At 45.1% G+C, this 133577-nt stretch overlaps 2 protein-coding genes across 3 annotated transcripts; both read left to right on the top strand.

Moving 5' to 3' along the window:
- The first annotated feature begins 32834 nt into the window (after nucleotides 1-32834).
- Nucleotides 32835-77707, top strand: mta1 (metastasis associated 1). 2 transcript variants are annotated; one of them, XM_046309205.1, is made up of 18 exons: nucleotides 32835-32982; nucleotides 33076-33176; nucleotides 40198-40265; nucleotides 47836-47929; nucleotides 64952-65084; nucleotides 65272-65335; nucleotides 66876-66993; nucleotides 67748-67850; nucleotides 68187-68286; nucleotides 69472-69660; nucleotides 70534-70667; nucleotides 71103-71293; nucleotides 71706-71857; nucleotides 72054-72243; nucleotides 72513-72602; nucleotides 72779-72934; nucleotides 76633-76776; nucleotides 77008-77707. In XM_046309205.1, exons 2-17 carry the CDS (start codon nucleotides 33149-33151, stop codon nucleotides 76734-76736), a joined length of 1914 nt encoding a protein of 637 aa, XP_046165161.1. In that variant the 5' UTR covers nucleotides 32835-32982; nucleotides 33076-33148; the 3' UTR covers nucleotides 76737-76776; nucleotides 77008-77707. The 2 variants fall into 2 exon arrangements, with proteins under 2 accessions (XP_046165161.1, XP_046165160.1); XM_046309204.1 differs by having other exon boundaries at nucleotides 32853-33176.
- Nucleotides 77708-79093: 1386 nt separating this feature from the next.
- On the top strand, nucleotides 79094-101112 carry tmem229b (transmembrane protein 229B). Its single transcript, XM_046309571.1, has 2 exons — nucleotides 79094-79339; nucleotides 98652-101112. Exon 2 carries the CDS (start codon nucleotides 98860-98862, stop codon nucleotides 99409-99411), a length of 552 nt encoding a protein of 183 aa, XP_046165527.1. The 5' UTR covers nucleotides 79094-79339; nucleotides 98652-98859; the 3' UTR covers nucleotides 99412-101112.
- The last annotated feature ends 32465 nt before the right edge of the window (nucleotides 101113-133577 follow it).

The following is a 133577-nucleotide window of genomic DNA, read 5'->3' as shown; positions in this document are numbered from 1 at the left end:
CACATTGTACACATGGGTCACATTCTGCAAGTTCCAGCCCAAGAACTGACACTCACACACATAAACACACATTCTCCAGAAGCTATTTCTCAGAGCTCTGAGTTTCCCAGAATATTAGTACCACTAGTTCATCTGATCTCTGAGCTCACTATTTTTAAAAGCCTCCTTGTTCCAACCATCAGGCTGTCTGTCCCTCACTTTGCTGTGGTTGCATCCAGGTGTATGTTCGGCTCATTCAGCTGCAGTACAAAATCTGGCTCGGCGCAAGACAATCAGCAGAAAGGAGAGAAGGGGGTTGGAGAAAGAGAGGAAATTGAGGGGAAGGGGATTTACAGTTTTTCTCAATCACTTTGGTTCATTTTTTGAAACAGTCTTAACATTCTCTAAACTGTAAGTGCAATTGTCACAACTGTTTCATGGGACATCACAACTCTATTGCATGTCTGCAAAATGTAGTAACTCACTCGAAACATTTAATTCATGCTTCAAAACCTAGTTATTGTGTCAGTAAATTGGCCAATGCCTCCAAAATTCAAATGAAGTGTGCCCGATAGTCATATACTTTCCACCTCTATACTAAACAAAACTCTTTTATTGGATTCAGGAATGGGGAGTATAGTGGAAGGAACTCCGCTGTTATCCTTTCATACGCAGCAAACCATTCCCTAACAATGTTGGTTTGGTGGAAGCTGACATTACCCCACACAATTACATAATTTGTCAAATCTGGTCTAACTAAACCTCTTTCGTGTTCTGTTATTAGGTCTCTGTAAAGTGTATTTAGGAAGACCAGGAGAAGTTGGGTGTTATAGGGCCCAATGTGTGGAATATGTGTGCTCACACCATTCTCAGAAACGGCAGCACACATTGTAATATTGTCCCCACGTTGGCCTGGTGTGGCAATTGTGGCTTGGTGTCCGATGACATTGTGGCCACATCTCCTGCCTTTGGCCAGATTGAACCCAGCCTCTCCACAAAAACGCGAGTCATTTCATGTCCTTCCAGCTCCATTATTCTCTATATAGTAACACAGAAATAAAATATAAAGTTAGTTTTGCATAGTCTATTCTAGAATCAGACAATTTAGTAAAGAATAAATGTTTTCTTCTCTTATGGGTATCTACAACTTCAAGAAGTATATACAGGCATCATTGAAGTACAATAGAACTCCCATTACAATATACCATGTTCACACCAATGTTTTACCTGGACATACTGGTACCACAGCTCCTTCATTCTGTCACTATTCCTCTCAAATGGCACCTTGTAGAATTGTTTCATAGTCATTAAAAAAAAATTCAAGGTCCCCAAAACACACACATCCCTGGGTGGCTCCTCTTTTCAGTTTGCTGCAGCTGGCGACTGGAACGAGCTGCAACAAACACTCAAACTGGACAGTTCTATCTCAATCTCTTCATTCAAAGACTCAATCATGGACACTTACTGATAGTTGTGGCTGCTTTGTGTGATGTATTGTTGTCTCTACCGTCTTGCCCTTTGTGCTGTTGTCTGTGCCCAATCATGTTTGTACCATGTTTTGTGCTGCTACCATGTTGTGTTGCTGCCATGTTGTTGTTATGTTGTGTTGCTACCATGCTGTGTTGTCATGTGTTGCTACCATGTTATGTTGTTATCTTTAGGTCTCTCTTTATGTAGTGTTCTGTTGTGTCTCTTGTTGTGATGTGTTTTTGTCCTATATTTATATTGTATTTATTTATTTTAATCCCAGGTCCCCGTCCCCGCAGGAGGCCTTTTGCCTTTTGGTAGGTCGTCATTGTAAATAAGATGTTTTTCTTAACTGACTTGCAAAGGTAAATAAAGGTTAAATAAAAAAATATATTTAAAAAAATCTCTCTTAGCCTGATGGAATTGTTGGCTATGACCATGTTGCAAATGTCTTGTTCTTGCTGATGGCTGAATACTGCTGTTCTGCCACCAGCATGAGGTCGTTGTGCAGTCCTATATATGACATGTAGAATTCACAAATAGATCATGTTACAGATAATATATTGCATTCAAAATGTGCTGTATTACTGTATATTCCTCATACATATCTTACAGTACATTGTGATTTTCAGACTTGCCTTTACCTTTACAATAGTTGCTGTACTGTTGTGAATGAAATGCTGTACCAAAAGTAAAGAACGAGTACACGTTAACCTGTTTTCCCTACGGAATGTTAGCACAATTGATGACACTGTGGACCTGTTTTACATTAGGCTGTACTCTCCGACCAGCCTCTTCTATTGTCAGACCATGGTTTATGATATGGTCCACATTTGTGGCTCTGATTTCATCCTTCATGCCTTCTACCTCTTCCTCTATTATGTCTTGGTGATTGGTAAGATTGTGATTCCTAGTGGTTAGAGCGTTGGCCTAGTAACCGAAAGGTTGCAAGTTCATATCCCCTAGCTAACAAGTTACAAATCTGTCGTTCTGCCCCTGAACAGGCAGTTAACCCACTGTTCCTAGGCCGTCATTGAAAATAAGAATTTGTTCTTAACTGACTTGCCTAGTTAAATAAAGGTCAAATTAAAACATTTAAAAAACTATGTCACCTGGCAGGTAATTTGCCAATTTAGCAGACATCACAAACATTCCATGTCATAGATATTGATGGAATATACATGTATGTATGTATATCTGACTGATTCTGATCATTGAATGGATCATTTTGCATGTGATGGCCCACACGATGAAATAATGTTTAGAAGTTGTGAAGAGTATGATAATTACACTGAGAATCAACTCATCAGTTTGTTCAGCCATGTGCATGTAGTTATTGTGCAAATTGTAGACAATTGTACTTACTATTTTGCGCACGTGCCAAAACACGTGAAAATTGTTTAAATTAATAAGAAATTAAAATCTGGTGTGAACAACAAACTAATTGTTCAGAGATTTGAACCTATAGTTTCGCATTTTTTAAATTCTCATTAGAGAATTGAGCTAAAGCAATTGAGAAAAAGTGTAATAACTTAAGATCTGAAAGAGATGCCTCCCAGCCTGTGGTAGGGATAGAGAACTGACTGAGCATGAGAGTTAGGCAGGAAAATGGTGAAAGATAGCAAGAGAGATCAAGAGAAAAAGGGGGGAAAGTATGGTGTAAAGATAATGGATGAGGGGATGGAGGGAATGGATGAAGGGAATGGATGAGGGGATGAAGGAAATGGATGAGGGGATGAAGGGAATGGATGAGGGGATGAAGGGAATTGATGAGAGGATGGAATGGATGAGGGGATGAAGGAAATGGATGAGGTGGATGAAGGGAATGGATGAAGGGATGGAGGGAATGGATGAGGGGATGGATGGAGGCTGGAATAAAGGGGGAAAATGACAGTGTAAAGGGGATCGAGGAAGGGAATGCTACGGTGAGGCCTATTTATATACAGTCTATGGGCCTAGAACATGCCTGGCCTGGGTTTGGTCTGGAGGGGACTTAAGTGGCTGGACAGATCCAGGTCAACAGGCATCAGAAAATCACTCTGATCTGCTACTTGCTTCAGAGTTTAGACCTCGACACTAGCCTTGTCGCAGATCTGTTTGAACTGTAAGTTCAATGACCTAGTAGTTGGCTATACGGCACAAGCAGATCTGGGACCAGGCTACTAAACCACTGCCACCATCTCAGACAACATATGGTCCCACTCTAGAGTGCTCTGATTATAGTGTTCCATTTTGAGTGTTTTTGTAACACTTCGTGGTGTAGGAAATCAACTCAAATTTAACACTATTGGGTAAGTAATACTCACAGTGTAATTTATTTATATTCAAAGCTAGTGTTAATCTAGAGTCAACTCCTACTAGTGGTATGCAAAAACACTGTTATAGTAAGTGATTTTGGGTGTTATTTTAGCACCAATTTGCATATGGTGCCTTTTCTTTTCGAGCGAATTGTAGAGTTACCACCCATGACTGTATTTGTTAGTGTTCTTGCCTTTTAAAAGCCTGTGGCTTTCACCAAATTAGTACCTAGGTGAATATTATCATTACTATTTTTACTTGATGACAATACATCGCATATATCATAAGGCCTTGCTTTGATGGCCTAGTTTTCCCCCTAACAGAATGGTGTTAGGAAAATCCTGATTTACAAATTACAGGCATCATCAGGCCTGCAAGTCACATTATGCTGGCTGGCAATGTGATGTCTAATTCCTTTTAGAATTCAGACAGAGTTTTTATTCAACCACAACTTGAACTTGAATGACTACCAGGGTTAGGAACTCAGATAAAGGAGACTACCTCAAACATTTAAACCGGAACAACCATTTCAGTGACGCGTGCAATAAATGTAACTAACTGATTGTATTTGTTTAGAAAAATGTATGTTATTGATCTTGAAAAATGGTCTTTATTATCTTTGTGTAGCATAAGATAATCAATCAATGTACATGCATAGCATGCTGGGAAATATGGCAATGATGGGTGTAGTTTTGATGGGACTGTTTTACTCTCCATAGTGTAAGGTTATTAACACCAACACTGGGGTTGTTTTTACACTACTGGGTGTTAATTTAACTCTAACAGAGTGAATTCTCTGTTGGAACATTTTCTGTTGGAGAGGAGTCCGTCAGTAGGCCTAAGCAGACAGGGAGAGTGACAACAGACAGACAGACAAACAGATAGATAGTCTATGATCACTATTGTCGAACACTAAAGTCTTATCAAGGATGGAACGTTCTGAGTGAGAGTGAGTGGGCATGTACCTGTTTTAATGGATAAGAACAAGGGGAGGGGGGAGTGAGCTTTATCTAACCTCTTCTCTCTGTATCTCGTCATCTGAAGGATGTAAAAAAAACAGTTAGACAAAGCCCAGGCTCCAACCCCAGTCTCAGCCTCTGCCTCAAACTCATACCCTTGCCTCAGCCCCAGACTACCCTCCCCGCTACCCAGGCTCAGACTACATGCCCTCTGGCTGGGGCTGCCTATGTGCCCTGTCTCAGATTCCACTGAATGTCATTTTCACTGTTAAAGGGGATATTGTTTCACTCAGCGATGCACATCCTTATGGCTCTCTCTAGGGAGTTCCCCCCTAGCTCCCACTCCCCAGTGTTCCAACCCTCTAACCGCAACCCCTCTCTGATCTAAAACATGCATTTATAGACAAAGTATTTATTCAAATCTGTGTTATTTAATTTCCAGCTCTGCGTTCGTTTAGAAGGGGAGAAGCATATTGCTCTGGGTTGTTTGGATGGATGTTTGTTTCCAGGGTTGCATCTCCAGGGGAGTGGCATACATGAAAATTCACATAGTGGAGGGAAGGAAGGAATAGCGGGTTGAAACAGCAGTAGGAGTAGCTTTTGAGGTTTGACACTTCTATTTCCATCATATAGTTCTGTGTGATCCCTACCCTCCTTCATCTCCCACAGTATATACAATTACATAATATTATTATGCTATTACATAATAACCTACTATTACCCTTACTGGAATGGCCAGCTCAGAGGTTCAGCATTTGAGGATCACACAGTATGAAGGCGTTTACACTGTAAATGCACACAGGAGAAAGCATGTCGTAGACATACTGTGTCTTTGTGCGTTTGAAATCAGCAATTAAAAAAACGGCTGATGTTTTTATTCATGAAAGGAATGAAAGACTACGCTGTGTTCAGCGTTGTTGCTGCCTTTTGTGTAACTGATTGGTAATTGATCAGTGATCCATCGTCGCAATGTTTGTTTGGCTGAGCCAGGGAAATTGTCAGCCGTTATTCTGCTGTATGTGCCCTTCTTTTATGTCATGTGCTCTTTTACACGGCACCCTTCAGCAGAGGGCTCCCTCACCACTGCCAACCTATCAGACAGCTCATTCATCATCATGTCCTTCTGTCCACCCCCCCCCCCCCCCCAGTTTGCATGTGGGAAGCCATTATCATGCTTATGTAACGGTGGACCTAAAGACTTGTGTTAGAGCCCCAAACTAGTGCCTAGACTTAAGCTCAGCTGACTGACACATTTCATCCACCCCTAGTTTGTATGTGGGAAGCCTTTAATTAAAGATGCACTATCGAACGTTTGTACAATTTTAGCCACTAGTTTTGAAAATGGGCTCATGAGCCAGTGTACTACTTCATCCAATTGTGTACTATGTGATCTATTTCATATGCTATGTTACAAATCCAATTTGTGCAATATGATGCCAGTAGTGTAGTCATAAATTATTTGGTGGGTGGGCCTGCAGAAATTTGTATGGGCCAAAGAAAACAGCTAACTTCCTGCAATTATACACATTTAGCCATGGGACAAAGCTTAAAATGTGCAGTTTTACAGCTAATCTCATGCTATTCTACATATTTTGCCAGGAGGCTGAGGGAAAATGATACATTTTTTAAATCTAATTCAAGCTAAAACATAGGTGTGTTGACTGTGATAAAGGCACTGGATTATAATGTATGACATGTCTTGTTTACTAAATGAAGCAGAGGCATGGTGCATATAGCCATAGAATCACAGTGACATATGCCTCAATTCGGTCATATCTGTGGCTTATTGGGGGTGTGGCTTTCAGTTAGTTATTTTTGGCCCCCATCCCATGAGAGTGAATGTCATTCCAGTGCACTGATTGCTATGAATTCTATCTGATGGTGCTTGCATGTTTAGGTAAAAAGACAAATAATGTCCCATTTGGAATACTGACAAGTAGAGAGCATAAAGAATATATACAATACCAGTCAAAAGTTTGGACACACCTATTCATTCAAAGGTTTTTCTTTATTTTGTACTATTTTCTACATTGTAGAATAATAGTGAAGACATCAAAACTATGAAATAACATACATGGAATCATGTAGTGACTAACGGTTTTCTTCTGGTGAAAGAGAGGCGGACCAAAATGCAGCATGTTGGTTATTCATGTTTAATTTATAAAGACACTATACATGAATAAACTAACAAAAACAATAAACGTGCAAAAACCTACACAGTCCTACCTGATGCAAACACAGAGAGAGGAACAATCACGCACAAAACCCAACACAAAACAGGCTACTTAAATATGGTTCCCAATCAGAGACAATGACTAACACCTGCCTCTGATTGAGAACCATATCAGGCCAAACATAGAAATAGACAAACCAGACACACAACATAGAATGCCCACCCAGCTCACGTCCTGACCAACACTAAAACAAGGAAAACACATACGAACGATGGTCAGAACATGACAGAACCCCCCCCTCCCAAGGTGCGGACTCCGAACGCACAACCTAAACCTATAGGGGAGGGTCTGTGTGGGCATCTGTCCGCGGTGGCGGCTCTGGCGCTGGACGTGGACCCCACTCCATAATTGTCTTAGTCCACCTCCTTAGTGTCCCTTGAGTGGCGACCCTCGCCGCTAACCTTGGCCTAGGAAACCTAACAACGGGCCCCACTGGACTGAGGGGCAGCTCCGGACTGAGGTAGCTCGGGACTGAGGGGTAGCTCGGGACTGAGGGGTAGCTCGGGACTGAGGGGTAGCTCGGGACTGAGGGGTAGCTCGGGACTGAGAGGTAGCTCGGGACTGAGGGGTAGCTCAGGCAGGTTGATGGATCTAGCAGATCCTGGCCGGCTGGTGGTTCCGGCAGATCCTGTCTGACTGGCAGATCCTGGCTGACTGGCGGATCTGGCATATCCTGGCTGACTGGTGGATCCCGGCTGACTGGCGGATCCCGGCTGACTGGCGGATCCTGGCTGACTGGCGGATCTAACTGATCCTGGCAGACTGGCGGCTCCTGGCTGACTGGCGGCACTGGCAGCTCCTGGCGGCACTGGCGGCTCCTGGCGGCACTGGCGGCTCCTGGCGGCACTGGCGGCTCCTGGCTGACTGGCGGCACTGGGCAGACTGGCGGCACTGGGCAGACTGGTGGCGCTGGGCAGACTGGCGGCGCTGGCGGCGCTGGGCAGACGGGAAGCTCCGGCAACGCTGGGCAGACGGGAAGCTCCGGCAACGCTGGGCAGACGGGAAGCTCCGGCAACGCTGGAGAGGAAGGCTCTGACAGCGCTGGACTGAGTAGCTCTGGCACCTCTGGACTGAGGGTCTCTGGTGCCTCTGGACTGAGGGGCGGGAGCTCTGACAGAGCCGGACAGGCGGGAGACTCTGGCTGCACTGGAGAGGAGGAAGGCTCCGGCAACGCTGGACAGGCGGGACGCATTGTAGGCCTGATGCGTGGTGCTGGCACTGGTGGTACTGGGCCGAGGACACGCACAGGAAGCCTGGTGCGGGGAGCTGCCACCGGAGGGCTGGTGTGTGGAGGTGGCACTGGATGGACCAGACCGTGAAGGCATACTGGAGATCTTGAGAGCAGGGCTGGCACTAACCGCCCTGGCTGGATCTTCACCCTAGCCCGGCAGATGTGGGAAGCTGGGATGTAGCGCACCGGGCTAAGCACGCGTACTGGGGACACCGTGCGAACCACCGCATAACACGGTGCCTGACCAGCACCACGCTCGCCACGGTTAGCACTGCTATGAGCACTGTATTGCTGAGATGGCACAGGACGTGCAAGGCTAGGGAGATGCACAGGAGGCCTGGTGCGTGAGGCTGGCACAGTCTTCACCAGACAACTAGCACGCACCTCACCTCAGGACGAGTATGGAGAGCTGACCCAGATGTCATCAAATCCTCGACACGCTCCGTCAGGCGAATTCCGTGTCTCATACACCAACACAGCAACTCCCTCATATCTCTCTCCTCCAATCTCCCCATTAACTCCTTCACCGTCTCTGCTTCGCTCACCTCCAACACTGGCTCTGGTTCTGGTTTCCTCCTTGGCTCCTCACGATAAACAGAGGGAGTTGGCTCAGGTCTGACTCCTGACTCTGCCACACTCTCCCTGTGCTGCCCCCCAATACATTTTTGGGGCTGACTCTCGGGCTTCCGTCCGCGCTGCCGTGCTTGCTTCGCCAACCTCATTCTCCTGTAGCCTTCCACAAACTGCTCCATCGAATCCCAGGCGGGCTCCGGCACGCTCCCTGGGTCGACCGCCCACCTGTCTATCTCCTCCCAAGTTGTGTAGTCCAGATTCAGCTCTCATGTCCCGAAATCCTGACATCGCTGTTGCTGTTCCTGCTGCTGATGCCTCTGTTCCTTCTCCTGCTGTTGCTTTTGCTGTTGCCCATCACCATACCGCTTGGTCCTGTTGTGGTGGGTGATTCTGTAACGGTTTTCTTCTGGTGAAAGAGAGGCGGACCAAAATGCAGCGTGGTGGTTATTCATGTTTAATTTATAAAGACACTATACATGAATAAACGAACAGAAACAATAAACGTGCGATAACCTAAACAGTCCTATCTGGTGCAAACACAGAGACAGGAACAATCACCCACAAAACCCAACACAAAACAGGCTACCTAAATATGGTTCCCAATCAGAGACAATGACTAACACCTGCCTCTGATTGAGAACCATATCAGGCCAAACATAGAAATAGACAAACTAGACACACAACATAGAATGCCCACCCAGCTCACGTCCTGACCAACACTAAAACAAGGAAAACACATACGAACGATGGTCAGAACGTGACAGTAACCAAAAAAGTGTTATACAAATCAAAATATATTTTATATTTGAGATTCTTCAAAGTAGCCACCCTGAGCCTTGACAACAGCTTTGCACACTCTTGGCATTCTCTCAACCAGCTTCATGAGGTAGTCACCTGAAATGCATTTCAATTAACAGGTGTGCCTTGTTAAAAGTTAATTTGTGGAATTTCTTTCCGTCTTAATGCGTTTGACCCAATCGGTTGTGTTGTGACAAGGTAGGGGTGGTATACAGAAGATAGCCCTATTTGGTAAAAGACCAAGTCCATATTATGGCAAGAACAGCTCAAAAAGTAAAGAGAAATGACAGTCCATCATTACTTTAAAACATGAAGGTCAGTCAATCTGGAACATTTCAAGAACTTTGAACGTTTCTTCAAGTGCAGTTGCAAAAGCATCAAGCGCTATGATGAAACGGGTTCTCATGAGGACTGCCACAGGAAAGGAAGACCCAGAGTTACTTCTGCTGCAGAGGATAAGGTCATTAGAGTTACCACTCTCAGAAATTGGCAATTAACTACATCTCAGATTGCAGACCAAATAAATGCTTCACACAGTTCAATTAACAGACACATAAACATCAACTGTTCAGAGGAGACTGCGTAAATCAGGCCTTCAAATTTCTCCAAAGGAACCACTACTAAAGGACACCAATAAGAAGAGTCAAAATGTGAGATTTTTGGTTCTAACGGCTGTGTCTTTGTGAGACACAGAGTAGGTGAACGGATGATCTCCGAATGTGTGGTTTCCACCGTCAAGCATGGAGGAGGAGGTGTTATGGTGTGATGGTGCTTTGCTGGTGACACTGTCAGTGATTTATTTAGAATTCAAGGCACACTTAACCAGCATGGCTAGCACAGCATTCTGCAGGAACACGCTATACAATCTGGTTTGCTCTTAGTGGGACTGTCACAGGACAATGACCCAAAACATACCTCCAGGCTGTGCAAGGGCTATTTGACCAAAAGCAGAGTGATGAGTGCTGCATCAGATGACCTATCCTCCACAATCACCCAACCTCAACCCAATTGACATGGTTTGTGATGAGTTGGACTGCAGAGTGTTGGAAAAGCAGCAAACAAGTGCTCGCATATGTGGGAACTCCTTCAAGACTGTTGGAAAAGCATTCCAGGAGACTACCTCATGAAGCTGGTGAGAGAATGCCAAGAGTGTGCAAAGCTGTCATCAAGGCAAAAGGTGGCTACTTTGAATCTAAAATATATATTTTGATTTGTTTAACACTTTTTTGGTTACTACATGATTCCATGTATGTTATTTCATAGTTTTGATGTCTTCACTATTAATCTAGAATGTAGAAAATAGTCAAAGAAAGAAAAACCCTTGAATGAGTATGTAAAGCTCATCTGAGGAAGTGGACCAAGATGCAGTATTCTTTAATGCTAACCAGGAAAACCAAGAAAGAGAACCAATGACACGTACAGCCTTGTAGGGCTCAACCGCAACAAACAACAACAAGATCCCACAACATAGGTGGGAAAAAAGGCTACCTAAGTATGATTCCCAATCAGAGACAACGATAGACAGCTGCCTCTGATTGGGAACCACACTTGGCCAAACACAAAGAAATACAACACATAGAATGCCCACCCAAATCACCCTGACCAAACCAAATAGAGACAATAAAAGGCTCTCTAAGGTCATGGAGTGATAGAATAGGTGTGTCCAAACTTTTGACTGGTAGTGTACATATTTTTTGTTGTTGTTGCTCAGTCTGATTGGGTGGGCCTGGCTCCCCCAGTGGGTGGGACCCGGCCCACCAAGGCCCACGTGGCTGTATAATACAAATGTGTTGTGCTTAAGATCCCAGAGTGCATATTTAACAAGCTAATGTACACAGGTGGTTCGGCTGAACTACGCCGGTGTGATGATGAGTAAGTAACTTTGTCTGAGACTTCAAGACTTGTGTTAGCGAGCTAACACATGATTGTAGGAGGAAGGATCCCAATATTTTAACTCCAGTTCGTCTCACTTATTCAAATCATTATTGAACGATGTAGCCTAAGGGCTTATCACATAAACAGCATCCTCAATACGAGGTGCTGCAGATTCAGAGAACTACAGAGTCGCATCCCTACTGTATGTCTCTGCAGTTCACTGAATCTGCACCAACTTGTATTGAGGACAATCTTTAGGCAATAAGCTCTTACATCGTTCAAGAATGATTGCGTAAATCAAACCAACTGTGTTCAAGAATGATTGCGTAAATCAAACCAACTGTGGATTCAAAATGAAAGAAGGTTTTGCTCTGTTTGACATGGCTGCGTGTGTGAGTGTGTGTGTGTCAGAGAGAATGAGAGAGAGAGAGAAAGAGTAGAGAGGGAGAGAAGGAGAGAGAGAGAAAATAGTTCATTTTCTCCTGTTTGACATATTCTGTCTGCTATCTTTTTCTGCTGGGAACTCCCTGGCTAAATCGGGAACGATTATCTGCTCTGCTTCATCTTGGAGGTCTTGCCCACATGGCCCTTCCATGGCAATCCATTTTTTTCTAATAAAAAGGATAAAATCCCACTGGAAAGTTTCCTGAAAGCCAGCATTTAACAAAGACTAGTCTGTGTTTCTACATCACAGCAAGGCAAGGGGCCCTTTTCAATTTCTAACAGAGCCTAGTCAGTACACTTGGTCTCAGCCAGCAGCATTTTATTTTCACAGTTTTGTTCCACTTGACGCAAGCAAGGAAACTTAGTTAGCGCACACAGTGTACTGCTACATGTCGCATAAATAAACCCTTTCAACATTGGGCACTAGACAGAACGGGAAAACAAAGCCTCCTTGTCTCTCTGAGGTACACACAGGTTCCATCCTGTTGTTAGTTAGATCCTGGAAGGGCCCTTTACAAGAGGACATCCCTTGAGTTTTCCTGCTGTTTCCTATTGGAGAACAGGGCTTGAGGTGTGGATGTCTGTGGCAGACAACTCTAGTTCAGCCTCGCCATCTGGTACACCTGATCCTCTTGACTCCCCACCATTTATATTTTAGTTATCAGACGCTCTTATCCGAACGACATACAATCAGTGCACTTAACTAAAGTAGGTAAAACAACCACATGTACGTTTCCACCATCCCTTTTCTCTCTCCATTTACAGAACTCACTATTTCCACATGGCATCTGTAGGCAGTCTGTAGGCAGTCTGGGCACACAGTAAAGTACACTCTGTGACACAGACTATACCATTTAGCAATGCATCAGAACTAGGAGGAGGCCAGCTAAAGAAAATAGTTGGCAAATATTGAAACGTGTGTGGGTGTGTACTGTATAACCAGATGACTGAAGTAGCAGCTAACTGCCAGACTTTGAAGTATCACAGCTTTGGAAGGTGGTGGTGTGGTGATAGCCAATAAAAAGACATACATGGAATTCGGAAAAAGATCCATTCTGAATTGGGAGTCTCTAAAGCCAATTGCCATTCCATATTCCATTGATATCTTTGCAATTGCATTGATACCATTTTCATGGTCTCCGTTTTGTGGTTTTCAGCATACACCACACATACCATCATCCCTCCACCAACTGTCAGGGTTTCTCTGTGAAGATTGAACAGCACTTGGAGGACATTTGTAACAGCTATCTCTCCAACTGAACGTATCCGGGTCTTGGTTGGATCCTGCCTGGTATTCTTGGCATATGGTGTTCCTCCTGTGCTATGGAGGGTGAGTGGATTCCCCTGCAGGTTGGGGCAGATGGAGACAGTGGTCCTTGGCTTCAGGAGAAGAAAATGGAGGTGCATTAGACACACACTCATAAAAGAGGTATTATAAACTTGGGTGGGACGAGCCCTGAATGCTGATTGGCTGAAAGCCATGGTATACCATACCGTATACCACGGGTATGACAACATTTATTTTTACTGCTCTAATTACGTTGGTAACCAGTTTATTATAGCAATAAGGCACATTGGGGGTTTGTGGTATATTGCAAATATACCACGGCTAAGGGCTGTATCCAGAAACTCCTCGTTGTGTTGTGCGTAAGAGCAGCCCTTAGCTGTGGTATATTGGCCATATACCACACCCCCTCAGGCCTTATTGCTTAATTAGACTACAACCCACACAATTTTTGACTTTATAACAATCCCAGAAGGCATGGATTATTGAGTCATTATTAGTTTTACACGTTAGATATGTGTCACGTTCTGACCTTAGTTCTTTTGTTATGTCTTTGTTTAGTATGGTCAGGGCGTGAGTTGGGTGGGTATTCTATGTTCCTTTTTCTATGATTTGGGATTTCTGTGTATGGTTCTCAATCAGAGGCAGCTGTCAATCGTTGTCCCTGATTGAGAACCATACTTAGGTAGCCTGGTTTCACTTTTGAGTTGTGGGTGATTATTTTCTGTGTTAGTTCCACACGGGACTGTTTCATTTGTTTCATTTATTCACGTTGTTATTTTGTACTTTTCAGTGTTCTATTAAAAGTAAGCAATATGAACACATACCACGCTGCACATTGGTTCTCCGATCCTTCCTGCTACTCCTCCTCGACTGAGGAGGAGGAAGACATCCGTAACAATATGACTCTGCCATTGTGCTGTAGAATTTATGTTTTTTGTATCTTGTATAATAAATTCTAAAACATTAATTTATACTGGATTAACTTCTTAGTGATCCCTTCGCGCAACAATCCCGTTAATGGCATTGATTTGACAACACCCAGTGAAATAGCAGCGCGTCAAATTCAAAGACAGAAATACTCATAATAACAATTCATAAATCATACAAGTGTTATACATCGGTTTAAAGATTAACTTCTTGTTAATCCAGCCACAGTGTCAGATTTCAAATAGGCTTTACGGCGAAGGCAAACCATGCTATTATCTGAGGACAGCACCCCATCACACAAACACGTGGATACCATAATTCTTCCCGCCAGGCGCGACACAAAAGTCAGAAATAACTATATAATTCATGCCTTACCTTTGAAGATCCTCTTCTGTTGGCACTCCAATATGTCCATTAAAGATCAAAATGGTCCATTTGTTCGATAAATACTGTAATTATGTCCCCAAAATGGCAATTTATTTGGCGCGTTTGATTCAGAAAATACACCGGTTCCAACTCGCGCAACATAACTACAAAGTATCTAATAAGTTACCTGTAAACTTGATCCAAACATTTCAAACAACTTTCATAATCCAACTTTAGGTATTTTTAAACGTAAATAATCGATCAAATTTAAGACGGAATAAACTGTGTTCAATACCGGAAGAAAACAAAATGGAGCGAGCTTTCAGGTCGCGCCAACCAACGACAACAGTACACTTGGCTATCCACTCAGATAGGAAATGGCTACTTCTTAATTTCTCAAAGGAAAAACATCAACCAATTTCTAAAGACTGTTGACATCTAGTGGAAGCGATAGGAACTGCAAGCAAGTGGCTTAGAACTCTAGATCCACATAGAAAACCCATTGAAAAGAGAGTGACCTCAATTTCTTTTTTCCTAGATGGTTTGTCCTCGGGGTTTCGCCTGTTAAATAAGTTATGTTATACTCACAGACATAATTTTAACAGTTTCAGAAACTTTAGAGTGTTTGCTATCCAAATCTACCTATATGCATATCCTAGCTTTTGGGCCTGAGTAGCAGGCAGTTTACTTTGGGCACATTTTTCATCCGGATGTGAAAATAGCGCCCCCTAGCCTTAAGAAGTTTTATCCCTACATTTCCATGAACTGTAATCTCATTAGTTATGTTTCAACATTCCTTCCATCTTGTGCCAACATCAGTTATTTTTAAGTCGGTTCCAAAAGTTTAGAGATTGTCAGTTGGATAGGCTCTCTGCAAGAATCTGTATAGCTTACCAATCATATGAATATCCTTTTCTGACTCAAATAGGATTCCCTCAAGATTGCTCTGATGTCCAAAAGATTTCAAAACTAAATGTTGTGACATAAAATGTAAGTTGCATGTATTTGAAAATATCTACATTGGTCAATCCAAAATGTATTTTAAAAGCTGTAATGGGAAAAAGCTGTTTTACCAAGTAATTTACGGTTTCCATACCTTTAATTTTCCATGTGGACCAATTTATCTGTGAATTCTGAAATGCTATCCAAGGATTGTTCCATAAGGGTGTGTTATTAGGGATGTGATATTGGTTCGTGTAGAACACGTTTCATTTTCTTCCATATTGTTATTGTGTTTCTAACTATGAAGTTAATGTTCTTAGCTTTATCCTTTTAAATTAGACACGTAAAAAGATTCTGGGGATGAACATGCGCATCTTCAATATGTGCCCATTGCTCCTCTTTAATGTATTTAACTATATGTCGTGAGTAAAAGCCTTGGGTAGCGAGTTGATACAATTCCAAGTCTGGAAGGTTAAAACCCTCATACTTAGGAAGATGTAAAACATTCCTTTTAATTCTATGAATGTTATTTGCCCATATAAAGTCTGTTATGACCAAGTATACTTTTTTAAAGAATATATTCAATGGGGTAATTGGTATTACTGAAAATAAAGATAAAAGTTTTGGGAGCCATGCCATTCTGTATGGTTAATTCTACAGTACTGTACGATTTATGGGAAGATTGTTCAATTGAACTAGATCTGCTTTTATATTGTTGACTAATGGAATAAAGGTGTCTTTATATATTTGTTGTTTGTTGTCACTTATTAAGCAAAATGTGTATTTAATATTGTTTGTGGTCCAGTTGAAAAGGATTTCTGTAGATTGTGAGTTTCTGTTTTTCTTTTTCCTATTGCCATTATCCATATACATTTTACATTCTGAGATTTTAGAGTAGTCTGAAAATATTTTTAGCAAAGGGGACATTGAGTTTTCGATATTGGTCAAGTATATCAAGAGATCATCTGCAAAGAAGTTTCATTTATATTCATGTTTACCAATACTGATACCTGTTCCGTTTGGGTCCTGTCTAATTCTTTCTGCAAGATGGAACTGGAACATGCTTAACACCCCAGCCATCCTACAATCTAAACTTGATGCCCTCAATCTCACTCAAATTATCAATGAACCTACCAGGTACCCCCCCAAAGCCTTAAACACGGGCACCCTCATAGATATCATCCTAACCAACTTCCCCTCTAAATACACCTCTGCTGTCTTCAACCAAGATCTCAGCGATCACTGCATCATTGCCTGCATCCGTAATGGGTCAGCGGTCAAACGACCTCCACTCATCACTGTAAAACGCTCCCTGAAACACTTCAGCGAGCAGGCCTTTCTAATCGACCTGGCCGGGGTATCCTGGAAGGATATTGATCTCATCCCGTCAGTAGAGGATGCCTGGATATTTTTTTTAATGCCTTCCTAGGGGCAGTATTTCATTTTTGGATAAAAAGACGTGCCCGTTTTAAGCGCAATATTTTGTCACGAAAAGATGCTCGACTATGCTTGGAATTGATAGTTTTGGAAAGAAGTGTGAGTGCCATAGAACAAAATCTACAGGCAAAACCAAGATGTTTGAGTGACCAGGAAATCAACAGGATTTCTGGAGGCACGTTTTCCATGATCTCCTTATATGGCTGTGAATGCGACAGGAATGAACGGACACTTCCTATCGTTTCCCCCAGGTGTCTGCAGCATTGTGACGTATTTGTAGGCATATCATTGGAAGATTGACCATAAGAGCCTACAATTACCAAGTGTCCCGCACGGTGTCTGCGTGGAAATTGGTGCTCAAAGGTCAGGTACCAGTATTTTTCCATCCGAATCAGAGAAGAATGCACGCTTCCAGGGAAGGCATTTCAATGAAGAGATATATGACAAAACAAATTGAGGATTGATTCAAACAACGTTTTCCATGTTTCAGTCGATATTATGGAGTTAATTCGGAAAAAAGTTTGACGTTTAGGTGACTGAATTTTCGGTTAGTTTCGGTAGCCAAATGCATAGTAACAAAATGGAACGTTGTGTCCTACACAAGCATCTTTCAGGAAAAACTGGACATCTGCTATGTAACTGAGAGTCTCCTCATTGAAACATCTGAAGTTCTTCAAAGGTAAATTATTTTATTTGATCCCTTTGCTGGTTTTTGTGAATGTTGCGTGCTAAATGCTAACGCTAAATGCTAAGCTAGCTATCACCACTCTTACACAAATTATTGATTTTCTCTGGTTCTAAAGCATATTTTGAAAATCTGAGACGACAGGATTGTTAAGAAAAGGATAAGCTTGAGGACAGGCATATTTATTTCATTTCATTTGCAATTTTCAGAAATCGCTAATTTTGCGTTATGGTAATGAGCTTGAGGCTGTAGTCACGATCCCGGATCCGGGATGGGGCGGCCTAAGAGGTTAAATAAACATGCCCCATTCAAGAAATTTAGAACCAGGAACAGATATAGCCCTTGGTTCTCCCCAGACCTGACTGCCCTTAACCAACACAAAAACATCCTATGGCGTTCTGCATTAGCATCGAACAGCCCCCGTGATATGCAGCTATTCAGGGAAGCTAGAAACCGTTATACACAGGCAGTTAGAAAAGCCAAGGCTAGCTTTTTCAAGCAGAAATTTGCTTCCTGCAACACTAACTCAAAAAAGTTCTGGGACACTGTAAAGTCCATGGAGAATAAGAACACCTCCTCCCAGCTGCCCACTGCACTGAAGATAGGAAACACTGTCACCACTGATAAATCCACCATAATTGAGAATTTCAATAAGCATTTTTCTATGGCTGGCCATGCTTTCCACCTGGCTACTCCTACCCCGGTCAACAGCACTGCACCCCCAACAGCAACTCGCCCAAGCCTTCCCCATTTCTCCTTCTCCCAAATCCATTCAGCTGATGTTCTGAAAGAGCTGAAAAATCTGGACCCCTACAAATCAGCCGGGCTAGACAATCTGGACCCTTTCTTTCTAAAAATTATCTGCTGAAATTGTTGCCACCCCTATTACTAGCCTGTTCAACCTCTCTTTCGTGTCGTCTGAGATTCCCAAAGATTGGAAAGCAGCTGCGGTCATCCCCCTCTTCAAAGGGGGGGACACTCTTGACCCAAACTGCTACAGACCTATATCTATCCTACCATGCCTTTCTAAGGTCTTCGAAAGCCAAGTCAACAAACAGATTACCGACTATTTCGAATCTCACCATACCTTCTCTGCTATGTAATCTGGTTTCAGAGCTGGTCATGGGTGCACCTCAGCCACGCTCAAGGTCCTAAACGATAACCGCCATCGATAAGAAACATTACTGTGCAGCCGTATTCATTGATCTGGCCAAGGCTTTCGATTCTGTCAACCACCACATCCTCATCGGCAGACTCGACAGCCTTGGTTTCTCAAATGATTGCCTCGCCTGGTTCACCAACTACTTCTCTGATAGAGTTCAGTGTGTCAAATCGGAGGGTCTGCTGTCCGGACCTCTGGCAGTCTCTATGGGGGTGCCACAGGGTTCAATTCTTGGATCGACTCTCTTCTCTGTATACATCAATGAGATCGCTCTTGCTGCTGGTGAGTCCCTGATCCACCTCTACGCAGACGACACCATTCTGTATACTTCCGGCCCTTCTTTGGACACTGTGGTAACAACCCTCCAGGCAAGCTTCAATGCCATACAACTCTCCTTCCGTGGCCTCCAATTGCTCTTAAATACAAGTAAAACTAAATCCATGCTCTTCAACCGATCGCTACCTGCACCTACCCGCCTGTCCAACATCACTACTCTGGACGGCTCTGACTTAGAATACGTGGACAACTACAAATACTTAGGTGTCTGGTTAGACTGTAAACTCTCCTTCCAGACCCATATCAAACATCTCCAATCCAAAGTTAAATCTAGAATTGGCTTCCTATTTCGCAACAAAGCATCCTTCACTCATGCTGCCAAACATACCCTTGTAAAACTGACCATCCTACCAATCCTCGACTTTGGCGATGTCATTTACAAAATAGCCTCCAATTCCCTACTCAACAAATTGGATGCAGTCTATCACAGTGCAATCCGTTTTGTCACCAAAGCCCCATATACTACCCACCATTGCGACCTGTACGCTCTCGTTGGCTGGCCCTCGCTTCATACTCGTCGCCAAACCCACTGGCTCCATGTCATCTACAAGATCCTGCTAGGTAAAGTCCCCCCTTATCTCAGCTCGCTGGTCACCATAGCATCTCCCACCTGTAGCACACGCTCCAGCAGGTATATCTCTCTGGTACCCCCAAAACCAATTCTTTCTTTGGCCGCCTCTCCTTCCAGTTCTCTGCTGCCAGTGACTGGAACGAACTGCAAAAATCTCTGAAACTGGAAACACTTATCTACCTCACTAGCTTTAAGCACCAACTGTCAGAGCATCTTACAGATTACTGCACCTGTACATAGCCCACCTATAATTTAGCCCAAACAACTACCTCTTTCCCAACTGTATTTAATTAATTAATTAATTTTGCTCCTTTGCACCCCATTATTTTTATTTCTACTTTGCACATTCTTCCATTGCAAAACTACAATTCCAGTGTTTTACTTGCTATATTGTATTTACTTTGCCACCATGGCCTTTTTTGCCTTTACCTCCCTTCTCACCTCATTTGCTCACATTGTATATAGACGTGTTTATACTGTATTATTGACTGTATGTTTGTTTTACTCCATGTGTAAATCTGTGTCGTTGTATCTGTCGAACTGCTTTGCTTTATCTTGGCCAGGTCGCAATTGTAAATGAGAGCTTGTTCTCAACTTGCCTACCTGGTTAAATAAAGGTGAAATAAAATAAATAAAATAAAAAATGTTCAATTGCCAGTGCAAACAGGAGAGGGGAGGGGGGACATCCCAGTCTTGTGCCCTTTTCTAAAGCAATTTAATCAGATAATGTCTTATTTGTGTCATGTTTTGTCATATATTGTCTTGTCCTTGTGCTTTCCCTTCTGTTCGTTTCCCCCTGCTGGTCTTATTAGGTTCGTTCCCTTTTTCTATCCCTCTCTCTCCCCCTCCCTCTCTCTCTTCTCTCTATCGTTCCGTTCCTGCTCCCAGCTGTTCCTCATTCTCCTAACTCACTCATTTACTCTTTTCACACCTGTCCCCTATTTTGCCCTCTGATTAGAGTCCCTATTTATCCCCTTGTTTTCCGCTTCTGTCCTTGTCGGATCCTTGTATGATGTTCGCTGTGCTGTGTCCTTGTCTCGCCCTGTCGTGTTTTGTCTCCTTCAGATGCTGCGTGTGAGCAGGTGTCTTAGTCTGCTACGGTCGGTGCCTTCCCGAAGCAACCTGCAGTCAATGGTCGAGTCTCCAGTCTGTCCTCGTTACTACGAGTGGATTTAAGTTTTTTCCTGTTTTGTTTTCTTCTTGATTTTTCCAGGATTATTACTTTTGTCATATACTGGAATAAAGACTCTGTTTTCGTTAAGTCGCTTTTGGGTCCTCATTCACCAGCATAACAATTTGTGTATAATTTTACTTTAGGACATTTATATAATATTTGTATTAAATGTATTATTTCAGTTGGAAAGTTGAAAGCTTCCAAAGCTTTGAATAGAAAAGTCCCCCCCCCCCTTGAGTTTGGAGAGAAAAAATGTAAATTTGAAAGTTAATTTCCAGCAGTTCTACACATTTTGCCATGGGGCGGAGATAATTTTTGTTCAGTTTTAAAGCTAATTTCCTGCAATTCTACACATTTTACCATGACTTATGCCATAATATCTGAGTGATATCAAAGGGGGCCGACATGGGCTAATTGAGTGACTGTGAGTGACTGAAATAACAAAACCAATATGCTGATGCACAAGCAAATTTCGAACTTGCACATTGTGTATTCTACTAATCTATCTCTCAACAGTATGTTGAGACCCTGACTGAGGCCCTAAGTGACAGCTTATGTTGCTTATGCCTGGAGCTGGCCCTGGAAAAGGCCATTCAAGACAGTTATAAGTGTTTTCAGCATCAACAGCCATTATTGCTAAATGTATATCTTGTTATTTTGAGTGTTATATTAAACTGAAACATGTTCATGTATATCCTAGTAAGGGTGTATTTTTTTAATAAACCCTGTTTGTTTTATGTGTATAAAGTCTGGTAAGACGTTTGTCATTCTATTGCTTATAAGCTTTGTTATTATTTTATTGTCACAACTTATTAAACTTATGCATCTATAATCAGTCGGAGACCCTCCAGATTTTCTGAATTAATTACAACATTTTCATTGATCGGAAACAACAGTCCTATATTCATTTCGTTCACCTGTAAGAAAGCCTGTCCCTTTAAGAGTGACTCACGACATCACAGCTAGCAGCATGAGCTCACAGTGTTAATTGGCCTAACTCCCAAGTTCAGCTCACTACCTGTGGCTGTGCAGAGAATCTCCGGTTTTATAACATGTTTTATCCTTCATTGTGAGTGAATGCAAGAACTATACAGTATTTGTTTCCTTATGTTTCTTGACGAAGTTGTCAATGTTTTAGTCATATTTTCGTCATTGTACACAGTGGCGATTTTAGCATGCAAATCTAGGTGGGGCAATTTTTTTTGTATGCATGTCAGCAAAGTCACTACACAAGACAACACTGAACAATACATGAATTGCTCTATAACGGTGACAAACGGAGCCCAAAAACTGTGCCCACAGCAGAGTCCCAACACCTTACTACTGCTACACCTGGCTATCAGCGGAGCCTTGTGTCATGACGTTGCCCTCTTTGGGTACAGCAAGCCCCATCCTCCTCTCCCTGTCTCCCCCTTGCCTCCTTCAACTAGGCTGCTGTGGTCAGAGAGAGGTCGTAAATTCCTGAGGAGAAGACCCTGCCTCATGGCCACACAGTATAAGAGACAGAGTGAATTTTCATAGAGAGCAAAGGAATTTCTTCCACCTCACAGAACTTGAGGCCCGAAGAAATTTCATGATCCGGAGAAAGTATAAAAGATCGGTGAAGAATCCAATTACGAACTGGTCCGTTTGTTACAACTTGGGGAAGCTCATGGGAGACGGTGTGGCCACATTACCATAACGCTATTTATATAATAGCCTCAGATATGAGGTTTACATCTACTTGTTGTATAAGATGAATGAGTGAGTATGATACTGTTTGTAAAATTGTGTAATGTGATTTTGGACTGTTCCCTTTTGAGTTGAACTAAATCAGAGGACAGCCCACGAGCCATTAAACTTTTAGACTATCGATAGCGACAGAATAAGAACAAGACCTTGATATTAATTACTAGTCTGCAGCTAGGAATTCGTTATCATTGAACGCGAAGAACGACAACCGCCGAAACATACATTCTACAACAACATGAATGAATGTCACTCTGAACTATCCACTATAACCACGACAGAGAGAGAGTGACGGACAATTCTGCAACTCTGCAGATGACTTCGTCAACCATTTTGAAAAGAAGGTCGACGACATCCGTTCCTCGTTTGCTAAGTCAAACGACACCGCTGGTTCTGCTCACACTGCCCTACCCTGTGCTCTGACCTCTTTCTCCCCTCTCTCTCCAGATGAAATCTCGCGTCTTGTGACGGCCGGCCGCCCAACAACCTGCCCGCTTGACCCTATCCCCTCCTCTCTTCTCCAGACCATTTCCGGAAACCTTCTCCCTTACCTCACCTCGCTCATCAACTCATCCCTGACCGCTGGCTACGTCCCTTCCGTCTTCAAGAGAGCGAGAGTTGCACCCCTTCTGAAAAAACCTACACTCGATCCCTCCGATGTCAACAACTACAGACCAGTATCCCTTCTTTCTTTTCTCTCCAAAACTCTTGAACGTGCCGTCCTTGGCCAGCTCTCCCGCTATCTCTCTCTGAATGACCTTCTTGATCCAAATCAGTCAGGTTTCAAGACTAGTCATTCAACTGAGACTGTTCTCCTCTGTATCACGGAGGCGCTCCGCACTGCTAAAGCTAACTCTCTCTCCTCTGCTCTCATCCTTCTAGATCTATCGGCTGCCTTCGATACTGTGAACCATCAGATCCTCCTCTCCACCCTCTCCGAGTTGGGCATCTCCGGCGCGGCCCACGCTTGGATTGCGTCCTACTTGACAGGTCGCTCCTACCAGGTGGCGTGGCGAGAATCTGTCTCCTCACCACGCGCTCTCACCACTGGTGTCCCCCAGGGCTCTGTTCTAGGCCCTCTCCTATTCTCGCTATACACCAAGTCACTTGGCTCTGTCATAACCTCACATGGTCTCTCCTATCATTGCTATGCAGACGACACACAATTAATCTTCTCCTTTCCCCCTTCTGATGACCAGGTGGCGAATCGCATCTCTGCATGTCTGGCAGATATATCAGTGTGGATGACGGATCACCACCTCAAGCTGAACCTCGGCAAGACGGAGCTGCTCTTCCTCCCGGGGAAGGACTGCCCGTTCCATGATCTCGCCATCACGGTTGACAACTCCATTGTGTCCTCCTCCCAGAGCGCTAAGAACCTTGGCGTGATCCTGGACAACACCCTGTCGTTCTCAACTAACATCAAGGCGGTGGCCCGTTCCTGTAGGTTCATGCTCTACAACATCCGCAGAGTACGACCCTGCCTCACACAGGAAGCGGCGCAGGTCCTAATCCAGGCACTTGTCATCTCCCGTCTGGATTACTGCAACTCGCTGTTGGCTGGGCTCCTGCCTGTGCCATTAAACCCCTACAACTCATCCAGAACGCCACAGCCCGTCTGGTGTTCAACCTTCCCAAGTTCTCTCACGTCACCCCGCTCCTCCACTCTCTCCACTGGCTTCCAGTTGAAGCTCACATCCGCTACAAGACCATGGTGCTTGCCTACGGAGCTGTGAGGGGAACGGCACCTCAGTACCTCCAGGCTCTGATCAGGCCCTACACCCAAACAAGGGCACTGCGTTCATCCACCTCTGGCCTGCTCGCCTCCCTACCACTGAGGAAGCACAGCTCCCGCTCAGCCCAGTCAAAACTGTTCGCTGCTCTGGCCCCCCAATGGTGGAACAAACTCCCTCACGACGCCAGGACAGCGGAGTCAATCACCACCTTCCGGAGACACCTGAAACCCCACCTCTTTAAGGAATACCTAGGATAGGATAAGTAATCCCTCTCACCCCCTTTAAGATTTAGATGCACTATTGTAAAGTGACTGTTCCACTGGATGTCATAAAGTGAATGTGATTTGTTCCACTGGATGTCTAAATGACTTAAATGTAAATGTAAATCTACAAAAGAAACAAACTTTTCAACAGCGATCAAGACGACACACTGAGCGTAAATATATATATATTGATTGCAATTGTTCCCGAGTGAGTGAGCGTTCATGTGCAAAGGATTAGCATTTCAATTGTTATAATTATCACTCTGTAGTGACTTCTCAGCTGACTCCCCCTTTTGTCCACCAAGCCGCGATGCCAGTTTAGCCCACTAGGGCACATTCCCCCTATCATTTCTTGTTACCATATTGACTTTGTTTGTTTGTTTATGCATTTCTGTGAATTACTTAGTTAGTAATAAATAAATGATTTAAGACAATTGATGTATGGATGACTCATAGTGAAGACTGGGTTCGTGCAGATAACCACCAATTTATGACGTTTGGAATGAGACTAATGTGAGGAAAAATAAGTAATTAATTCATCAGAAGACTATTTGATCAGATATAAAATATCTGAAAAGTTATTTTAGGAAATGATAACTTTGTAATCTGAATATTTTCCTTGGTGCCCCGACTTCCTCGTTCATTACAGTTACATGATGAATCAGTTTAATCACGTAATACTAATTACAGAGAATCTTTGATAAAAAACTAAGTCTTCAATTTAATGTGTTATGCAGGTGAGTGAGGACCCAAAAGCGATATAACGGAAACAGAGTCTTTTAATGTCCAAACAGGGAAAACATAACTCCTCAATCATTACAGGGGAAGTCCAAACAGGGAAAACACAAATCCTCTAGTTTAACAGGAGAGTCCCCCTTATAGTTGTTGAGGAGAGTTGCAGGGCTAGCGGCAACAGACTGCAGGTCCCTTCGGGTAGGCGCGGGCCGTAGAGGATAGAGACACCTGCTCACACGTAGTAACTGATGACGAGGCAGAATACAACTGGACGGAACAAAAAGCAAAGCAAACAGCAAACAAGAATCCGACAAGGACAGAAGCAGAAACAGAGAGAGAAATAGAGACTTAATCAGAGGGCAAAATATGGGACAGGTGTGAAAGAGTAAACGAGGTCGTTAGGAGAATGAGGAACAGCTGGGAGCAGGAACGATAGAGAGAGAGAGGATTAGAGAGAGAGAAAGAAACCTAATAAGACCAGCAGGGGGAAACGAAGAGAAGAGAAAGCACAGGGACAAGACATGACAATACAATACATGACATAATGATAGCAAAGATATGACACTTGTCTGGCAGCAAAACAGTTCATTCAGCCTAATTTACTACCTTTAAAAAAAACTGCTGATATGGCTGACTCGCTTAAACCAATGTGGTTTCTACTAACACTTGAGATGTACACACCCACTCCACTGAATAGCATGCTAGCAATTGCTTTGCAATGCTTGCAGTTAGCCACTGATTCCTTCCAAACCACTCATTTTTTATTTGTAATTTCCAACTTGTTGTGTAATGATTATGGCCGATGAGCACCGATACATTTTAGCCATCATTTCTCTTCATATGACAAAGATTGAAAAGGATTTGCCAGTAGATTTTCGACTTGATTCATGATGATGACTGCTAGCTAAGATTGTGAAAATATGACGTTGACATGATCAGTCCAATCAAAGCCACGGTAGATATAACGTCATTTGATGTCATTTTATCTGTGGCCAACGACCTTGAGCCTTCTTGGATGGGCACTTCGAGTACCTCAGCAAAAAATTGTAGAATAAGAGTGAAGACATCAAAACGATGAAATAACACAAATGGAGTCAAATGGAGTCAGATTTGAGATTCTTCAAAGTAGCCACTATTTGCCTTCATGACAGCTTTGCACACTCTTGGCATTATCTCAACCATTCATGAGGTAGTCACCTGGAATGGATTTCAATTAACAGGTGTGCCTTCTTAAAAGCTAATTTGTGGAATTTCTTTCCTTCTTAATGCATTTGAGCCAATCAGTTGTGTTGTGACAAGGTAGGAGTGGTATACAGAAGATATCCCTATTTAGTAAAAGACCAAGTCTATATTATGGCAAGAACAGCTCAAATAAGCAAAGAGAATTTACAGTTCATTATTACTTAAAGACATGAAGTCAATATGGAACATTTCAAGAACTTTGAAAGTTTCTTCAAGTGCAGTCGTAAAAACCATCAGGCACTATGACGAAACGAGCTCTCATAAGGACTGCCACAGGAAAGGAAGACCCAGAGTTACCTCTGCTGCAGATGAGAAGTTCATTAGAGTTACCAGCCTCAGAAATTGCAGCACAAATAAATGCTTCACAGAGTTCAAGTAACAGACACATCTCAACATCAACTGTTCAGAGGAGACTGTGTGAATCGGGCCTTCATGGTCGAATTGCTGCAAAGAAACCACTACTAAAGGACATCAATAAGAACAAGAGACTTGCTGGGCCAAGAAACACGAGCAATGGACATTAGACCGGTGGAAATCCGTCCTTTGGTTTGATGAGTCCAAATGTGAGATTTTTAGTTCCAACGGCCGTGTTTTTGTGAGACGCAAAGTAGGTGAACGGACGATCTCGCATGTGTGGTTCCCACCGTGAAGCGTGGAGGAGGTGTGATGATATGGGGGTGCATTGCTGGTGACACTGTCAGTGATTTATATTTTGAATTCAAGGCAAACTTAACCAGCATGGCTACCACAGCATTCAGCAGCGATACGCCATCCTATCTGGTTTGCGCTTAGTAGGACTATCATTTGTTTTCAACAGAGCAATGATCCAACACACCTCCAGGCTGTGTAAGGGCTAAGGTATATCTCACTGGTCACCCCCAAAGCCAATCCCTCCTTTGGTCATCTTTCCTTCCAGTTCTCTGCTGCCCATGACTGGAACGAATTGCAAAATCTCTGAAGCTGGAGACTCACATCTCCCTCACCAGCTGTCAGAGCAGCTTACAGATCACTGCACCTGTACATAGCCCATCTGTAAACAGCCCATCTATCTACCTACCTCATCCCCATACTGGTATCTATTTATTAATTATTATTTTGCTCCTTTGCACCCCAGTATCTCTATATGCACAATCATCTTCTGCCGATCTACCATTCCAGTGTTTAATTGCTATATTATAATTACTTCGCCACCATGGCCTATTTATTTACTTAACTTACTTACCTTATTTGCACTCACTTTATATAGACTTTTTGTTTTCTTTTGTTCTACTGTATTATTGACTGTATGTTTTGTTTAATCCATGTGTAACTCTGTGTTGTTGTATGTGTCGAATTGCTACGCTTTATCTTGGCCAGGTCGCAGTTGCAAATGAGAACTTGTTCTCAACTAGCCTACCTGGTTAAATAAAGGTGAAATAAAATTAAATACAAATTTGACCAAGAAGGATAGTGATGGAGTGCTGCATCAGGTGACCTGACCTCCCCAATCACCTGACCTCAACCCAATTGAGAAGGTTTGGGATGAGTTGGACAGCAGAGTGAAGGAAAAGCAGCCAACAAGTGCTCAGCATATGTGGGAACTCCTTCAAGACTGTTGGAAAAGAATGCCAGATGAAGCTGGTTGAGAGAATGCCAAGAGTGTGCAAAGCTGTCATCAAGGCAAATTGTATCTTTATTTATTCTTTATTAAATAAAGTGTGGCTACTTTGAAGAATCTAAAATATATTTAGATTTGTTTAACACTTTTTTTGGTCACTACATGATTCCATGTATGTTATTTCATAGTTTTGATGTCTTTACTATTATTCTACAATGTAGAAAATGGTAAAAATAAAGAAAAACCCTTGAATGAGTAGGTGTGTCCAAACTTTTGACTGGTACTGTATAAAAACTCGTTGATGTACAATTAAAGGTCAAATACACTGTATTTAAAACAGTCAGCAATAATCTAATGAAATCAGAGCTTTTGAAATTATACCTAGGCTGAATATATGCCTTACACAACCGTAAGACCCACTAATAATTGAATTATTTTTTTTGCAATAATCACTGATCTGGCTTCCAGGTCTGTCTATAAAGATGCCCTTTTTGTTACAATTTTAACCAGAACCAAGCATAATGCCCATTCACTAATATTTTAGAAAATTAACACCTGTCTCATAAACAATATCTCAAGCATAAGTTCACGTGCTAGTGAGTAGCCGGCTAATATGTATATTTCAAGGTTAGCCAACTGGGATCTAGGTATAATTTCACAAGCTCTGAATTCAGCGAACAAGGCAAAACAGTTGTTATGAACACACTCTTCTGTCCGTCTCCAACAGTTTGAACAGCATGCTAGCCTGTCCACTTTGTTCCGATGTTTCCATCAAGTGGCCTACCTTATTTCTCAGAATGAGAAGGAGTTGCCAGTTCCTTATATAATTGTTTTATGCATATTGCACATTTATAAAACACAGACTAAACAGCTAGTATAGCAATCTTTATTTGACTAAAATGCTGCTAGAGATACGTGGTACCGTAATGTGCGCACGACCAACTGAGCATTCATTTGTCAGAATGAATGTTCACTGGTACATCCATTTTAGTAGTCTGCTCTTCTCAAATTTTTAGGGATTGAAACATAAACAGGGTATGGTTCGAAAGGTTAACTTCTCCTATAATACCGTAAAATAATATCAGGAAGAAGTGATCTCTCATCTTTGTTGTTGTGAGTGGTAGGGAGAGGGGCTTGGGAGAAAGAGGCGAAACGCGAGGTTTCACTTTCGACAAAATCTGTCTAAAATCAGCCCAATACGTTTCTATGCGCTTATTTTGAACCTAAACTCGTCACCTGCCTTCTCGCCTTTGGGACAACGACTCCCATTGTTAGGGTTTAGACATGAGCATCTCGCCATTATACAAATCTCTGGTGTAAATGGGAAGGTGCACACAGCACCAAAAAATACAAGAGAGCAAGCATACGTAAATGCTCATAAAAAATAATAAAATAAAATACTTGATTCTGCTATACAGACGTTTGGAATATCGAGCAATAACATAAATTCTATTTAATCAAATTAATTCGATATATGGCCCAGCCCTATCGTAAACCACCTCCAACCTCATTTTAGAGAATTTGGCAGTACATCCAACCGGCCTCACAACTGCAGGCCACATGTAACCACGCCAGCCCAGGACCACCACATCCGACTTCTTCACCTGCGGGATGATCTGAGACCAGCCACCCGGACAGCTGATGAAACTGAAGAGTATTTATGTCTGTACTAAAGCCTTTTTGTGGGGAAAACAGTCTGATTGGCAAGGCCTGGCTCCCCAGTGGGTGGGCCAATGCCCTCCCAGGCCCAGCCAGGGTCTAATTAATTGATTTAAATCGACTGATTTCCTTATATGAACTGTAAACTCAGTAAAACCTTTGAAATTTTTGCGTGTTGCGTTAATATTTTTGTTCAGTATATTTAATAAATATGATGAAAGGGTTTCTGAAGGAAATACTGCCATTTGGGATGAAAACAACATAGGCTGAGATGCTGGTTCTGGTAAGGAGTGAAATCTCCACTAACCTTGTATAACCGCCCTCCTTCATGGCACTGCCCTTATCTTGCCATGGACTGTCTCTCCCCACCCAAACTGCCAACCTTTATCATTCGCACTTTCTCACACACGCACAACCCACAAACCTCTTTCTTCTTCCTAATCTAACAGACCAACAGGGAAAGGAACGGGAAAGCGAGGGCAATAATGGTGGAAGTAAAAACAGTGCCTCAATTAATAAAATGATGTTAATGGAGGTCAGCAGAGGCTAAAGCTCTGTTTGGCTCAATCAGCCCCAAAATACATAATAAATCAATTAATGAAGTGTCATGTCTGGATCCCCAGGGATCGCTGCACAGCCTGAACAGTCTGCCCTGCCTGCTGTCCATTCAGCACTGCTGTCAAGGGAGCATGTGAGGACAATGTGTTTGTAGCGATCGCTGCTGGTGAAGATAGGAAACGGCATCTTAGTGCATCATGGAAGTAATGGAAAATGGGACAACAGTGCCACCTGCTGTCTCATTCATAGCAGTACAGGAACGGAGTAATGCATGGTACAATATTTTTTAATTATTTACATTTTACCTTTATTTAACTAGGCAAGTCAGTTAAGAACAAATTCTTATTTTCAATGACGACCTAGGAACAGTGGGTTAACTGCCTGTACAGCACTCTGACATCACCAACATCTGGAAGAGGAGCCAATCAAAACGTCTGCAGAGGCGGCAGAGTAGCCTAGTGGTTAGAGCGTTGGACTAGTAACCGGAAGGTTGTGAGTTCAAACCCCTGAGCTGACAAGGTACAAATCTGTCGTTCTGCCCCTGAACAGGCAGTTAACCCACTGTTCCCAGGCCGTCATTGAAAATAAGAATGTGTTCTTAACTGACTTGCCTGGTTAAATAAAGGTAAAATAAAATAAAAAAAAAAAAAAGCCAGAGAGCAGCCAAGAAAACAATCAGCATCACGCAGGAACTCCTATTCACAGTTCCCAGTTCCCTACAAACATACACCTGCACGTGCACACTAACAGTTCATAATATAAAACAGGTAAACAAGTTGGAAACAACTTTCTTCTAGTTCAATTTGAGAGCATATTGGCTTGGGTTAGATCTCTGATGAGTCACAGGAAGATGCTGTCTAGTTATAATTACATCACACTGGCAACAACGTTGGTAAAAGTATAGAAGTGCCAGCCTACAGTGGCATATATGTAAACACACACACTGTTATTTCATCTTGAATGTGCAAGTAGACAATAGTAACCCTCTCTACTGTTGCAAAGAGTTACTTCATTTTGAGTGCACTGGTGATAAAATATATAGAGAGACTTGTGATTGGCTTACCATGGTCATATGACTGCAGACTCTTGGCCTAGTAGTTGAGCTTTCCATATGGAAGGGTGCTCAGTTACATTCGGCAGTTGGTCTATTTTTTCTTTTTTTAGGGGGTCGGAACAGAGTTATAAATAATTTGTACACTGCAGAATCTCAAACAGATATAGCATTTGAGAAAAATATATTAATTTCAAACCTTGATTGCAGTGGGATACACAATCACATATGCCTCTCTTCTTAGGTGTGGGGATACTTGGGAACAGATTTCCTAAATTAAAATCACTTTGAGCTCATTTTGTTTTGTTCTCAGGTGACTTTAGGGGCCAAATAAAATCACACACGGGCTGAATTTGGCCCGCATACCACCTATTTGGGAACTCTGCCATATGGTATAGATCCGATGTACACCAGGGAAATTCCTCCATGCCTACATTTACATTGAAAACCACCTCATAAAACACGGTAGAGATTCAGTACACCATCAGAGGAAGCACCATCTTCCTGGAATAGACTCTCTGCTCTGTATAAAAAAACTCTCCCCTCTCTTTTTCTCCTCTCCCTGGGTTTCTCTCTCCCAGTCTTTCTCTGTTCTCTCTCTCTCTCCCCTTCTCTCTCTCTGTGTCACTGTGTCTGTCTGTCTGTCTGTCTGTCTCTCTCTGTCTCTCTGGCTCTCTCTGTCTCTATGTCTCTCTCTCTCTAAGGAGACCACCCAGGATCATGTTTTCACAGCAAGCTCCATCTCCTTGGACTCAGACATGGGCTATAACACACACCACAGTTCTTGAAGGCATGAATCTGTCCAAAGCAGAAAGACTACGGTGTGGATAGTGGATACCTAAGGCCACTATCAAACTATTTTAAACAGCAACTCCCATGTTTTACCTCATTTAGTTCAGAATTAGCTGTTATGTGACATCAGTGTTGGCCTACCAGTCCAGGACATGTGTTGCCTAATCACGGTCTTCTATTCTACTCTGTTTTGCTCTTATCCTTTACAAAACAAAGGAGTGATCATACGAGAATTAAACTATACTTTGTCTGATAGTAATTGAAAACACATAGCCTACAACATAGCCTAGTTAAAGACTACAGCATTATCCATCTCTCTTCCCTTTGAAGATGACGGGACAATGAAAAGGCTAGATCAGGGTTATTCAACTCTTACCCTAAGAGATCTGGAGCCTGCTTCTCTCTTCTACCTGATAATTCATTGCACACACCTGGTTTCCCAGGTCTAAATTAAGTATCCGATTAGAGGGGAACAATGGAAAAAAGCAGTGGAACTGGCTTCAGTAAGGTTGAGGGGGCTAGACAGAGGGAGATATGAACATACATTTTTAAAGGAACTGGCCACAATCAAAACATATATATTTTTTTGTAGGCTACTCAAACAGCAACAGTTTAATACTTTATAAAATGTTCCCGTTAGTTTTGAAATAACACAGTACTGTTGTGTTGCGTGCAGGTAGGGAGGCGGGGTAGTGAGAGGGCAACGATGCTGAATAGTGCCCCCCCCTCCCCCTCCTCCCCTCCCACTGCAGCCCACTCCTCGTTCGTGCACTGACTTCCAGGGGAAACCGCTTTGTTACGAACTGTATCCACATTTTACGCGGGTTACTCAAGTCCGCCTCAATTAAAAAAATACAGCAGGACTAACCGGACGAGTAGGTGTTTGGAGAAATAACGCGTACTGTCTCTTTAAGATCTCTTGGCTGGTCTGCTTCGTATTGATCAATCCACCATTTTCCAACACACAGCGGCGGCAGTGGTAACAGCGACGGCTCCTGCGAGAGATAGACCTACCTGGAGACGCCAGGACCCGGGGCAGTCATGGCAGCGAACATGTACCGGGTTGGAGGTAAGGGGAACACAGCTATGGACAATTTTGTGTCTCGTTCTCCCTGGTTCGTCGCGGGTTTTGCAGCATGGTTTTGTCTTTTAATTGTATAAGCTAAAGTGCCCTGTGCTTTCAGTCGGTGATGAAGATGATGGTGACTGTGAGGAGGAGGAGGATGGTGATGAAGAGTCTCGTAGGGACCCCCCCTCGTTGTTTCTAAATGTCTCGCTGTTGTTGTCACACAAACAAATATGGTCGTCTTCAGAGTTTTTTGTTTCTATTAAAGTCATTATTCAACGGTTTCGCGTTTAAAAGTAAGTTCGGCTTGCCAGTAGGCTGGCTAACGCATTAGTTGGCTAACAGGGTATTTGGCTCTGGTGAGAGAGTTGATAATTTTGAGGCAGAGCACGGTAACGTTAACTGCTGCTGGCCTCTGAAGTTGTACTTTCAGAGTAATGAAAATACATTACCATGGTGCCTATTGTCTAATCAGAGCATCTGTATTTCATATTAGACCGACTTTTTTTTTTTTTTTTTGTCTATATCAAATGGATCAGCGTTTGCATTTCATAATATGTACCACTTTACAGTAACAATAGCTACCTAGCAAGGTTAGTCTACTCGGGTTCAAGTCGACTTAAATTTAGTTTTCAACTCACCTGGCTCGTTCGGTGCATACTGAGGTCCGGTGTCACACTCCCTCCCCCTTGCAATACATTTTAATCATCAAATTGGCGACTGTATCCTGCAGTAGGCTAGTCATGCCACAGGTTTTAAACCAAGCTTCATTCATTGTTAGCTGGTGTGTGAACAGGTTTCTGTTCGACCACGACAGTCTGTGTTCAGCATCACCAGTTGTGGATTGTGATAGATGGGGTCAATGTGACCAGTCCTAGAGGAAACGACGTTTTACTTATTTTTTTATTGGAACTATTTAACACGGAGGAAACACTACTATATAACAATAGCCTAGTCTCTTACTATTAACTCATGTCAACTGGCTTCCAGTTGTGTTGGGACTCATTTTGTTTGTCAGAGGAGTGAGACAATCAAGCTAGTGTTCATAAAATATATAGTTTTAGTTGGCACTGTACAGAAACGGTGACAGTTTGTCCGTCTGCTTGTGATCGTGCTGATTCTGCTGAATAGAGGACCCATCTAATTGTTTTGGAAAGTGGGGAATTTAAGCCACTCATTGCTATGCACACAGTTGGTGCACACAGAGTAGTTTACAGCATATCATTTGAATTGATAGCTGGGGAATGGAACCTTTTGACAGCAGATTCAGTACTCTGCTCCACACTCAGTTTTAGAAACCATGGACTTTTGATGGAACTGTTTTGACAGTTCCCAGCCTACAACCCCAACGAACAGGCAATGCAGAGGCCGTTCAGCACAGCACAGTGGCTAGGAGAAACTCCCTAGAAGGCAGTAACCTAGGAAGAAACCTGGAGAGGAATCAGGCTCCCAAGGGGTGGCCAGTCCTCTTCTGACCTGCTACATTCCCTTTAGGTCCCGTTTGGCCCGACAACCACAGTCGTTGCCTCAGCTCTTTGGTTCAATGTCGAACCGCTCATTGCAGTACACTGAAATCTAATAAGGTCCAGGATCAAATGGATGCCTCTCTGGGTAGGTGCCTTGTCCCCTTCTCCAGTCTACGGCATTGCCTGGCATCTGAGCAAAGCCGGGTTCCCCTTAAAGATAGCTGACACTTAAAAATACAATGCTGGATCATCAGAGGCAATGAGGAGGACTTCCCTTGTGGCTGAAGCATAGACAGTCACACATACACAGTAGGCTAACTATGACCTAATGGTTTTTGTTTCCACACAGCAGATCACTTCTGGGCCTTCAACATTTTACACCCCCAAAGTCCATTTAGCCTTATTTCTTCCGATAGATCTCATATTTGTCTTTGTCTTCTGTAGATCACTCTTCTGGAGAGCGAGCCTCTCCTGGCATTTAAAATTATTTTTTTTAACCTTTATTTAACCAGGCAAGTCAGTTAAGAACATATTCTTATTTTCAATGACGGCCTGGGAACAGTGGGTTAACTGCCTGTTCAGGGGCAGAACGACAGATTTGTACCGTGTCAGCTCGGGGGTTTGAACTCACAACCTTCCGGTTACTAGTCCAACGCTCTAACCACTAGGCTACGCTGCGCCCCTGACCATTTTTACCCTCCAAAACCCAAGGAAAATGATAAAAACAGGGTCTGTATGGTTGCTTTTGATTTTGGAATCACACAGCATTATTGTGAACTAACATCATAATATCCTAAACCGGTGTGCTGTTTCTGGCATAGGAGGAAAGTTGCTTGATCAGTAGCATCAATCTGGCATTTTCAGCTTATTGTCTTGGCTAACACACACTGAATGAGCACCAAATTGAAAGCACCACGGCCACTTTCCCTGGAGGTGTGTAAACTCAGGCCCCCTGGGGTCAAAGTTCAGGAGAGGATCCAGGTAGTTGGTTGCTTGGACAAGCTTTACTATTCAGTTGAATTGGCTCTTTGGTGAAAGCATCCCCCCCCCTCCTCCATGGCACTACCACATGGCATCTTCCTTACAGGTGTGATTGGCTACATGTCATGCAGAGAGTGCATGATGGGATCGATGTTTGGGTAAAGGAAGACCGACCAAAAAGCAGTATCTTCAGCAAGTGGTCATCAGTGGAAATGTCAATCACTGACCCCTTGAGTGTGATGTACTTCTGCGTTGCTTGCTCTCTGGGTATCTGTATAAGTACTTTGTGACAAGGGCTTTATTAATGCATTTGATGTGATTTCGATCCGCAGCAATAACCAAAACATTTTCCCAGAGAGAACATATGGTAAAATGACAAGTGACCAGTGGCAACAGACGTTTGTACACTGCATCTCCTTGGAGCCGAACTGTGGTAGACGGCATAGATACACAGCATCTCCTTGGAGCTGAGCTTTGGTAGAGCCATAGATACACAGCATCTCCTTGGAGCTGAGCTCTGGTAGAGCCATAGATACACAGCATCTCTTTGGAGCTGAGCTCTGGTAGAGCCATAGATACACAGCATCTCTTTGGAGCCGAGCTTTGGTAGACGACATAGATACACAGCATCTCCTTAGAGCCAAACTGTGGTAGACGACATAGATACACAGCATCTCCTTAGAGCCAAACTGTGGTAGATGGCATAGATACACAGCATCTCCTTAGAGCCAAACTGTGGTAGATGGCATAGATACACAGCATTTCCTTAGAGCCAAACTGTGGTAGACGACATAGATACACAGCATCTCCTTAGAGCCAAACTGTGGACATAGATGCCATAGATACACAGCATCTCCTTAGAGCCAAACTGTGGTAGATGGCATAGATACACAGCATTTCCTTGGCAGCAGAATTGATACAGGCTCTCTGACAGAGGGCAAACACACCGCTCAGATAGAAGGCATAGCCTCCACCTTTTTCCTAACGGTCACAGACAGTATGGATGATCATGCCAAGTTTGGCTGGTGTTAGAATAGGCCCTGCATTTTCTTTACCTATCTGAGTGAGATGGATGGACACACTGTCTTTGGGGCTCAGCTACATGCTACGATTGGCTCTGAGGGAATTTGACTGCACTGTGACGTGGCGGGTAGTGATGGCGCATGATTGGTTGAGGCAGGCAGTGGGGGAGGGGTGGGGGTAGCAGACGCGGGCTGTGGGCACATGCAGGCTGATCTGGCAGGAGGGTAGGCGAGGGCTGGCAGAGACGGGCAGGCAGGAAGAGAGACCGACAGAGTGAGCTGGAGAGACGGGCAGGCAGGTTTGCCTGTTCTGTATGTTTTTATTACATTTTTGAGCTCTTTTGAAGGCTGTGGTTGAGCATGTTCAGCGTAAGATTCGTTGCATGTTTCCCATTAGTAAACCGCTCAAATTGAGTTGGTTAGTGTGCTTGCTACAGGAGTACACATGTGAGTGCATGGCTGAACATTACAGTGCCTCCGGAAAGTATTCAGACCCCTAGACTTTTTTCCACATTTTTTTTGTTAGTCTCATTCTAAAAATTTTAAATGAATACAAATCCTCAAATCTACACACAATACCCCATAATGACAAAGGGAAAACGGGTTGTTATACATTTTTGTTAATTTATAAAAATATATAAAACAGATCTTATTTACATAAGTATTCAGACCATTTGCTATGAGATTCAAAATTGAGCTCAGGTGCATCCTGTTTCCATTGATCATCCTTGAGATGTTCCTACAACTTGATTTGAGTCCACCTGTGGCAAATGAAATTGATTGGACGTGCTTTGGAATGGTCCCAGAGTTGACAGTACATGTCAGAGAAAAAACCAAGCCATGAAGGAATTGTCCGTAGAGCTCCGAGACAGGATGGTGTCGGCACAGATCTGGGGAAGGGTACTAAAAATGTCTGTAGCATTGAAGGTTCCCAAGAACACTGGCCTCCATCATTCTTAAATGAAAGAAGTTTGGAACCACCAAAACTCTTCCTAGTGCTGGCAGAAGGGCCTTGGTCAGCAGGGTGACCAAGAACCCGATGGTCACTCTGACAGAGCTCTAGTGTTAGGCTGTGGGGATGGGAGAATCTTCCAGAAGGACAACCGTTTCTGCAGCACTCCACCAATCAGGCCTTTATGGTAGTGGCCAGACGGAAGCCACTTCTCAGTAAAAGGCACATGACAGCCCGCTTGGAGTTTGCCTAAAGGACTCTTCAGACAATGAGAAACAAGATTCTCTGGTCTGATGAAACCAAGATTGAACTCTTTGTCCTGAATGCCAAGCGTCATGTCTGGTGGAAACCTGGCACCATCCCTACGGTGAAGAATGGTGGTGGCAGCTTCATGCTGTGGGATGTTTGTCAGCGGCAGGGACTGGGAGACTAGTCAGGATCGAGGGAAAAGATGATCGGCGCAAAGGACAGAGAAATCCATGATGAAAACCTGCTCAGGACCTCAGACTGGGGCGATGGTTCACCTTCCAACAGGACAACAACCCTAAGCACACCGTCAAGACTATACAGGAGTGGCTTGGGGACAAGTTTCTGAATGTCTGTGTGGCCCAGCCAGAGCCTGGACTTGAACCTGGCCAAACATTTCAGTTGTGCAGCAACGCTCCCAATCCAACCTGACAGCTTGAGAGGATTTGGAGAGAGGAATGGGAGAAACTCTCCAAATACATGTGCCAAGCTTGTAGTCATACCTAAGGAGACTCAATGCCGTAATCGCTGGCAAAGGTGCTTCAACAAAGTACTGAGTAAAGGGAATGAATACTTGTGTAAATGTGATACTTACATTTTTTATTTTTATTAAATGACCTGTTCCCCCCCCCCCTCCAAAAAAACCCCCAAACAAATCTGTTTTCTATGTACTTATGGGGTATTGTGTGTAGCTTGAGGGAGAAAAAATATTTAATACATTTTACAAAATGTGGAAAGTCCAGGGGTCTGAACTTTTTTAAGATGATTGAAATGTAATTTATTTATTACATTGCTCTTTGTTTATATGAACTGGGTGGGGGGGGTGGGGGTGATATTTACAGTACCAGTCAAAAGTTTGGACACCTACTCATTCAAGGGCTTTTCTTTATTTTTACCTGCAAACACCAGTCTCAACATCAACAGCGAAGAGGCGACTCTGGGATTCTGGCCTTCGAGGCAGAGTTTCAAAGAAAAAGCCATATCTCAGACTGTCCAATCAAAAGACAAGATTAAGATAGGCAAAATAACACGGACACTGGACAGAGGAGAGGAACTCTGCCTAGAAGGCCAGCATCCCGGAGTCGCCTCTTCACTGTTGACGTTGAGACTGGTGTTTTGCGGGTACTATTTAATGAAGCTCCAAGTTGAGGACTTGTGAGGTGTCTGTTTCTCAAACTAGACACTCTAATGTACTTGTCCTCTTGCTCACTTGTGCACCAAGGCCTCCCACTCCTCTTTCTATTCTGGTTAGGGCCAGTTTGCGCTGTTCCGTGAAGGGAGTAGTACACTGCGTTGTACGAGATCTTCAGTTTCTTGCCAATTTCTCGCATGGAATGGCCTTCATTTCTCAGAACAAGAATAGACTGACAAGTTTTAGAAGAAAGTTCTTTGTTTCTGGCCATTTTGAGCCTGTAATCGAACCCACCGACGCTGATGCTCCAGATACTCAACTAGTCTAAAGAAGGCCAGTTTTATTGCTTCTTCAATCAGAACAACAGTTTTCAGCTGTGCTGACATAATTGCTAAAGGGTTTTCGAATGAGCAATTAGCCTTTTTAAAATGATAAACATGGATTAGCTAACACAACGTGCCATTGGAACACAGGAGTGATGGTTGCTGATTATGGGCCTATGTAGATATTCCATTAAAAATCAGCCATTTCCAGCTACAATAGCCATTTACAACATTCACTATGTCTACACTATTTCTGATCAATTTGATATTTTAATGGCCAATTTTCTTTTCTTTCAAAAACATGAATTTCTAAGTGACCCCAAACGTTTGTGTGTGTATAAAAAAAAAATGTATATATATATAATATTCCTATGAGAACAGAGACCTGCTTAGTCAGACAAGAGGACAAGAGATGAAGAGTTGGACCGGAGAGGATGGGGGTAGACAGTGGAGGGAGACTACGGGGGGGGTAGCTCCAGGCAGCCTATCAAGGGTGGGGTATGATAATCTGACATTAGTCAAGTTGCATGCAGGTTTAAGAGGAAAGGCACGCACTCCACTAAGCCCAGGGCCTGAGGGAGAGCGGAGAGGAGCGAGGGAGGACTGCAGGGGTGGCTAGTTTTAGAGCAAGGGGAATGGGGTTGAAAGGAGAGGGAGGGAAAGAGGAGAGGGAGCTAGAAATCCAGTGTACAAATAATGGGAAGAAAATTGTGTTTTGATATACTGTACAAGCTATTGAAGTCCTCCATTGGTCCAGGTGGCCAAATCACACCGCAAGAATACAGTTGACGCTGTCTCTCTGTTGGCTATACAGACTAGGCTAACCTTGTTAAGACGCTCTACTGACGTGTTTTCTCTCTCTCCCTCCTCCTTCTCTTCCCTCCACCCCTTTTCCTCAACAGATTATGTTTATTTTGAAAACTCATCCAGTAACCCACTGCTGATCCGGCGGATAGAAGAGCTCAACAAGGTGAGACGGTGGTGCGTGTGTGTGTGTGTGTACAGTCTCTCTGGCCCTAACTAGGGTTGTGGTGGTCATGAAATTGTCAGCCGGTAGTTGTCACTCAAATAACTGCTGGTCTCACGGTAATTTACCTTTTAAAAAAAAAATTAACATAAACACGTTTTAGCATCTCAGGGCTTCCACGCGTAGCCTTCAAGCAAGCCACCGATTCGGATCTTTGGAACATGAATCCATTTATTATAGCCGACACCATCACAATAAATCCATGATTTAATTTAGGCTAAAGAAACATTAGGCTACATTATCTCATATCATATTTCAGAAGAACAGAAATAGCATATTCCGAGTCTTACGTTAGGCTCTGATCTAGCTATGCTATATGGCCGTGGGCTGCAGCAGTTCATTTGGCAGGTAAGATTTGCTTCTAATTCCTGTAGCGTTACATTATTTTAAAGTAAGGAGAATAGTTGTTCATGGCTGAGTAAAATTGCAAAGATATTTTCCTGGAACTATTTCCAAATATTCTGTGTTGAGGTTAATGAAGAAACAGATCCTCTTATTGCCTAATTTAGTTATTTGTGATACACACTAGTGTTGCATGGTATACCGGTACCACAGTAATATCATGTTACCAAAATGTCATACTTATGATACCAACATTTTAGAATACTGTAGTTCCGTTTCGTATGGTACTACCTCTTTATTTATATAGAATGACATTCTGCCCTGCCCGTTCAAACCCTCCTCTAACCCGGACACCGCTGGGCCAATTTGTGCGTGCCCTATGGGATTCCCGATCACGGCCGTTGTGATACAGCCCGGGAACAAAACTCGGGTCTGTAGTGACGCCTCGAGCATGGCAACGCGGTGCCTTGGACCGCTGCGCCACTCGGGGAGACCAGTTGCACCATGCTGTGTTAGAATGTATTCGTGAAAAAAATAATATAGGCTAAGGTTTGTATTAGTGTTGTCACGATACCAAAATGTTACTAACGATTCCAGGCCAAGTATTACAATACCTAGTGGTATCAGGATACCGCGGGGGGGGGGGATTTGTTACATTGGAGCCGTGCCCAGAGGGAGCAATGTTGCTACATTGTATCATTTCATCACCTGTTATAACCAGGAGTACAGGCCCAGTCTCAGCAGACTTTGTAAGTTTACTGACAATGCAGCCTCTGAAAATGGAGCACTGCTTTGTGACAGGCATGTTTACAGCCAAGACAATGGCTTGTCTCTAGCCTATACGGTTAACAAAATATGACCCATATTACCAGATGCATATTTTACTTTCTATCGAGTTTCACGTGCATTTTATATAGTTTCACAAACTGTGTTTTTTAACCAATTCATGTCTCGCAAACTATTGCTTTGATAACAAACAACGTTGTTCAGTCATGTCACCTAGCTAGCTAACAACCTGGTAATGTAACTTGACAGTAGGTTTAGGCTCATTTGATTGGCACAGGAAGAAAGGAAAAGATGTGCTTCAAAGGTAGGATTCATATAGGCCTAATGTAAGCCTAAACTGTATCACAAATCAATTTCTTTCTGGTGCTCCTTAAATTTTGTTTGTGGCCTAACGTATTAAAAGTTGGGAGCAGTGTTTGTGGGAGAGCGAGAATGGTGTGTGTTTAGTATGAGGGAGACGGTGTGGGAGGGAGAGTGTGTGTGTGTTTTAATTGAAGAGTAGAAGTTTCATGCAGTGTTTTCCCTTACTGACACAATGACATGCAGATCATTATGCATGTACAGTTGAAGTTGGAAGTTTACATACACTTAGGTTGGAGTCGTTAACTCATTTTCAAAAGAAATCAGCCAAGACCACAGAAACAAATTTGTAGACTTCTACAAGTCTGGTTCATCCTTGGGTGCAATTTCCAAACGCCTGAAGGTACCATGTTCATCTGTACAAACAATAGTGTGACCACACAGCCATCATACCGCTCAGGAAGGAGACGCGTTCTGTCTCCTAGAGATGAACGTACATTGGTGCATAAAGTGCAAATCAATCCCAGAACAACAGGAAAGGACCTTGTGAAGATGCTGGAGGAAACAGGTACAAAAGTATCAAATATCCACAGTAAAACGAGTCTTATATCGACATAACCTGAAAGGCCGCTCGGCAAGGAAGAAGCCACTGCTCCAGAACCGCCATAAAAAAGCCAGACTACGGTTTGCAACTGCACATGGGGACAAAGATTGTACTTTTTGGAGAAATATCCTCTGGCCTGATGAAATAGAACTGTTTGGCCTTAATGACCATTGTTATGTTTCGAGGATAAAGGGCGAGGCTTGCAAGCCGAAGAACACCATCCCAACCGTGAAGCACAGGGGTGGCAGCATCATGTTGTTGGGGTGCTTTGCTGCAGGAGGGACTGGTGCACTTAACAAAATAGATGGTGTCATGAGGAAGGGAAATTGAAGCAACATCCCAAGAAATCAGTCAGGAAGTTAAATCTTGGTCGCAAATGGGTCTTCCAAATGGACAATGACCCCAAACATACTTCCAATGTTGTGGTACAATGGCTTAAGGACAACAAAGTCAAGGTATTGGAGTGGCCATCACCAAACACTGACCTCAATCCTATAGAAAATTTGTGGGCAGATCTGAAAAAGAATGTGCAAGCAAGGAGGCCAACAAACCTGACTCTGTTATACCAGCTCTGTCAGAAGGAATGGGCCAAAATTCACCCAACTTGTGGAAGGCTACCCAAAACATTTGACCCAAGTTAAACAATTGAAAGGCAATGCTACCAAATACTAATTGAGTATATATACTTCTGACCCACTGGGAATGTGATGAAAGAAATAAAAGCTGGAATAAATCATATTCTGACATTTCACAAGTTGTGATCCGAACTGACCTAAGACAGGGAATTTTAACTCTGATTTAAATGTCAGGATTTGTGAAAAACTGTTTTTTAAATGTATTTGGCTAAGGTGTATGTAAACTTCTGACTTCAACTGTATATTCCTCCAGCCAAATCACAGGTAGGCCTTTGGCTGATTTTGCTCATATTTGCGTTCTATACAGTATTCTATTATTCACTAAACAGTGAAAGTAAATTCAATCTGCTGTATTGAGTAGAAGTGTGAATTTCATTGACAGGTTTTTCCATGGCACATGCGCAGAACGGGAACAAGTGTCAACAAGTATTCCCCCCCCCCCTATTGTGACAACACTAATACAAACGATGTATACATGTTTGCCTTTTTTCCCCCTAATACATTATAAGGCTGCATGATGCAACTAATGATTTGCAAAAAAAAGTTGCATGAAAGGAAAGCGCTCTGCTATTTCACGTCATCAGTCTTTCATCCACAATTTGACAAGCCCTTGATAATATTCTCACCTGTCAGACTAGCGTCAATTTAAATCTGGTCTTTACATATCTACTAGTATGTGTGGATTTATGTTATTTAGAATGGCCCACAAAAAAAACAAACATGTAATCCGTGGGCTGCACTTGAATAGGGAACGGAGGAAGAGCTTCCCATGTTAATGTTCCAGATAGGCTACACCGGTTGTAAAGCAGATTGATTGTGCTTCATTTTAAGAATTGAGCAAATAAATATAGCGGCACGAGGAAGCTGGCATCCGCTTTTAAATAGCGGGGAGTCAACGCTCTGTTTTCACACGCTATTGCGCAGTTACTGGGCTGATATCCGTTCCGTTAGGCTCTGTGTGTAGGTTATGAGCTCTGCAACCATGTTCTAGGCTTATTGGCTATGTTTTGTAGTTATTTGGACTCTTTAGTTGTGATGGGCCTATATGTTTTTGATGTGGTTTCTATGGGGTCGACTATATGATGCATGAAAGAAAAAAAAGTTGTAATGTATGTGCAGTTTCTTGTCTTAGACTGAACATGCTGGGTATCATTCACAAGTGGTGATATTCTCACCCATCAGACTATTCTCAATTTAATCTTTTACATATATTAAATAATATGTGTGAAATTAGTTTTGGACTGTAATACCATCATGTTTCAAGCAGACCACCGTAGTCCCTGTGCCCAAGAACACTAAGGTAACCTGCCTAAATGACTACCGACCTGTAGCGTGCAAGTCTGTAGCCATGACATGCTTTGAAAGGCTGGTCATGGCTCACATCAACACCATTATCCCAGAAACCCTAGAACCACTCCAATTTGCATACCGCACCAACAGATCCACTGATGATCCAATCTCTATTTAGGCTCTGAGGACCCATGCCAAGTCTTTTCAGTCCCCTGACGGGGAATAGGCTTTGTCATGCCCTCTTCACGACAGTGTGCTTGGACCATGATAGCTTGTTGATGTGGACACCAAGGAACTTGAAGCTCTCAACCTGCTCCACTACAGCCCAGTCGATGAGCATGGGGGCTTGCAGGATCCAGTTGCAGAGGGAGGTGTTTAGTCCCAGGGTCCTTAGCTTAGTGATGACCTTTGAGGGAACTATGGTGGTGAACGCTGAGCTCTAGTCAATGAACAGCAGTTTCACATATGTGTTCCTTTTGTCCAGGTGGGAAAGGGCAGTGTGAAGTGCAGTAGAGATTGCATAATCTGTGGAGCTGTTGGGGCGGTATGCAAATTGGATTGGGTCTAAGGTTTCTGGGATAATGTTTTTTATGTGAGCCGTGACCAGCTTTTCAAAGCACTTCATGTCTACAGACATGAGAGCTACGGGTCGGTAGTCATTTAGGCAGGTTGCCTTAGTGTTCTTGGGCTCAGGGACTATGGTGGTCTGCTTGAAACATGTTGGTAATACAGACTCTGACAGGGAGAGGTTGAAAATGTCAGTGAAGACACTTGCCAGTTGGTCAGCGCATGCTTGGAGTACACGTCCTGGTAATTTGTCTGGCCCTGCGGCCTTGTGAATGTTGACCTGTTTAAAGGCCTTACTCACATCGGCTGCGGAGAGTGTGGTTAGTCGCCCGGAACAGCTGATGATCTCATGCATGTTGCAGTGTTACTTGCCTCGAAGCGAGCATAGAAGTAATTTCACTCAGCTGGTAGGCTTGTGTCACTGGGCAGCTCTCGGCTGTGCTTCCCTTTTGTAGTCTCTAATAGTTTGCAAGCCCTGCCACATCGGACGACCGTCGGCGCCAGTGTAGTACGATTTGATCTTAGTCCTGTATTGATGCTTTGCCTGTTTGATGGTTAGTCGGAGGGCATAGCGGGATTTCTTATAAGCTTCCAGGTTAGAGTCCCACTCCTTTAAAGCGGCAGCTCTACCCTTTAGCTCAGTGCGGATGTTGCCTGTAATCCATGGCTTCTGGTTGGAGTATGTACGTACAGTCACTATGGGGACGACGTCATCGATACACTTAATGATGAAGCCGTGACTGATGTGGTGTACTCCTCAATGCCATCGGAAGAATCCCGGAACATATTCCAGTCTGTGCTAGCAAAACAGTCCTGTAGCTTAGCATCTGCTTCATCTGACCACTTAAAAAAATATATATATATTGACTGAGTCACTGGTGCTTCCTGCTTTAATTTTGCTTGTAAGCAGGAATCAGGAGGATGTAGGGAGAGCTTTGTACGCTTCACTGTGTGGAGTATAGGTGGTCTAGTTCCTTTTCTTTCTCTGGTTGCACAATTAACATGCTGATAGAAATGAGAGAACTGATTTAAGTTTCCCTGCGTTAAAGTCCCCGGCCACTAGGAGTGTCGCCTCTGGATGAGCTCTTTCCTTTTTGCTTATAGCTGTATACAGCTCATTGAGTGTGGTCTTAGTGCCAGCATCGGTCTGTGGTGGTATGTAGACAGCTCCGAAAAATGTAGAAACTCTCTCGGTAGATAATGTGGTCTCCAGCGTATTATGAGACTACCTCAGGTGAGCAAAACCTTAAGACTTCCTTAGATATCATGCATCAGCTGTTGTTTACAAATCTACACAGACCGCCATTCCTCGTCTTACCAGAGGCCGGTGTTCTATCCTGCCGATAGTGTATATCCCGCCAGCTGTATGTCATTCATGTCGTCGTTCAGCCACGACTCATTGAAACACAAGATATTAGTTTTTAATCTCCTGTTGGTAGGATATAGTTGCTTTTTAGTTTGTCCCAATTTATTATCCAGCGGCTGTACGTTTGCCAATAGTAAGGATGGCAAAGGCAGGTTAGCCACTCGGCGGCGTATCCTCACAAGACACCCCTATCTCTTTCCGCTATACCTCTTCTGTCTTTTTCTCCTGTGAATGACGGGGATGAGGGCCTGTTCGGGTGCCTGGAGTAAATCCCTCTTGCCCGACTCCATTAAAGAGAAATTCTTTGTCCAGTTCAAGGTGAGTAATCGCTGTTCTGATTTCCAGAAGCTCTTTTCGGTCGTAAGAGATTGTAGCGGCAACATTATGTACAAAAAATGTGAAGAAAAAAAACTAACAAAATAGCAAGGTTGGTGAAGAGCCCATGATACGGCAGCCATCTTACAACCACCATCTACACGCTTTTACGGCAGTTATTTTTCATGCCAGCCAGGTAGGCTTCTCCGGTTGTAAAGTGTAGCGATGTGCTTAATATTAGGAAAGTTGAGAAATTAAATATAGTAGGCCAAGCCTAGAGAGAGCTTATTTTTTTGTTGTTGCAAAGCCTATAGAAGAAATGTTGTGCAACACTGGCTTATAGGAACACTTATTTCATTCCATGCATCAACCAGCTATGAGGAGCTGGCTTTCGCTGGGCAACTGGGGATCCTATTCTGCTCAAACTCTGAATGCCAGGGCTCTCATGAAGTGTTTAATTCGATTGTATTTGCATTGACGTCCGAGTGATTAGCGGGACAGTGGAGCGCTGAGTACCAGACCATTAGCGACTAGCTGTTAGCAAGTCTGGTAGGCTACTAATGACCATCTGCGACATCAGAGTGCAGTTTTGGAGAAGCCTAGTTACTGTGATTCAACGGTCATGTGGAATTTGGTGAGGGTGACTCATGACTGCCGGTGTGGTGGTGATACTGTCACTGCAACAGCCCTTGTCCTAACAGGTGCCAACTGTCCTGTCTGGTTGTTTAATTGTACTGGAGACTAGTGTCTGTGATTGACAGTAGACACAGAGCTGAGTGTAGGCCTAGCTAAGCTGCCTCTCTCATGTCACTCAGTCAGTCTGTTCAGACAGGCATAACACGGTCTCTTTCCCGATAAGTCTCTCCTGGATCCCTCATTCTCCGAATCCTCAACGCATTGGAGGAAAAGGTAAGAGGGGAGGCACTTTGGGTCATCTACTCCGAAGCCGTTTGAGAAGGAAGGAGGTGATGAATCAAGCGAAGACTAATTCAGAAAAATGTGCCTCATCAATGAGTAGTCGACCCACTTTGATCAACCAATCAACACTGAAATGTAAAATAGTTTAGTTATTATTTAGGCCTAGCTTAGTTGTGCTACTGTTTCTACAACATGTAAAACTTCACCAGGCTAGTTTCTCATTAGTACGTATAAGCCTAGCTGGTATTGATCTTTCTGTTCTCAGATCATCAGCAAACTCCAACTCTACTCTCTCGGTGTGTGACCAATGACGTGTGGCAGGCTGGGCTGGTGGATTACGGTCGTTACCATGGTAACCCTCCATCTCATCTCTCTCGTGTTGTGTTGCAGACTGCCAATGGAAACGTGGAGGCTAAAGTGGTGTGTTTCTATCGACGCAGGGACATCTCCTCGACACTCATCGCCCTGGCCGACAAACACGCACGTGAGTGACACGCACGGTTCACTGTTCAGTCAGAAGTCTTCACCATCTAACCACTGTTCAACATCGAATGCCAAAATTCAAATCCCCTAGTAGAGTGACTGTTCAGTCAGAAACCACTTTTAAATGGATGGAACCTTTTAAACAGGCTATTCTCATTCCGATTAAACGTCTTGCAAGAGAGACCTGTTCACTAACCACCATTCAGCATCCAATGACACTTCATCGCCTTGTATAGATCAAATGGACAGTAACTCAAGTGCTCGGTGTATAAGGTTTTCAGATGTGCAATCTAAACCTAATTTAACCTAATGACTTCTGCCTGAAGAGTGAATGTGTAGTGAACGACCTATGTATCCGTCTTGGACTAATCTAGGCAAATGTCAGTGTTTTGTGTATGTTTGCTCTGCCGGTGGCTGTGAGGGTGGTGGCTGTTGCTGCCGGTAGCTGTGAGGGTGGTGGCTGTTGCTGCCGGTAGCTGTGAGGGTGGTGGTGGTTGTTGCTGCCGGTAGCTGTGAGGGTGGTAGGTTGTTGTTGCCGGTGGCTGTGAGGGTGGTGGCTGTGAGGGTGGTGGCTGTGAGGGTGGTGGCTGTGAGGGTGGTGGCTGTTGAGGGTGGTGGCTGTGAGGGTGGTGGCTGTTGAGGGTGGTGGCTGGTAGCTGTGAGGGTGGTGGCTGTGAGGGTGGTGGCTGTTGAGGGTGGTGGCTGTTGAGGGTGGTGGCTGTTGAGGGCGGGTGGCTGTTGAGGGCGGGTGGCTGTTGAGGGCGGGTGGCTGTTGAGGGCGGTTGGCTGTTGAGGCCGGGTGGCTGTTGAGGCCGGGTGGCTGTTGAGGCCGGTTGGCTGTTGAGGCCGGTTGGCTGTTGAGGCGGTTGGCTGTTGAGGGTGGGAGCTGTTGCTGCCGGTAGCTGTGAGGGTGGGAGCTGTTGCTGCCGGTAGGCTGTTGTTGCCGGTAGGCTGTGAGGGTGGGAGCTGTTGCTGACGGTAGTTGTTGCTGCCGATAGCTGTGAGGGTGGCAGGCTGTTGTTGCCGGCAGGCTGTTGTTGCCGGCAGGCTGTTGTTGCCGGCAGGCTGTTGTTGCCGGCGGTAGCTGTGAGGTTGGTGAATGTGGTTTCACTGGGCTGCTCATTACTGGACATTTTTATGTTGAGACTGAGAAGAGGGAGCTCTGCATCAGACCCATGATCTGACTGACTAGAGAATGTAAGCCTTCTGGACTGCAACACTCCCAAGGCCTAACTCACTGACTGCACTACTGTGTCCACTCATACGACTGCATCTGTGGGGCTGAACGTTAGGTTGGGTGTCGTAGCGTGTGTGCAGAGAAGTGGGGGAGGGGGGGTTCTGTGTCAGTGGGTTGTTTTTTGTGGAGGAGCTCTACATTTAATTTAAGGGGCTTTATTGGCTTGGGAAACAGGTTTACATTGCCAAAGCAAGTGAAATAGATCAAATAAAATAAAAACAAGTGAAATGAACTGTAAACAGTACTCACAAAAGTTACAAAAGAATAAAGACATTTCAAATGTCTTGTCAGTGTTGCAATGATGTGCAAATAGTTAAAAGGGAAACAAAAGGGAAAATAAATAAACAGGTTGTATTTACAATGATATTTTTTCATCACTGGTTGCCATTGTGGTAACCGGTCACAAATCTTGGTGCTGTGAAGGCACACTGGTATTTCACCCAATAGATATGGCCGTTTATCAGAATTGGATTATTTTTCGAGTTCTATGTGTATCTGTGTAATCTGAGAGAAGTATGTGTCTCTAATATGGTCATACATTTGGCAGGAGGTTAGGAAGTGCAGCTCAGTTCCACTTCATTTTGTGGGCAGTGTGCACATAGCCTGTTTCTCTTGAGCGCCAGGACTGCCTGTGGTAGCCTTTCTTAATAGCAAGGCTATGCTTACAAAGTCTGTACATCAGTCAAGATTTCCTTAATGTTGGGACGGGAACAGTGGTCACGTATTAGCCACTGTGTACTCTCTATTTAGGGCCAGTAAATTCTTTGCGGTTTCAAGTAATTATCTTTTTGTTTTCTTATGATTTGGTTGAATCTAATTGTGATGCTGTCCTGGGGCTCTGTGGGGTGTGTTTGTGTACAGAGCTCCAGCACCAGCTTGCTTGGGGGATCTTCTCCAGGTTAATTTCTCTGTAGTTGATGGCTTTGTTAGGAAGGTTTGGGAATTGCTTCCTTTCAGGTGGTTGTAGAATTTAACAGCGCTTTTCTGGATTTTGTTTATTAGCGGGTATCGGCCTAATTCTGCTCTGCAGCCATTTGCTGTTTTACGTTGTACGCAGAGGATTTGGTGTTTTCCCCATTTTTTTGTGAATTCTTGGTTGGTGAGTTGACCCCACACCTCACAACCAAAAAGGGAAATGGGTTCTATAATTGATTCATGTACTTTTAGCCAGATCCTAATTTGGTATGTTGAATTTAGTTGTTTTGATGGCATAGAAGGCCCTTCTTGCTTTGTCTCTCAGATCATTCACAGCCTTGTGGAAGTTACCTGTGGCGCTGATGTTTACGCCGAGGTATGTATAGTTGTTTGTGTGCTCTAGGGCAACTGTGTCTCGATTAAATTTGTATTCGTGGTCCTGGCAACTGGGCCTTTTTTTGGAACACCATTATTTTTTGTCTTGCTGAGATTTACGGTCAGGGCCCAGGTCTGACAGAATCTGTGCAGAACATCTAGGTGCTTCTGTAGGCCGTCCTTGGTTGGGGACAGAATCGCCAGATCATCAGCAAACAGACAATTGACTTCACATTCTAGTAGGGTGAGGCTGGGTGCTGCAGACTGTTCTAGTGCCCTTGCCAATTCGTTGATATATATGTTGAAGAGGGTGGGGCTTAAGCTGCATCCCTGTCTCCCCATCCCCCCTGTCCCTGTGGAAATAAAACATTTTTTTTGCCAATTTTATAATGTATGGTTTTTTTTCCCCACACCACTTTCCATCAATTTGTATAGCAGATCCTCGTGCCAAACTGAGTCATGTTTTTTTGAAATCAACAAAGTATGAGGATTTTGCCTTTTCGTTTGTCTATTAGTTAATATAGGACTATTTCTCTCTCTACCATTTGTATTTCATATACCTTTGACTATTGGATGTTCTTATAGGTACTATAGTATTACCAGCCTAATCTCGGGAGTTGATAGTCTTGAAGTCATAAACAGCGCAATGCTTGAAGCATTGCGAAGAGTTTGCTGGCAAATGCAGTAAAGTGCTGTTTGAATGAATGCTTACGAGCCTGCTGCTGCCTACCATCGCTCAGTCAGACTGCTTTATCAAATCATAGACTTAAATATAATAACACACATAAATGCAAGCCGTGGGTCATTAATATGGTAAAATCTGGAAACTATCATTTCGAAAACAGAACTTTTATTCTTTCAGTGAGATACGGAATGGTTCCGTATTTTATCTAACGGGTGGCAACCCTAAGTCTAAATATTCCTGTTACATTGCACAACCTTCAATGTTATGTCATAATTGCGTAAAATTCTGGCAAATTAGTTTTGCAACGAGCCAGGCGGCCCAAACGGTTGCATATACCCTGACTCTGCGTGCAATGAACGCAAGAGTGACACAATTACCCAGAGTTTAATATTACCTGTTAACATGCATTTCTTTTAACTAAATACACAGGTTTTAAAAAATATTATTTTGTGTATTGATTTAAAAAAAAAGAAAAGGCATTGATGTTTATGGTTAGGTACATTCGTGCAACGATTGTGCTTTTTTTTCTCGCAAATGCGCTTTTGTTAAATCATCCCCCGTTTGGCGAAGTTGGCTGTCTTTGTTAGGAAGAAATGGTCTTCACACAGTTTGCAATGAGCCAGGCGGCCCAAACTGCTGCATATACCCTGACTCTGTTGCAGAGAACGCAAGAGAAGTGACAGATTCCCTAGTTAAAATAAATTCATGTTAGCAGGTAATAGTAACTAAATATTCAGGTTTAAAAATATATAATTGTGTATTGATTTTAAGAAAGGCGTTGATGTTTATGGTTAGGTACACGTCGGTGCAACGACAGTGCTTTTTTTCGTGACTGTGCTTGTTAAATCACCCGTTTGGCGAAGTAGGCTGTGATTCAATGATAAATTAACAGGCACCGCATCGATTGTATGCAGCGCACGACAAGCTAGATAACTACACATGATTGATGATATTACTAGTTTAACTAGTGATTATGCTAAGATACATTTTTTTTATAAGATAAGTTGCGAGCTAGCATAAAACAACTTGGTTCCTTGCTGCACTCTCATAACAGGTAGTCAGCCTGCCACGCAGTCTCCTCGTAGAGTGCAATGTAATCGGCCATGATCGGTGTCCAAAAATGCTTAAAAAAAAAAAACTTGAAATCGGCCCTAATTAATCGGCCATTACGATTAAGCGGGGATCGACCTCTAGAGGAAACATACGAGTCTGCTGTTAATGATAATGCAGAGGATTTTCCACAAGGTTGCTGTTGACGCATATCCCCTGGTAGTTATTGGGGTCAAATTTGTCTCCAATTTTATGGATTTGGGTGATCAGTCTTTGGTTCCAAATATTGGGGAAGATGCCAGAGCTGAGGATGATAAACAGTTTAAGTATAGCCAATTTCATTGAGGATACCATCAACCCCACAGGCCTTTTTGAGTTGGAGGGTTTGTATTTTGTCCTGTAGGTCATTCAATGTATTGGAGAATCCAGTGTGTTTTGGGAGTCTTTCATAGTGGATTCTAAGATTTGTATTTGATCATGTATATGTTTTTTTCTGATCTTTGTTATAAAGCAAAAAAGATTGGAGAAGTGGTATATCCATACATCTGTTTTTGAGTTTTCCAATTTTCCCAGAAGTGGTTAGATTTGATGGATTCTTCAATTACATTGAGCAGATTTCTGATGTGCTGTTCCTTCTTCCGTAGTGTATTTCTGTCTTTAGTGATTCACCATAGTGAAGGCGTAGACTCAGGTTTTCTGGGTCTCTGTTTTTGGTTGGATAGGTTCTCAATTTCTTAGGCTTTTGCATTCTTCATCAAACCTTTTGTCATTGTTAATTTCTTAGGTGTCTGCTTTACATTTAAATGTTTTTGATGGGGAAGCTGAGGTCAAATATGCTGTTTAGGTTTTCTACTGCTAAGTTTACACCTTCACAGTGAAACCTTTTTTTCCAGGAAATTGTCGAGAAAGGATTGAATTTGTTGTTGCCTAATTGTTTTTTGGTTCTCCACACTATTTTCCTTCTATCTATAGCATTTATTTATTATTCAATTCCTTTGGCTTTGATGCCACATGATTTTGCTGTGATGTCAGTGGACTGACTGAATGCTCTAAGAGACTCTGGGTTGAGGTCAGTGATAAAGTAGTCGACAGTACTACTGCCAAGAGATGAGCTATAGGTGTACCTACTGTAGGAGTCCCCTCAGCCTACCATTGACTATGTACTTACCCAGCGTGTGACAGAGCTGTAGGAGGTGTGACCCGTTTTTGTTGGTTATAGTATATTATGTCTAGTGAGACATGTGGCGGAGGGAATGCTGTCACCTTCAGGTAGGTGTTTGTCCCCCTGTGTGCTGAGGGTGTCTGGTTCTTGTCCAGTTCTGGCATTTTGTTCGCCACAGACTAGTACATGTCCCTGAGCCTGGAAATGGTTGAGATCCCCCTCTAGGATGGAGACGCTGTCATCGTTTAAAGTATGGGGATTCTGTTGGGGGATACAGCTAGCACACGAGGACATTTTTCTCTGAGATCATTTCCTTAATCATTTCTAGTCAGATGTAAAATGTTCCTGTTTTGACTAATTTAATAGTGGATTAGGTCTGCTCTATACCAAATTAGCATACACCCTGAGTCTCTTCCCTGTATCACACCTGGTAGTTTGGTGGATGGGACTACCAGCTCTCTGTAACCTAGAGGGCAACAAGTGCATCCAGCTCTTTTACAGTGTTTCTTGTAGGATGACTGTCTGTATTTCCAATTTCTTTGAAGTCTAGTTTGCTGCTCTTTAGGCCAAATGCAAATGACATCAGACCTTGTATATTTCAGGATGAGATTAGTAGAAGCTTTGTGTTCCATAGCGTCTAGTGTTGTTTTTGTGTGGTTTAGGCCCAGACCATCACAGTAGGTGTGAGCAGAGCATGTTGAGCATCTGATACATACCGCTTAGGTCGCAGGATGGGCTTGGGTGGGGGTAATGGTGAGGGTTGGGCCTGTTGCTCTGCTCATGGCCTGTTATGTTGAGGTCCTTGCCGCAGGGGCGGGGGGGCATAGGTCGGGCAGAAGGGTCATAGGTCTAATATGGGGTGGCCTACATGGGGTGTGGTGAGGGTTTGCTTGGGGTGGTCTTAGCTGGTTGGGGTGTGGCTAGTGATGCTGTGGTCTGGGTGTAGGTCCTCTTGGCGTGGGTTATCTCTGCATGTCCTTCGGGAAGGGGGTTTTGCCGGTCTGGGAGGGTGTCTCGCTGGTCTGGGCGTTGGTGTCCGTTGCTCTGTTGCTCCTGTCTGAGGTGCTGGGGCTGCAGCTGAGGGTGATGTCCTTCAGGGTCCTGGCAAAAGTTTGGATTGCTGCCTTGTAGAGGTGGACCTGGTTGTAAAGGCTGTTCAAGTCCAGGGTGGAGTGGTGGGCCAGGTAGACATTAGGTTTTGAGGCACAGTCTCGTGAAATTCTTGCATTCACCCTTTGTATGGTGGCAGTGTGAAAGTATTTTCGAGGTAGCAGGGTGGAGATTACCACATGTGCGTTGGGGAAAGTGGAAGAAGCTTTTTCAATTACTCCCTTGAGTGCTGTTGTCACCCTTTCCTGCTGGCCCCTCAGGTCATTTGTGCCTGTGAATTAGGTGGCTGGGGAACCCTAGTCTGTCCTCTGACAATAGCTCCAGGACATGCCTTGTGTTTGGGGACCAGGGTTTAGCCACTTTGTGTTTGGGAAAAAGTTTATCCTATTGAATGTATTTGCCATTTTAAGTCAATCTCTGGCATGTGTGTCCTCAGTGGATGTGGCGGGGGGGGTTGTCAGGAGGGCTGACGGGGGGGTTGGTGTCTGTTGGGTTGGCGGGTCCTTTGTTGTCTGTCCCACTGGTGGTCCAGGTCTGAGGTGAGCTGTTCTGCTGTCTTGTCTGGGGGATTGTCCTGCTCTCTGTCACACCTCAGCTTTCCGACCTCGTCCTTCAGTGCCATCTGTACCTCTTTAGGTTGTCTTACCTCAGTCCGTAGAGCAGCCAGCTCTCTGACAGCCGTCCATCTCCACCTTCTGCCTTTCAGGTCTTGTTGGGGGGGTGGTTTGTTGTGCTAGTCTGTTTTGTGGGCTTGGATTGTGTGGACTAGCGCTCTGAGCTCCACCGTGTCTCTCTCTGAGCTCCACCGTGTCTCTCTCTGAGCTCCACCGTGTGTCTCTCTCTGAGCTCCACCGTGTGTCTCTCTCTGAGCTCCACCGTGTGTCTCTCTCTGAGCTCCACCGTGTGTCTCTCTCTGAGCTCCACCGTGTGTCTCTCTCTGAGCTCCACCGTGTGTCTCTCTCTGAGCTCCACCGTGTGTCTCTCTCTGAGCTCCACCGTGTGTGTCTCTCTGAGCTCCACCGTGTGTCTCTCTCTGAGCTCCACCGTGTTTCGTTCTGAGTGATGGAGGAGTAGTGCAGTTGTGGGACCTGGGTGTGTTCAGTGCTGGAGGGGGGTGGGTGGTGTGTGACTATCCTTTAGTTTGAAGAGTTGTGATCAGACTTAGGGTAGCTTTGCATAACACAATTAACTAGAGATTATTGTCCTTTCATTTTTGGCTAGTAGCTTCGGACTGAATATTACTCACTCAGTTTTGTGTTGGAGGGTATTTCCAGGTTCCACTGTTTCTTCTGCAGGTTTTGGTTTGATAGAAGTTTTTTTCCTTGATAGTCCTTAGTAATAGTCCATTCAGGTCATTTTGTCCAAAATCAAGTAAAAAAAAATTGGATTGGAGGTTTAGCTTAGTATCCTGTTTAAGTCCTTGTGAAAAAAATGTAAGTTTATCTACATTTATCCAACTCTAAAACCCAGGAGCCCATGAGCTCTCTCTTCTCTTTCTCTGTGTGTTCCTGCGGGAGAACCACTGTTCATTTTTGAGAGCCGTGTGTGTCCCGGACAGTCCCAACTTGTGCTGGTTTGTGTGTGGAGTATGGGCCTCTTGGTTCTATGTGCAGCCAGCACCATCAGTCATTCCCTCCAGAATTCCTAATTGTCCCAAATGGCACCCTATTCCCTATATAGTGCACTATTTGCAACCTGGACTCGGTGCATTATTTAGTGAACAGGGTGCCGTTTGGGACGCTACCCCAGACAGCCATTTGCAATATGTGAAGTATGCATGTAAGGAATGGCTCTTCACCCCATGGGTGTGGTGGTGGGCTGCTGCTGTATCCTGTCTGAGTTCTGGAGCCGTCAGCCCAAGGACAAAGAGGGAAAAGGGGGAAATCTGAGGGCCTGTTGGCTTTCCCAAACTGTGTGTGTGTTTGGAAATGGGAGAGGGAACTTTACACTCTGAGAGTGGCCCTGTGGAACATTGTCCTTGTGTTGTACCGGATGGCTTTCTTTCTCCATTCTGGATTACTGCCTGTGCGGTGTGTGTGTGTGTGTGCTGTGAGTCACAGATCAAATATTTCCCTTGCCGGGATTCGCTTGGAGCCTTCCCTTAGAGGGCCTGTGACTGCACCCTTACTCCAGGTCTTAGCCCCGCCCCTGTCGGCAGAGCTGCCTCCTGAGTGGTCTGTTCCACTGACATGGCCTTTTGCTCCTCTGGCCCCTCCCTCAGGCCCATATGACTTAGCCTCTCTTTAATTTCCGTTTCTATTCTGAGAGCTCTAGAACTTTAGACTGTTGGTTTCAGTAAACAATAGACATCAATGGTGACAATGAATCCATTCACAAAAAAACGAGTGGGGAAGTACAGAAGAACCGTTTCTCAATGTAGGCTAGACTTCATAACTTTTAGAAGAATGCATCGTTGAAATAAAGCAAAGTCCTTCAGAGCTCAGGATCTGAGGTGTCACTCCTCTCTTCTTTCCCTCCTCTACTCGTAAGGCCTCTCATTCATCATTAATTGAGAATTGGTAAGGGCAGGTGAGATGGAGAGGCAATTTGTGGAGAGTATGGATTTGGTGCTGTGCCAGAAAATTGGCTGTGTCTTTTTATGGATAGAGCGGGTCATGGCTCAGGGAGTCAGTCAGGGGCTGGTGATAATGGTGCCACTGCACCTGTCTACCACCTGGCTACATACCCCCAGGCCAAAGCAGGCCTGATGGTTGACCCTCTTCAACTCGGGGTGGGAATTGCCTGGGACGATATTAACACAGTACTGCCTATACAATATGTATTGTGATTCTATATGTACTGCGATTTGTATTATTGACCAGGTACAGCCGACTAGTCAAATATAATGTAATCCAAAACTAATATTGGGAGTCCCATAGGACGGAGCACAATTGGCCCCGCTTTGTCCGGGTTTGGCCGGGGTAGGCCAGGCCGTCATTGTAAAAAATTATTCTTAACTGGCTTGCCTAGTTAAATAAAGGTTACACACACTTCACACCACCATTTACGTATGTCCCCATTACCAGTAAAACATAATCAACCTATTTCTTTCACATAGTTGCTGTGCTGTTTCGTTGTTCATTTGTACAGTCGTTTCGTTCTCAACCAGGATTTCTATGGAACGCCGTTTGAGTCGTTGCGTGTCAAATAAGCTTGTTGACCAATCAGGACCTGAATATGACTGCACGTCACAGAATAATTGAACACGTTCATTTTTTAACGTGGCTATTACACATTGATTACACTCACTTGTATTTCATGTCACAATGCTTCATTGATACGTATGCTGTGATGCTGGTAAAGTTGTCTCGCTCACCTACAGGGCTGGTCATTTACATTTAAAAAAGCTAGCTAGATCATGGATGCAAACAATGTTCTTCCACAAGAACATTTTTATTTATTTTATTTTATTTCACCATTATTTAACCAGGTAGGCAAGTTGAGAACAAGTTCTCATTCACAATTGCGACCTGGCCAAGATAAAGCAAAGCAGTTCGACACATACAACGACACAGAGTTACACATGGAGTAAAACAAACATACAGTATAAACAAGTCTATATACGATGCGAGCAAATGAGGTGAGATAAGGGAGGTAAAGGCAAAAAAAAGACCATGGTGGCAAAGTAAATACAATATAGCAAGTAAAACACTGGAATGGTAGATTTGCAATGGAAGAATGTGCAAAGTAGAAATAAAAATAATGGGGTGCAAAGGAGCAAAATAAATAAATTAAATACAGTAGGGAAAGAGGTAGTTGTTTGGGCTAAATTATAGGTGGGCTATGTACAGGTGCAGTAATCTGTGAGCTGCTTTGACAGTTGGTGCTTAAAGCTAGTGAGGGAGATAAGTGTTTCCAGTTTCAGAGATTTTTGTAGTTCTTTCCAGTCATTGGCAGCAGAGAACTGGAAGGAGAGGCGGCCAAAGAAAGAATTGGTTTTGGGGGTGACTAGAGAGATATACCTGCTGGAGCGTGTGCTACAGGTGGGAGATGCTATGGTGACCAGCGAGCTGAGATGAGGGGGGGCTTTACCTAGCAGGGTCTTGTAGATGACATGGAGCCAGTGGGTTTGGCGACGAGTATGAAGCGAGGGCCAGCTAACGAGAGCGTACAGGTCGCAATGGTGGGTAGTATATGGGGCTTTGGTGACAAAACGGATTGCACTGTGATAGACTGCATCCAATTTGTTGAGTAGGGAATTGGAGGCTATTTTGTAAATGACATCGCCAAAGTCGAGGATTGGTAGGATGGTCAGTTTTACAAGGGTATGTTTGGCAGCATGAGTGAAGGATGATTTGTTGCGAAATAGGAAGCCAATTCTAGATTTAATTTTGGATTGGAGATGTTTGATATGGGTCTGGAGGGAGAGTTTACAGTCTAACCAGACACCTAAGTATTTGTAGTTGTCCATGTATTCTAAGCCGTCCAGAGTAGTGATGTGATGGACAGGCGGGTAGGTGCAGGTAGCGATCGGTTGAAGAGCATGCATTTAGTTTTACTTGTATTTAAGAGCAATTGGAGGCCACGGAAGGAGAGTTGTATGGCATTGAAGCTTGCCTGGAAGGTTGAATATCAATGAATACGGCTGCACAGTAATGTCTCTTATCGATGGCGGTTAAGATATCGTTTAGGACCTTGAGCGTGGCTGAGGTGCTCCCATGACCAGATCTGAAACCAGATTGCATAGCAGAGAAGGTATGGTGAGATTCGAAATGGTCGGTAATCTGTTTGTTGACTTGGCTTTCGAAGACCTTAGAAAGGCATAGTAGGATAGATATAGGTCTGTAGCAGTTTGGGTCAAGAGTGTCCCCCCCTTTGAAGAGGGGGATGACCGCAGCTGCTTTCCAATCTTTGGGAATCTCAGATGACACGAGAGGTTGAACAACATAGCAAAACGACATCTGTTTCAGTAGCTATAGTTGCTAGCTAACTATATAGCTAGGTGTCATCTAAAAATAACCCTAATTTTATAAGACTGCTCTTGTTTGATTAATGGTGGGTCGGACCCATTTGTGAAGTTAGCCACAATAAGGATAAGCCCAATATTGGACTTTGCGGTTAGCCTTCAAAATAAAAGTATGTCATAGGCAGTGATGTAAATTAATACAAAGTAGATTTATGCCAAAATTGAATAGATCATGGTAAATGAGGATGGAATGTTATATAAAATCAACAAAATACACTAATTTGTTAATTTCACATCTGTTAATCACACGGAATGTATTATTCTTTAGAACTGCATTGGGGCATACTTATTTCACTGTAGTCTTAACTATGGATTGTGGATCAATGACATGGGTTATCAGTCTACTCAGTGACACCCAGAGAACATTAGCGTCGTAGCTCTTATTGCGGGACTCAACTGTGAATTGAGCCACATTTTTTGTCAACCTATGTATATTGAACACTATTCCCATGGAAAAACAATACAGCGTGGATGTTTTTGGAGTCTAATAACTCTTGAGGAGGATGTTGGGAAAACAACATGTATTGAGTAGAGGTCGACCGATTAATCGGAATGGCCGATTTGAATTAGGGCCGATTTCAAGTTTTCATAACAATCAGAAATCTGTATTTTTGGGCGCCGATTTTCATTATTATTGTTTTAATGTATTTATTTTTTATACTTTTTATTTAACTAAGCAAGTCAGTTAAGAACACATTCTTATTTTCAATGACTGCCTAGGAACAGTCAGTTAACTGCCTCGTTCAGGGGCAGTACAGATTTTCACCTTGTCAGCTCGGGGGATCCAATCTTGCAAATTTACAGTTAACTAGTCCAACGCAATAACGACCTGCCTCTCTCTCTTTGCTCTCCACAAGGAGACTGCCTGTTACGCGAATACAGTAAGCCACGGTAAGTTGCTAGCTAGCATTAAACTTATCTTATAACAATCAGTCAATCATAATCACTAGTTAACTACACATGGTTGATATTACTAAGTAATCCTTCTCACCCCCCCCTCTAAGATTTAGATGCACTATTGTAAAGTGACTGTTCCACTGGATGTCATAAGGTGAATGCACCAATTTGTAAGTCGCTCTGGATAAGAGCGTCTGCTAAATGACTTAATATCTAGTAATTACATTTACATTTATCTAGCGTTTCCTGCATTGCATATAATCTGACTGAGCATACAAGTATCTGACTGAGCGATGGTAGGCAGAAGCAGGCGCGTAAACATTCATTCAAACATAACTTTTGTGCGTTTTGCCAGCAGCTCTTTGTTGTGTCAAGCATTGCGCTGTTTATGACCAAGCCTATCAACTCCCAAGATGAGGCTGGTGTAACCGAAATTAAATGGCTAGCTAGTTAGCGTGCGCTAATAGCGTTTCAAACGTCACTCGCTCTGAGCCTTCTAGTAGTTGTTCCCCTTGCTCTGCATGGGCAACGCTGCTTCGATGGTGGCTGTTGTCGTTGTGTTGCTGGTTCGAGCCCAGGGAGGAACGAGGAGAGGGACGGAAGCTATACTGTTACACTGGCAATACTAAAGTGCCTATAAGAACAAAGGTTAATGAAATACAAATGGTATAGAGGGAAATAGTCCCATAATTCCTATAACTACAACCTAAAACTTCTTACCTGGGAATATTGAAGACTCATGTTAAAAGGAACCACCAGCTTTCATATGTTCTGAGCAAGGGACTGAAACGTTAGCTTTCTTACATAGCACATATTGCAATTTTACTTTCTTCCCCAACACTTTGTTTTTGTATTATTTAAACCAAATTGAACATGTTTCATTATTTACTTGAGGCTAATTTGATTTTATTTATGTATTATATTAGATTAAAATAAGTGTTCATTCAGTTTTGTTGAAATTGTCATTATTACAAATACATTTTTAAAAATTGGTATCTGCGTTAAGAAATCCTAATCGGTCGACCTCCTAGTATGTCAATACACGCAATGGGCTGACTGGGGAGGTGATTTCACACACACAGTCCCGAGATAAGAGCTACAACGCTAATATTTGTGTAAACTCTTAACAGTTGTGTTCTGTGGGTGGCACAGAGTAGACTGATACCCCATTTCATTGCTTCAGATTCCAACCTTGTTTAACATTTATCTAGTCTAAATATGGCATGATTCCATCAATTGTAACCTTCTGCATTGCTTTCAAATAGGGACTTTTATGTTGAAGGCAAACTGCAAATTCAACTATTGTGCCTAATCCTTATTGTGGCTAGCTTCACAACACGACCCGGTCCGGTCGAGCCTACTAGCCAGATGGCGCTGGCTGGCTGCTTCTAACGTTAGCTTTGGGCAACAGGGCTAAGTAGCTGGCTAGCTATTTATTTTCATGAACTGAAGTTCAATTTCAAAAGGTGAACAAGTGGCCACCTAGCTAATACTTACTCACAAGGATTCCTAAATCATTGCTAAGAATAATGAAAATGACTGCAGTTTCTACTGGTCATTGTTTTCAGGCTGGTTGTTTTGGTGCTAGCCAGGTACCAAGCTAAAGCTAGCTAGCTACCCCAGAAGTTGCGGTCGAACAAATAATACTTTATTACCAACACGGTATTGTGTAAACGCCATTCGTGTCCTGTGTTTGCTTGTTTATTTGACATATCTTTTTTGACACGCAAAGACCCAAACGGCGTTCCATAGTATGTCGTGAAGCTAATAGCAGTTATTACTGTGCAACTCCGGTAGGGCAACATCTGAAAAATGGCAAAAGCCAACATCACCCATGACAGAGAACGTTTGATTGTCAAGGGCAATGAATTCCATTATCTTGGCGTTAATGGATTTCACCTTAGTTGTCTCGCTGAAATATTCTTACTCTTTCAAATGACTGCTCCGATCCACACAGCAGACATTGTGGGCTCGGTTAGGAATGCTTGTAGCGCAATGTTTAAGTCAAGTACCTACGTTATATAGGTATGCACGTCAGCTTTGACATCGGTGTTACGTGCTGACCACACTGCTCACGTCGCGTGCGTTGAAAAATAAATGTGCGCATGCATGTTATTCAATGAATGCACTGCTCGTGCTAGCCAAGGGATAAAATAGAAGTCCGTTCTATTTGTGACGCTGAACGCGGTGCAAGTCCTGCCTCTCCCATCTCCTCATTGGTTTATAGAAGAATGTCTCCACGTGCCAGCTCTTCATTGGTTATACCCACGTGGGTGATTTGAAAGATGAACTGAGGTCGGTCGGTTCTGGTAATACACCATATTATGAAAGTTAGATGCCAATCGCCGTATAAAGTCCAACGATGGAAGGAGGAGAGATGACTAGAAACGATTCGGTTGACCGTTTTTATGTGTGGATTAATTGTCGGAGTAGCGGTAAAATAACAAATCAACGTTTATATCCCAAATTAGCTAGCTAAATTGCCATACATGTTTTAATGATTTTCAACCTGTCCCCAAATGTAATATAATTGGTTGAGTTTGTTTTGATATTTCAACCTGTGCCGTGGTTGCATTTGGTGGTGGGGGGGGGGGCAAAATCAATTTGCGCATCAGGTTTAGGCATGGTGTTAAACTAGACATCGGGCTGTTACCGATGTTGGCATTTTTAGCTAATATTGTCTGATTCCGATATGTTAACCGATATATATCGTACATGCAACTACACAGAGGCAAGCTTAAATGCGGTAAAAGATGCCTCATTTATGCCCATTGGCCAACTATCTATTGCCTGACCGTACATGATTTGTCAGATTGGTTTGACTGTGGGACTATGGACTGTAGTGTCTGTCCATTCTGTGATGGTGTCTATAAGAAGAGAGTCTCTAAGAGTCTGTCTTGTGGGTGCTGAGTGAGTGTTGGCAAGAGTGAGCACTTATTGATTCTGGTCCCACTTCCCTTCCCCTGGAAATCCTTTGATTGCTTCTCTCTCCGGTCTCGGTTTCCCTCTCTCCGGGTTCAGTCTCCCTCTCTCCGGTCTCGGTTTCCCTCTCTCTGGGTTCAGTCTCCCTCTCTCCTGGGTCTCCCTGTCTCCGGTCTAGCGCCTTCTCTAATGAAACTTCAAATGAGCTGGAGCACGTGCCTGCTGGTCTCTCGTCTTCGCTCTCCCTTCTTTCTCTCGGTCACCCTTGCTCCTTATATATATATATATGTGTGTGTGTGTGTGTGGATCTTAATCACACAGAGTCCATTTGGAAAGTATTCAGACCCCTTCACTTATTCCACATTTTGTTACGTTACAGCCTTACTCTGAAATTGATTAAATTATTTGTTTTCCTTATCAATCTACACAGTACCCCATAATAACAAAGAAAAATCAGGTTTTTAATTTATTTTGCAAATTTATAAATCAAAAACCAGATCCTTTTGTTGTCAGACCCTTTGCTATGAGACAGGTACCACAGTTTACAGTGCATGTCAGAGCAAAAACCAAGCCATGAGGTAGAAGGAATTGTCCATAGAGCTCCGAGAGGCACAGATTGTGTTGATTTACAGATCTGGGGAAGGGTACCAAAACATTTCTGTAACATTGAAGGTCCCCAAGAACACAGTGGCCTCCATCATTCTTAAATGGAAGAAGTTTAGAACCACCGAGACTCTTCCTAGAGCTAGCCGCCCGGCCAAACTGGGCATTCGGGGGAGAAGGGTCTGACAAAGCTCTAGAGTTCCTCTTTGGAGATGGGAGAACCTTCCAGAAGGACAACCGTCTCTGCAGCACTCCAACAATCAGGTCTTTACGGTAGAGTGGCCAGACGGAAGCCACTCTTCAGTAAAAGGCACATGACAGCCCGCTTGGAGTTTGCCAAAAGGCACCTAAAGGACTCTCAGATAATGAGAAACATGATTCTCTGCTCTGATGATTGAACTCTGGCCGAAGTGCTTAGTGTCACATCTGGAGGAAAGCTGGCATTAATCCCTACGGTGAAGTATGGTGGTGGCAGCATCATGCTGTGGGGATGTTGAATCCATTTTAGAATATGGCTGTAACGTAACAAAGAGTAAAGGGGTCTGAATACTTTCCGAATGCACTGTCGCTCTCTCGCCTCCCCCCTCGTCTCCCTCCCGCCCTGAGCTCCTTCCTCATAGATCACACGCATCCAACGCCTGCTGCAATACAGTCTCTTCTGTGTCTTCTCCCACATGGAGAGGGGGTATAAAGAAAGAAGTAGAGGGAGAGGTTAGAGAGAAACATGCTGGGCGAGAATAGAGGGGCTTATAGACAAACTCACCAGTCCAGGCAGGGATCAATATTCTCATTTACTAAATGAGCCTGGCACCTGCAGTGCCACAAAGCATTGACGTGAACTCCTATGGATCATTACCCTAGCTCATCTGCCTCATTACCCTAGCTACCTTCATGGTGTGAATACTGTTTTTGTTTTGTCGTCACTGTTTTCCTGGAAAACAAATCTCTGTAGAATCTAATCCTTTAGTTTGGCTCTAGGTCTCTGGTTCTTCAGTATGTGGTGCCCGCACTTGGCTCAGTCCTTGCCAGTTCTGCCCCAAACCCCCGTTTGTGTGTGTGTGAGTGAGCGAGTTAACTAACATGACCTTTGACCCCTATCAGGAGAGCTGGAGGAGGAGATGGAGAACCCGGAGTTGAACCCAGTTGACCTGCCAGAGAAACAGAAACACCAGCTGAGACACAGAGAGTTGTTCCTGTCCCGGCAGCTAGAGTCATTACCTGCTACACACATCCGGTATGACATGTACTTACCATCTCACCTTATGTTCGCTCCTTGCTACAGACCATGAGAGTTGGTATATGTTAAAACACAGCCTGGAAAACAGATGGCACTTTCACCTGTATTATAGGAACGCATTGGTGTTATACGGCTGTACTGTATTTAAGAGCTACATCTCAATCAGATTGTGTGTCTGTCTCAGGGGGAAGTGTTGTGTCACTCTGCTTAATGAGACTGAGGCTCTGAAGTCATATCTGGACCGGGAGGTAGGTGGCTGTCTTTACTGTCCTCACACACGGTCTTCTCAGAGAGTGAATGGTGTGTGCCATAGCCTCTTATGTATGGCTTTGATGTACAGTACCAGTCAAATGTTTGGACACCTACTCATTCAAGGGTTTTTATTTTTTTTAAACTATTTTCTACATTGTAGAATAACAGTGAAGACATCAAAGCTATGAAGTAACGCATGTGGATCAGCTCAAATAAGCAAAGAGAAACAACAGGCCATCATTACTTTAAGACCTGAAGGTCAGTCAATACGGAAAATGTCAAGAACTTTGAACATTTCTTCAAGTGCAGTCGCAAAAACCATCAATTGCTATGATGAAACTGGCTCTCATGAGGACCGCCACAGGAATGTAAGACACATAGTTACTTCTGCTGCAGAGGATAAGTTCTTTAGAGTTACCAGCCTCAGAAATTGCAGCTCAAATAAATGCTTCAGAGTTCAAGTAACCGACAATAAGAATAAGAGACTTGCTTCGACCAAGAAACACAAGCAATGGTCATTAGACCGGTGGAAGTCTGTCATTTAATCTGATGAGTCTAAATTTGATATTTTTGGTTCCAACTGCTGTGTCTTTGTGAGACTTAGAGTAGGTGAATGGATGATATCCGCATGTGTGGTTCCCACCGTGAAGTATGGAGGAGGAAGTGTGATGGTGCTTTGCTGGTGACACTCATTGATTTTATTTAGAATTCAAGGCACACTTAACCAGCATGGCTAGCATAGCATTCTGCAGCGATAGTCCCACTAAGCGCAAACCAGATTGGATATATTTTGTCACCTCCCAGGCTGTGTAAGGGCTATTTGACCAAGAAGGAGAGTGATGGAGTGCTGTAACAGATGACCTGGCCCCCCCAATCCCAATCCCTCGACCTCAACACAATTGAGATGGTTTGGGATGAGTTGGACCGCAGAGTGAAGTAAAAGCAGCCAACAAGTGTTCAGCATATGTGGGAACTCCTTCAAGACTGTTGGGAAGGCATTCCATGTGAAACTGGTTGAGAGAATGCCAGGAGTGCGTAAAGCTGTCAAGGCGAAGGGTGGCTACTTTGAAGAATTTAATATTTAATTTGTTTTGTTTATCACTTTTTTGGGGTTACTATGTGTGTTATTTAATAGTTTTGACGTCACTATTATTCTGCAATGTAGAAAGTAGTAAAAATAAAGACAAACCCTGGAATGAGTAGATGTGTCCAAACTGTTGACTGGTACTGTATGACCATGTTGGATGAGTTTGTGTGTGCCTGTGTCCAACTGACTGTGATGTGTGTTAGTTGTGAGACTTGGTGCTGTATGAATAATTCAGTGTGTTGACCCAGAATGTTCTTCTCACAGTCAGTAATGAGGAGACGAAAGACTGCTCTCTACATACATACGTACATACATACACACACACAAACAATCCACAACCCCACTCAATTTCTTTAATTCCTACTTCTCTAACTCTTTTCTAATGTCTCTCCTCTCTCTATCCCTCTTTTTTCCTCCCACTTCTCTTCCTCCTCCCTCTCTCTCTCCAGGATGCGTTCTTCTACTCCCTGGTCTACGACCCCCAACAGAAGACTCTGCTGGCTGATAAAGGGGAGATCAGGGTGGGGAACAAGTACCAGGCAGACATCACAGACTTCCTTAGAGAGGGTACGTACGCCAGAGACCCTTGTACACAAAACTGGACTGTTAGCATTTTCCATAGGTAAATGTGACACGCTGGCTGGTAGATTAGCCTCCTGGCTACTATTCTCTCTGGTAGTACAAGCAGGGTCCGATCTCATCTCAAGGCTCAGTCAGTGGGAGGGCATGGGCGTCTGTCCCACTGCCTAATAAACCCACTGCAATTGGAACAATTTTGCAACGTGATGACAAGGAGTGTGTTATCAAAGTGAGTTTTACTGAGGAGCCATGTCACACCAATAGAGTTGAAGAGGGTCAAAGGGCAGGATATTCACCGTTTTGTGGATCCCTCTATCGAAGAAATCGTAACCACAACACCCCAAGACTGTTGTCAATTTAGCCAGAACTAAATTGACGTTGGTTAACCACAGGGCTGTCTAGTCTGATAGTGTATCAGACTGGTGACTGTGCTGACTGCTTACTAACTGGTGACTGTGCTGACTGATTACTAACTGGTGACTGTGCTGACTGCTTACTAACTGGTGACTGTGCTGACTGCTTACTCACTGGTGACTGTGCTGACTGCTTACTCACTGGTGACTGTGCTGACTGCTTACTCACTGGTGACTGTGCTGACTGCTTACTCACTGGTGACTGTGCTGACTGCTTACTCACTGGTGACTGTGCTGACTGCTTACTCACTGGTGACTGTGCTGACTGCTTACTCACTGGTGACTGTGCTGACTGCTTACTCACTGGTGACTGCTAATTGGACCCCCAGGTGAGGAGGATGGCAGGGACCTGGCTGAGCTGGAGGAGAGGGTGTGGGACCCCAGCAGTCCCCTCACAGAGAAACAGATCGACCAGTTCCTGGTTGTGGCTCGGTAAGTGGCTCCGGTCCGGTGGGCTGTGGTGAATGGGTAAGTGGTTCTACTGTAGGAGCAGTGCCTTGGTAAGACTGCTGTGAACTGGATAGCTAGTGTAAAATATTTTTCAGTAAGACATTTTTTGGCAGGCTCGGTAAAATGGGGTGCAAGGGTATCGGATCAGTAAGAAGACTGGTCCATATAGTCAGATTTGCACTATTGCCAAAAACATGATATCTGGCACTCTGGAAGTGGCTTTGGATAAGAGCATCTGCTAAATAACGTAAATGTAAAAATTGTATCCCTGTCTCATCCATCTCTTTCCCTCTGCCTCCTCATCCCTCTCTCTCTCAGGTCAGTTGGTACCTTTGCGCGGGCTCTAGACTGCAGTAGTTCTGTCCGGCAGCCCAGTCTTCACATGAGTGCTGCTGCTGCCTCTCGAGACATCACCCTGGTAAGACACACACACACATTGCCCACTTCCCTAGGTAGGGTCAGGCCAGAGTTGAGTGCTGTTAGCCCAGGGGTATGCTGGGAGCTACAGTAGAAGGTGTGTATGTGAGCTTTTTGTGTGTGTTCGCTTGCCATAGTGTGAGGATCAGTAACGAGCAGGCTTCAGCCTGCCCCAGACGCCACACGTTCCGGCCCACTTCTGCACCTCATATATAAAACATGAAACACAGGCCTCCGAGCTACAGCTTTCAGAGTACACACATCCATGAACACATGCGCACAACACACATCCTCTCAGACTCGCCAATAGAGACGCTCACACTAAGTCAAGTGACAAGATAATAGCCCATCCACTTCTGTTTTTTTGACTATGCTTTGTTCCTTAAACTTGGTGGCTTTGACGAGCAGAATAATGGGGACCCTTTGCTTGAATTGTATGTTACGAGGGTGGGTTTTGTTTGCCGGGTGTATGTGGAAAAACCAGGGTTGTGTTCATTAGGGCACACAGTTATCTCTTAATTCAAAGACCCAATCATGGGCACTCTTACTGACAGTTGTGGCTGATTTGCTTGATGTATTGTTGTTGCCTCCTTGCCCTTTGTGCCATTGTCTGTGCCCAATAATGTTTGTACCATTGTTTTGGGCTGCTGCCATGTTATGTGTTGCTGCCTCGCTATGTTGTACTAGGTTTATGTTTATGTTGTGGGGCGGCAGGGTAGTCTAGTGGTTAGAGCGTTGGACTAGTAACCGAAAGGTTTCATGTTCAAATCCCCGAGCTGACAAGGTACAAATCTGTCGTTCTGCCCCTTAACAGGCAGTTAACCCACTGTTCCTAGGCCATCATTGAAAAGAAGAATTTGTTCTTAACTGACTTGCCTAGTTAAATAAAGGTAAAATAAAAAATAAAATCAAATGAAATGTGTTTTGTCCTATATTTATATTATTTATTTATTTTAATCCCAGGCCCCCGTCCCCGCAAGAGGCCTTTTGCCTTTTGGTAGGCCGTCATTGTAAATAACAATTTGTTCTTAACTGACTTGCCTCGATAATGTTAAATAGAATTTAAAAACGCACAGAAGTGTTCCATATTGAACCAGTACAGATGGTACCTCCCCAGTTTTGATGTATTTCTTCTGTTTTGTGCCTACCGAACACTACCCGCCATTCCCCCCTCTCCTCCCCCCAGTTCCATGCCATGGACAGCCTGGATAAGACTCGTTATGACATGACGCGGGCCATCGCTGCGCTGGTTCCCCAGGGAGGGCCTGTTCTCTGCCGGGACGAGATGGAGGAGTGGAGCGCCTCCGAGGCCAACCTGTTTGAAGAGGCCCTGGAGAAATACGGAAAAGACTTCACAGACATACAACAGGACTTTGTGAGTACAGACCGACGGGTCGCCAGTCAGGAAGGTTCTGCTGCCTTGGCTTGGACTAGCCTCGACAAGGAGGCTCTGATGTACATGGAACCGGCTCAGTTCAATGTGTATCTCTGGGATGGGCAACTGGTGACCCGCGGATCAATTTCCCCATGGCAGAATGACTATTACATGAAATTAGTTAGAAAATAGCTAAATCTTTACCCCATGGCAATATTTGTAGCGTTGCAGGAAATTAACTGTAAAATGTAAATGTTTTCTCTCTGCTTTCAAGAGGGTAAAAATGTTTTGCTCGCAAGGTGGGTGGGTGGCCAATGTTTTTTTTTTCTTTTTGTGTGGCCCCCACCCCCATCAAAGGTGCCCATCCTTTATGTCTCTAATAGTGAGACACTCAACTCAGAGACTCACAGGCATCCTATTGAGAGCTCAGCATGTCTGCTGTAGCCATAGAGACGGATACTGTATGTCTATATCTCTGTCAGCCAGGTGCTGCTGTTGCCCTGAGGGGGAAGAATAAATGAGGTTTCTGCTGTCTTTACACTGTGCCTCATTCTGCCACCTGGTGGTGGGTTAGTCGGTGCACTACTCAGCCCACAGCCACGGGCTGCTGTTAGGGGTGGGGCTTGCTCTCTGGCATCCTGACAATTCAGTTGCCTCTTTCAAACTTTTTTTTTTTTTTTAAAGAGCGCAGTGCTCATTTCCCCCTGCCGAAGATCAAAGTATTTGCTTACAAAGATGTAGGAAATGTACTAATGTAGTGCCCTAAAGCATGATGGCGAGGACCGCTTTGCTGTGAGGTGGAAACGGCTCTAAAGCATGGCGGTGGGATACCTGTGATGTTGAAACCGCTTGTGTCTCGTCCTCCCCCGGCAGCTCCCCTGGAAATCCCTGACCAGTATCATAGAGTACTACTATATGTGGAAGACCACAGACAGATACGTACAGCAGAAACGGTTAAAAGCAGCAGAAGCAGAGAGCAAGTTGAAGCAAGTCTACATCCCCAACTAGTGAGTATCTGTCTGGCTGGCTACTGGGGACTGGGATACTGTGATTTCTTGTCAGACTCCTACAGCGGGTCCCAATTTGCACCCTGCCGCTAAGTCTTCGGCCTTTGCAGATCGGAATGCTCTGTATAAGTGTAATCGGCAATGGTGGAGAGTCTGCAAACAATGGCGGGATGGTGCCGAAGGGTTAGGGAGATATTTGGGACTGGCTGCAGATGACGGTTCCCACTAGATGGTCAAGCTGCAAAGTTTTTTGGTCTTAATTTATGGTTCGGGTTAGGCATAAGGTTATCAGTTGGGTTTAAAATCTGATTTTAAGAAGAGAAATTGTAGAAATAGGCGGGGTTTATGACTTTGCAACTTGCCCAGATAGTGACGACCGCAGATTATACAGTACGTTGCATCTCTGTCTCTGATCCTCTGCCCACTTCCTCATAGCAACAAGCCCAACCCCAACCAGCTGAGTGTTAACAGTGTAAAGCCTGGAGGTGTGGGAGGCCTGGTGAACGGCTCCGGGGCGGCAGCTGGAGCCGCAGTCGGAGCCGGGGTTTTGCCTGGAGCCCTGGGGGTGATATCAGTTCCCCCAGGACAGACCCCAGGTCTGGGCCGTGCCTGCGAAAGCTGCTACAGTGAGTAACGCCACAACTGTCCTGTTTCCTGGATGATGTAATAAAGACCATGCTGATGTTAGAAAAGAGACCAGGAAGTAAACCTGGGAGTCAAGAGTACTCCTAGTACAGATATACAGTACCTCCTGAAGAACCTTGAGAATCACTCTCATCCTAGTATGATCTCTTCCCCATGCTTGGGTAGCAAGGCTCCAAGCCATGCCTCCATCTCTATTGCTGTTCTTTAACAATGAAGGAGTGGGAGTTAAGACGGGAGAGCGAGGCAAAGCTCCGCTCACGCTGCAGTAGAATCTATTCTGAGCTATTTTTTTTAGTAGTGTTAATAAAGTCTTAAATGATTTAAAGACTCACTGAGTCTGTGTGTGGGTGTCTCTCGACGTGTGTGTGTCCTCCTTTCTCTCTGTGCATGTAGCCACCAGCTCGTACCAGTGGTACTCGTGGGGTCCCCCCAACATGCAGTGTCGTCTGTGTGCCTCCTGCTGGACCTACTGGAAGAAGTATGGAGGACTGAAGATGCCAACCAGACTAGAAGGAGAGCGACCTGGACCCAACCGCAACAACATGGTAAACAACTCAAACTGAGAGATCATGTATTGGATAAAACCATTTTCAAGGATAATGCGAAACTGACCAGAAAACTTCCCAGCCCTTCTGTATAACAACTTACAACTTTTTGTCTTGGACTCCACTCTAGTCTCTGATTTGTTGTTCATTCTCTTGACAATTTCTCATATCCTCTCTCTCTTCCCCCACCCGCCAGTCTCCTCACAGTGTTCCCATGCGTCACGGTGGGAGCCCCAAGTTTGCTGTCAAGACGAAACAGGCCTTCTACCTACAGACCACCCAGGTGACACGCGCCGCCCGACGAGTTTGTCAGGACATCATCAGACCGCGCTTCCTCGCCCGACACCCTTACCTCCCTCTCAATACAGCCCAAATCAAACAAGAGTGTGAGTACTGTACCCCTCAACCCCCTACTACCACCTCACCACCCAAAATCAAGGCGTAGCGAGAGTACGACAAGGACCTGGGTCCTGTTCATAAAGGCACCAAACGGACGAAAACTAAGTAAAACAGGGAGAGACTACCTGGAATTGTCCAATAAGAAACCCTTGTTTTATTTTCCTGGTGCAAAATGTTTTGAACCGGTCTCAGTGGCTGTCTTATGTAACGGTCTGCTGAAATGTGGTACATGCATTCTGACACTGGTGCATTTCAGGTGCGCTGCGGTTGCCAGACGAGCCCAAAAAGCCCTTGCCGCTGAAGCCAGTTGAGAGGAAGCCTCTGGAGTCTGTTGTCCGATATCTAGGTGAGGATCTGTTACGCCCATCTGTAGTCTCTAATTTTCAGTCTGCTAAATGCCATACTGTATTATATATTGTCTGTTTTAGCCCGTGTTGATTTTACGATTTAAACTCATATCTTTCCGTTCTCTTCCTTTCTCTCCCTCCTGTCTCTTCTGTCCTCCTCTCTCCGGGTCCCCAGAGGCCCACCCGTGCCCTCCCAAACATGACCCCCCGCGTGGCCAGACGGTCACCACGGGTAGCCTGACACCCATAAAGTCCACACCCAACATCCTCAACAACGGCTCGCCCACCATCCTGGGCAAACGCACCTACGAGCAGCACAACGGCATTGATGGTGAGAGACCGAGGTGCGGGAGAGGAGTAGAAAGGGGTTGGAGCCCTTGGGATGTTGATGGAAAACCGTTGTGGTCATTGCTGCACTCCATTGGGGTTTGAGTCGGCACCCCAACGTCTTGTGTCTTAGCGGCCATCTTTTTTTCTTTCTTTTTGCAGCCTCCCTTTCTCCACCCCTCCCCCTCATCTCCCTTTGTCTCAATGTAACTGGTTATACATGCCCCTCTTTTTTTCGCTCACCAACTTTCCGCCTTTCACTTTCTCTCTCTCCCTTGACAGTTTGTTATTTTTGCACCATCTGTCTCCGTCGCTCTCTCCTTTACCCCCCTCTTCTTCTCTTGCACCGTTCTCTTCTTTTTGTTTGTTCTGCTCTCTCCATTTCTCTCTCTTTGTCTCTGTACATCCATCTCAGTAGGCTGTAGTGAAGGCTGGTTTCTTTCTCTGTGGTGTTTATCGCTCTAGGCTACGACGGGTGTTGTCATGGTAACGGCGCGGTAGCCAGGACCTATCTGAGACCAGAGGGGTGGTGTGGTTCGCAGGGACCTCTCCCCCTAATAAGCCTTCTCTCCTGGACCACAGCAGGGCTAGTCCACACTCACTAAGGGACCATGTCCATGATCAGAAAGGAGGGGCACCTGTCAATGTGTGTGTTGCATAGAGATAGAAGGAGAAACGTGGAGGGGGGAGATGTGGAGCGTAACGGCAGGAGGGAGGGAGCTAGGCCTATAGACTACCTACAATGAGTGGTTCTCCCGTGTCTTCTAATACAAGGTTTCCCAAACTCAGTCCTGCCCCTCCCTGGGTGCACGTTTTGGTTTTGGCCCGAGCACCACACAGCTGATTCAAATAAGCAAAGATTGATGCTGAGTTGGTTATTTGAATCATGTGTGTCGTGCTCGGGCATTAAACCAAAATGTGCACCCAGGGAGGGGCAGGACTGAGTTTGGGGTAACCCTTCAGTGCTGCTGGTGTCTACAGACATCTTCTCTGGGTTTGGACAGGAGACAAGACTCCTAGAATACAGTTGAATAGGGAAGTTTACATACACGAATGCTGGGGTCATTAAAACTCATTTCTCAACCACTCCACACATTTCTTGTTAACAAACTATAGTATTGGCAAGTCGGTTAGGACATCTACTTTGTGTATGACACAAGTAATTTTTTGCAATTGTTTATAGACAGATTATTTCACTTATAATTCACTCTATCACAATTCCAGTGGGACAGAAGTTTACATATACTAAGTTGACTGTGCCTTTTAAACAGCTTGGAAAGTTCCAGAAAATGATGTTGTGGCTTTAAAAGCTTCTGATAGGCTAATTGACATCATTTGAGTCAATTGGAGATATACCTGTGGATGTATTTCAAGGCCTTCAAACTCAGTGCCTCTTTGCTTGACATCATGGGAAAATCAAAAGAAATCAGCCAAGACCTCAGAAAGAAATTGTAGACCTCTACAAGTCTGGTTCATCCTTGGGAGCAATTTCCACACGCCTGAAGGTACCACGTTCATCTATACAAACAATAGTACGCAAGTATAAACACCATGGAACCACACAGCCGTTATACCGCTCAGGAAGGAGACGCGTTCTGTCTCCTAGAGATGAACGTACTTTGGTGTGAGAAGTGCAAATCAATCCCAGAACAACAGCAAAGGACCTTGTGAAGATGCTGGAGGAAACAGGTACAAAAGTATCAATATCCACAGTAAAACGAGTCCTATATCAACATAACCTGAAAGGCCGCTCAGCAAGGAAGAAACCACTGCTCCAAAACAGCCATAAAAAAGCCAGACTACGATTTGCAACTGCGCATGTGGACAAAGATTGTACTTTTTGGAGAAATGTCCTCTGGTCTGATGAAATAGAACTGTTTGGCCGTAATGACCATCGTTATGTTTGGAGGAAAAGGGGGATGCTTGCAAGCCGACGAACACCATCCCAACCAATGGACAATGATCCCAAGCATACTTCCAAAGTTGTGGCAAAATGGCTAAAGGACAAGAAAGGTATTGGAGTGGCCATCACAAAGCCCTGACGTCAATCCTATAGAAAATTTGGGCAGAACTGAAAAATTTAAAGGCAATGTTACCAAATGCTAATTGAGTGTATGTAAACTTCTGACCGACTGGGAATGTGGTAAAATAAATAAAAGCTGAAATAAATCATTCTCTCTACTATTATTCTGACATTTCAAGTTCTTAAAATAAAGTGGTGATCCTAACTGACCTAAGGAAGGGAATTTGAACTTGGATTAAATGTCAGGAATTCTGAAAAACTGAGTTTAAATGTAGTTGGCTAAGGTGCATGTAAACTTCCGAATTCAACTGCATGTGCTGTCTGTCTGAACACCACTTCATGTCTCATATTCATTTAGGAAAAATAATTGATCTGTCCTCTGGTTACGCACACGTCACGGACTGCACAACTACATTATTAACATGAATATGCTACAGCAAGTTTCCATCAATCTCATTGATATGCTGTATAGATCAGTTTGATTATAGCCCTGTTCACACAATTGTCTATCTAATAAGACACCCTTCTGTCTGGGGTCAGGGTTTGGGACAGGAAGTGTGTCACTGGGTGGAGTGGATCTCCTGCTGCAGGGCAGATGAACATGCATTACTACAGAAGACCAACAGAGGGCAGGAGAGGTCAGACATGAACATGCATTACTACAGAAGACCAACAGGGGGCAGGAGAGGTCAGGCATGAACATGCATTACTACAGAAGACCAACAGGGGGCAGGAGAGGTCAGACATGAACATACAGTACTACAGAAGACCAACAGGGGACAGGAGAGGTCAGGCATGAACATGCAGTACTATAGAAGATCAACGGGGCAGTAGAGGTAACCTTTTAATTCTGCTGCTCCATCAGCATCAGTCGCTCAGTGCTGAAGGCAGCGCAAAGGCTTTACAATAGACTAGAATCTTGATTATGTCTGCTAGCCATGGGCACGGGTATTAGAATATTTCAGTATCCGAGCAGACGTTAGTATTCCATTACTTGCAAGACTATCCATTTTTACAAAGGGGGAAAAAATATGTATAGGCCTATTTTAACAAAAAAGGCTTTGTCTAAAGTGAAATGATGTATATGACATTGCTACATAGTCTGCAAGGATAGACTATTACATTAGACATTTTAATAAAGCAGTTTTATGACAGTTTTTATGAGTGTGCCCTATTAACAAAAAGATGTACCGGTAGCCTACGCACTTCACACTTGTAGCGTGTTATTGTCTGTCAATCAAAGCGGCAGTACAGTCAGAGGCTCTGTGTGTAGCAAGTGAAGTGGGAGATTTCTAATCAATGCAAAATGGAATTTAAAATGATGGGATTCAGTTGGCTAAATGAGGGAGTAGGCTACAATTACAACGATCAACCAACTGGTATATGATGTTTTAATATGGAGTTGTTGTAGACCAGGACAGGGAGCGCAGCAAAATAGCCTCAATTAGCCCCGTTACATTAGCTAGCTATCTTCTTCACATCGATTTGATGCAGTCGAGACCGACACTACCTGATGAGAGAACCTTTTGCAGCAACACGTTTGTCTAACTAGCGCAAGTTTGGCTACTCGGTATCTCTGTGTGTTCCAAAAATCCTAATATTATTTAAATGGTGCAATAATTTCACATGCCTTTCCCTAGTGTCTGTGACTGTATTAATATCCATCTCGCCTCTGCCAGGTATGAAGCCCAAAGCCCCTCAGTGGGATATCATGGCCAAGAGGACCGCTGAGCCAGGCCGGACCACCTCTGCCCCTATGCAGCAGGTACATGAGCTGGACTGACTGACCACAGCAGGAACCTCACTACAACCTTTACACAAAGGTAGGACCCCTCTTGTTCAAGGATTCATTTGTTGGCTGATTGATTTGATGTCTTTGTTATTTCACTGACTTTCATCTTTTAAGATGTCCTGTCGATTTATGGGCTCATAAGATACTAGATATTCCAAAGTAATGCCTTTACATTGTTAAATAGTACTTTATTGTGTTCTGAAGTAGAATCATATAGTGGAGTATAAGAGATGAAGTCTAAACCCTCGTTTTCTTACCCCAGGTAAATGAAACGGGGAATGTATTTTTCCACATCCAGAGATGGAGTTGGGGGGGATTTGAGTGGAGGAGGGCTGACAGCCGCAGCACCATCATTGATTGTCCATCATCTCACCCAATCGGCACGAGCCTGCAAAACTGTCAAAGACCAATGGACCAATTGTTTTTGGGAATGGAAGGAGTGGCTCTAAAGGCTTTGGCCTATCAGACTTCCTGACTCTACAGGACTGTGTTTATTACTTAACCTTGTTATTACTGTCGCCATTGTAATTATAATTATTTTGTTTTTTTTACCAACTATAACCCGACAGCTTATCAGTTTAATTGTTAATTAAAAAACCGATAACTTAAAGTTTCATGACAACTTCTTGTCGTTGTTGCGTGGAAAACCCCTGTGGAAAAGGGTGAAAGAACGACTGTATTGTAATATAAGACATTTGCAAATTTTTTTTTTATATGTTTATTAAATACACAACAATGAGAAATAATTTCAATGACATAAGAATAATTCCTTGGTTGTTGTTTTTATTCTTTTGAAAGCTTCTAGAGTTTTCTGATTCTGTTTTTTTGTGAGCAGGCCCGACCCGATTTGGCCCGAGAGGTTTAACTTATTGAGAAAAACTGAAACATGCTGTTTTTTCTACCTTTTTCACAAGTAATGCATCTATGCTTCAATGATGTAATTAAAAAGATGATTGATTTTTTTTTTTCCTTGTGTGGGATTACTGTTCTGGTTGTGGAACACCTTGGTTTGTCCCAAAATCTTGGCACCCTAAATTTTACATAGTGCAGTCCTTTTGACCATCGGGCTCAGGGTTCTGGGCAAAAGTCATGCACAATAGAAATCAATATAGTAGAGTTACTCCCATGTAAAGATTCTATAAGATATGTTTTTGGGTAGTTGGCTAGCGCTAGTCGGCTGTACCTGTGCCAAAACTCCAGTATTTCTCCTATAGGTTGGCCTCAATGTTATTTTTAAGTGGTGAGCCAACATGTTTTCACCACTTTTGTTGCCATGATGGATCAACTTTTTTCTTATGGCATCTTGTACCTCTGCAGCAGACACCATGAGCAATATATTTAAAACATTGAATCGGAATAAAACCAAACTATCGAATCGCAGTACATATAGAATCGTGATGCATATAGAATGGCAGTCACCGGAGGCTGGTGAGGGGAGGAGGACTCCTAATTGTGGCAATGGAGTGAATGGAATGGCATCAAACACGTTTGATACCATATCAATAAGCAGTTCCAGCCATTACTATGAGCCCGCCCTCCCCAATGAATGTGCCACCAACCACCTGTGATTACAATACATTCTATTCCACCTAAGTATTTTGATATCTTATTGTGAGATCCCTGGTAATTCCGTCCTACTTTAGGGGTGTATATAGTGACTATATTGAATCTGATCTTTTGCCTTCCAATTTATACCGTACCTCCTCCATATGTGGATCTCAATCCTGATACAAACCCAATCTGCCATATGCGACCTCTGATTGGGCGCTGAGATTTTTTTTTTTTTTTTACTGTTTTACAACTGCAGTGGTTTTCCCTGCCCACTCCCTCTAAAAGTGCTTAGAGGTCACAGAGGTTCTGTCAATGACAGACTGTTTTAGAGACAAGGCTCTATATCATGTTCAGGGTATGGGTCCATTTAATTTCTAATGGAAACTCCCATTCCTGAGCGGTTTCTCTGGTCAATGCCTATGGTGACTGGAGTTCAGTGTGGCTCAGTTGGTAAGTGCGTTGCAATAGAAATACCAAGATAGTGATTTCAATTCCCAAAGGTATTACATATAAAGGTGCTTAAGTTATGCACTCTGACACTGTTTTGTATGTCCCCACTATCAAGAGAAACTGTTTCCCTGGTGTATAAAGGCCTGGGTCCTCTTCAAACCAGCCCACTGTAGCAAAGCGTTTAGCTATGGAAGATTGAAACTAAAACCTGTTCTTACTGGACAAGTTCAGGTAGTACTGTACCTCTGCTGTTTAAAACGTTTCTCCCTGCTGAACACGACCCAGCTCTGAATTCTGCCAGAGCTCAATAAAAACCCACTACTCACCGAGGTGAAGAAAGAGTTAATGAAAGATGCAAGAACAGCAGGAGTAGGGACCGTTCTGTCTCTGAGCATGTGCTGCTGTCCTGGCTAATACTGCAGTGAAGGAAAATGTGTCAATTTTCATTGGACAGTAGTCCCCTCCGGAATGGTGAATGAGCCTGTAACTGACGGTCAGACGATGTCCTGTTTGCGGATGGTGATTCTTCACATTGACCGTTGGTCCTGAGGTGCATTTTCGTGGAATCTACAACCGTGGGCGACAATCTCCCGGTAAGATGTGCGGGTTGATATAATTGTTGTTCCACTTTACTGCCTACTTGAAACCGCGCAGGACAGTGGTTAGACTAGGCTACAGGATGTATTTTGGTCATCCTGACATAGGAATACAGTTGATTAAATTAATTGTTTAAAAAAAAACTGCTGCCCCACTTGACGCGTTGTCCATGGGGAGGACAATATGAATAGCACATATTTCCCGCGGTTATAACAGTTTTCGCGTTTCCCATTATTTGTATGTTTTTCCTATAATATTTTTATGCTCACTGATACATGTGAAAAATGTGTACTGTTGGCATAGGCTACTGTAGGATAGCCTAATATAAATGCAGCCCAAGCCATCACATGAGCAATCAATATTTGATTTGGGGGGAGTAGGCAAGGCATAGCCTAGGGCTGGCACAATTACCATATAACCGTATAACCGAAGGTTATGGATGAGATGTCATGAACTAAAAAAATTAAGCATTCGGTTGAGTCCGTTTCTGCGGTAACATGGACCCCTAACAACGTGATGAAACTTTGTTGCTCCTTAAAGAAATGTAGAATGTTAATTCAAATTATGTGTTATCTGATGTGACTCATGCAATGGAATGTATTTGGAATGTCAGTTGAGTTGAATCAACAAATCACAGCACATATTGATGGGTACACTTCCTGCTTTTACTTTCTGCTCTGCTCCAATGGGTACACTCGCAATATCTGCCAGATGCGTGTCCACTCATTATGCTATCATTGACTTGAATGGGAGTGCCTGTTCTATTCGTTTTATTTACCGTGCATTCTGAAAGTATTCAAACCCCTTGACTTTTTCATCATTTTGTTACGTTACAGCCTTTTTCTAAAACACACACCTCTACATAAGGTCCCACAGTTGACTGTGCATGTCAGAGCAAAAACCAAGCCATGAGGTCGAAGGACTTGTCCGTAGAGCTCCGAGACAGGATTGTGTTGAGGCACAGATCTGGGGAAGGGTACCAAAAAATGTCTGCAGCATTGAAGGTCCCAAAAAACACCGTAGTCTCCATCATTCTTAAATGGAAGAAGTTTGGAACCACCAAAACTCTTCCTAGAGCTGGCCAAACTGAGCAATCGGAGAAGGGCCTTGGTCAAGGAGGTGACCAAGAACCCGATGGTCACTCTGACAGAGCACCAGAGTTCCTCTGTGGAGATGGGAGAACCTTCCAGAAGGACAACCATCTCTGCAGCACTCTACCAATCAGGTGGCCAGACGGAAGACACTCCTCAGTAAAAGGCACATGACAGCCCGCTTGGAGTTTGCCTAAAGGACTCTTCAGACAATGAGAAACAAGATTTTCTGGTCTGATGAAACCAAGATTGAACTCTTTGGCCTGAATACCAAGCATCATGTCTGGAGGAAACCTGGCACCATCCCTACGGTGAACCATGGTGGTGGCAGAATCATGCTGTGGAGATGTTTTTCAGCGGGAGACTAGTCAGGATTGAGGGAAAGATGAACAGACAAAGTATAGAGAGATCCTTGATGAAAATCTCCAGAGTGATCTTGATCTCAGACTGGGGAAGGTTCACCTTCCAACAAGACAACGACCCTAAGCACCCTTTAAAGACAATGCAGGAGTGACTTCCCGGATGAGTCTCTGAATGGCCTTGAGTGGCCCAGCCAGAGCCCGGACTTGAACCCGATCGAACATCTCTGGAGAGACCTACCTGAACAGCGACTCTCCCCATCCAGCCTGACAGAGCTTGACAGGATCTGCAGAGAAGAATGGGGGAAACCTCCCAAATACAGGTGTACTAAGCTTGTAGCGTCGTACCCAAGAAGACTCGAGGCTGTAATCGCTACCAAAGGTGCTTCAATAAAGTACTGAGTAAAAGGCCTGAAATCTTATGTAAATATAATATTTCAGTTTCAAATGTTTTATACATTTGCGAAAATGTATAAAAAACAGTTTTTGCTTTGTCATTATGGGGAATTGTGTGTAGATTGGTGAGGGGGGGGGGGGAACAATTGCAATCCATTTTAGAATATGTCTGTAACGGAATAAAATGATGAAAAAGTCAAGAGGTCTGAATACTTTCCGAATGCACTGTTGATGGCGGTACATGCAGTCAGGAGAGGAGATAATGTGCCAAAAAATCTAATAAAAAGGATTATTACTGGCCAATTACTGTCCTCCAATATTCCATGACTGTCACAGTCCTATATGGCATCAACATTTCTCCCACTATCAGTGGGGTTGCCGCAGTGAGGTTATTTGAGGTTGTCACAGTTTCAAAAGTGAGAGAGAGGGGCATCCCCCAAATTATTATCTCTATGGGGCAGCCGGCACAGTGATTCTGCAGTAACGGTAACTCCTCTCTTGGGCCTGCACAAGGAGTCGCGGGTCAACCTGCAAGCCTTATTTACACACCCTGTTCCCTGTGTATTTTGATAAAGGGAAATCATTATTCACTCCAAGATATGCACATGTGAATCTACTAAAGAGTTAACAAAATCTTAACAAAGTCTTTTCCTCGCAATTTGAGCATACAGATTCCTAATCCCAGGGACATGACAAAGATGTTCGGGATTAACTCCACATCCCCAGGGTCTTTCATTAAAATTGAGAGAATTAAAGAAAGACACACATATTGTACTTTTCTGTAAATCATTGAATTACCGATTTAACTTGGATACAGACAACACAGTAGGTCTACCATGTAATGAGAAAAACCCATCCACATTTTTGCATCTACCTTCAGAATCTTCATAATGCTTTTTGATATACCTCCAGGGGATCGGTGTCCCTCCCGCGGGACGGTTGAGCTAACGTAGGCTAATGTGATCAGCATGAGGTTGTAAGTAACAAAAAAAAATCCAGGACAGACATATCCGATATAGATTAACAAGAATTCAAGCGTTCTGCCTATCTGCACTGTCCGATTTACAGTAGCTGTTACAGTGAAGAAATACCATGCTATTGTTTGAGGAGAGTGCACAGTTATGAACTAGAAAGTTATTAATAAACCAATTAGGCACATTTGGGCAGTCTTGATACAACATTTTGAACAGATATGGAATGGTTCATTGGATCAGTCAAACTTTGCACATACACATTTTGGTCCTCCTCACATTCAACGGAAGAACCATTACAGAACCACCCACCAACCAAGGACCAAGCGGCGTGGTAAACATGCAGCAGCAGGAGAGGCAACAGCAGCAGGAGAGGCAGCACTATTTAGAGACATGGACTTGGGAGGAGATCCTAGACGGGAAAGGAACCTGGGCACAGCCAGGAGAATATCGCCGCCCCAAAGAAGAGCTGGAGGCAGCGAAGGCGGAGAGGCGCTGGTATGAGGAGGCAGCACGGCGGCGCGGATGGAGGCCCGAGAGTCAGCCTCAAAAGTCTCCCGCCTGTCCAGAGTCTCCCGCCTGTCCAGAGTCTCCCGCCTGTCCAGAGTCTCCCGCCTGTCCAGAGTCTCCCGCCTGTCCAGAGCCGCCAGTCAGCCAGGATCTGCCAGAGCCGCCAGGCCATTCAGCCAGGATCCGCCAGAGCAGTCAACCAGCCTGAGCTATCTCTCAGTCCTGAGCTGCCTCTCGGTCCTGAGCTGCCTCTCAGTCCTAAGCTGCCCCTCGGTCCTGAGCTGCCTCTCAGTCCTGAGCTGCCCCTCGGTCCTGAGCTGCCCCTGAATAGTTTACTTAATTTCAGTTTGTCACATTCTGACCATAGTTCTTTTGTGTTTTCTTTGTTTTAGGGTTGGTCAGGACGTGAGCTGAGTGGGCATTCTATGTTGTATGTCTAGTTTGTCTATTTCTATGTTTGGCCTGATATGGTTCTCAATCAGAGGCAGGTGTTAGTCATTGTCTCTGATTGGGAACCATATTTAGGTAGCCTGTTTTGTGTTCGGTTTTGTGGGTGGTTGTCTTCTGTCTTTGTGTATAAGCACCAGATAGGACTTGTTTCGGTTTTTCACATTTGTTTTTATTTTATTTTGTAACGTTCACGTTTATTGTCTTTATTAAACATGTTGAACACTAACCACGCTGCATTTTGGTCCTCCTCTCCTTCGACGGAAGAAAACCGTGACACAGTTTGTGACAAAACAAGCAAGTATAGTGTAGAGAATCATTGTACCATCTAAACCGATATATTTTCCATGACAAAAATATTATATTTTCAGCTGATTGAAGCTGATGTACAAAACCGAAAGTAAAAGACTCAAAAATCAAACTTAAAGAAGGGGCGGGCATAGAAATAGCGCACATAGAAGAGATATTTAATTAATGTTTTATTTAACTAGGCAAGTCAGTTAAGAACACATTCTTATTTTCAATGACAGCTTAGGAACAGTGGGTTAACTGCCTTGTTCAGGGGCAGAATGACAGATTTTCACCTTGTCAGCTCGGGGATTTGATCTCGCAACCTTTTGGTTACTAGTAAAAACGCTCTAACCACTTGGCTACTTGCTGCCCTGATATAAAGCTTCTTAGACTTGCTTTCACTGAGTGACAACTCCTTCCGGCGCCGACTGAGATGGCCGCCTCGCTTCGCGTTCCTAGGAAACTATGCAGTTTTTTGTTTTTTTACGTGTTATTTCTTACATTAGTACCCCAGGTCATCTTAGGTTTCATTACATACAGTCGAGAAGAACTACTGAATATAAGATCAGCGTCAACTCACCATCAGTACGACCAAGAATATGTTTTCCGCGACGCGGATCCTGTGTTCTGCCTTACAAACAGGACAACGGAATGGATCGCATGCAGCGACCCAAGGAAACGACTCCGAAAAAGAGGGAAACGCGGCGGCGTTCTGGTCAGACTCCGGAAAAGGGCACATCGCGCACCACTTCCCAGTATTCTTCTTGCCAATGTCCAGTCTCTCGACAACAAGGTTGATGAAATCCGAGCAAGGGTGGCATTCCAGAGGGACATCAGAGACTGCAACGTTCTCTGCTTTACGGAGACATGGCTTACTGGGAAAACGCTATCCAGGGCGGTGCAGCCAACGGGTTTCTCCACGCATCGCGCCGACAGAAACAAACATCTCTCTGGTAAGAAGAGTGGAGGGGCGTATGCCTCATGACTAACGGGACATGGTGTGATGAAGAAAACATACAGGAACTCAAATCCTTCTGTTCACCTGATTTAGAATTCCTCACAATCAAATGTAGACCGCATTATCTTCCAAGAGAATTCTCTTCGATTATAATCACAGCCGTATATATCCCCCCCAAGCAGACACATCGATGGCTCTGAACGAACTTTATTTAACTCTTTGCAAACTGGAAAACATTTATCCGGAGGCTGCATTCATTGTAGCTGGGGATTTTAACAAAGCCAATCTGAAAACAAGACTCCCTAAATTTTATCAGCATATCGATTGCGCAACCAGGGGTGGTAAAACCTTGGATCATTGTTACTCTAACTTCCGCGACGCATATAAGGCCCTGCCCCGCCCCCTTTCGGAAAAGCTGACCACGACTCCATTTTGCTGATCCCTGCCTACAGACAGAAATTAAAACAAGAGGCTCCCACGCTGAGGTCTGTCCAACGCTGGTCAGACCAAGCTGACTCCACACTCCAAGACTGCTTCCATCACGTGGACTGGGACATGTTTCGTATTGCGTCAGATGGGAATATTGACGAATACGCTGATTCGGTGTGCGAGTTCATTAGAACGTGCGTCGAAGATGTCGTTCCCATAGCAACGATAAAAACATTCCCTAACCAGAAACCGTGGATTGATGGCAGCATTCGCGTGAAACTGAAAGCGCGAACCACTGCTTTTAATCAGGGCAAGGTGTCTGGCAACATGACTGAATACAAACAGTGCAGCTATTCCCTCCGTAAGGCTATCAAACAAGCTAAGCGTCAGTACAGAGACAAAGTGGAATCTCAATTCAATGGCTCAGACACAAGAGGCATGTGGCAGGGTCTACAGTCAATCACGGACTACAAGATGAAATCCAGCCCAGTCACGGACCAGGATGTCTTGCTCCCAGGCAGACTAAATAACTTTTTGCCCGCTTTGAGGACAATACAGTGCCACTGACACGGCCTGCAACGGAAACATGCAGTCTCTCCTTCACTGCAGCCGAGGTGAGTAAGACATTTAAACGTGTTAACCCTCGCAAGGCTGCAGGCCCAGACGGCATCCCCAGCCGCGCCCTCCGAGCATGCGCAGACCAGCTGGCCGGTGTGTTTACAGACATATTCAATCAATCCCTATACCAGTCTGCTGTTCCCACATGCTTCAAGAGGGCCACCATTGTTCCTGTTCCCAAGAAAGCTAAGGTAACTGAGCTAAACGACTACCGCCCCGTAGCACTCACTTCCGTCATCATGAAGTGCTTTGAGAGACTAGTCAAGGACCATATCACCTCCACCCTACCTGACACCCTAGACCCACTCCAATTTGCTTACCGCCCAAATAGGTCCACAGACGATGCAATCTCAACCACACTGCACACTGCCATAACCCACCTGGACAAGAGGAATACCTATGTGAGAATGCTGTTCATTGACTACAGCTCGGCATTCAACACCATAGTACCCTCCAAGCTCGTCATCAAGCTCGAGACCCTGGGTCTCGACCCCGCCCTGTGCAACTGGGTACTGGACTTCCTGACGGGCCGCCCCCAGGTGGTGAGGGTAGGCAACAACATCTCCTCCCCGCTGATCCTCAACACGGGGGCCCCACAAGGGTGCGTTCTGAGCCCTCTCCTGTACTCCCTGTTCACCCACGACTGCGTGGCCACGCACGCCTCCAACTCAATCATCAAGTTTGCGGACGACACAACAGTGGTAGGCTTGATTACCAACAACGACGAGACGGCCTACAGGGAGGAGGTGAGGGCCCTTGGAGTGTGGTGTCAGGAAAATAACCTCACACTCAACGTCAACAAAACTAAGGAGATGATTGTGGACTTCAGGAAACAGCAGAGGGAACACCCCCTATCCACATCGATGGAACAGTAGTGGAGAGGGTAGCTAGTTTTAAGTTCCTCGGCATACACATCACAGACAAACTGAATTGGTCCACTCACACTGACAGCGTCGTGAAGAAGGCGCAGCAGCGCCTATTCAACCTCAGGAGGCTGAAGAAATTCGGCTTGTCACCAAAAGCACTCACAAACTTCTACAGATGCACAATCGAGAGCATCCTGGCGGGCTGTATCACCGCCTGGTACGGCAACTGCTCCGCCCTCAACCGTAAGGCTCTCCAGAGGGTAGTGAGGACTGCACAACGCATCACCGGGGGCAAACTACCTGCCCTCCAGGACACCTACACCACCCGTTGTTACAGGAAGGCCATAAAGATCATCAAGGACATCAACCACCCGAACCACTACCTGTTCACCCCGCTATCATCCAGAAGGCGAGGTCAGTACAGGTGCATCAAAGCTGGGACCGAGAGACTGAAAAACAGCTTCTATCTCAAGGCCATCAGACTGTTAAATAGCCACCACTAACATTGAGTGGCTGCTGCCAACACACTGTCATTGACACTGACCCAACTCCAGCCATTTTAATAATGGGAATTGATGGAAATGATGTAAATATATCACTAGCCACTTTAAACAATGCTACCTTATATAATGTTACTTACCCTACATTATTCATCTCATATGCATATGTATATACTGTACTCTACAACATCGACTGCATCCTTATGTAACACATGTATCACTAGCCACTTTAACTATGCCACTTTGTTTACTTTGTCTACACACTCATCTCATATGTATATACTGTACTCGATACCATCTACTGTATGCTGCTCTGTACCATCACTCATTCATATATCCTTATGTACATGTTCCTTATCCCCTTACACTGTGTATAAGACAGTAGTTTTGGAATTGTTAGTTAGATTACTTGTTGGTTATCACTGCATTGTCGGAACTAGAAGCACAAGCATTTCGCTACACTCGCATTAACATCTGCTAACCATGTGTATGTGACAAATAAAATTTGATTTGATTTTGATTTGATTTGATTTGACAGATCTATAACACACATTTCTATGTGCATTTGGGTGGGTTACCCAAAAAGTTACATATTGCAGCTTTAAATATTAGCCACTATGGTAGGCCTACTTAATCAGTTATTTCCACTTTAGTGTTAGTGTCCTTACATTTTGCATCATTACATTACATCTTTGGTTTACCTTTCAAAAAAATAACTTGTCAAGTTTGTGCGGTTGTCCCTGAGGATCCCTAGCAATTGTTGTGCAATCATTTAGGACAGGTAGCACATTTGAGTCATTATGGGAACGCAGATCATATGTAGCAGTTTAAACCTTTAAACCTGCCTACTGGAGCGTTATAGGAGCATTTTAATCCCTCGCTGAATCTTTCTCTCTCTGTTCCATCAGCATCACCCGGTTCTTTTTATATAATCCACCCAGCAATTTTCTCTCAGTGGATGACTCTCACAGTCAGACTGACCTGATCACCAGTTCATTCCTTCTGCATCACATCTCTGTTGGTGCGTAGTAGTAGGTATTACAGCAGATATTAGTGCTATTATTGGCCTGTTCTTACACCCTCTGAGCCCAATGTACAGAAGCAGGTAGGGGTCCCAGGTGGCAGTGGGACTGAGAGTGGAGGCAGTAGGCAGTCCAGAAGTAATTGCTTATGAGCTATCTTTCCTATTGATCTGGACCTAGAACCCAACACCTCATGCCAGGCAGCACAAAAATAGAATAACAAGAACAGACCATCATGATCAATAAAAAGCAGCGAGAAGCCATTAAACTGTCCATTGATGCCAGGGAGGGAGCAATAACAAAACTGACATGACAACTGGGAGGTGGGGAGGTGGGAGAGGACCAGTGGTGTAAAGCACTTAATTAAGTAAAAAATACTTGAAAGTAGTTTTTACTCCATACATTTTCCCTGATACCTAAAAGTACACATTACATTTTGAATGCTTAGCAGGACAGGAAAATGGTCTAATTCACACACTTATCAAGAGAACACCCCTGGTCATCCCTACTGCCTCTGATCTAGCTAAACACATGCTGAGTTTGTAAATGATGTCTGAGTGTTGGAGCGTGCCCCTTGCTATCTGTAAATGAGAAAAACAAGAAAATGGTGCCGCCTGGTTTGCTTAGTATAAGGAATTTTTAAATGATTTATACTTTTACTTTTGATACGTAAGTGTATTTTAGCAATTACATTTTACTTTTGATTCTTACGAATATTTAAAACCAATTTTTTTTTACTTTTAGTCGAATAGGATTTTAATAAAATTTACTGGGGGACTTCCACTTTTACTTGAGACATTTTCTATTAAGGTATCATTACTTTTACTCAAGTATGACAATTTGGTACTTTTTCTACCATTGGAGAGGACCTACAACAAAAACAACATCATCATCATCATCAACAACACCCAACAGTTCCAGCTCACCACAGTGCCTTGCAAAAGTATTCACCCCCCTCTGCATTTTTCCTATTTTGTTGCATTACAACCTGGAATTTAAATAGATTTTTATTTGGATTTCATGTAATAGACATACACAAAATAGTCCAAATTGGTGAAATGAAAAAAATAACTTGTTTCATAAAATAAAATGGTGGGTGCATATGTATTCACCCCCTTTGCTGAAGCCCCTAAATAAGACCTGGTGCAACCAATTACCTTCAGAAGTCACATAATTAGTTAAATAAAATCCACATGTGTGCAATCTAAGTGTCACATGATCTGTCACATGATCTCAGTATATTTACACCTGTTCTAAAAGACCCCAGAGTCTGTAACACCACTAAGCAAGGCGTACCACCAAGCAAGCGGCACCATGAAGACCAAGGAGCTCTCCAAAAACAGGTTAGGGACAAAGTTGTGGAGAAGTACAGATCAGGGTTGGGTTTAAAAAAATATTCAAAACTTTGAACATCTCCACGGAGCACCATTAAATCCATTATTAAAAAATGGAAAGAATATGGAACCACAACAAACTTGCCAAGCGAGGGCCGCCCACCAAAACTCATGGACCAGGCAAGGAGGGCATTAAATCAGAGAGGCAACAAAGAGACCAAAGATAACCATGAAGGAGCTGCAAAGCTCCACAGCGGAGATTGGAGTATCTGTCCATAGGACCTGTACACTTCACAGAGCTGGGCTTTACGGAACAGTGGCCAGAGAAAAAGCCGTTGTTAGTTATGCATGCTTCTTGTTTGTTTCACAATAAAACATGTTTTGCATCTTCAAAGTGGTAGGCATGTTGTGTAAATCAAATGATACAAACCTCCAAAAAAAATCAATTTAATTCCAAGTTGTAAGGTGACAAAATAGGAAAAATGCCAAGGGGGTGAATACTTTCACAAGCAACTGTATGTCAGGCTTTAGCTCTGGGTCAAGCTGGGCTACAGAGGCATGCTAAAGGGTGTTTGGGTGTGGGTCAGGTGACACTGTGGTGGTAGGGACGCTATGAATGTTTTAGAGGCAGCAGGAGACAGGTGGAGCATGGGGTGGGAGGGAGGGAGGGAGGGAGCGGAGAGGAACGGGGGCTATGGGGTGTGGGGAGAGAGAGGGAGTCAGTGGGTGAGCAGGAGAGAGGGAGTCAGTGGGTGAGCGAGAGAGAGTGAGAGAAACTAGAAGGAGCTCAGGAGAATTCAAGGGAGCAGGAGTTAGGATCCAGTGGGGCAAGACGGGGTGAGAGAGGGAGGGAGGGAGGCAGGAAGAGTGTGAGGGAAACAGGGTTGCGGCAGGTCAGTCCAGTCTCCTGGCCCATTTGTTCCTTGTTAGGAAAATCCTCATTAGCCTGGCTCTCTGCCCACTTCGCCAAACCAGCATCTGCTCTTCAAACCAGTTCTTACTGTACATGGTCACACTCACAACCTCTCTTTGATAGGATTTAATTGTACTATTGTATTACGGTTGTGTCATGCAGGTGAAAGAGGACCCAAAAGCGACTTGGCGAAAACAGAGTCTTTAATCCAGTAAAGTGTATACAAACAAAAAAACACAACTTTCACTCGAAATGACGAGGACTAACTGGAGACTCGATCTTGAACAGCAGGTGAACAGCAGGTTGCCTCGGGAAGGCACTCGAACCAGACAGACTCAGACACCTGCTCACCACGCAGCATCTGAGGAAAACACGACACGACAGGGCGATACACAATCACAGCACGGTGAATTCTAAACAAGGAACCGACAGGACAGGAACGGAACACAAAGGAAGAAATAGGGACTCTAATCAGGGGAAAGGATCGGGAACAGGTGTGGGAAGACTAAATGATTGATTAGGGGAATAGGAACAGCTGGGAGCAGTAACGGAACGATAGAGAGAAGAGAGAGCGAGAGAGTGAGAGAGGGAGGGGGAGAGAGAGTGATAGAAAGAGGGAAAGAACCTAATAAGACCAGCAGAGGGAAACGAATAGAATGGGAAGCACAGGGACAAGACAAGATAATAAATGACAAAACATGACAGTACCCCCCCACTCACCGAGCGCCTCCTGGCGCACTCGAGGAGGAATCCTGGCGGCAACGGAGGAAATCATCGATGAGTGAACGGTCCAGCACGTCCCGAGACGGAACCCAACTCCTCTCCTCAGGACCGTAACCCTCCCAATCCACTAAGTATTGGTGACCCCGTCCCCGAGAACGCATGTCCATGATCTTATGTACCTTGTAAATAGGTGCGCTCTCGACAAGGACGGGAGGGGGGAGGGAAGACGAACGGGGTGCGAAGAAAGGGCTTGACACAGGAGACATGGAAGACAGGATGGACGCGACGAAGATGTCGCGGAAGAAGCAGTCGCACAGCGACAGGATTGACGACCTGGGAGACTCGGAACGGACCAATGAACCGCGGAGTCAACTTACGAGAAGCTGTCGTAAGAGGAAGGTTGCGAGTGGAAAGCCACACTCTCTGGCCGCAACAATACCTTGGACTCTTAATCCTGCGTTTATTGGCGGCTCTCACAGTCTGTGCCCTGTAACGGCAAAGTGCAGACCTCACCCTCCTCCAGGTGCGCTCACAACGTTGGACAAACGCTTGAGCGGAGGGAACGCTGGACTCGGCAAGCTGGGATGAGAACAGAGGAGGCTGGTAACCCAGACTACTCTGAAACGGAGATAACCCGGTAGCAGACGAAGGAAGCGAATTGTGAGCGTATTCTGCCCAGGGGAGCTGTTCTGCCCAAGACGCAGGGTTTCTGAAAGAAAGGCTGCGTAGTATGCGACCAATCGTCTGATTGGCCCTCTCTGCTTGACCGTTAGACTGGGGATGAAACCCGGAAGAGAGACTGACGGACGCACCAATCAAACGACAGAACTCCCTCCAAAACTGTGACGTGAATTGCGGGCCTCTGTCTGAAACGGCGTCTAACGGGAGGCCATGAATTCTGAATACATTCTCGATAATGATTTGTGCCGTCTCCTTAGCGGAAGGAAGTTTAGCGAGGGGAATGAAATGTGCCGCCTTAGAGAACCTATCGACAACCGTAAGAATCACAGTCTTCCCCGCAGACAAAGGCAGACCGGTAATGAAGTCTAGGGCGATGTGAGACCATGGTCGAGAAGGAATGGGGAGCGGTCTGAGACGACCGGCAGGAGGAGAGTTACCCGACTTAGTCTGCGCGCAGTCCGAACAAGCAGCCACGAAACGGCGCGTGTCACGCTCCTGAGTCGGCCACCAAAAGCGTTGGCGAATAGACGCAAGAGTGCCTCGAACACCGGGATGACCAGCTAACTTGGCAGAGTGAGCCCACTGAAGAACAGCCAGACGAGTGGAAACAGGAACGAAAAGGAGGTTACTAGGACAAGCGCGCGGCGACGCAGTGTGCGTGAGTGCTTGCTTAACCTGTCTTTCAATTCCCCAGACTGTTAACCCGACAACACGCCCATAAGGAAGAATCCCCTCGGGATCAGTAGAAGCCACAGAAGAACTAAACAGACGGGATAAGGCATCAGGCTTGGTGTTCTTGCTACCCGGACGGTAAGAAATCACAAACTCGAAACGAGCGAAAAACAACGCCCAACGAGCTTGACGGGCATTAAGTCGTTTGGCAGAACGGATGTACTCAAGGTTCTTATGGTCTGTCCAAACGACAAAAGGAACGGTCGCCCCCTCCAACCACTGTCGCCATTCGCCTAGGGCTAAGCGGATGGCGAGCAGTTCACGGTTACCCACATCATAGTTGCGCTCAGATGGCGACAGGCGATGAGAAAAATAAGCGCAAGGATGAACCTTATCGTCAGACTGGAAGCGCTGGGATAGAATGGCTCCCACGCCTACCTCTGAAGTGTCAACCTCGACAATGAATTGTCTAGTGACGTCAGGAGTAACGAGGATAGGAGCGGACGTAAAACGTTCTTTTAGAAGATCAAAAGCTCCCTGGGCGGAACCGGACCACTTAAAACACGTCTTGACAGAAGTAAGAGCTGTGAGAGGGGCAGCAACTTGACCGAAATTACGAATGAAACGCCGATAGAAATTAGCGAAACCTAAAAAGCGCTGCAACTCGACACGTGACCTTGGAACGGGCCAATCACTGACAGCTTGGACCTTAGCGGAATCCATCTGAATGCCTTCAGCGGAAATAACGGAACCGAGAAAAGTAACGGAGGAGACATGAAAAGAGCACTTCTCAGACTTTACGTAGAGACAATTCTCTAAAAGGCGCTGTAGGACACGTCGAACGTGCTGAACATGAATCTCGAGTGACGGAGAAAAAATCAGGATATCGTCAAGATAGACAAAAACAAAGATGTTCAGCATGTCTCTCAGAACATCATTAACTAATGCCTGAAAAACAGCTGGCGCATTGGCGAGACCAAACGGCAGAACCCGGTACTCAAAATGCCCTAACGGAGTGTTAAACGCCGTTTTCCACTCGTCCCCCTCTCTGATGCGCACGAGATGGTAAGCGTTACGAAGGTCCAACTTAGTAAAGCACCTGGCTCCCTGCAGAATCTCGAAGGCTGATGACATAAGGGGAAGCGGATAACGATTCTTAACCGTTATGTCATTCAGCCCTCGATAATCCACGCAGGGGCGCAGAGTACCGTCCTTCTTCTTAACAAAAAAGAACCCCGCCCCGGCCGGAGAGGAAGAAGGCACTATGGTACCGGCGTCAAGAGACACAGACAAATAATCCTCGAGAGCCTTACGTTCGGGAGCCGACAGAGAGTATAGTCTACCCCGAGAAGGAGTGGTCCCCGGAAGGAGATCAATACTACAATCATACGACCGGTGAGGAGGAAGGGAGTTGGCTCGGGACCGACTGAAGACCGTGCGCAGATCATGATATTCCTCCGGCACTCCAGTCAAATCGCCAGGTTCCTCCTGAGAAGTAGGGACAGAAGAAACGGGAGGGATGGCAGACATTAAACACTTCACATGACAAGAAACGTTCCAGGATAGGATAGAATTACTAGACCAATTAATAGAAGGATTATGACATACTAGCCAGGGATGACCCAAAACAACAGGTGTAAACGGTGAACGAAAAATCAAAAAAGAAATAGTCTCACTGTGGTTACCAGATACTGTGAGGGTTAAAGGTAGTGTCTCAAATCTGATACTGGGAAGATGACTACCATCTAAGGCGAACATGGGCGTAGGCTTATCTAACTCTCTGAAAGGAATGTCATGTTTCCGAACCCATGCTTCGTCCATGAAACAACCCTCAGCCCCAGAGTCTATCAAGGCACTACATGTAGCACCCGAACCGGTCCAGCGTAGATGGACCGACAAAGTAGTACAGGATTTTGATGGAGAGACTTGAGTAGTTGCGCTCACCTGTAGCCCTCCGCTTACAGATGAGCTCTGGCCTTTACTGGACATGAATTAACAAAATGTCCAGCAACTCCGCAATAGAGGCACAGGCGGTTGGTGATCCTCCGTTCCCTCTCCTTAGTCGAGATGCGAATCCCTCCCAGCTGCATGGGCTCAGACTCTGAGCCAGAGGAGGGAGATGGTTGCGATGCGGAGCAGGGAAACACCGTTGATGCGAGCTCTCTTCCACGAGCCCGGTGACGAAGATCTACCCGTCGTTCTATGCGGATGGCGAGAGCAATCAAAGAGTCCACATCTGAAGGAACCTCCCGGGAGAGAATCTCATCCTTAACCACTGCGTGGAGTCCCTCCAGAAAACGAGCGAGCAGCGCCGGCTCGTTCCACTCACTAGAGGCAGCAAGAGTGCGAAACTCAATAGAATAATCCGTTATGGACCGTTCACCTTGGCATAAGGAAGCCAGGGCCCTAGAAGCCTCCCTACCAAAAACTGAACGGTCAAAACCCGAATCATCTCCTCTTTAAAGTTCTGGAACTTGTTAGAGCAATCAGCCCTTGCCTCCCAGATAGCTGTGCCCCATTCTCGAGCCCGGCCAGTAAGGAGTGAAATGACGTAAGCAACCCGAGCTCTCTCTCTAGAGTATGTGTTGGGTTGGAGAGAGAACACAATCTCACACTGCGTGAGAAAGGAGCGGCACTCAGTGGGCTGCCCGGAGTAGCAAGGTGGGTTATTAACCCTAGGTTCTGGAGGCTCGACAGGCCAGGAAGTAACAGGTGGCACGAGACGTAGACTCTGGAACTGTCCAGAGAGGTCGGAAACCTGAGCGGCCAGGTTCTCCACGGCATGGCGAGCAGCAGACAATTCCTGCTCGTGTCTGCCGAGCATGGCTCCTTGGATCTCGACGGCAGTGTAACGAGCGTCTGAAGTCGCTGGGTCCATTCCTTGGTCGGTTCCTTCTGTCATGCAGGTGAAAGAGGACCCAAAAGCGACTTGGCGAAAACAGAGTCTTTAATCCAGTAAAGTGTATACAAACAAAAAAACACAACTTTCACTCGAAATGACGAGGACTAACTGGAGACTCGATCTTGAACAGCAGGTGAACAGCAGGTTGCCTCGGGAAGGCACTCGAACCAGACAGACTCAGACACCTGCTCACCACGCAGCATCTGAGGAAAACACGACACGACAGGGCGATACACAATCACAGCACGGTGAATTCTAAACAAGGAACCGACAGGACAGGAACGGAACACAAAGGAAGAAATAGGGACTCTAATCAGGGGAAAGGATCGGGAACAGGTGTGGGAAGACTAAATGATTGATTAGGGGAATAGGAACAGCTGGGAGCAGGAACGGAACGATAGAGAGAAGAGAGAGCGAGAGAGTGAGAGAGGGAGGGGGAGAGAGAGGGATAGAAAGAGGGAAAGAACCTAATAAGACCAGCAGAGGGAAACGAATAGAATGGGAAGCACAGGGACAAGACAAGATAATAAATGACAAAACATGACAGGTTGGATGTATAATCTTCAAATCAAAATCACATTTAATTTTGTCACATGCGCTGAATAGAACCTTACAGTGAAATGCTTTACTATCAAGCCCTTAACCAACAATGCTTTCGGAATTTGAATAAAAAAAATAAAAAAAGATCAGTTAAAAATAGATAATAAAAGTAACAAATAATTAAACAGCAGCAGTAAAATAACAATAGCGAGGCTCTATACAGGGGGTACCGGTACAGAGTCAATATGCATGGACACCGGTTAGTTGAGGTAATATCTACATATAGGTAGAGTTCAAGTGACTATGCATAGATAATAAACAGAGTAGCAGCAGTGTAAAATAGGGGTCTGGGTAGCCCTTTGATTAGCTGTTCAGGAGTCTTATGGCTTGGGGGGTAGAAGCTGTTAAGAAGCTTCTTGGACCTAGACTTGGCGCTCCGGTACCACTTGCCGTGCGGTAGCAGAGAGAACAGTCTATGACTAGGGTGGTTGGAGTCTTTGACGACATTTAGGTCCTGGATAGCAGGAAGCTTGGCCCCAGTGATGTACTGGGGGCGTACACACTACCTTCTGTAGTGTCTTGCGGTCAGAGGCCGAGCAGTTGCCGTACCAGGCAGTGATGCAACCATTCAGGATGCTCTCGATGGTGCAGCTGTAGAACCTTTTGAGGATCTGAGGACCCATACCAAATCTTTTCAGTCTCATGAGGGGGAATAGGCTTTGTCGTGCCCGCTTCACGACTGTCTTAGTGTGTTTGGACCATGATAGTTTGTTGGTGATGTGGACACCAAGGAACTTGAAGCTCTCAACCTGCTCCACTACAGCCCAGTCGATGAGAATGGGGGCGTGCTCGGTCCTCCTTTTCCTGTAGTCCACAATCATCCCCTTTGACGATTGTGAACTACAATCTTGACTATTATGAAACAATTGTCTCCTTTTACTCACTAATATTTACAGAACTATATATACACTAAGTATGCCAAACATTAGGAATACCTTCCTAATATCAGAACAGCCTCAATTCATTTTGGCATGGACTCTACAAGGGTGTCAAAAGCGTTCCACAGGGATGCTGGCCTATGTTAACTCCAATGTTTCCCACAGTTGTGTCAAGATGTCCTTTGGGTGGCGGACCATTCTTGATACACACAGGAAACTGTTGAGTGTGAAAAACCCAGCAGCGTTGCAGTTCTTGACACAAGCCAGTGCGCCCGGCACCTACTACCATACCCCAGTCAAAGGCACTTAAATCAATAAGGGATCATAGCTTTGACCTGGATTCACCTGGTCAGTCTATGTCATGGAAAGAGCAGATGCTCTTGATGTTTTTTACACTCAGTGTTTCTTTTTTAGTGACTGTTAGCGCCGAAAGTGTTTGACCTCTTGTAAACTGGTTCCCTTTTCCAATGTGCATGTGCCAGTCAGTAGGCCTATGCAGTGGAATCGAACCGATTCAGACATACTGTAAATAATATAGAATCTTTATATACTTTAGGCTTTCTGTCAAAACCAATGGGGCCTGGGGACGAGGTTATATACTATGACGGAGTGGTTGAGAGATGGCATCCCTGCTAGGGCCTCCTGACACTTGATACCAGTGGTGCTTATTGCCTGTGTCTGGCCCTGCACCCGTTATTTATATAGTCTTTGGTCTGACCTGGGGATTTACACTGCAGAAAGCAAGGGCACATTATGCACACAGATCATGGGGGGGGGGCTATTCTAACTCTCTCTACATGTGAAAGCATTGTGTTAGTCTGACCCCCGATACCACTTGTGATGTAATGGCATTGTGTGGCTGATACAACATTCGGATTGCTGAGGAGTGAAGTTTTCTCTAGTTACAGATCCACGACAAATCCTAACCTTAACCACTGGTGGGGGAAATGCGAAACTGACCCAAGATCAGGCTCTAGAGGCCACTTCAACCTACTCCTTTATGATCAGTCGTTGATTCTCACGGGTTCTAATATTGCAAACTGGCATGGAAAGAAATGCAAGCTGGCATTAATTCAAATGTCAAGTGGTCAGATTAAGACCTTGTACCAGCAGCCAACAATGTTGGAAGGGATATCTAAGAGGCCTCATGTCATCTGAAGGTTAATCATTAGCAGTCTGCGTAGTTTCCATATACTCTTAGAAAAAAGGGTTCCAAAACAGTTATTTGCAGAGGGATGGGGTTCTGTTTTGATCAGAAGATCCCTTTTTGGAAGGTAAAGGGTTCTACCTAGAACCTTTAACATCCTGGGAACCGTTTTTGGGAGAAAGGGTTCTTTGATGATTCTTTAGAAGGCAAGAAGGGTTCTACATAGAATCATATCTAATATTTCCCAGCATGCTCTATTGCAGGGAGATTTTCAGAATAGTTTATTTGACTATAATATCAGTATTTTTGCATGTACATTGATGGTTGATACATTTGTATGCTACACAAAGATAAGTAACACAGTTTTCTAAACGAATCCAATCTGTTGGATATATTGCACCCGATACTGAGGTGGATGTTCCAGTTTAAATGATTGGGTTAGTCTCAGTATTCAATCTTCCCTACCCTGGCAGCCATTCGGAGTGCAGGTTGCGGTTGATGAACAATTCCACTTGTTGGATATCCCAGTTCTGTCTGGCTTCCTATAGGAATTACACATCCCTTTACAAGCCAGCAGGCTTAGGTTATAAATAGGCCCTAAAAAAAAGGCCTTATGATATTAAAGGCGAATAAGGCTGGTGGAACTCTTCATAGAGGGTTCTGGGAAGAACCGTCCAAAGATAAAAGGGTTCTCGGTAGAACCCTTCACAGAGGGTTCTAGGCAGAAGCCTTCATAGAGGGTTCTAGGTAGAACTATGTGCAGGTTGTTCTTTGAAGAACCCTATATAGAGTGCTCTAGATTGCATAGGGTTCTAAGGCTTCCCTTATAGGGACAATTCAAAGAGGCCCAGTATGGTTTGACTTAGCACCTTGTTTTTCTCTCTAAGAGTGTAGTATTGCCCTTATGAAACACTTTCCTTTGCCCCACATGCATACGGTAGGCATTTGACGTAACACCAAACTGACTAACTCACTTTTCTGTCCTTTCTCTCTCCCACAGACCTACGCTTCTCCTCCACTAGATAAAGGGCGAGGGGCGGTCGCCATGGTGTAACGGGTGTCGTTGAACTAGACCTACAGTATGGCACGCCAAACCAACCATTAGACCAAGAGGAAATCCTTGTGGTCTGAGGGCGACATTTCGGCCTCCGTCTCTCAGGCAGGACTGCCTTATCGCGAGGGCGTAATTCCAAATCGCGCCCACCGCAATGGCAACCCCGGCACCTCCACCAGTGCCTCTGACGGTCCTGTCTCGCTGGTACCTGTACGCCATCCACGGCTACTTCTGCGAGGTCATGTTCACCGCCGCCTGGGAGTTCGTGGTCAACCGCAACTGGAAGTTTCCTGGTGTGACCAGTGTATGGGCTCTGCTAATCTACGGGACCTGCATCCTCATCGTGGAGCACATGTACCTGGCCCTCCGAGCTCTCCGTTGCCCCGTGCTGCTGCGATGCCTCATCTATACCCTATGGACGTATATCTGGGAGTTCGGTACAGGGCTGTTGTTGACCCAGTTCGACGCCTGTCCCTGGGATTATTCCCATTTTCAGTATAACTTTATGGGGTTGATCACAGCGGAGTACGCCCTGCCCTGGTTTTGTGCATCTTTCATGACGGAGCGACTGGTTATACGCAACACGCTGCGGTTACGGATGGACAGGGACAGGGTGGAAGGGGACCAGTCGGATGCAGGCGGGGGAGGAGGAAGGAAAGTGTGGGGCGAACAAAGAGGAGCCAACTGCTATCTTAAATTGGACTGATCAAAGAACAAGGGCATTTCCTCATTTGGGGAAAGTCCGTCCTCCACCCTCGCACCTCTGCCCTCTCTCTTCTGTGACCTGGAAATATAAGTGGTCTCGTGGTCGAGGAGTGTGTCAACTTGTTCGTAGAAAAATGGTAGCCTCCTTTTGGCAAGGAAGCACAAGTGTATCATACCTGAGTCCTTTGAGGAGGAGCTTTGAAATATGCCATACCCGCTTTGAATCAGCAATTTTTTTCTCAAAGGAGAAAATCATGCAAACATTTAAAAACGATATGCTACTTATCCTTTTATCTACAACATGTCTTGCACGACTGGCTACAGTTGTTTTGATCACTTTATACATTTATTTGGGGATTCCACCCTTTAAAAGTCATTTGCTTGATGACTCATGATTGGAGAAGGAGAGTCTCATTTCATACGAGCGCATTTTCATCCACATTCCCTCTCCTCGCCACCTCTCCACGATTACCTTGAACCTTTTTCAAAAGGAGGCCAGAGAGGCTGGAGGAGGGAGGACACAGGAGTTGAGCAAATCCAATTGAGGAAAGGTCAATCTGAATCACTCTGGAATCCCACTCAAGCACTAAAACATTGTACGGAAATGTATAATTTTTTTTTTTTTTAAACGAAATACATAACTACTGTATTTCTGTATAGCTTCAAAAGCAATCTGAATAAGGTGCTATATGCTAAATGTTCATAATTGATTGTCATGGAGAATGATTTTCTACAGTTAGTGATAACCCACAATATTTGGAAATGCATGAGGGAGGTGTTTTGGTTCTGTATGCAACTGCAGTCTGTTTACTCATAAGCTATTTGCCTATTGAGAAATGAGGTCTCAGGTAACTTACTCAACAAATTGTGTGCTATTTCTACTGCATATCTGTTCGAATCAGGATTTCTGATTTCAGGATCTCTGATTTTCACGTGATGTAATCATTCACTATTAGCCAAGGACGTTGTCACCACACTGAAAGAGCTGCTGCTGCCTTGTGGACTTGACATGATACTGCATCTGAAAGCTTCCTCTGAAGTTTCAAAAATAGGACTACTGGAGCTGTATTCCTCCCAGATATCTCTTTGGTTTGTCCCGATTAATGGCCCTTGCTTTATGGCCTCTGGCACTGTTTTGATGATGCAAAATAATGTGGATCTCAAACCACCGAGTGGAGTCAAAAGCAATACATTAAAGGCCCAATGCAGCCGTTTTTAAAAATCTCAATATCAAATCATTTCTGTGTAACAATTAAGTGCCCTACTGTGATCGCATTCAATTAAAATGGTCCAAGAAAATCAAAACAAGCTTCTTAGTAAAGGAGTAAAAGGGTCAATTTCTCAAGCAAGAATTTAGATAGGACTGTATGGGAGTGGTCTGAGTGGGGAGGGGAAAACTGAAAACGAGCTGTTATTGGCAGAGATTTGCAACTCTCTTTCTTATTGGTTTATTAACTCATTTACCGCCTAGTGATGTCACGATGGAGGGCCAGAACTCTCTACGGTGAGTGTTCAAAACAGGAACACCTTCCTAATATTGAGTTGCACCCCCTTTTCCCCTCAGAACAGACTCAATTATTCGGGGTATGGACTCTACAAGGTGTCGAAAGCGATGAAAAGGGATGTTGACTCCAAAGTTTCCCACAGTTGTGTCCAGTTGGCTGGATGCTCTTTGGGTGGCGGACTGTTCTTGATACACACGGGAAACTGTTCAGCGTGAAAAACCCAGCAGCGTTGCAGTTCTTGACTCAACCCGGTGCGCCTGGCACCTACTACTGTACCCCATTCAAAGGCACTTCAATCTTTTGTTTTGCCCATTCACCCTCTGAATGGCACACATACACAATCCATTTCTCAATTGTCTCAAGGCTTTAAAATAATGATTTAACCTGTCTCCTCCCCTTCATCGACACTGATAGAAGTGGATTTAACAAGTGACGTAGCAGGGATCATAGCCTTCACCTGGATTCCCCTGGTCAGTCAATCTCATGTTCCCTATGTTTTCTACGCTCAATGGAATGTTTGTTTCCTGTATATTTGATTGTGATATGTGGTTGTCTCATGAAGCTATCTTAAGATGAATGCACTTGGTGTAAGTCCATCTGCTAAATGACTAAAATGTCAAATGTAAATGTTTTACACACAGATCTCTTATTACTGTATAGAATCATTTTCAACAACTTTTGTTTAAATACACTGCATTCGGAAAGTGTTCAGACCCCTTGACTTTTCCCACATTTTGTTACATCACGGCCTTGTTTTAAAATTGATTAAGGAGATTTTTCCCCTCATCAATCTACATACACTACCCCATAATGACAACGCAAATACAGATTTTTTTGCTAATTTATACAACAAAAACAACTGAAATATCACATTTACATAAGTATTCAGACCCTTTACTCAGTACTTTGTTGAAGCACCTATGGCAGCGATTAGAGCATCGAGTCTCCTTAGGTATGACGCTACAAGCTTGGCACACCTGTATTTGGGGAGTTTCTCCCATTCTTCTCTGCAGATCCTCTCAAGCTCTGTCAGGTTGGATGGAAGTTTACATACACTTACGTTGGAGTCAATAAAACTCGTTTTTCAACCACTCCACAAATTTCTTGAGAGAGTTCCAAACTATAGTTTTGGCAAGTCGGTTAGGACATCTACTTTGTGTATGACACAAATCATTTTTCCAACAACAGATTATTTAACTTATAATTCACTGTATCACAATTCCAGTGGGTCAGAAATTTACATACACTAAGTTGACTGTGCCTTTAAACAGCTCGGAAAATTCCAGAAAATGATGTCATGGCTTTAGAATATTTTGATAGGCTAATTGACATCATTTGAGTCAATTGGAGGAGTACCCGTGGATGTATTTCAAGGTCTACCTTCAAACTTCGCTTGACATCATGGGAAAATCAAAAGAAATCAGCCAAGACCTCAGAAAATAAATTGTAGACCTCCAAAATCAATTTCCAAAAGCCTGAAGGTACCACGTTCATCTGTACAAACAATAGTATGCACGTGTAAACACCATGGGACCACGCAGCTGTCATACCGCTCAGGAAGGAGACGCGTCTCCTAGAGATGAAAGTACTTTGGTGTGAAAAGTGCAAATCAATCCCAGAACAACAGCAAAGGACCTTGTGAAGATGCTGGAGGAAACAGGTACAAAAGTATCAATATCCACAGTAAAATTAGTCCTATAGAGACATAACCTGAAAGTCCTCTCAGCAAGGAAGAAGCCACTGGTCAAAAAACACCATACAAAAAGCCAGACTACAGTTTGCAACTGTCCTCTGGTCTGATAAAACAAAAATGGAACTGTTTGGCCATGATGACCATTGTTATGTTTGGAGGAAAAAGGGGGAGGCTTGCAAGCTGTTAAGCACGGGGGTGGCAGCATCATGTTGTGGGGGTGCTTTGCTGCAGGAGAGACTGATGCACTTCACAAAATAGATGGCTTCATGAGAAAGGGAAATTATGTGGATATATTGAAGCAACATCTCAAGACATCAGTTGTTCAAGCTTGGTCGCAAATGGGTCTTCCAAATGGACAATGACTCCAAGCATACTTCCAAAGTTTTCGCAAAATGGCTTAAGGACAACAAAGTCAAGGTATTGGAGTGGCCATCACAAAGCCCTGACCTCAATCCCATAGAAAATTTGTGGGCAGAACTGAAAAAGCATGTGCGAGCAAGGAGGCCTACAAACCTGACACAGTTACACCAGCTCTGTCAGGAGGAATGGGCCAAAATTCACCCAACTTATTGTGGGAAGCTTGTGGAAGTCTACCCAAAACATTTGACCCAAGTTAAACAATTTAAAGGCACTGCTTCCAAATACTAATTGAGTGTATGTAAACTTGTGACCCACTGGGAATGTGATGAATTGAATAAAAGCTGAAATAAATCATTCTCTCTACTATTATTCTGACATTTCACATTCTTAAAATAAAGTGGTGATCTTAACTGACCTAAGACACTGTGAATTGTGAAAAATGTATTTGGCAAAGGTGTATGTAAACTTCCGACTTCAACTGTATTTTCAGGTATCTCAGGAGATGTTCGATCGGGTTCAAGTCCGGGCTCTAGCTGGGCCACTCAAAGACATTCAGTGACTTGTCCCGAAGATACTCCTGCATTGTCTTGGCTGTGTGCTTAGGGTCATTGTCATTTTGGAAGGTGAACCTTCGCCTGAGTCTGAGGTCCTGAGCACTGGAGCAGGTTTTTGTCAAGGATCTCTCTGCAATTTGCTCAGCTCATCTTTGCCTTGATCCTGACTAGTCTCCCAGTCCCAGCCGCTGAACAACATCCCCACAGCATGATGCTGCCACCACCATGCTTCACCGTAGGGTTGGTGCCAGGTTTCCTCCAGACGTGATGCTTAGCAATCAGGCCAATGAGTTCAATCTTAGTTTCATCAGACCAGAGAGTGGCGCAGCGGTTTAAGGCACTGCATCACAGTGCTAGAGGCGTCACTACTGACCCTGGTTCGATCCTGGGCTGTGATTGGGAGTCCCATGGAGCGGTGCACAATTCGCCCAGCGTCCAATCAAGTTGTAGAAACACCTCAAGGATGATCAATGGAAACAGGATGCACCTGAGCTCAATTTCGAGTCTCATAGCAAAGGGTTTGAATACTTAGGTATTTCTGTTTAACATTTTTTATAAATGTACCATTATTTCTAACAACCTGTTTTCGCTTTGTCATTATGGGGTATTGTGTGTAGATTTGATTTAGATTTTCTTTATTTACTCCATTTTAGAATAAGGCAAAATGTGGAAAAAGTCAAGGGGTCTGAATACTTTCCGAAGTTTTCCTTCAGACGGCCAGCTCTGTCATTTGTACATTTCTTTATTAAAAAATGTAGTTATTTGTTACAATTGACTTTGTAAAACCTAGCAGTACTCCTTATTTCTCTTGAGAGTGAGGCGGATATATAGAGAGTTTAGGGGGAAAAAAACGTGATTATTTGTCTCTGAAATGAAACCATCAAGTGATAGATTTTAAAGAAATAGATGTCTGTCAATGAACAAGCCCATTCTATGTAGATAGTGAAAAAAACACACCAATCTCTTTAAACAGTAAATGACCAACATTTCTGAAAATGCCTATGTACTGTAGCCTTTTTGGAATTCACCTTTTCAGTTATAAATGAGAACTTACACGTAGTGTGCGTGTGTGTGTATGCTTGCATGTTTAGTGACGCTGGGAGAGAGGCTGTTTTCTGATCTCTCACCACATAAATCTAAGACTCATGCATGTCGGAATGTTTTCAGTTGTAAAACCTTCCCAAACCAAGTTGTCTATTTTCTTGGTTTGATCAGTCACTGAAATTATTTATTTGTTTTAATTATTATTATTATTATTTATTTATTTTTACAAATATTTAGTGAAAACACTGCACTGTATTGTATCATACATTTTAAGTGTGTATTTGTTGTGTTTAATTTGTAATAAGTCTTTGGAATAAACTTATTTATTTGCTTTTTTAAAAAGCTGGTTTTGGGACTTAGAAATAACCATTTGGCTGTATAGTAAATGTACATATGCTTAACAAGGGTCGAGAAATCATTAACAATATTGATGCTATATGGAACCGACAGGCCCCTTCGGCTAACCTCTTGTCTCCTTCTCCTCTGTTAGTCGTCGGACGATGTCCACCCTGTCTGCAAGCCAGGTAAACACATTAAAACACACAAGAGGGTGACGAGTATAAGCAGACCAGCCATATTTTATATCTCACTATAGAAACCCTAGACCCACTGCATGTCAATAGGACACAGCGGAGGGACGTGATGATGAAGCACTTTCCTAGTGAACTACTATTATTTCTCACCCACCTTTCTGTAGTGGTGCAGGGATATTATCCTGCCACATGGTGTCGCTCTCGCACTACAGAATAATGAGATCAGTGGGTTTTGTCTTGTCAGAAGATGCCAGTGGGAATGCTGGGTTTTGGAGCAAGATGGTTGAAAAAAAATCTGTTTTTATTTAAGCCCACTGTGTAAAAGGTATGACGAATTTCAGGGCAAGAATGGTTGTAGTTAAAAAATTTAAAAAGACCAGACAAAAAAAGGATTAGACTTAGGTTACCATTGCAAAACACCCAAACACGGCAAGAACTTCCGGAAAACTCTTCCTGTACACGAGTCTAATATAGCTCGCCAGCTTGTAGTCCCAGAAACCTGACATTAATTAGCATTTTCTACATTTTCTACTTGTTTGTTGGGGGAAATTAATGGGGAAACAATCAGGTTTTTGTGATATGCGCCGAAAATAACATTTGAGATAATATCAGTCGGTTAAACATGACCTTTATGAATTATGAAGCCTTTATGTGCTTTATCTGCTTGTTTCAATTATATAAATGCTTTCAAACTCACAAAAAGGCATGTTAAGCAGATGAAGATTACGTCATGGAAGAAAAACGTATAATATCTCCTTAAGCCTGTGTGTACCACAGACCGTCTTCTTCCTGCAATTATCCCACAATTCTCTCATAGGGTTTGGCCAACCAGCCATGGCAGAGTTAGCCTCCGTTAGTGTCTACAAAAAGGCACGATTACTATTGCACTCTATACATGAGCACAAAAGCAACAGCACATTGTCTACACATGATCAGCCACCCCGAGAGCAAATGGCTTAACTACCCTGAAACCAGAAATGGTCCAGAAAAACCAACGGCAGGTGGATCCAGCACAAATGAAATAAAAAGAACCTCAAAACGAGAAGGGCCGACAATAAACACGTATTTGACATTTAACAGCAAGTTTTTAGAAACAGTATAAATGTATTTGAATGACCACACAATGTCATATTATGTCACTGAGACATTTCAGAATCAATTATCCTAAACAATGCTCGCATCTTTACCTGGCACATGGTATACCCATTCCAGTGGTCCTTAAGTGAAACCTCCACCCACCCGGGGCACCGGGCCCGTTGCAAAACAAACTGGCCCATTGCTCCGGCCAAATGTCACGACATACCCGCCAACGTTCATTTCTACTCTGAAATGAAGTAATTCATGCATTAATGAAGTATGCAGAGATTGATAGAGCAGCAGAAGAATTCAGTCCGAGTCGCCAGGCAACGTGGCCTGGGTACCAGTCTCAGTAGCATTCCACTCCTTGTGCCATGACTCTATGTATACGAATGGGCAAAGCCATCGATCACGTGACACCATTCATTCCTATGTGAAGACTCAATAGTGCCTTTGAAGCCAAGGAAGTGCAAAATATTACTGTTCTCAGATTTTTTTTTAGTAAAAAGATTTTAGATGTGTAGGAAAACAATTGTTTTTCTTGCAAAACTACACAGTGAATGTTCAAAACAGGAACACCTGTTCTGAAGGTTTTAAAAGCGGGACCTTCAGACAAGTCTTGTGAAACCTGTGGGAGTCATAGAGATGGTGTCTTAGATGCGACGTTTGAGCTACTCCAGGAAGTGACGTTGCAGAGTCTAGCTCAGTGACGCATCCTCTAATTGACTATTTTAAGTTGAAGGCCGACCGGGGTACTGCAGGCTGCCATTAGCTACTAAATGATCCTTATAACTTCTTCTGTGTGCCATTTTAAAACAATCGGTTTAAGGACATACATCTGGGGTGAAATAAGCAATTATTGGTACCATGATTGTCTCCAAATGATTGTTTTTTTTTACAGAAAGATTGACAATGAAGATTTTCCTATTCATTATAATATGGGACTGCCGTTTCCAGCAATCAATGCCTGCATTCTGGCTTGAACGTTGTTACTTCAATGAGAGGGGGCAGTCATTCTCTCCTGACTCTGTCATATATGCCAAAGACAACATAAATCATTTCATGACAACGTGTTAGAATTATAACAATGTAAAAACATTACAATAATTCAGCTGTAGGCAAGTTGTTGTCCCTACAGTGAGGATTAGAACACATTCAACCCAAAATACCATAGATAGATGGCAGCATTCGCAAAGAAACTGAAATCGCGAAGGCATCGCATTTAACCACAGGAAGGTAACTGGGAACGAGTATGAGTACAAACAGACCAGCTACGACCTCCATAAGTCATTCAAAGAGGCAAAAAATACATTACAGGGACAAGGTGGAGTCACAATTAAATGGCTCAGACACGGGACCTACGTGACATGGACTTCAGACAAACAAGGATTAGAAAGGGACACCAGCCACGTAGATGCCTCCCTCCTAGACAAACGTAACACGTTTTTCACCCACTTCAAGGAAAACAACACAGAGCCGCCGTCGTGGGCCCCTGCTGCTCACGAGGACCGCGGGTTCTTCATTTCTTTCTGTAGCCGACGTGAGTAGAACTTTCAAGCGTGTTAATCCTCCGAAGGCTACCGGCCCGCAGACCAGCTGGCTGGAGTGTGGACATATTCAACCTCTCCCTATCTGTTGTCCCCATAAGATGTCCACCATTGTGCCTCCACCCCACTCAACCATGAAGTGCCCCCACTCACCCATGAAGTCCAGGACCATATCACCTCCAACTTTCCCGACACCCTAGACCCACAACCATTTGCACACTGCCCCAACAGATCCACAGATGACGCAATCGCCATTGCACTGCACACCACCCTATCCCATCTGGACAGGAGGAATACCTATGTGAGAATGCTGTTCATTGACTACAGCTTTGCTTTCAGCACCCTGGCGCCCTCCAAGCTTGTCACTGAGCTCAGGGCCTTAGGTCTGAACCCCTCTCTGTCCTAGATTTCCTGACAGGCCGGCCCCAGGTGGTGAGGGTAGGCAACAACACCTGCGTCATGCTGATCCTCAAAACGGGGGGTTCCCCAGAGGTGTGTGCTCAGCCCCCGCCTGTACTCACTGTTCACCCACGACTCCAACTCAATCATCAAGTTTGCTGACGACACGACAGTGGTAGGCCTGATTACAAACCGTGATGAGACAGCCTACAGGGAGGAGGTTAGAGCCTTGGTGGAGTGGTGCCAGGAAAATAACCTCTCCATCAAGATAAAAAAAAAACGAAGGAGCTGATTGTGGACTCCAGGAGACAGAAAGGGTTATCTATAAGTCTTTGCTAGGTAAAGCTCCACCTTATCGCAGCTCACTGGTCACCATAACAACACCCACCTGTAGCACGCGCTCCAGCAGGTATATCTCACTGGTCATCCCCAAAGCCAACACCCCCTTTGGCCGCCTTTCCTCCCAATTCTCTGCTGCCAATGACTGGAACAAATTGCAAAAATCTCCCTCACTAACTTTAAGCATCAGCTATCTGAGCAGCTAACCGATCGCTGCAGCTGTACACAGCCCATCTATAAATAGCCCATCCAACTACCTACCTCATCCCCATAATGTTTTTATTGACTGTTTTTTGCTCTTTTGAACACCAGTATTTCTACTTGCACATCATCACATGCACATCTATCACTCCAGTGTTAATTTGCTACATTGTAATTACTTCACTACTATTGGCCTATTTATTGCCTTACCTCCTTACTCCATTTGCACACTCTGTATATAGATTTTTCTATTGTGTTATTGACTGTACTTTTGTTTATCCCATGTTTAACTCTGTATTCTTGTTTTTGTCGCACCGCTTTGCTTTATCTTGGCCAGGTCGCAGTTGTAAATGAGAACTTGTTCTCAACTGGCCTACCTGGTTACATTTAAATGAAAAAGAAGAGGGAGCCCTCCTGTAGTAAGTGACAAAGACAGACTCACCCAAACAAAACACACACACACACACACTCACCTCATACACAAACCGATTCCTGTACTCACATATACACTCACGCACACGCCCATACTCACAAACGAACACGGACACACACACACTGGACACTATTTATTTTATACTGTTGTTTTTCACACTGTATTCATACTGTATACTGTATTCTTCACATAGCTCATGCTAGTATATCTACTACTGTACAGTACATTGCATTTTTCTTACACTGTTTATACAAACTACATATTTATATACTGAATTATTGTCATAGCTCACTCTAATATATCTACTGCATATCATTCTTAGTATATATTGTTGGTGTATATAAGCATACGCAAGGGTTCTACTAAACTTTTTGGAATTGTTTTAAGAAGGTCATACCAAGGATCATTTTGCTATTTGACCCCTTGAAGTATCAAAACAATATATATATTTTTTGAGGGCCTTACTGCTATTAGCCCATACAAATGCATTGAAGTTTGTATTGAAGTGTCGGTACTATATCCGAGAGATATAATACCTGAATAAAAACAGGTATTTAACCCCATATTCTTGGTATTAAACCGTCTCCATATATACTTCCATACATTTTTTTCCAACTGGTACCAGGAGACCCTCAGACGAGTCTTGTGAGCGTCCTAGAGCAAAACAATCGACATGTACGTGTTCGTACATGAGGGGCCATGTTAGTGTGTAGCCAAAACTGTTCGGCCGTTACAACAGAAGTCGGCAGATCATCTGTACCGACTTCAGACGAGTCCCAAGACGCTTGTGGGGGTCGCAGAGGAAAACGGAGAACATCATCGTGTTCGTGAGATTTTTATCTTTCCATAAAAAGGAAAGGTCATAATAGTAGGCTAAACTGTTCGGAAGCTGCAGACAATTTTGTGAGAAGACTGATTTTCAGGATGTGTCATGGTCTGACGAACACTGCTCTAGCTCTCACCTCTCACCGCAGATGCGGAAGTGCAGATATCTCTATCTTAAATGGACAGATTTTTATGGGGATTTTGTATTATGCTAATTCAAATCAAATCAAATCACATTTATTTATATAGCCCTTCGTACATCAGCTGATATCTCAAAGTGCTGTACAGAAATCCAGCCTAAAACCCCAAACAGCAAACAATGCAGGTGTAAAAGCATGGTGGCTAGGAAAAACTCCCTAGAAAGGCCAAAACCTAGGAAGAAACCTAGAGAGGAACCAGGCTATGTGGGGTGGCCAGTCCTCTTCTGGCTGTGCCGGGTAGAGATTATAACAGAACATGACCAAGATGTTCAAATGTTCATAAATGACCAGCATGGTCGAATAATAATAAGGCAGATCAGTTGAAACTGGAGCAGCAGCACAGTCAGGTGGACTGGGGACAGCAAGGAGCCATCATGTCAGGTAGTCCTGGGGCACGATCTTAGGGCTCAGGTCCTCCGAGAGAGAGAAAGAAAGAGAGAATTAGAGAGAGCATATGTGGGGTGGCCAGTCCTCTTCTGGCTGTGCCGGGTGGAGATTATAACAGAACGTGGCCAAGATGTTCAAATGTTCATAAATGACCAGCATGGTCGAATAATAATAAGGCAGATCAGTTGAAACTGGAGCAGCAGCACAGTCAGGTGGACTGGGGACAGCAAGGAGCCATCATGTCAGGTAGTCCTGGGGCACGATCTTAGGGCTCAGGTCCTCCGAGAGAGAGAAAGAAAGAGAGAATTAGAGAGAGCATATGTGGGGTGGCCAGTCCTCTTCTGGCTGTGCCGGGTGGAGATTATAACAGAACGTGGCCAAGATGTTCAAATGTTCATAAATGACCAGCATGGTTGAATAATAGTAAGGCAGAACAGTTGAAACTGGAGCAGCAGCATGGCCAGGTGGACTGGGGACAGCAAGGAGTCATCATGGCAGGTAGTCCTGGGACATGGTCCTAGGGCCCAGGCCAGTTGAAACTGGAGCAGCAGCATGGCCAGGTGGACTGGGGACAGCAAGGAGTCATCATTTCAGGTAGTCCTGGGGCATGGTCCTAGGGCTCAGGTCCTCCGAGAGAGAGAGAGAGAAGGAGAGAATTAGAGAACGCACACTTAGATTCACACAGGACACCGAATAGGACAGGAGAAGTACTCCAGATATAACAAACTGACCCTAGCCCCCTGACACATAAACTACTGCAGCATAAATACTGGAGGCTGAGACAGGAGGGGTCAGGAGACATCCGTGTGGCCCCATCCGAGAATTCGACTCTAGGGGGTTAACAAGGTTTCCAATAGTTACCACAGCCACAGTCCGTCACGTTCGTTATAAGGATCAGACCAAGGTGCAGCGTGGTATACGTATATTCTTATTTATCAAAAGAATGAACACTGAACACTGAACAAACTAACAAAATAACAAAACGAACCATGACGCTATACAAACGAGGGCTGACAGACGGACAACTACACAAGAATTCCGTGGTCCGGTTCGTATTTGGTGACAATCAGAACATAGAGTACAAAATCAAGGTGCTTGCTATCCGGGAGCCTTGGGACGTCCAAACTCTGACATTAACCCACTGAAGTTAACATTTAAAAGGGTTAAGGTAACGGTTAAGGTAAGGGTAGGGGTTAGGATTGAGGGACGTCCCAAAGATCACAGATGGCACCTACCCAAAAATCAAGGCGAGCCCTTAAAGGGGCAGTAGCCTACACTGGGTGTAAAATGTTCAATTGCAGCAGTATTTAATCGGTGTTATTCTTCTGCTACGTATTCTGTTACCAATAATATTTACAAAATAATATTATCTTCTGATTATAATGATTATGTCTCATCTTTTAACTAAATGCAATCTATTAGCTTCCAAAATGTAAGTAGGTCTGTCCAGCTGCCCGATACCACGTTCTGATGGAATGGCTTGTCCTGCACTTTGTTAAAAACCCAGAATGCATTGAGTGAATTTTGGAAAAAAATCTTGGTTCCTTTCTAAACGTAGCAATGTGAATGCAAAGACGACTCAAAATAGGTGAAGGGAACTGGCAAAAGAGTTGCGCCCTCATTCAAAGGCAAGGACAGTGTGAATACAAACAGAGTTATTGAGCATTTTGTTTTTACCCAAGAGTTCACTTTAAAGAGGACTATATGTAACTCCAGGGTAGTGTGTTCGATCCCCGGGACCACCCATACGTAGAATGTATGCACACATGACTGTAAGTCGCTTTGGATAAAAGCGTCTGCTAAATGGCATATATTATTATTATTATTATTATATGTGAAAACACCCTTACTCTACACAGAGTTAAACTGACACGATAACACTTTCAACCTCAACACGGGTTATTCACACCAGCACTGTTTCCATCCACTCCATCATATCTAATGTTCAGTTAGGCCTTTCAAGACTATTTATTTGCTCTCATTAAAATCTCAATGACAATGCCTTCAAGGCGTTTCTTCTACCTCTCCTACTTTCACTGCCTCCCTCACCTTTCGTGTGTGTCAGAATCTCATACATCTGTGTGTATGTGTTTGCTTGCGCTTAAGCTGGAATCTAGGTCAATTACTCTTCACAAATCCTTTAATTGCCAGTTGCTGGCCCCTGGGCCCTGGGCTTGTCCCTGGGATTAGTAGACCTATGACTCACCAGAATCTCAGGTGAGGGTGTGTCCACTATGCCCTGCGCTCTACTGCACTTGAAGACACAAAGAAAAACCACACACACACACACGCACACACACACGCACGCACACATACACACACACATACACACACACACAAAAACACACAGAGCCTGGTCAGGCCCCACCTCTTTACCTGGATTACTTTACCAGCTCCCCTCCAATCACAGTCCAGCACTCCAAATATGGAAAGGTGGTGTTGTCCACCTGTAACAATGGAAGCTACTCTCCCAGGAGCAATTGTACTTGTCTTTCAACCGTGTGTGTACGTGTGTGTGTGTGTAGTGATCAGTTTTTGGTGACTTCTTTGTGTTCGTCTTGGCTAGTTTCCAATTCAGTCAAGCAGCAAGGAGGAAATAGCCACAGCGACATGAAAGCACCTTCCCACATCACATGTGGTTTGTAAAAGGCATGAATGAGGTGAGCAGATATAGTGTTACTGGATCCCTGCGTCTGAAGGGAGAGGAGGGGGTGTGAGAGGGGTATAAGGTGTCCTCAGAACGTGTTGAACACTTGCATGTCAGCGTTGGCAGTGGAGAGAGGTGGAGCGAGTGACAACGCCGCGGTCCATGTGTTAGTTGTTGGGGGACTGTGCGTGTGTACGAGGGGTGGGAGCATTGGTTGGCTGCCAAAGTGAATCGCTCCTTCAACAAGACCAAGGCCTGGTCCATTCGCCGTCCTTCGGGATGCAGGTCGAGAAAGAAAGGGGGGGGGGGGGGGGACAAGCGAAAGATGTGTTTGAATAAATGAATGAATGCCTCTGGATTTCGCTGGAACACATTCGTGTGCCTCAGTCGTAGACAGTCAGAAGTTTAGGTGTGTGCGTTCATGTGTGTGTCTTGTTGAGACCTTTGGAAAACTGTGACTCTTGAGTCACTTTTTCCCCATCTGGTCCGCTTGGCAAACTGAACTGAACTGGGTCTCCTCTTCTCCTCCAGTCTGGTTGGGTCTGTACAGAAGACCAGGGTGTGGGTTATAGATTACAGTTACTTTTGTAGCTTTAGTGTAACTTAATGGTTTTCTCTCTGGGTCTGTGTGACCTTTCAGTTTGAGCATATGGCTCTATAAAAACATCAAAATAAAGTCGCACGCCCAACAATTTAACCTGAAGTAGGCACTAATGTGCTGGAACTTTTACCCATTCAATTGTTAGGACTGTACATAGTGTACCACTGTATTTTCTTTCTTTTTCTACAGTTTACTCTCTGTTAGTCAGCACCTCCGCAAACATTTGGTGTGCATCAGCTCATGCTTTTGACTAGACTGACTACACACTAAGAAATGAGGGTTCCTCAAGGGTTCTTTGGGAAGGGATATGGTTCTGACCCCAAAACCCTTTGAGCCCTTCAATGGTTCTTCACAGTTTTTAAAAAAAAGAAGGGAAAAAAAGGGTTCTTTCCTTTTTTAGTTATAATTCAAATGTGGGGGGAAGTGGTGCATTAGCATATTTTGGGGCGTGGTTTACACACAGCTCTTTTTTGTGCAACCATGAGTAAGAGTGTCATTCCAGTTGATCTAATCTGTTGTGTTATGATATAAAGTGTGAAACATGGCAGGGGAAGAGATAATGTCTTATAAATGACTCATGGAGGGCCTCGTGTTACTTGAGAATGCTTGACTAAGTCAGTAGTTCTCTCTTCTCTCCTCTGGGACTGCCAGCTGTTCCTGAGCAAGCACACCTGATATAACTTGTTAACAAATGGAATAAGGAGAAATATAATACTCTACTATTGCTAGCAGAACCAAAAAGGGTTCTCCTATGGTTACAAGCCAAATAACCTCTATTTGGCACTATATAGCACCATTTGTTTTTAGTATGTATCTCTGAAATCGCTATTATGTACATATCTGTAGTAGTCTTCTTCAGAGTTTCATTGGCTACTTTGATTGCTGAATCAATAGGCCTGTTGGGAGAAGCAGCCTTCTTTATCCCACTTCCCTTTTCAAGGCACATTAAACAATGCGGACAAGTCACTTCTTTTAAATGAGAGTTCTTGAGCCTGTTTTGTTTGTGGCCTGTATTCTGTGTATAGCCTTCGGTGGAATAGGCCTACCCTGGGGTGTATTCAGTGTGATCCAAACGTAAGCAAATGGAACGAAACGGGGCGGGACCTACTTGAATTTGTCAAATAGAAACGGTTGTTTTCAGAGAAAAAATAAGGTTTCACACAAAACAGTTTAGGGCGCGGCGCACGCTCGCTCATCGCAGGCTGTTTCCGTTATGGAAACGGTTGCGCCATGTTCTTATCTCCCGCCAAGCTTTGCATAACGAGACACAGCGGCACTGCGGAGAGAACAGAGGTTTCCCACGCTGCTTTGCATCATGGCACACAGGGTTGTCCCGTGATAAAGAAGAGAAGAACTGCAACAGTTTTTCCCCTAGAATAGATTGGATTAATAGTCATGTGTTGCAGATGTATTTACAGGGTACAGTGACATTCCAACAATGCAGTGAAATAAAACAATGAGACAACAGTAAATCATTTATAGTAATACAAGTTGAAACAAAATATAAACATGTTAACAATTGTGCAATGATAAATGTCCATTCGGGTGGGGTGGGGGGGTTAGGAAGGCAGGAGGGGGGTAGGGAGAATGGGGGAGCAGTAGCTGTCTAGTGGTGGCTATTCAGTAGCCTGGGGGTAGAAACTATATGGCAGTTTGACAGTTTTTGCCATGATGATCCTATACTGCCCATGCCTGAGTGATGGAAACGGGCTCTCGATGGTGCTCCTGCAGAGCACTGTGAGGGCCCTCAGGGACAAGCTACATTTCTTCAGCATCCTGAGGTTGAATAGTCGCTGTCATGCCTTCTTCACCACGGTGTCTGTGTGCTTCGACCATTTCAGCTCCTCGGAGATGTGTTCGCCAAAGAACTTAATGCGGATGGGTGGTGTGCCCATCCCGGGTTCCTCCAGAAGTCCACAATCAGTTTAACTGGCGTTGAGGGAGAGGTTGTTTACCTGGCACCTTTAGGCCGCCTCATCGGTGTCGGTAAATAGGCCTACTACAGTCGTGTCGTCAGCGAACTTGATGATGGAGTTGGAACCGTGTGAGGCCACTCAGTCGTGGGTATACAGGAAGTACAGGAGGGGGCTGAGGGCACACCCTTGTGGGTCCTCCGTAGATGGTGACTTGGGTCACAATACACTTCTTTCTTCTTCTTCAGAGTGTGGGCTACATGTGTTCTGAAGGCAGCAGAACCATCGAGCCCAGGTCACAATACAGAGGGTTAATGTAGGATCTCCAGTCGTAGTAGTTGTTGTAGTGTGCGTCTCAAGCCAACAGTATAGACCGCGGTACTCAACCTCCTGTACTCAAAGGATAACTTGCCAAACAGTCATGTGTGTGTGCCACCAAAACAACCCTGTTCATTTATATCACGCCGATTCCCATATTCAAATTGAGCCGGCGAGCTTTGTTTGTACAGTAAACACCAGTGCCCAAGTGTGTTTGACGCATCTGTGCACTTCTCTCTCTCTCTCTCTCTCTCTCTCTCTCTCTCTCTCTCTCTCTCTCTCTCTCTCTCTCTCTCTCTCTCTCTCTCTCTCTCTCTCTCTCTCTCTCTCTCTCTCTCTCTCTCTCTCTCCCTTTCTCTTTTTTTATTCTGTCGTTCTCTATTAGTTGTATCAAGGCCTGTTAACATCAAGGCTGGTACACACCCCTGCTCCAACCCCCAGACCGCAGGAGAAGCAGCACCCATTTATTTTAATAACTGCTCTTATTTTCAATCCTGCAAGAAATCATTTCCATAATTCACGCTCTGCCAACTACTTGGAGAGCTGTGTGTGTGTGTGTGTGTGTGTGTGTGTGTGTGTGTGTGTGTGTGTGTGTGTGTGTGTGTGTGTGTGTGTGTGTGTGTGTGTGTGTGTGTGTGTGTGTGTGTGTGTGTGTGTGTGTGTGTGTGTGTGTGTGTGTGTGTGTGTGTGTGTGTGTGTGTGTGTGGAGGTATTCGAGGTCTCAGCTTAACTAGTGCTAGACCTTTCAACAACCTGTGTGTGTGTGTGTGTGTGTGTGTGTGTGTGTGTGTGTGTGTGTGTGTGTGTGTGTGTGTGTGTGTGTGTGTGTGTGTGTGTGTGTGTGTGTGTGTGTGTGTGTGTGTGTGTGTGTGTGTGTGTGTGTGTGTGTGTGTGTGTGTGTGTGTGTGTGTGTGCCTCTCCTGCTATGCTTTTTTTAATGGCAAAATCTGACTTCTAAGTCTTTTTCTTTTTTAGCAGTTTCTGACACCATGATATATGCTGATCAACTGGATTTGTCTTGTGTCAGGAGAAAATACCACATTATTATAATATACATGGTGGCCATTACAACAGATCAAAGATTTCTGACCAAATTCACAGTCACTGTGTTTTGCCTTTGTAGGGCAGTATAAATCTCAGTCTTCTCCCCTCTGACTTTTCCGAGTTTTGGGCAACACTTCTAATGCTTCACCCGCCACCCTGCTCTAATGCCAGCTATTCCTCAGTCACCCTGCTCTAATGCCAGCTATTCCTCAGTCACCCTGCTCTAATGCCAGCTATTCCTCAGTCACCCTGCTCTAATGCCAGTTATTCCTCAGTCACCCTGCTCTAATGCCAGCTATTCCTCAGTCACCCTGCTCTAATGCCAGCTAATCCTCAGTCACCCTGCTCTAATGCCAGCTATTCCTCAGTCACCCTGCTCTAATGCCAGCTATTCCTCAGTCACCCTGCTCTAATGCCAGCTAATCCTCAGTCACCCTGCTCTAATGCCAGCTATTCCTCAGTCACCCTGCTCTAATACCAGCTATTGCTCAGTCACCCTGCTCTAATGCCAGCTATTCCTTAGTCACCCTGCTCTAATGCCAGCTATTCCTCAGTCACCCTGCTCTAATGCCAGCTATTCCTCAGTCACCCTGCTCTAATGCCAGCTATTCCTCAGCCACCCTGCTCTAATACCAGCTATTCCTCAGTCACCCTGCTCTAATGCCAGCTATTCCTCAGTCACCCTGGTCTGTGGCCGCAGTCTGCTTAGTGTCTTCACATTCTCCACCGGTTTTCCAAACAGACCAGGCTCAGTGCTAGTCTCAAATGGCACCCTATTCCCTATACAGTGCACTACTTTTGACCAGAGCCCCGTGTGCACCACATAGGGAATAGGGTGCCATTTGGGAGGAAGCCCTGGAGCCTAGTCCCCACTGCCAGAACTTTGAAGTGGGGATCCTTACACTTAGCCCATTCGGACGTCAGAGGCGGCGGTTCTGATAGGGTCCAAACTCAAGTTCCAAACGCCAGGGCTTCCTGTCTGTCTGTCTGTCTGTCTGTCTGTCTGTCTGTCTGTCTGTCTGTCTGTCTGTCTGTCTGTCTGTCTGTCTGTCTGTCTGTCTGTCTGTCTGTCTGTCTGTCTGTCTGTCTGTCTGTCTGTCTGTCTGTCTGTCTGTCTGTCTGTCTGTCTGTCTGTCTGTCTGTCTGTCTGTCTGTCTGTCTGTCTGTCTGTCTGTCTGTCTGTCTGTCTGTCTGTCTGTCTGTCTGTCTGAGCCTGATCGTACAACCAGACATGTTGGAATATACTGTATTCATCACGTCAGTCTATAAAGAAGCTAGTCACAGTCTAGTTCCCCTGGGAGACTGGAAGGAGATAAAGTCATATCGGCACTATGTACAGCAATCACTGAAGGTCCTGTTCGGGGTAGGGATGACAACTGGAGGATCTTGGTGAATGGTTCAGTGGCTTTGCCTGCTTTTTAAAACCTTTAGTAACCTTGAACCATCTACTGAAGCAGACGTTACTATACCAGTCATCTCTTTCGAACAACGCCTGCAGCCTTTAAGCTCATTGCGTAAGCCTCCTAGTCAGGATCCGCATGTGGAAGAAGGTTTTCCTCCAGCAGAAAAGTTGACTGTTGAGTTTTCCATACCAACTGTCCAATCTGGCTCCAGTGTCTGTGGGCGTCACTGTGCTCCTGAGGTACTCCAGAATTTCATTAAGGGTGTGTGTGTGTGTGTGTGTGAGAGAGAGAGAGACAGTAGGGAGTGGGACTTCTATAATGTACTGTCCTATGGAAGGCATTGGGCCTGTGTCAGACCAGGAGGACTACGGGGGAGTGCTGTTTGTGCAGGTGTGTGCCTCATGTATGACGTCCAATTATGAAATATGTGAGACATTCATCACCTTTGTTTTTTCAACCACTCGGTCTGTATAAAAAACAGCCATTAAAGAGTCAAGAAAGACAGCTTGGTTTCCTCTGTGGGTCACTGGGAGAGTGGCTCTAGTATGTCAGTACACAGGCTAAAGACCAAGAGTGTGTGTGTGTGTGTGTGTGTGTGTGTGTGTGTGTGTGTGTGTGTGTGTGTGTGTGTGTGTGTGTGTGTGTGTGTGTGTGTGTGTGTGTGTGTGTGTGTGTGTGTGTGTGTGTGTGTGTGTGCGTGTGTGTGTGCGTGTGCGTGTGCGTGCGTGTAGTATACCAGTAGAGAAACTGAGTTTCAGGGGAGAGGGTTTATTTATGTGTGACAGAAGTGTGATAGAGATATATAGGATGTGTGCCAAATGGCACCTTATTCTCTATGAAGTGTACTACTTTTGTATAGGGCCCATAGGGCTCCACTCAAAAGTAGTGCACTCGATTGGAACAGGGCCAGTAGTGCACTCGATTGGAACAGGGCCAGTAGCACACTCGATTGGAACAGGGCCAGTAGTGCACTCGATTGGAACAGGGCCAGTAGCACACTCGATTGGAACAGGGCCAGTAGCGCACTCGATTTGAACAGGGTCAGTAGGACACTCGATTGGAACAGGGCCAGTAGCACACTCGATTGGAACAGGGCCAGTAGTGCACTCGATTGGAACAGGGCCAGTAGGACACTCGATTGGAACAGGGCCAGTAGCACACTCGATTGGAACAGGGCCAGTAGTGCACTCGATTGGAACAGGGCCAGTAGCACACTCGATTGGAACAGGGCCAGTAGCACACTCGATTGGAACAGGGCCAGTAGCACACTCGATTGGAACAGGGCCAGTAGCACACTCGATTGGAACAGGGCCAGTAGTGCACTCGATTGGAACAGGGCCAGTAGTGCAGTCGATTGGAACAGGGCCAGTAGTGCACTTGATTGGAACAGGGCCAGTAGGACACTCGATTGGAACAGGGCCAGTAGCACACTCGATTGGAACAGGGCCAATAGCGCACTCGATTGGAACAGGGCCAGTAGGACACTCGATTGTAACAGGGCCAGTAGTGCACTCGATTGGAACAGGGCCAGTAGTGTACTCGATTGGAACAGGGCCAGTAGTGCACTCGATTGGAACAGGGCCAGTAGGACACTCGATTGGAACAGGGCCAGTAGCACACTCGATTGGAACAGGGCCAATAGCGCACTCGATTGGAACAGGGCCAGTAGTGTACTCGATTGGAACAGGGCCAGTAGTGCACTCGATTGGAACAGGACCAGTAGTGCACTCGATTGGAACAGGGCCAGTAGTGCACTCGATTGGAACAGGGCCAGTAGTGCACTCGATTGGAACAGGGCCAGTTTAGATGACATGTTATTGGATCCAGGACAGTGTTGAGCTGTCATTCTATAAGTAAAAGTCTCTAGTTTAACCTCAAGTCCCATCATAGTCTGATACAACCCTGTGGGGTTCTAGGGCCATGTTCAGATTTGTTACAAATGCGTCCTTTCCTTCCAGTCCTTAAAGTAATCTCTGTTCTCATAGGGCTCTGGTCAAAAGTAGTGCACCATATAGGGAATATAGGTGGCCTTTTGGGACGAAGCCTTTCACTGTTTATTAACAGGGTCAAATATGGAAGTATAAGAGCATTGTTTAGAGGGAAGAGAAGCATCTGCTTGGCATAACCGAAGTTGATTTTGGCCGTGGAGCTCAGCTTGCTTTTAGTAGACAGCCTGTGACTCCCAGCTCTCCAGTTGGCGCTAGGGGAATGTCTCTTTTCCTCTCTCTCTCTCTCTCTCTCTCTCCCTCTCTCTCTCTCTCTCTCTCTCTCTCTCTCTCTCTCTCTCTCTCTCTCTCTCTCTCTCTCTCTCTCTCTCTCTCTCTCTCTCTCTCTACCTACCTCCCCTCTCTCTCTCTCTCTCTCCCTCCCCCCTCTCGCTCTCTCTACCTCCCCCCTCTCCCCTCCCTCTCTCTCCTCTCTCTCTACCTCTCGCTCTCTCTACCTCCCCCCTCTCTCTACCTCCCCACACCCCCTCTCTCCCTCCCCCCTCTCTCGCTCTCTCTACCCCCACCCTCTCTCTACCCCCCCCCCTCTCTCGCTCTCTCTCTACCTCCCCCCTCTCTCTCTACCTCCCCCTCTCTACCTCCCCCTCTCTCTCTACCTCCCCCTCTCACACTCTCTCCCTCCATGCTTTATGAAGCAGTCAAGTTATTTTACATCATGTCTACTCTCAACAACATTTCAGCTCACCTCCCACCCCCCCTTTACAAATCTCCCTTGTCATTAAGAAAATATAGCTTTCTGCAGATTTGCACGCCAGGGTTGAGCCATATAATAGTTCCTGTGTGTGTGTGTGTGTGTGTGTGTGTGTGTGTGTGTGTGTGTGTGTGTGTGTGTGTGTGTGTGTGTGTGTGTGTGTGTGTGTGTGTGTGTGTGTGTGTGTGTGTGTGTGTGTGTGTGTGTGTGTGTGTGTGTGTGTGTGTGTGTGTGTGTGTCTCAGTGTGTGTGTGTGTGTCTGTGTGTGTGACTAGGAGACATGAGATGAGTGATTGCCCGCAGGTGACTGGAGCGAACCTGTTGATTGGAACCAGTCCGGAAGGTTAGTCTGGAACTTTAGAAATGTGGAACTTCCGGTGTAATAATGCCAAATGACCAAGCGGTTTCTCTACATGTTCAGACTGTGGATTAGGAGACTGGGCCCTTCCACAGATGTGCTGTATCAGGGGAGAGATAGAGAGACAGGATGTGACCTGTGAGATTTGAAACCTGCGAGGTTTGTTCTTTATCTACACACACACACAGGGAACAAGACGAGTACTCTTGATCCACATCCATCAACTAATCACGACGGGCCCTTCCCACTGTGCTGTTTGTCCTACCCGGAGACACCTCACACTGGGCTCTGATTGGCTCAGAGCCAGTCACCAGACAGAGTGGGGAGGTAGTTGAGAGTCACAGGGAAACTCTTCCTGAGGGCTCTGCCTTTGTCTGCCTCTGACCTCTCTAAACGTCTTAAGTGATGGATTGGTTTGGTCTACAAACACACACACAATTGAATGAAAAAGCACAGACACACACACAGGTGCATGCGCACACGCATACACACGCACACAGATACTGCAGTGCACACCTGGAGTGGCAGCCCTGGGGTGGGAAAACTGTCTCGAAATAGAACTAGTGTCCTTGTCACTTTAGCCAGTCCCACAGTACCTGTGGTCACAGTAATAAACAGGTCATGATGCTCTTATGAAATACTTGTGGCTCAGTTGGTAGAGCATGGCGCTTGTATGAACTCACTACTGTAAGTCGCTCTGGATAAGATTGTCTGCTAAATGACTCAAATGTATGTGTGGGAAATGGAGGAGTTGAGTTTGGGTGTTTTTTTGTTGTGTAAGAGTGTGAGTCTGTGCCCCTGTGTATTTTCTCGTGTGTGTGTGTGTGTGTGTGTGTGTGTGTGTGTGTGTGTGTGTGTGTGTGTGTGTGTGTGTGTGTGTGTGTGTGTGTGTGTGTGTGTGTGTGTGTGTGTGTGTGTGTGTGTGTGTGTGTGTGTGTGTGTGTGTGTGTGTGTAAATGTCTTCGTGTTTCAGCATGTGTGTGTGTGTGTGTGTGTGTGTGTGTGTGTGTGTGTGTGTGTGTGTGTGTGTGTGTGTGTGTGTGTGTGTGTGTGTGTGTGTGTGTGTGTGTGTGTGTGTGTGTGTGTGTGTGTGTTGGTGCTTAGGCATTAACATGTGTGTGTGTGCACGTATGCATGGGCATTACTGAGCGTGTGTGTGTGTGTGTGTGGTTGTTTGTGTGCTTCCCTGCTGGGTTTCATAGTACCACGTGGGGTCTCTCCCCCCAGCAGCAGTCTGGCTGTGCGGTGGTGCAGTAGTCTACAGGTTATAGGGTTGTAGTTATAGGGCCACAGCACCGTAGGGGAACATAATGCTCCCATTGACTCAGTCTCAAGCTTCAAACTGCTTGCCAGCCAGCCAGCTTTGTGAGCTGCCCTGCGAGTCAGCCATATTGTAAAAGGTTTTAAAGAACCAATTAAGGAACATTAGGTGTGAGGGGAAAACTCTTACAGGAGGGTGGTTGTTTTTACACCTTTTCTGACAGGAAACATAAGAAAAATAGCTCTGGGTATATTGGAGCAGAACTTATTTCACTTGCTTTTTACACAGAAAGAGAGAGAATCAAAAACGGTTGGAAACGTTGGTGGAATCATTCACAAAAACCAGACTTGTTTTCTCCCCTTTCTCAGCTGTGTTTTGTTGGGTAACGTTTTGTTTGAGGTAATGACTAGCTCTATACATGGTATACCTGTTGGCATTGAGAAGACATAGAACAAGGTACTGTACTATAAATGCTATTTCACGCATCACGCAACGTGTGTGTGTGTGTGTGTGTGTGTGTGTGTGTGTGTGTGTGTGTGTGTGTGTGTGTGTGTGTGTGTGTGTGTGTGTGTGTGTGTGTGTGTGTGTGTGTGTGTGTGTGTGTGTGTGTGTGTGTGTGTGTGTGTGTGTGTGTGTGTGTGTGTGTGTGTGTGCGTGTGTGTGTGTGTGTGAAGTGAGTCAACTTGGTTCCAGAGAGCACTGACTTGGTGACACACAACCACAACAACCTTGCAGGAGAGTCTGACACAGAGAGACAGACACAGACCAAACAAAAGCTATGATTCACACACACCGGCATGTCTGATGGTGGCAGGGGGAGTCATTACACTACCTTACCCACAACCACCCTGGCGTGGGCAACACAGAACTGCTCCTGCTATTACTAGGATGGCTCTGTGGTAGTCTAAAAGAGAAAGGGAGAGGAAGAGAGAGTGAGAGAAAGAGAGAGAGAGAGAGAGAGAGAGAGAGAGAGAGAGAGAGAGAGAGAGAGAGAGAGAGAGAGAGAGAGAGAGAGAGAGAGAGAGAGAGAGAGAGAGAGAGAGAGAGAGAGAGAGAGAGAGAGAGAAGGAAAAAGAAAGAGAGAGAAGCCTTATCGTCCCAGTGTCCACAGAGTCAAGAAGTGGTTTGTATACATGGCCCTGTCCTGTCCTCCTTCTCCAGACAGACAGATAGTCACAGGACTCAGGCCGTCCTAGAGGAAGACAGACAGATAGTCACAGGACTCAGGCCGTCCCAGAGGAAGACAGACAGATAGTCACAGGACTCAGACAGACAGACAGACAGACAGACTGACTGACTGGCTGGCTGGCTGGCTGGCTGGCTGGCTGGCTGGCTGGCTGGCTGGCTGGCTGATTGGCTGACTGACTGACTGACTGACTGACTGACTGACTGACTGACTGACTGACTGAGTGAGTGAGTGAGTGAGTGATTCGGGGCGGCAGCGTAGCCTAGTGGTTAGAGCGTTGGACTAGTAACCGGAAGGTTGCGAGTTCAAACCCCCGAGCTGACAAGGTACAAATCTGTCGTTCTGCCCCTGAACAGGCAGTTAACCCACTGTTCCCAGGCCGTCATTGAAAATAAGAATGTGTTCTTAACTAGTTAAATAAAGGTTAAAAAAAGATGTACTGTAGATGCACTGCTTTCACTTCCTCATTGCACTGTTCTGGATGATTCCATAAAAACTCCATCCCTGACAGACACTGAGAACCTGAAAAGGCAGTGGAGATCTTTGTGGGGGGAAAAATGAAGTGTGGTGCATGCCAGCAAAGCCACTACACAACACAACAATACATTACATTACATTCACAATACATTCATTGCACTATAACGGTGACAAATAGTGCCCACAAACTGTCCGGTCCCAACAGCAGTCCCAACACCTTACCACCGCTACACCTGGCTATCAGCGGAGCCTTGTCTGGCAGCGAAACAGTTCATTCAGCCTCATTTACTGCCTTTAAAAAATGATATGGCTGACTTGCTTAAACAAATGCGGTTTCTACTGACAATTGAGATGTGCAAACTATGGCATAAGGGGACGACAAGCTCATAAGAGGCCATCCGTAATTTTGATTAAGACATTAATTAGCAAGCTAGGATGGACGTAGTCAATATAACTATTTATTTAGCACTTTTGAAATGTATCGTGAAAGAATTCAGAACATCGGCCGTTTTACAGTGTTCTCCCTGAGTCAGATTATAATATTATTATATTATTATTATTATTATATTATATTAGAACCATAGAATAAATAAAGGGGGCATATAAGCAGACAATGAAAGCTCTTACACTATTCGATGATTACATTTCACTAAAACAGGTTATGTGCACCACCAAGTCAGAACAGTAGGCGAAATTAAGAGGGGTAAATAGACCAAATTATTAGGGTGAGGCACATGGTCTACTAACAGTATTACTTTCTAAGCTACAGTAACATATCCCCCCTGGTATACTACATCCTTTATGCAGCAGCATACAAGACATGTTTGGACTCACCTTGTTGTGTTGTGCTCATTTGAACAGGAAGTTCTTTGTGGGCATTTTTTTTAATCAATGTCTGGTTTCTCTGGATTTACGGTGCTTTCAAAACAACTGGGAACTCAGAAAAAAAACAGGTTGAATCATGACGTCATTGATCTTCAGGTCATTGCTCGAGAAAGAGGACGGATATACAATTCGAGTTGGATGACCGTTCAAAACGTATTTTCCCAGTCGGAACTCGTTTATTCCCTACTTCCCAGGTGTCTTGAACTCACTGAAATCAAGTTTTCGCAGTTTTAAGCTAACAGTTGTTTTGAGCACGGCACAAATCTTGCTTCATTAACAGCATAGACAATGTTGAACGTTTTTCATTTTAAACTTGGAAAAGAGAACCTTAATCCCAGATTTGGGACCACACAGCCACTGTCACTGATTCCTTCCAAACCACTCATTGTTGAATTTGCGATTTCCAACTTAATGTTTATGTCCAATGGCCGATGAGCACCTATACATTTAATTTATAATTTCTCTTCATTTTTTCTCTTCACATGACAAGGATTGGAAAGGATTTGCCTGTAGATTGTCAATTTGATTCATGATGATGACCGCTAGCTAAGATTTTGAAAGTATGATGTTGACATGATCAGTCCAATCAAAGCTACGGTAGATACAGTATAACGTGATTTGAAGTCATTTCATCTGTGGCCAATGACCTTGAGCCTTCTTGGATGGACACTTCTAATATAACTCTATGGCAGCACCCAAGGGGCTAGAATTTTACTAGCTCTACCTTTAGACTTGGCGGTGACATAGTGTCCCCATGAGTGACAGAACACTGAGCCAATCACGGCGCAACGCTCTGTATTTTCTGGAGATGCCTTAATCGAGAAAACTGAAAAAGAGACCATGTTTTATGCGTCTTTATTAACTCAATGATACATATTGTTTGCAAACTGATGCATTAATGCTAAAATAACATGCAACTGCAGACAGGACAGGTGCACCTGGGTGGGTGGAGTTCCTCTCTCCCCTCATTCAGACAACAGATACTCCTGGTCGGTTCTGCTCAAACACGGGCGTTGTTTCTTTATTATCTGTCTTTATGGCCTCCGCCACTCTATATCTGTCTCAGACGACTATAAACACAACCAATAAGTGTGTATTTGTGTGTGTGTGTGTGTGTGTGTGTGCCAGAGGGAAAAAGGCTAAAGTCAACGATTAGGAAAACACACACTAAACCGCTTTGCCATTGACTTACACACACAAATGCATGCATGCACGCATCTATTAACGCGGTGGAGCAGGGTATATATGTTTGTGCGTGCATGTGTGTGTGTGTTTGTGTGTGCATGTGTGTGTTTGTGCGTGCATGTGTGTGTGTGTTCGTGTGTTTGTGCGTGCATGTGTGTGTGTGTTTGTGTGTGCATGTGTGTTTTGGTGTGTGCATGTGTGTGTTTGTGAGAGCATGTGTGTGTGGCTTTGTGTGTGCGTGCGTGTGTGTGTGGGTGCGCGTGTGTGTGTTTGTGCGTGCGTGCGTGTGTGTGTGTTTGTGCGTGCATGTGTGTGTAACAGAAAGAGCTTACCTCTTTAGCATTCACATGAAGGATGAGTACGTCAGTATGTATGCATTATTATCACAACATGCAGTAACTTATTAACACGCATACAGAACAGAAGACATTGGTGAACCCTGAGTCATTTACAGTCCCCAAGGCCTGCTGCACCCTTCACAATCAATCAGTCACATGGAAAGATTGTGGTACAGATAAGGTTAGCGACACACATTGTAATAACACAGGAGGTGGCCCATTAGTCTATCTCAGGTGACATTGTTAGACTTGATAAAAATTCAAACTCAGGTTTTTACTTACAACTCGTGTCAGTTGATGATCCGACTTTGAGAGGCCAGGCCACACACACCGACCATCGTTCACCACACACACAGCGACACGGATCGCTGTACACAGCACACACAGCGACACGGATCGCTGTACACCACACACACAGCGACACGGGATCGCTGTACACCACACACACAGCGACACGGATCGCTGTACACAGCACACACAGCGACACGGATCGCTGTACACCACACACACAGCGACACGGATCGCTGTATACCACACACACAGCGACACGGATCGCTGTACACAGCACACACAGCGACACGGATCGCTGTACACCACACACACAGCGACACGGATCGCTGTACACAGCACACACAGCTACACGGATCGCTGTACACCACACACACAGCGACACGGATCGCTGTACACCACACACACAGCGACACTGATCGCTGTACACCACACACACAGCGACACGGATCGCTGTACACCACACACACAGCGACACTGATCGCTGTACACCACACACACAGCGACACTGATCGCTGTACACCACACACACAGCGACACGGATCGCTGTACACCACACACACGGCGACACTGATCGCTGTACACCGCACACACAACGCAACGACACGGATCGCTGTACACCACACACACAGCGACACGGGTCGTTGTACACAGCACACACAGCGACACGGATCGTTGTACACAGCACACACAGCGACACTGATCGCTGTACACCACACACACAGCGACACGTATCGCTGTACACCACACACACGGCGACACTGATCGCTGTACACCACACACACAACGCAACGACACGGATCGCTGTACACCACACACACAGCGACACGGGTCGTTGTACACAGCACACACAGCAACACTGATCGCTGTACATCACACACACAGCAACACGGATCGCTGTACACCACACACACAGCGACACTGATCGCTGTACACCACACACACAGCGACACGGATCGCTGTACACCACACACACGGCGACACGGATCGTTGTACACCACACACACGGCGACACTGATCGCTGTACACCACACACACGGCGACACGGATCGCTGTACACCACACACACGGCGACACGGATCGTTGTACACAGCACACACAGCGACACGGATCGCTGTACACCACACACACAGCGACACGGATCGCTGTACACCACACACACGGCGACACGGATCGTTGTACACCACACACACAGTGACACGGATCGTTGTACACCACACACACGGCAACACGGATCGCTGTACACCACACACACAGCGACACGTATCGCTGTACACCACACACACGGCGACACTGATCGCTGTACACCACACACACAACGCAACGACACGGATCGCTGTACACCACACACACAGCGACACGGATCGTTGTACACAGCACACACAGCGACACGGATCGCTGTACACCACACACATAGCGACACGGATCGTTGTACACAGCACACACAGTGACACGGATCGTTGTACACAGCACACACAGCGACACGGATCGTTGTACACAGCACACACAGCGACACGGATCGTTGTACACAGCACACACAGCGACACGGATCGTTGTACACAGCACACACAGCGACACGGATCGTTGTACACAGCACACACAGCGACACGGATCGTTGTACACAGCACACACAGCGACACGGATCGCTGTACACCACACGCACAGCGACACGGATCGTTGGACACAGCACACACAGCGACACTGATCGCTGTACACCACACACACAGCGACACTGATCGCTGTACACCACACACACGGCGACACTGATCTCTGTACACCACACACACAGCAACACGGATCGCTGTACACCACACACACGGTGACACGGATCGTTGTACACCACACACACGGTGACACTGATCGCTGTACACCACACACACGGCGACACGGATCGTTGTACACAGCACACACAGCGACACTGATTGCTGTACACCACACACACAGCGACACGGATCGCTGTACACCACACACACGGCGACACGGATCGTTGTACACCACACACACGACGACACTGATCGCTGTACACCACACACACAGCGACACGGATCGCTGTACACCACACACACAGCGACACGGATCGTTGTACACAGCACACACAGCGACACTGATCGCTGTACACCACACACACAGCGACACGTATCGCTGTACACCACACACACGGCGACACTGATCGCTGTACACCACACACACAACGCAACGACACGGATCGCTGTACACCACACACACAGCGACACGGGTCGTTGTACACAGCACACACAGCAACACTGATCGCTGTACATCACACACACAGCAACACGTATCGCTGTACACCACACACACAGCGACACTGATCGCTGTACACCACACACACAGCGACACGGATCGCTGTACACCACACACACGGCGACACGGATCGTTGTACACCACACACACGGCGACACTGATCGCTGTACACCACACACACGGCGACACGGATCGCTGTACACCACACACACGGCGACACGGATCGTTGTACACAGCACACACAGCGACACGGATCGCTGTACACCACACACACAGCGACACGGATCGCTGTACACCACACACATGGCGACACGGATCGTTGTACACCACACACACAGTGACACGGATCGTTGTACACCACACACACGGCAACACGGATCGCTGTACACCACACACACAGCGACACGTATCGCTGTACACCACACACACGGCGACACTGATCGCTGTACACCACACACACAACGCAACGACACGGATCGCTGTACACCACACACACAGCGACACGGATCGTTGTACACAGCACACACAGCGACACGGATCGCTGTACACCACACACATAGCGACACGGATCGTTGTACACAGCACACACAGTGACACGGATCGTTGTACACAGCACACACAGCGACACGGATCGTTGTACACAGCACACACAGCGACACGGATCGTTGTACACAGCACACACAGCGACACGGATCGTTGTACACAGCACACACAGCGACACGGATCGTTGTACACAGCACACACAGCGACACGGATCGCTGTACACCACACACAGCGACACGGATCGCTGTACACCACACGCACAGCGACACGGATCGTTGTACACAGCACACACAGCGACACTGATCGCTGTACACCACACACACAGCGACACGTATCGCTGTACACCACACACACAGCGACACGGATCGCTGTACACCACACACACGGCGACACTGAACGCTGTACACCACACACACAGCGACACTGATCGCTGTACACCACACACACAGTGACACGGATCGCTGTACACCACACACACGGCGACACGGATCGTTGTACACCACACACACGATGACACTGATCGCTGTACACCACACACACAGCGACACGGATCGCTGTACACCACACACACAGCGACACGGATCGTTGTACACAGCACACACAGCGACACTGATCGCTGTACACCACACACACAGCGACACGTATCGCTGTACACCACACACACGGCGACACTGATCGCTGTACACCACACACACAACGCAACGACACGGATCGCTGTACACCACACACACAGCGACACGGGTCGTTGTACACAGCACACACAGCAACACTGATCGCTGTACATCACACACACAGCAACACGTATCGCTGTACACCACACACACAGCGACACTGATCGCTGTACACCACACACACAGCGACACGGATCGCTGTACACCACACACACGGCGACACGGATCGTTGTACACCACACACACGGCGACACTGATCGCTGTACACCACACACACGGCGACACGGATCGCTGTACACCACACACACGGCGACACGGATCGTTGTACACAGCACACACAGCGACACGGATCGCTGTACACCACACTCACAGCGACACGGATCGCTGTACACCACACACACGGCGACACGGATCGTTGTACACCACACACACAGCGACACGGATCGTTGTACACCACACACACACGGCGACACGGATCGCTGTACACCACACACACAGCACACACACGTGATCGCTGTGTACACACCACACACACGGGCGACACTGATCGCTGTACACCACACACACAACGCAACGACACGGATCGCTGTACACCACACACACAGCGACACGGATCGTTGTACACAGCACACACAGCGACACGGATCGCTGTACACCACACCACACACACGGAGCGACACGGATCGTTGTACACAGCACACACAGCGACACGGATCGTTGTACACAGCACACACAGCGACACGGATCGTTGTACACAGCACACACAGCGACACGGATCGTTGTACACAGCACACACAGCGACACGGATCGTTGTACACAGCACACACAGCGACACGGATCGTTGTACACAGCACACACAGCGACACGGATCGTTGTACACAGCACACACAGCGACACGGATCGCTGTACACCACACGCACAGCGACACGGATCGTTGTACACAGCACACACAGCGACACTGATCGCTGTACACCACACACACAGCGACACGTATCGCTGTACACCACACACACAGCGACACGGACGCTGTACACCACACACACAGCGACACTGATCGCTGTACACACACACAACGCAACGACACGGACACACCACACACACACGACACGGATCGCTGTACACACACACACACAGCGACACGGATCGCTGTACACCACACACACAGCGACACGGATCGTTGTACACACACACACACAGCGACACGGATCGCTGTACACTGTACACACACACAGCGACACGGATCGTTGTACACACACACACAGCGACACGGATCGCTGTACACACACACACAGCGACACGGATCGTTGTACACAGCACACACAGCGACACGGATCGCTGTACACCACACACACAGCGACACGGATCGTTGTACACAGCACACACAGCGACACGGATCGTTGTACACAGCACACACAGCGACACGGATCGTTGTACACAGCACACACAGCGACACGGATCGTTGTACACAGCACACACAGCGACACGGATCGTACACACCACACACAGCGACACGGATCGTACACTGTACACAGCACACACAGCGACACGGATCGTTGTACACAGCACACACAGCGACACGGATCGTTGTACACACGGATCGCTGTACACCACACACAGCGACACGGATCGCTGTACACCACACGCACAGCGACACGGATCGTTGTACACAGCACACACAGCGACACTGATCGCTGTACACCACACACACAGCGACACGTATCGCTGTACACCACACACACAGCGACAGGGATCGCTGTACACCACACACACGGCGACACTGAACGCTGTACACCACACACACAGCGACACCGATCGCTGTACACCACACACACAGTGACACGGATCGCTGTACACCACACACACAGCGACACGGATCGTTGCACACAGCACACACAGCGACACGGATCGCTGTACACCACACACACAGCGACACGGATCGTTGTACACAGCACACACAGCGACACAGATCGTTGTACACAGCACACACAGCGACACGGATCGTTGTACACAGCACACACAGCGACACGGATCGCTGTACACCATACACACAGCGACACGGATCGTTGTACACAGCACACACAGCGACACGTATCGCTGTACACCACACACACAGCGACACTGATCGCTGTACACCACACACACAGCGACACTGATCGCTGTACACCACACACACAGCGACACGGATCGCTGTACACCACACACACAGCGACACGGATCGCTGTACACCACACGCACAGCGACACGGATCGTTGTACACAGCACACACAGCGACACTGATCGCTGTACACCACACACACAGCGACACGTATCGCTGTACACCACACACACAGCAACACGTATCGCTGTACACCACACACACAGCGACACTGATCGCTGTACACCACACACACAGCGACACGGATCGCTGTACACCACACACACGGCGACACGGATCGTTGTACACCACACACACGGCGACACTGATCGCTGTACACCACACACACGGCGACACGGATCGCTGTACACCACACACACGGCGACACGGATCGTTGTACACAGCACACACAGCGACACGGATCGCTGTACACCACACTCACAGCGACACGGATCGCTGTACACCACACACACGGATCGTTGTACACAGCACACACAGCGACACGGATCGTTGTACACCACACACACAGCGACACGGATCGTTGTACACACACACGGACGCTGCACACACGGATCGCTGTACACCACACACACAGCGACACGGATCGCTGTACACACACACACACGGCGACACGGATCGCTGTACACACACACACACAACGCAACGACACGGACACGGCTGTACACCACACACACAGCGACACGGATCGTTGTACACAGCACACACACAGCGACACGGATCGCTGTACACCACACACAGCGACACGGATCGTTGTACACAGCACACACAGCGACACACAGCGATCTCTGTACACCACACACACAGCAACACGGATCGCTGTACACCACACACACGGTGA

This window comes from Oncorhynchus gorbuscha, linkage group LG17 (genome assembly GCF_021184085.1).
Source record: "Oncorhynchus gorbuscha isolate QuinsamMale2020 ecotype Even-year linkage group LG17, OgorEven_v1.0, whole genome shotgun sequence".
NCBI classification, from domain to species: domain Eukaryota; kingdom Metazoa; phylum Chordata; class Actinopteri; order Salmoniformes; family Salmonidae; genus Oncorhynchus; species Oncorhynchus gorbuscha.
The sequence above is the reverse complement of the archived record's forward strand: the minus strand, read 5'-3'. Positions and strand labels throughout refer to the sequence as shown.

Excerpts from the sequence above, each read along its gene's own strand:
- mta1 (XM_046309205.1), top strand. The coding sequence starts at position 33,149 with ATGGCAGCGAACATGTACCGGGTTGGAG. Across the intron at positions 71,294-71,705 it reads TGCCTGCGAAAGCTGCTACA|CCACCAGCTCGTACCAGTGG; the intron begins GTGAGTAACGCC and ends CTGTGCATGTAG. Across the intron at positions 71,858-72,053 it reads GACCCAACCGCAACAACATG|TCTCCTCACAGTGTTCCCAT; the intron begins GTAAACAACTCA and ends CCCACCCGCCAG.
- tmem229b (XM_046309571.1), top strand. The coding sequence starts at position 98,860 with ATGGCAACCCCGGCACCTCCACCAGTGCCTCTGACGGTCCTGTCTCGC.